General features: G+C 36.8%; 3 protein-coding genes and 1 non-coding gene across 22 annotated transcripts; all 4 read right to left on the bottom strand.

Annotated features, from left to right (window-relative positions):
- Positions 1-2,067: 2,067 nt before the first annotated feature.
- LOC116662266 lies at positions 2,068-16,263 on the bottom strand. Of its 2 annotated transcripts, none has more exons than XR_004318305.1 (2): positions 15,366-16,263; positions 2,068-2,297 (listed from the first exon to the last, which is right to left on the bottom strand). XR_004318305.1 is itself a non-coding variant. In XM_032476106.1 (2 exons), the coding sequence occupies exons 1-2, from the start codon at positions 5,478-5,480 to the stop codon at positions 2,285-2,287; spliced, it is 2,226 nt and encodes a 741-aa protein (XP_032331997.1). In that variant the 5' UTR covers positions 5,481-5,973; the 3' UTR covers positions 2,068-2,284. The 2 variants fall into 2 exon arrangements, 1 of the variants encoding a protein (XP_032331997.1); XM_032476106.1 differs by lacking the exon at positions 15,366-16,263 and adding an exon at positions 3,268-5,973.
- Positions 16,264-35,343: 19,080 nt separating this feature from the next.
- TRNAS-AGA lies at positions 35,344-35,415 on the bottom strand. Its single transcript has one exon. It is a non-coding gene; the product is annotated as a tRNA-Ser (tRNA).
- A 10,846-nt stretch (positions 35,416-46,261) lies between these two features.
- On the bottom strand, positions 46,262-112,522 carry PWWP3B (PWWP domain containing 3B). Of its 18 annotated transcripts, XR_004318308.1 has the most exons (9): positions 112,272-112,522; positions 105,594-109,692; positions 103,193-103,376; positions 91,320-91,425; positions 89,001-89,065; positions 76,640-76,716; positions 65,139-65,252; positions 52,159-52,234; positions 46,262-46,291 (listed from the first exon to the last, which is right to left on the bottom strand). XR_004318308.1 is itself a non-coding variant. In XM_032476112.1 (8 exons), exon 8 carries the CDS (start codon positions 87,735-87,737, stop codon positions 85,653-85,655), a length of 2,085 nt encoding a protein of 694 aa, XP_032332003.1. In that variant the 5' UTR covers positions 87,738-87,963; positions 89,001-89,065; positions 91,320-91,425; positions 103,193-103,376; positions 105,594-105,728; positions 108,540-108,612; positions 109,507-109,692; positions 112,272-112,419; the 3' UTR covers positions 84,008-85,652. The 18 variants fall into 18 exon arrangements, 13 of the variants coding, with proteins under 13 accessions (XP_032332003.1, XP_014419136.1, XP_014419135.1 ...); XR_004318306.1 differs by lacking the exons at positions 46,262-46,291; positions 52,159-52,234 and adding an exon at positions 63,817-64,437 and having other exon boundaries at positions 112,272-112,521; XR_004318307.1 differs by lacking the exons at positions 46,262-46,291; positions 52,159-52,234 and adding an exon at positions 63,863-63,919 and having other exon boundaries at positions 112,272-112,521.
- Positions 112,523-141,637: 29,115 nt separating this feature from the next.
- On the bottom strand, positions 141,638-143,468 carry LOC106730278 (parathymosin-like). Its single transcript, XM_014563638.2, has 2 exons — positions 142,879-143,468; positions 141,638-141,862 (listed from the first exon to the last, which is right to left on the bottom strand). The coding sequence occupies exons 1-2, from the start codon at positions 143,230-143,232 to the stop codon at positions 141,851-141,853; spliced, it is 366 nt and encodes a 121-aa protein (XP_014419124.2). The 5' UTR covers positions 143,233-143,468; the 3' UTR covers positions 141,638-141,850.
- Between the last annotated feature and the right edge of the window lie 31 nt (positions 143,469-143,499).

Consider the following 143,499-nt stretch of genomic DNA (forward strand, 5'->3'; position numbering starts at 1 on the left):
CAGCCTGCTCCCAACCTTGTTCCATGTATCAGGGGTCCTGAATTTGCTGCACAGTGGCCCTAAACCCCAAGTTCCAAGAAGCCTGCATGCTCCTCTTCCCTGGATCTGTGCTTCTGAGGGTTAAGTGGCACTGCCACTGTTATACTTACTTCCAGGACTGGGAGGAAACCAACTGTTGGTGACTATATTCAGGGAACAGGGGACAAGTGGACTTCAATATCCACGTATGTGTATGTGAGATCTCTTGAGGTGAGGAATGGAGCTCAGAGTGAGTAGAGAAGAGGAAGAGGCTGGACCTGGGGCCTGTGATGTGGACCAGTGGCCTGGGGTGGGGGTCCCCCTTTCCCCACATCACTGGAACAGAACTCTGAGGAGCCCAGGTATTGTACGCACACAACGGGTATTGTACACAGACCCTAAGTGACCCTCAAACTTTTTCTTATTCCTGCTCTTGAATTTTCCATCCCCTTAAGTTGGCCTGGACCTGTGATTTTCTTCTAACCATCAGAGTATGAAAATGTCAATGGAATGTTACACTCTTGATTACACTAGGCATGTTCCTGTAGTTTGATCCTTCTATCATTTATGCGGTAATTTGGTTTTGTTTAGCAATGGAGAACTAATAACGCCTGGCCCAGGAGAGGACAGACCTGGAGACTCCCGGTCTCCTAATGTGCCCCCTTCAATATCACGCAACTATTGCTAACACAAACTTGTTACCGATAGCTTTGTGATTTTAAATTAGCGTAACGAACTAAACAAGGAAAAAACCCTGAAATATGCAAAGTATTCTAAATCTGAAGTTGGTTTCCTGGCAATCAAGATGGTGTCTTTATTTGGTAGATGAGATACCTTGTTTAATAGTTTATTAGTTGATTTGAAACTTTCAAATAATTTTCCACGTGGCATGCAGGCCCTCAATTGAACGTTGCCCTGAAAACTTTACAGCTTACATATGTTACAGTTCGTCCAGTTTGTGAAGACAGAGGCAGAGACTGGAGTTCTCCTGCCACGAGCCAAGGAATGCCAGGAGGCAGCAGAAACTGGAGAAGACGAGGAGGATTTTCCCCTGGAGCACCTTGCTTTCAGACTGCTGGCTGCTAGAACTGTGGGAGATTAAACTTTTATGTTGTTTTAAGCCACCCACCTACCTTGTGGTAACTGGTTATGGCAGCCCTATGAGCAACCCTTCCCAGTTGAATTCTCTCCCCCTCTCCACAAGACGTCACCACTACCCTTAGCAAGGGGTCTGTCGTTCTCATACGTGCCCCTCTACACACTACGTGCATGCATCCCTCCCACGCATGCCTTTTACTACATATACGTATCCATAATCAATATGTGATTGTTTTACATGCTCTTAAACTTCGTATTCGTGGTATCGTAGCGGTTCTAGCCTTCTGAAACTAGTCTGTTCCCTCACCCATTTTTGCCACTGCCACCATCCAATCCTTGCCCCTCTTGGAGGTCTTTCTGTGTCTCAGACCCTTGAGAGAACTCTAGTCTCATCCCCACTCCAGCCTTTGCTGTCCCGTCCAGTTTACCGAAAATAGTGTCAAATGGCTGGGTCAGTGCTGGCCTTACCACAGGAGAAGCTCAGTCCCTCACAGTCCTCCCCGGCCCCCACACCCATCACTGCTCTAAACCAGTGATGCTCAAACTTTAGCGTGCTTCTCGAGTCACCTGAAGGACATGTAAAACTCTGATTGCCGGCCCACCTTCAGAATGTCTGATTCAGTAACTCTGGAGTGGGGCCTGAGAATCTGCATTCCTCACAAGCTCCCAGGTGACGCTGATGCCGCTGGTCCACAGCAGCCCAGCGGCACCATCTGGTCTCCGGATAAGCTTGGTCATCCGTCGGTTTCTTTCAATAGAAGGAAGTAGGGGCTAGACCTCCACCTCTCCCTTTACGTTAACTGTTCATACACTGGCATTTTAATTAACTTGCGGCGGCAATAAAAGAACTTAAGACATGGTTTCAGTGACAGTAAGGTGGCACAAAGCAAAAAGAAAAGATACAAGGATAGACCTGCATCAGTGTTATATATCTAAGAACTCTGCAGCTTATCCATTTCTGGCAAACTTTTATTTTTAACATGGGCAAATGCTGTCAAACATATCTGAAAAATTTAAGAGAAAAGTCAGATGAAGGTGGGTAACACTTTTTGCATGAGGAAATCTGGAACAAAACCAGTGTTGATAGAATTCCCACTGGCTACTGAGAAGCAGAAAATCTCAAATCCGTAAAGAACAATTCCGTTGTTTCTTCCTCCATCGTGTCTTTCTATGCCTGAGAACTGTGGGATGAAATAAGAGACAATTAGCAATTGCAAGCCAATAACATGCAACACTGACTTTCTAAATCTAAGAAAACAGTCAATCCTACACACGCCTGTTGTACCATCAAGAGAGATCAACACATTTCCCCCTTGCGACGCAGACGTTTGGACATGTCTTCCATCGTGCACTCCTCACACCAACCTCCTCTCCCACCAGAAATGCCTGCTTTGTTGCTGTTGTTTTCTTGAGAGACTTATTAAATAATAAGTCAGTCTTTCCACCTTACTAGCCTGTGCTCTATCCATCAGTCACTCCCAGACCCTCTGTTTCCATGCCTGCAAAAAGGAAGAGGAGAAGGACAGGGAAAAGCAAAGGAAGAAAGAGAAGGAGAGGACAGGTAAGATACAAGCTGACTTAATCACCAATTCAGTGGTGAACAACAGTCTTACCGAGGCTAACGTTCTTCTCTTTTGACTGACTGTCCCATGAAATATAAACCTTTACAACTGAACAGTTAGGTATCAATCAGTCAGTGGGCTCCCACTTGAAAGTGTTCACTTGCTACATCTTTGTCAGTAGTCACATTCTCACAGGCATTTTCTCCCAGTTAGCACAAGAGGCCGTACTGCTGTAGCCCACTGATGAAGGCCCAGCTAGTGCACGTTCCAGTCACTTTAGCCGCCTGCTCTGGCAACTGTGTTCCAGACAAACAGTGCTCTCGGCTACCAGGTCTGATAAGTTTCCCACCTGCAGAAGTCTTACAGCTACCGCTCGGAGGGCCTGCAGCTGGGAGCGAAGCACATTTCAGAACACACTCCATTCTACATTATCTAGCATACACGCCTTACGAACGTTAAGCTGTCCTGAAACTGGGCTTTAGCCAAATTTCCTTTACTACTATTTGCTTTGTGGAGAAAAGTTAAAAACATAACACAATAGGCCTATGTCAGGAATGGCTGGGTGATACTCAGAGCTGCACACAGATACCTGGCTTCTCCCGGGCTGCCCTCTGCTGGGTCCACATCCTTTTCAGGTCCTCGCCCTGGTTCTTCGGTTCTTGGCCCTTCAGCTTCTTGGACCTCTTCATCAGAGTCTTCACACTGATATTCAGTCGCTTCTTTCGTGAAGAATAATACGGACTTTGGGACCAGAACTTCACGGAAAAAATAGCCCAATTTATAATCAGTGGCGATATCCAATACCCTACCCTCAGGAGAATCAGGAGGGTAGAAGTAGGTGAAGAAGGAACGACTGGGCACCTTGCCCGTGGCTGGTACCACACTTCCACGGCCCTCACATTTCTGCAGCTCGAGAGTTTTCATGGTGAGGTCTTTCCCCTCTTTCCAGTAGATCTCACAGCCTGTGCTGCTGATTATCTCTGGCCCTCTGGAGAAGAAGGGATCAGAATCATCTGGGTCTGAGCGCATTCGGTACGTTTTCGTCAGAACTTTGTTGAAAAAGTATTCGTTTGACTCAAAGATAAATTCTACGGTGAAGCTCATTGGTTCCTCGACCCCAGAAAACTTTATTTTCACATCTGTCAAGTGCTCCAGTGCAAGTTCGTCGTTTCCCCGGATCATCCTACCAAGCATCTTGACATTTTTAAAAGCTGTCAGCCAAAAGTGAGGTATGCCATTTATTTGCCCCTTTCCTTCAGGCTCCGCATCCATTTCTTCCCAAGCCCCTTCCGCCACACCTACTGCCCACTGACATTCCCCTTCTGAGGGCTCATGAATTGCATTGATGATGGCAGCTCTCCTATCAAACAGAGGTTCGTAGAAGGCAGCGTACTTTTTCTCGAGATCAAAAAGGTCTTTATAGAATTGGGCTTCTACTTGCGCATGTCGTGCCTGGAGGTTTTTGAGAGCTTTGACCCGCTGCGTAACTGCTAGAGGCAAGCGCTGAGCACCGCCTGCCTTTGGGCCAGACGCCCCAACAGGGGCTGCGAGGGCCTGAGGACTCGGCCGCCACTCGCCAGCCTGGGCCCTGCCCTCGGGGCCACAGGCTCCAGCCTCCCAGGACTGGGAGGCATCAGCCAGGGCCTCGCCCCCCCACACCTCAGCTTCCTCTCCCAGGTCCTCCCGCTCCTGGGGCACAGGTCCCTCTCCCCGGGCTTCCACCTCCTGAGGAGGCGCGGGGCCCTCTGCAAGGTCCAAGGGCTGCCAGGAGCGGCGCCGGGCCACCACGCGGCCTGCGTGGGGCCGGACCAGGTCACGGTCGCTGGAAGGGACGCGGGGTAGAACGGAATGGACCAGATTGCGGAACAGGGACCCAAACCGCACGGTGGGGGCCTCACGGGCACCCGAGACGACTTCTGTGCCCTCCTGCCCGTTCTCCTCCTCCTCTTCTGTCTCCCCCTCTTCCTCCTCCTCGTCCTCTTCCTCGTCTTCGTCCCCCTCTTCTGACTGGTACTCCTCCTCCTCCTGGCCCTCGAACTCGAATTCAAACTCTTCCCCTTCCCCCTCCTCCTCCTCCTCCTCGGTCTCCTCCAAGTCTTCCTCCTCCTCTCCCAGCTCTACAGCCCAGTTCTCTTCCACTGCGGCCTCGGCGACCTCCTCCTGCCAACCCTCATCCTCCGGAAGGGCTCTGAAGACGCCCTGGACTCCATCCATCCCTTCCAAAGGTGACACACCGACCCCAAGGAGTCTGTTGTCGCCGCCCGCCCAGCCACCAGCTGTGTCCCGGCCACCTGGGATCCGGCCGCGCTCCTCTGTGGCAGACATGGCAGGAGGGACGCGGCCGACACCGACCCGGCTGCAGCGACGACTACGGCGAAGATGGCGGCCGCCGGGCTGACCGCCGTTGCGGGGAGGCTGTTGGCAGCGGGCCCGCCTGGAGGTGGCGGGGGCGGCAGAGAAGCCGGCTGCGCAGGGAACAAGAGTCTGCGAAGGCGCCTGTGGGGGCCCCGGGACAGGAAAGCCCCCAGGGCAGCCCGAGAAGCGGCCCGGGGAGACTGCGCCCGCGCCGGTGGTGGCGGCAGTCCCCAAGGCGGGAAAGCGTCTGGCTGACTGGCAGTGGGAGGCGGAGCTTGGAAGCGTCAACAAAGAGCCACTTCCTCCAGCACCAGCTCTAAGCTCATTGGCCAACAGGCGAAGACTGACATGCCCGTGGCCCAATGAGTGATCAAGGCCTTCAGCTTCCCTGGGGGCCTTCGAGTCCTGGGTGGCTCTTGAAGCCCACCCAAGTCCCTTCCGTTTCATTCCACCATTGCAAGCAAAACTGCAGTGTCCCTATGGGGTGGCGCACTGGGGTATACAAACCTGGATTTGTTCCCCAGTTTCCACCTTGGGATGGCTCACGCCAGTGGAGACACAATTATTTACAGGGGGAAAAAGACGTGGATAGATCAAGTATCAGCAATGGTAAAAACCTCGCACAGGAGACAGAAAGAGAACGTGGAGGTCTTAATGTTGTTAAAGCTACTGAGAAAAGAACATACAAAGTTGAAACGGATGTAGTGAGAATGAAGAGCTGAAGACACATTACAAACAGGAGCTGAAAGGTGTTTCATCAGTGCTCCCCCATTCACTTCATGACTCTATAAAACGAAGAGAGAGAGAGGGAGATGGAGAGGGAGGGGGAGAGAGAGACAGAGAGAGAGAGGCTTCTTTTAAAGAACTGGGCTAAGCTAAGCACCTGCTATGGACCGAGTTGTGTACCGTTCCCCCTCCCCGTAGAAATTCAAACTGTTAAACCCTTACCCCCACCCCACTCCCTACTCCCCCCCGCCCCAAATGTGATGGTATTTGGAGACAGGGTGTTTGGCAGGTAATGAAGACTTAGTGAGGTCATGAGGCTGGGGTCCACACACTGGGATTAGTGCCCTTATAGGAAGAGACCACAGATCTTGATCTGCCCTGCACCACCCCCATGTGAAGGCACAGGGAGAAGTCGGCTCTCTTCAAGCCAAGATGAGGGCCCTCACCAAGAACTCGACCGTGCTGGCTCCCGGACCTTGCATTGCCCAGCCTCCAGAACTGCAGGAAATAAATGTTTTGTCTACGCTGCCCAGTCTATGGCATTTTGTTGTGGCAGCCCGAGCAGACTAATACAGCATGACAGACATTAAAAGGACACGCTTCCTAGAATGATTTCTCAGTCAACAGTCCAAGACGTTTTGCTGTACTCAGACGCAGTGAGTAGTAATTCTACACTTAACTTTTCGAGGAACTGCCAGGTATTTTCCCACAGTGACTCCATCATTTTAGAGTCCCACCAGTAATGTATAAGTGTTCCAATGTCTCCACATCCTGGTAAATATGTTTTATTTTTCACCTAAAAAATATTTCTGTTTTACCCATCCTTATGAGCGTGCTTTGGCATCACATGGTGGCTTTGGTCGCATTTCCCTACTGACTAAGGATGTCAAGCTGATTTTCATACCCTTATTGCACACCTGTGTATCTTGTTGGAGAAATCTGTATTCATATCCTATTCATACCCATTTTTTAAACCAGATTCCTTGGCTACTTGTTGAGTTGTAAGTGTTCTTTATGTGTTCTGGATCCTAGACCCTAATTAGATATATGCCGGCCACAAGAGTTTCATTCCATTCTGTACGTTGTGTTTTTGCTGTCATGTTAATGTCCTTCGATGCAAAAACGTTTTTATTTCTGATGAAATCCAATTTATCCTTTTCTATGTTTACTTATGCTTTTATCATCATATCTAAGAATCCATTGCCAAAGCAAAGGTCATGAATATTTACCCCTTCTGAAGGACTGAATCCTGTACTCCCGTATTCATATGTTGAATACCTAATCTGCATCATCTCAGGATGTGACTGTGTTTGTTGACAGGACCTTTAAAGAGGTAATTAAGGTCAACGGAGGTCATATGGTTGGACCCTAGCCAATCTGACTGGTGTCCTAAAAAGGGAAGTACGTTTGGACACAGGAAAACACAGCAGAGCTGCACATACACTAGAGGAAAGATCATGTAAGGATGCAGGGAGAAGGCGGCCAGCTGCAAGCCAAGAAGAGAGCCCTGAGAAGAAACCAAACTTGCTGACATCTTGTTCTTGGACTTCTCGTCTCCAGAACCGTGAGAAACTAAATTTGGGTTGTTTAAGCCACCCAGTCTGTGGTATTTTGTGATGGCGGCCCCAGCAAACGAATACATTTTTTCTAAGAGTATTATGGGTGTAGCTCTTACAGCTCGATCTTTGCTCATTTAGAGTTCATTTTTGTATATGGAGTGATTGTAGGTGTCCAACTTTACTCATTTTGATAGCCTGCTGTCCTAGTATCTTTTTTTTTTTTTTTGGAAGTGGCTCCGCTTTCTCCCCACTTAATGATCTGACATCCTTGCTGAAAATCAACCGAACATAGATATATGGGTTTATTTCTGGACTCCCAGTTTATTCCACTGATCTGTATGTCTCGTGTTATTTCAGTAGCACACTGTCTCGATTACTGTTGCTGTGGTAAGTTTTGACACGGGGAAGTGGAATCCTCCAGCTTTCTCTTTCTTTTTCAAGATGGTCTTCGCTATTCCCGGTCTCCTGTAATTCCGTATGAATTCTAGGGCCAGCCTTTTCATTCTGCAAACAAGGTCACTGGTGCATTGAAAGGGATTGTTTTTCATCTGTAGATCTCTTTACATAGGATTCCTATGTGTACATTAAGAGCTCAAATTTCCAATGCTGCTGTGATGCCTTTGAGCCTCAGAATACCCCACTGGCCTAACTGTGATTTCCCCTGCTCTCACCTGAACGTCTCCTTCTTTTGGGACAAGTACCCCACCCAGCTGGGTTCTCTCCGATCAGCCAGACTAGCTGCACCCCACCTGCTCCTCTGCCCAACGGGTTTTCCTTGCCTGCCAGCCAGTGGAATTTTTCAAATAAGGTGATCATGCCCTCTTGTGGGAACCAGGGAGCGCCCCACTCTCTTGCTACTCTGCAGTCTCTTTCCCATCACCCCAGTCAGTTCACTCTACTCCTGAACACAACTCCCCTGCCGCGCTGCATGGCATGCCCTGTCCTCACCCCGGGTGTGAATGTGTGACTAAAAGAGCTGTCAATCACATCTGTCCGGTGCCAGTGTCGTGTGCTTGGCCATCTCACACCATTAGGGTAGGGGATCCCTCCTTCACCAGTGGGGTGGATGGGAGATAAAGAGAACTGCAGGTGGGTCAGAAGGGGGAGGTAGGGGGTAGGTCGTGGGGCAGTCTTGCAGAAAGGAGCCCCCGGGACAGGCCCAGGTTGACCTTCTAAAGGGTTGTGGAAAGGCGTAGCTTGAGGCCCCACCACAGAGGAAGGATCATGAATAATAGCTCCCCGATTGTCTCTCAAGAGTGCCTGTTCCAAGTGAGACCTGATCAAATTCGTAAGCTTTTGCACAGCAAAGGAAACCAACAAAATGAAAAGACAACCTACGGACTGGCAGAAGACATTTGCACATAATGCAACCGACACGAGATTAATTTCCAAAATATACAATCAGTTCATACACCTCGTTTTTAACATTTTTGTTGTTATAGTCATTTTACAATGTTGTGTCAAATTCCAGTGTAGATCACAGTTTTTCAGTTATACATGAACATACATATAATCATTGTCACATTTTTTTTTTTTTGCTGTGAGCTACCATACGATCTTGTATATATTTCCCTGTGCTATACCATATAATCTTGTTTATCTATTCTGCATATGCCTGTGAGTATCTACAAATTTTGAATTCCCAGTCTGTCCCTTCCACCCCCCGCCCCCTTGGCAACCGCAAGTTTGTATTCTATGTCTGTGAGTCTGTTTCTTTTGTATTTATGTTCAATTGTTTTTTTTTTTTTTTAGATTCCACATGAGCGATCACATATAGTATTTTTCTTTCTCTTTCTGGCACTTAGAATGACATTCTCGAGCTCAATATCAAAAAAAAAAAAACCAGACAACTCAATTAAGAAATGGGCAGAAGACCTAAATAGACATTTTTCCAAAGAAAACATATAGAGGGCCAACAGGCACATGAAAAGATGCTCAACATCACTAATTATTAGAGAAATGCAAATCAACACTACAATGAGGTTTCACCTCACACCTGTCAGAGTGTTCACTATCAAAAAGTCTGCAAATAATAAATGCTGGAGAGGGTGGGGAGAAAAGGGAACCCTCACACAGTGTTGGAGGGAATGTAAGTTGGTGCAGCCAGTATGGAAAACAGTACAGAGGGTCGTTAAAAAACTAAAAATAAGAGTTATTCTATGATCCAGCAATCCTACTTTTGGGCATACATCCAGAGAAGTCCAAAACTCTCACTAAAAAATGCACAGCTCCCCCCTCAATGTTCATAGCAGCACTGTTCACAATAGCCAAGACATGGAAACACCCTACATGTCCATCGACATATTAGTGGATAAAGAAGATGTCATAAATAAATAAATAAATAAATAGGAATACTACTCAGTCATAAAAAAGAATGAAATATTGCTATTGCAGCAATGTGGATATACCTAGCAATTATTGTAAGTGAAGTCAGACAGAAAAAGACAAATATTATATCATGTCACTTTTATGTGGGATGTAAAAAATAATAGAAATGAACTTATTTATAAAACAGGAACAGACTCACAGACGTAGAAATCTAACTTATGGTTGCTTAGGGAAATGTCAGGTTGATGGATTAGTTAGGAATATGGGATTAATAGATACACTCTGCTATATATAAAATAGATGGAAGGGATCTGATAGGAACAGAATATTGTAAATCAACTTCAAAAAAAGTACCTGTTTCAAGCAAGTTTAACAACCTTGCCTGTCTCCATCGTGCTGCTTTCCTAACACATGTAAGTTTGTTTGCTTGTGTGTACTACGTTATTTGTTGTCCTTTGACTTTTAAATTTCATTATTGTTCTTCTGTTTATGTATCTATCTTTCGTTGGAAATGGAGTAGTGAAGTCTCTAAGGATTATTTAGAAACTGTGTACTTATCCATTCGATTCTGTCAGTTTTTGTTTCATATATTTTCGGACATATAGATACATTATTATTGCATCTTTTTAATATACTGACTCCCTTTATTAATATACAAGGCTCTTGTTTGACTATGTAACCATTGTTATCTTAAAGTCTATTTCATCTGATATCAGTGTAGCCACCCCAGCTCTCGCTTTGGTATCATTTGCATAGAATATTATTTTCCATCCTCTTTTTTTCACCCTATGTGTCTTTGGATCTAAGGTGAATCTCTTGCAGATAACATAATTGGGGGATGTTTTTGTTAATCCCCTTTGCCAATCTCTGCCTTTTCCTTGGACAGTCTTATTCATTGGTATTATAGTAATTGCTGAGAAAGAGAGATTTTCTGCCATTTTGCCATTTGTTTTTCCTATGTCACCCTTTTTTTGTTCTTAACTCCTCAATTGCTGCCTTTTTCTGTGATTAAATGAATTTTTCTAGTGTTCATCAGTGATTCCTTTATCATTCCTTTTTCCTTTACATTTTTAAGGGTTTTTTTGTTTGTTTGTTTGTTTGGGGGCTTTCTGTTTTTGTTGCTGTTTTTGTTTTTTGGTGATAACCCAGGGATTATAATTAATATCTTAAGTTTATAATAATCAAGTTTGTATTGATACCAAGGTAGTTTCAGTAGTATTCAAAAACTCTTCTTCTTCTTCTTCCCAGCTTTGCCACCTCCCTTTTTGTGGTTATTGTGACAAATGATGTATTTGTGTATTTGATGTCCATTAACAGAGATTTCTTGTTAATGCTTTATAATTTGTATTTTGAATCATATATGAGAACAAAAAGAGGAGCTACAAACCAAAAATGCAGTAATATTGGCTTTTGCATTTCTCTGTGTAGTTAACTTCGCCTTTGTGGTTTATTTCTTCAGGGGCTTCAATAGATGTTCCGTGTTCTTTCATTTCAGTGTCGACTCCTTTCAGTGCTTTGTTAGGTACTCTCTCAATTTTTGCTTATCTTGAAATGTCTTTCTCTCCCCTTCATTTTCCCATATATAGATTTCTTGGTAGACAGAGTATTTTTGTTCATTTGTCCTGCACTTTTACTATGTCATTCTAATGCCACCTGCCCTCTGTGGTTTCTGTAGTGCAATTGGAACAAATTCTTATTGAGGATTACTTGTATGTGAGGAGTCATTTCTACTGCTGCTTTCAAGATTCACTCTTTGTCTTTCAATTTTGATAATTTGATCATGATGTGCCCTCTGAGTTTATCTTGCTTGGAGTTTGTTGAACTTATTAGATGTATAGATTCATGTATTTTCTCTAATTTGGGAAGTTTTGAGTTATCATTTGTTCAAATATTTTATTCTGTTTTCTCTCCTTCCTCTCCTCTGCAACTCTCATTTTATGTATGTTGATATGCTGTTATTTTGTCCCTATTTATAATTTATATCTCTTTGTGATAGTCTCTATTTTGTGACACACCTTTCTAATGTTCCCTAATTCTTTTATCATTGAGCTTATTGAAGGCAGTTGATGTAGTTTATTTTTCAAGCAACCCAAATCCTGTGCTTTATCTCTGGCAGTTTATATTACATTATAATCCAAAGCAATAGTAATCAAAACAGTGTGGTACTGGCATAAAAACAGACATACAGATTGATGGAACAAAATGGAGAGCCCAGAAATAAACTCACACATATATGCTCAACTATTTGACAAGAGCTCCAAATGGGGAGTCCCACACAATGGGGAGCCCCACACAATGGGGAAAGGATAGTCTCTTCAGTAAATGGTGCTGGAGAACTAGATATCCACATGCAAAAGTATGATATTGGACCCTTATCTTACACTATTCCTCAAAATTAACTCAAAATGGAGTCAAGATTTAAACATAAGGCCTGAAGCTGTAAAACTTGTAGAAGAAAATATAGAGGTAAGCTCTTTGAGATAGGTCTTGGCAATGATTTTTTTTTGAATTGACACCAAAACAAAGATCACAAAAGCAAAAATAAACAAGTGGACTACATCAAACTAAAAGGCTTCTGCACAGCAGAAGAAACCATCAACAAATGAAAAGGCCACGTATGTACAGAGTGGAAGAATATATTTGCAAATTATTATATACCTGTTAAGGGGTTAATATCCAAAATATTTAAGGAACTCAATCAAATCTAGAGCAAAAAAATTAACTCAGTTAATAAGAGAGTACGTAATCTAAATGTACATTTTTTTCCAAAGAAAACATACAACTGGCCAACAGGTCTTTGAAAAGTTGTTCAGCATCACTTATCATCTGGGAAATGCCAATCAAAATCATGATTAAGACGTCAGACCTGTTAGTATGGCTATTATCAAAAAGACAAGAGGTAGCAAGTGTTGGTGAGAGTGTGGTAAAATGGGGGAACCCTTTTGCACTGTTGGTGGGAATGCTAATTGGTACCATCATTATTGAAAACAATATGGAAGTCCCTTAAGATATTAAAAATAGAGCTACCATATGATCCAGCAATTCCAGTCCTGGGAATATATCCAGAGGAAATGATTTCTGCTCTGCTCTCTTATGCTCATTGCTGCATTATTTGCAATAGCCAAGGAATAGTGACGACCTAAGTGTTCATGGACAAATGAAAGGATAAAGAATATATATATGACATATAAAAAAATTCTTCTTAAAATTCATTAAAAAGATTATTATTGCCTTTATTGGGGTGAAAGTGAGAGGAACAGGAACAGAGACAAGACATAGTGGATTCTCCTTCCTCCAGGCTTCTTGTCTCAGGAAATCTCTACAGACAGACTTTACGAGGGAGCCAGTTGGAAAGATGAAATGGAGTTGGTAGAATCTTAGCAACATAGAGCAGAGTATAGTATTTTGAGCTCAGATATTTAGACAACTTTTACCTAGAATCTACTTCTTCCTATAGCACATATATCCTGACAAAGAGTTCAAACAGTATGACTTTTGAGACAAAATAAACACAGAAATGACTACAACATCAGCAACACCCACTTCCAAAAATGCAAGAACAAAAATCCAGACCTTTGTTAGGAGTTGTACTTGTGTTTATACAATAAATAGGGAATCTGTGGGTTTTAATTAAATTTACAGATTTAATTAATTTTGGGGTAGAAAAACTCCTACACATAATGACTTCTTTCTCACATACCTGGGAAACTCAGAGTTAAGTAAAAAGCTTCCTTCCCCATGTATTTGGATAATATCCCAGCCTCAGGCACACTCAAAACCTTTGCCTGAGTCCCAGATGGAACATCTCTCTCAGGTGAGGCAGTTTTTCTACTGAAGAATCTCAAAAATAGCCTTAAAGTTTTGTAAGAATTGGGAGATGTGTAAAATATTTGTAAAAACTATGTAGAGGCAAAAAACTTCTATCACTCAGAGATGTATTTGGAGGGATGTGTGGGTGTGTGTGAGTGTATATAGTAAAGATTATTTCAGTTTAACTTTAGGCAAACTGTTAACATAAACTCGACACAAAAGCAATTTCCAGTCCCCCATGTCTTTAAACTCAAGGTATGAGCTACCCTGCAGAGGCAGGACCTGGTGCTTTGGGGCAGGCGTAGCAGTTGAGTGTAAACTCTCAAACCAGACAGCCTGGGTAAAAGTCCCAGTTCACTTACAAGGTGTGACATCTTGGGCTCAGGACTTAATATCTCAAATCCTATCTCATATAATAATTCTCAAATTCCCCATCAGTAAATGAGGTGAAGAATAGTATCAACCTCATCAGATTGCTGTACAAATTTAACGAGCTAATATTTACAAGGTCCTACTTGGTATAGGGCTTGGCACAGAGTTTAAGTGCAAATTGATGTCTGGGATGAATCACAAAATGAACACATTCCATGCTTACTGCTGCAGCTGCATGGCTCATCTTTTAATCCTTCAAATATGCCATGTTCTCTTTTTTCCAACGGACTTTTGTCCATTTTCATTCCCCTAACTAGATCTTATCCACCACTCTGGCTCCCACTGCCCTTCTAAGCCCTAATCATTCTTTATGACCCGACTTAGATATTTTTCCAAAGAAGTCTCTTCTCCCTTAAGACTGAGTTACATGTTTCTTTTTCTTTTCTCCTTTTTTAAACTAAAGTGAAAATAAAATAACATAAAATTTATGGCTTTAATCACTTTAAAATGTACAAATCAATGCTTTTAGTATATTCACGATGTTGTGCAATCCTCACCTCTAGCGTCAGAACATTTTCATCACCTCAGAAAGAAACCCTATACCCAATAAGCAGTCATGCCCCATTCCCTCCTATCCCCAAACCCTAGCAGCTGCTCATCTCCTTTCTGCCAGTACAGATTTGCCTAATCTGGATATTTCATATAAATGGACTCATGTAATATGTGTATTTTGTAATTTTTGTTTGTGGTAGTTGTCTTTTTTCATTATGAATTTTCTTCTCATTCTCAAAAAGTATTCACTTCATGCATGATTTTGTATAACAATAGAAGAGAGTCTTCCATACTGTATGAGTTTATTGACTATCAGAACCTGTTTTGGACTCTCCCTGAAGGAGACCAAGATAATGCCTGACCACAGCAACGTACACAAAGATTGTACACCATGACCAAAGGAGTTTTATCTCAGAACTATAACGTTGCTTTAACATGTAAAACACAGCACAATGCCTCATATTAATAGCATAACAGACAAAACCTCATGATCACCTTAAGAGATGTTTACAAAACCTTTAACATAATTCAACACCCTTCCATGATAAAAACTCTCAACAAATAAAGATTACAAGGTATCTCCTTTAACCTAATGAAGGGCAGCTTTGAAAAACCCACAGTTAACATCATACTTAAGGTGTAATATTTAATTCTTCAAAAGGCAACCCACAGAATTGGAGAAAATATTTGCAAATCATATATCTGATAAGGTACCATTATCACGAATATATAAATAACTCTTACAAATAAACAATAAAAAGACAATCCAAATTAAAATGGGCAAATAATTTGAATAGACATTTTTCCAAAGAAAACATAAAAGTAGTCTATGAGCACATGAAAAGATGCTCAAAATTGTTAATCATTTAGGTAATATAAATCACAACTACAATGAGATATCACTTCAGACACACTGGTGACTGAAAAAAAAAGATGGATGATAAGAAGTACTGGTGAAGACATGGAATAATTGAAACGTTCATACCTGGCATTTAGAATGTACACTGGTGTGGTGCTTTGCAGAACACTTTTGTAGTTCCTCAAAATGGTGCACACAGATCTAACGTAAGACACAGCAAATCCAATCCTAGATATATGTCCAAGAAAAATAAAAACATTTGGCCACAAAAGATTTGCATATGAATGTTCCTAATAGCATCATACAAAAATTTTAAAAAATGGAAATAACCCGAATGCCCATGTTACGGGCAGCTGAGAAGAGCTGAAATAAAAAGCCTAAATAGCTTCATATTTGTTAAACATTTTGAAAAACTCTTCACAGACCTCAAAAAAAAACTCCAGTTCCACACATTGCACAGGTGAATTATTTCACGTGCTCAAAAAGAACCTCCTTTCTTCAGATATTTTCAGAAAATTAAGGAGGAGGGATTACTAACTAAGTTGTTTTATGAAGTTTATCAAAATTTGAAAAAGGCATTTGTTTAAAACCTGAAAATTGCAGTTGAATGTTCTTGAATATAGTCACAAAAATCAGATCAGTGATACATAAAAAGACAGTACATTATGACAAAGTAAAGATTATCCCAAGAATGCAAGATTCGTTAATGTTTTTAAAAGTCAATCAGTGGTGACTTTCCAGTTCCAGTTCCACATATAAGGAGATTAGAAGTGCCACTCCATCCTAACAACCAGGAAAAAGCTGAACAAGCTGAAAAATCAACAACTCTTCTTAGATTCATAGAGAAGCGAGGTCACAGGCCAAACCACTGCCTGAAAATTGGGGAGACAGAGGTGAATATAGAGAATCACAACTTACCAAAGCAAAAATGCAAGATTGGAAACCTCCACAGATGGCCAACAGGCACGTGAAAAGATGCTCAGAATTGCTAATTATTAGAGAAATGCAAATCAAAACTACAATGAGGTATCACCTCACACCAGTCAGAATGACCATCATTCAAATGTCCCCAAATGATAAATGCTGGAGAGGGTGTGGAGAAAAGGGAACCCTCCTACACTGCTGGTGGGAATGAAGTTTGGTGCAGCCACTATGGAAAACAGTATGGTGGTTCATTAAAAAGCTAAAAATAGTTACCATATGACCCAGCAATCCCACTCCTGAGTATATATATGGAGAAAACGAATTCGAAAAGATACATGCACTGCAATGTCCATAGCAGCACTATTTACAATGACCAAGACATGGAAGCAACCTAAATGTCCACCAATAGATGACTAGATAAAGAAGTCGTGGTATATTTATATAATAAAATACTACTCAGCCATGAAAAAGAAAAAACAATGCCATTTGCAGCAACATGGATGGATGTAGAGATGATCATACTAAGTGAAGTAAGTCAGAGAAAGACAAATGTTATACAATATCACTTATATGTGGAATCTAAAAAAATGATACAACTGAACTTATGTGCAAAACAGAAACAGTCTTATAGACACACAAAACAATCTTACGGTTACCAAAGGGGAAAGCAGGAAGGGGAGGGATAAATTAGGAGTTTGAGATTAACATATACACACTACTATATATAAAACAGATAGACAGCCAGGACCTACTATATAGCACAGGGAACTATATTCAATATCTTATAATAACCTATAATGGAAAAGAATCTGAAAAAGAATACACACACACACACACACACACACAGGTATAACTGAATCACTTTGCCGTACACCTGAAACTATTCAACATTGTAAATTAACTATACTTCAAGTTTTAAAAGTGGTTAAAAAAAAGGAAACCTCCACAGGAACCAGGAAAATCTGAACTCTAATTGATGAATTGCTGGAGGCTCAGTGTGAACAAGTCTGAGAGTTAAAAACTCCAGGGGGACCCAGTCATAGGGATTCCCCACTTTTTTGTGATTTTTACCTCCAGAAGCCTAACCAGATTCTCACGGTAGATACGTCATAGTAAAAACTTTTCATCCTTCCAGCAGGAGAGGGGAAAAGGAATCATTTTGAAATATGCCAGAGCACTCTGTTCTTCTTAACAATGTTTGCCCTCAGGATAAACTATTTAACCAGAGCCCAACCTAACCATATAAAATTGTGTATAAAGTTCTGGGCTCATGAACAAATTGCACATGCTTGGATCCAAAGCTAAAAACAATATTCAATGATTTAGGAACTGATCGAACAAGTAAACCACTGTCCAGATCCCATATTCTTCACTGAGTGGCACATATATGGGCCAGATACAAATAGCACTGCAGAGGCTTTGAAATGTGAACTGAGACTGCAACTACAGCCAACAAAACTAGGATAAGAATTTGTGGCCTGAACCTAAAACAAAACAAAACTAAACTAAACAAAAAACAAAATAAGTTCTCCATAGTATTTAAGCCAGATACAATGTCTAACAATGTAATATTAAAATGTCCAGGATATACTTAAAATTAATTGATAAAATATGAAGAACCAGGAAAATGTCAAAAAGTCCCAAGGGAAAACTCAAACAACAGAGGCAAATGCCAAGATGATGCAAGAATTGGAATCAGCAGAAAAATACAGTAAAACAGTTATTAGAAACATACCACCTGAAGTAATGGCTGTTGGTTACAAACTAAAATAAAAATAAAATACCATTCTCTGATCTCTCAATCTTTCTCTCCACACACACAGAGTCATGCATATAAATAAATACAAACATGTGGATATAAATACATGTAAACACACACATACACACACACACATATATATAAAGAGATGAAGTTAAACACACATATATATGTATATACACACAGATGTGTATATATAGATATACATGCACAACACACGTAACACACACACAGACACGTTAGAGATGTGTCAAAACCAAAACGTGAGTATGCATTTCAGTGTGGCACTGAAATCATCATCAGTCAAATTCAGCCACAGTGTATGTGTGCAGTCTTTCTGAGTACCCAGAAAGTGCCACCAAACTTAATAGAGACAAATAGAGAGGACATATACAAATGTTGTCATGATTTTTAAAATCAGTTTTGCTGTGTTCCCCCCCCCCCCAAGAATGAGATTGTTCAATATAGGCCATTCTATAATTTGCCTTTATCATACAACTTGATATCATTTCACACCCTTTCTCTACAAAGGGATGTAAATGAATACTTACACTCTCTTCAACCTTATTTTCTTAACATGTGCATTAGCATTCTACTGTTTAGAACCCATAGTTTGTATGAATGAAAAACTTTCAAGTTTATGAAGGCTTATTTTATGGCCTAATATAAGGTCTATACTGGAGAATATTCCATGTCCATTGGAGAAGAATGTATATTCTGCTGTTGAGTAGAGTGTCCTATAGGTATCTGTTAGATCTCACTGGATTATAGGGTTGTTCAGGTCTTCTAGTTTCCAGATGATCTTCTGCCTAGCTGTTCTATTCATTTGTGAAAGTGGGTTGTTGAAATCTCCAACTATCATTGTTGAATTGTGTATTTCTCCCTTAAACTGTGTCAGTTTTTATTTCATGTATTTAGGGTACTCTCTTGTTAGGTGCACTTGTATTTATAATCGTTATATCTTTTCTATGAATTGGCCTTTTAATCATTACTAATGATTATAAATTTTTCAGTCCTTTTACTTTTAACCTATTTTGAATCTAAAGGGCATCCTTTGTGTACAGCACATCATTTAATTATGGCTTTTTAAATATACTCTATAAATATTTAACTTTTCATTGGAAGATTTAGTCCATTTATATTAAATGTAACTAATGATAAGGTAGGACTTATTTTTACCATTTGGCTATTTCTTTTCCTTATGTTTTATGTCTTTTGTCCATTTATTATTCCTTTTTTGGTAAACAAGTATTTTTATTATATAATTTAATTGATTTATAGTCAATTTTACTATATTTTTTATTTACTTTCTTAGTGGTTGCCTTAGGGATCATAACATTTTAGCTTAAAACATTCTAAGATGGAGTAATACCAACTTAATTTCAAGAGTAAACAAAAGCTCTGTAACTATAGCATTTTCTCCTTCTTTCTTAAGGCCATTATTATACAAATTATATCTTTACACATTATAAGTTCATCAATGCAGTTTCATAATTTCATTATTATTTTTTCTATGTGTCCCTTGAATCATATGAGAAAAGAAAAGAGAAACAAACAAAAATCTTCATATGCCCTGTCTTTATATTTACCTGTCTAGTTACATTTGTTGGTGCCTTTTATCTCTTTATGTAAATTAGGGTTACTCTTTAACATGTTTTCATTTCAGCCGGAAAGCTTCCCTTTAATATTGTTTGTGGGACAGATCTGTTAGTGACAGAATTTCTAAGTTTTTGTTTATCCATGAAAGTCTTAATTCTTCTTTAATTTTGAAGGATAGTTTTTCTATATATAGAATTCTTCACTGACAGTCTTTTTCTTTCAATACATGGAATACATCAGTCACACTGCCTCTGGGTGTTCCTGGTTGTTGATGAGAAGTAAGTCTCTCTTACATGTGATGAGTTGCTTTTCTCTTGTTGCTTTCAAGATTTTCCCTTTGTCTTGGGCTTTGATAGTTTGATTATATGATGCCTAGCTCTGTCTTTCTATGAGCGCATCTTACTTGGATGCTATTGGTTTATATTGATTGTTTTTCCCTACTTTCATGAGCCATAATTTCTTGGTTCTTTGCATGCTTTATAGTTTTGTTGTTTTGATTGTTTTTTCCTTAAGTTAGACTTTTAAAATTATACATTGTGGCAACTTCAGAAAGCAGATTATGCCTTCTTCCCCAGATTGTTGTTGTTTGTTCCTATTCTTGTTTTTGTTTGATTATAGAGTCACTTTGCCAAAATAATTTATTAAAGCCTGGATATTTTGTCATCTGTGGCCACTGAATTCTTTTCTCTAACAGCTTTATAATCAGTTAATGTTTGGAAAGATATTTTGTCAAATACTTTGAACCTATAAATCTTCCAGCCTTAATGAAGGTGCTTTGTTGTGTATGTTTTGGGATGCTTTCAATGCTCAGGTAGGCAGTTTGCAACTCTGCCTAACCTTTCAGTTTCTGCTTGTGCAGAGCTTCGTTGTCAGCTAGAGGTGAGAACTAGGTCTTCTCAGGTATTTTCTGAGCATGCACACAGTTTTACACATGCCCGTGGCCTTCTGGATCTCAGTTATACATTGGAACATTTCAGAGTATTCTATGGACATTTCCTTTCCCAGGTTTTCACTTAAGTTTTTGAGTAGCTTCTTGTTAGCTCTAAATAGTAGCACCACATCTGGAACCTAAAGTATTAAACAATTACTGCTGAATGTTTTTTTTCAAATGCCCTTAGGATAAACCAGTCCTCTCTCTCTCTCTCTCTCTCTCTCTCTCTCTCATCCTCATCTCTCTCACACACACACACACACAGACACACACACACACACACACACACACACACGAAAAGAAAAAGAAAAGAAGAAAGAAAGAAAGAAAAAGAAAGAAAGAAACAAACAAACAAACAAAGGAAAGTAAAGAAAAATCAGATTCTAAGTGAGAACAAATGAAGTCATGTCTGAGAATGGAGGTTTTCAGAGAGCTTCCAGACAGGTCAAATATTCACAGTTCTCTGAGGATGAGGTTGTTGGGGAGCTGCAAATCTTTTCTGCCTCTCCTCTGGCTGCCAGGCTGCAGGTTTTGCAGGCAACATAATTGCAAAACTGTTGGTGTTCAATACCACCATAGATCTAGGGTAAAGCAATTCAAATTGGGCCAAATTAAAATGCTACAAAACTTATTGTTCATAGAAGAATGCAGTCAGTTTTGGAATAAATACTCTTTGGATGATTGAAAGTCTTTCATTAATTTCCAGAGTTCTGGGAAGTTGATTTTGACAAATTTTTTTCAGTGTTCTCATTGCGTTTATGAAGGAACAGATTTTCAGAGGTCTTTACTCCACCATTCCAGAACTAATTCTCTAACTCACTTCTTAATTTCACCAAGTGCTTCTTTTACTTGTAGAATTTCCATTTGGATTTGCTTATTCCCAGGTAGTTCTACCCTACTTTTGTTTATAAATTCCCAAAGTGTGTTTTCATGTGCTTAAGTGTTTATGATGACGAGTTAATTTCTTTATTTTTAATTTTTTTCCTGTTTTATTATGTAGAATTATTACAGTTTGACTGCACATTACACATTATATTATTGCATGTAAATACATACAAACAGTATACTGCACATTTTTTTAGTTTTCATATATGTACTAATTATTGTTTCTAAGAACAGATTAGATCTTTAGCTTTTTAAACTTACATAGTTATCAAAGGAATAAAGCCAACTACAAAATAAAAAGCAAAAGAATGCGGTAATCCAGTCATAAAAGACAGTCGAATGTGCTTACACATATTCAAGAAATCAAAATAATAATTATTTCATTTGTGTCCTTGTTATTAATGTTATTATTCTTTAGGTTTCGTTAGAGAAAAATATCCTTCTAAGTTCCTTTGAAAGCTATTTATCATGAATTCTACTATTTCTAGTATAGATTTTTGCTATATTTGCTTTTTTGCTACTCACATGTACTTTTTATATTTTCTTTCTCTTTAGAGGCTTTTAAAAGGCAGTATTTAGTTGCATATCTATATCATAAAAATATTCTAGAAAACTAACTGGAAAATGGCAGAAGGATTCCTGTACGAACAGGATTGTAAGAAGATACAGGCATAACTGGGTAGGAAGGGAAGAGAAGTGATCAGGTAAAGGGAGATTACATGGGCAGACACCTGCCGTGGGAAGATAGTGACTTGAGCCAAGATTGGATACCCCAGTCCTGGGGTCCTACACAAAGAGGACAACCCTCCTTGACTGGTTGGAAGATTGCTGGGAAAGATAGAAAGGCTGTAGGAAGCCTGGACTCTGCTGGTGAAGAGCACATGTGCATTGGCTTGCCCCCAGACCGGGTGGAGAGGTCTGCCCTAGCTCCTGCCCATTGTCCTGTGATCTCTTTACCACAAGCTCCACCCAAGCCAAGCAAACACTCTGCTCACTCCACATCACAGTGCTGCTGAAGCACGGCCTCCGTACCCCACTTACTGAATTGAGACTTGAGGACAGAGTTTTGGATGAAGTAGAAAAGGCAGCTTTATTTCTTTGCCAGGCAAAGGAGGTCACAGTGGACTAATGCCTCTAGGACTGTGAGCCTGCTATTGAGAGAAGGCAGGGGGTTTTATAGTAAAAAGTTCAAGAGTTTGAGGGGTGGAGATAATTTCCATAGAGATCGCATACAGGGTAGCAAACTGTTGCAAAGTTGTTCTTGTTTTTATAGATGCAGCAATCCCCTTCACTATGAAGTTCACCTCTGGCTTTGGGACTCTCTTAATATTATTATTTTTTAATTTTGAGGGGGAGATAGTTAAGTTTACTTGTTTATTTAGTTTTGGAGGAGGTACTGGGATTGAGCCCAGGACCTTGTGTATGCTAAGCATGTGCTCTACCACTTGAGCTGTACCCCTCTCCCCTTAATATTCTTGTACCTAGAACAAAGGATGCATAGGAAGGGGGTCCATGGAAAAGAGCGCTAGAAAAAAACTTGTGCAGTTTAAAGTCAGGTTGATAAATGCTTTTATCCTTTTAAGCAGGCTGAGGCCTGGGACATCCTGTTCCAGGCTGAAGCCTGCAGCTCAAAAAACAAGATACATGGAAACCACAAGGGGATCAAAAACAACTGCAGACGTGTGCATTTGGAGTGAGTTATGAACAACAAGGTACACAAAACACCCAACTGCTGTTTTTGAGATGTTGGGGTCAAGAGGAGGGCACTGGGGTCAAAAGCAGGGCGGGGGAGGGTGGGGTGGGAGGCAGGAGCAGGGCACTGAGCATCATGCCTTCAAGCAGCACCACAAGGGGGTTGGGCAGACCACCCAAGCCTCCCTCCTCTCTAGCCTAATCCTGGTCAGCAAGAGAATGAGAAAAATCCTTTAAGCCACTATAAAATCAAGCAGTTACAAACACCATTGCAGATGTCAGATGGTCACCGACGATGACAATAGGGTCCTTCTTGGTTACAACAGTATGGCACTGGGTCTGGGGTGGCCATGACTGGGGATAAGACTCAACCATGGGATGCAGAGGTGACCCAGTCCCAGGGTGGAGCCTAAGTGGGACAGTAGAGGCCACTGTTAGAGCTTACCCAAGCAGTGCCTCAGAAGCAGCCCAGATCACTGACAGCAGTCACTCTGCCACAGCTCGCCCGTTGTTACATGCTGAGAGTCCACACAGGCACTGCCTGCCCTGACCAGTGGTTTCACAACGTGGGGTGAGGAGGGGACAGAGGCTGGGAGCAGTGATCAGTTGACTTGAACCCAAGGCTGTGTCAGACCAGAGTCATGGGCACCTGCACAGGCAAGGCACTAGACTTCTGTCTGCAAAGGCTGCACTTGCTTGAGCACTCCCCGACTCTGGGGCAAGGTTTCTGGTGCAGAGAGAGGAAAAACACGTACTTAAAGAGAACAAAATTAGTTCGGCTTGACCCTCAAGGCTTCTGCTCCAGCAATTTAGGATCAGATTCCACCCACAATAGGGAAGTGATGGCTACTGGGTATAACTCTTAGAAGAGAACATAGGCAGAACACTCCTTGACATAAATCACAGTAATATTTTTTGGGATCTGTCTCTTAAAGTAATGGAAATGAAAGCAAAAATAAACAAACGGGACCTAATTAAACTTAAAACCTTTTGCACAGCAAAGGAAACCATAAACAAAATTAAAGGCAACCTACAGACTGGGAGAAAATAATTGCAAATGATGTGACCGACAAGGGCTTGATTTAAAAAATATACAAACAGCTCAATATCAAAACAAAAACAAAAACGAAAACAAACAACCCAATCAAAAAATGGGCAGAAGACTTAAATAGACACTTTTCCAAAGAAGACATATAGATGGCCAACAGGCTTGTGAAAAGAGGCTCAATATTGCTAATTATTAGAGAAATGCAAATCAAAACTGCAGTGAGGTATCACTTCACACATGTCAGAATAGCCATCATCAAAATATCTACAAATAAATGCTGGAGAGGGTGAGGAGAAAAGGGAGCCCTTGTACATTGTTGGTGGGAATGTAAATTGGTGCAGCCACTGTGGAAAACAGTACGGAAGTTCCTTTAAAAACTAAAAATAGAAGTACCATATGTTCTAAGAATTCCACTCCTGCGTATATATCTGGAAAAAATGAAAACACGAATTCAAAAAGACACATGCACCCCAATGTTCATAGCAGCACTTTTTACAACAGGGAAGACATGGAAACAACGTAAATGTCCATCAACAGATGACTGGATAAAGAAGTTGTGGTATCTTTATACAATAGAATACTACTCAGCCATAAAAAAGAATAAAATAATGCCATTTTTTTTTGCAGCAACATGGGTGGATCTGGAGATCATCATTCTAAGTGAAGTAAACCAGAAAGAAAAAGAAAAATGCCATATGATATCACTTAAGTCTAGAATTTAAAAAAAAAGACACAAATGAGCTTATTTACAAAACAGAAACAGACTCACAGGCATAGAAAACAAACTTATGGTTACCAAGGGGGAGTGGGAGTGGGAAGGGATATATTGAGAGTTTGAGATTTGCAGATACTAACTACTATACACAAAATAGATAAACAAGTTTCTACTGTATAGCACAGGGAACTATATCCATTATCTTGTAGTAACCTATAATGAAAAAGAATATGAAAAGGAATATATTTATGTATATGTATGACTGAAACATTATGCTGTACACCAGAACCTGACACAATATTGTAAACCGGCTATACTTCAATTAAAAAAAATACAAAAAAAGAAGATATGGTATACACTTTAGGGGGCATCCCGTGCCCCAAGCCCACTGTGACCAAGGCAAATGGACCAGGGGAAAATGCTGACCCTTGCTGGGCCAACCACATTCTCCTTCCCTTGGAAATACAAACAAGGGACCCTAGTCCAACTCTAGTGAAACTAGACATGTAAACTCAGAGCTATGGAACAGCCATTCTTCTCCACTTGTATCAAGAGAAAAGAGTAGCAGGGACTTCAGAAAGAAGCAACATGAGGGACCACTTGTCACCAGAAAGTAAGCTGACTTCACGATGAACGCATGGGGCTGAGCTGTACTCCTGGCACCTGGATTCCAGAAGATAATCTGTTGCCTCCTAATAAAGTCTCCATTTTTACTAAACAAAGATGTGATATCACACACACACGTGCACACACACAATGGAATATTACTCAGCCATAAATAAGAATGAAATACTGCCTTTTGCAGCAATGTTGATGGACCTAGATAATATGCTTAGTGAAATGTCAAAGACAAATATTGTGTATCACTTATATGTGGAATTAAAAAAAATAATACAAGTGAATGTATATGCAAAACAGAAACAGACTCACAAATATCAAAAACAAACTTGTGGCTACCAAAGGGGAGAGGAAAGAGGGGAGTGACAAACTAGGGGTATGGTATTAACAGAGACAAACTAGTATATATAAAATAGATAAGCAACAAGGATATACTGTATAGGACAGGGAATTATACCTATTATCTTGTAATAACCTATAATGGAGTATAATCCAAAAAATACTGAATCACTGTTATGCTGTACACCTGAAACTAACACAATATTGTAAATCAACTATACTGCAATAAAAAATAAAGAAAAAATAGAGTGAATCAATTATTAAATATTTTTGCCTCTAAAAAATAAAAAATACTACAAATACTTACCTAGATCAACCAGGGGAAGAACTGAGAAGAGTTAAATTAAAAATATGAGGAATGTAAGAGGTGACATCACAATTGTTAAAAATAAGACAATAGGCCCCACATAGAGTCACTTATGCTAAGTCTCAGGTCACCAGACTGAGATTTAACTTAATTACAGTTTCAGCTCTCCCAGAAATGTAATCTTAAATCAGTCAGTCAGGAATCACTTAATCAGAACTACTTAAGTAATCTTGCTAGACCTGTGCCATCCCCTAAAAAAAGTGACCTTGCCACAACCCTTGCACTTTTTGCTAGTATAACCTCCCTATTCCGGCTCCCTTCTGCCTATAAAAATCTTTCACTCTGTACAGCTCCTCAGAGCTCCTTTCTATCTGCTAGACTGGATGATGCCACATTCATAAAATCACTGAATAAAGCCAATAAGATCTTTAAAATTTACTCAGTTGAATATTGTTTTTTAACACTACCAATGCTACCAAATTAAAAAGGATTATAAGGGAGTACTATGGAAAAGTCTACGCCAACAAATTAGATAATCTATATGAAATGTGATTACTGAAAAGACACAAAACAACAGAATTGACTAAAAAAATCAATAGAAAACCTGAATAGACTTGTAACAAGGGATTGATTTACTAATCAAAAAAAAACAAACAAACACTCACAAGGAAAAGCCCAGGATCAGATGAATTCACTGGTCTACTCTATATTTCAGGAAGACAATATCAATCTTTTAAAAACTCTTCCAAAAACTAGATAAGGAAGAAACACTTCCTAACCCTTACTGTGAGGCCAGGATTATCCTGACACTAAAGACAAAGCTTATAACAAGAATCAAAATTCCCTACAAATACAGACACAAAAATTACCAACAAAATATTAGCAATATGAATCCAGCAACATATACAAATGATTATTTACTGTGACTATGGGGAATTTATCCCAGGAGTGAAACGCAAATTTAAACTTGAAAATGAGGCAATGTACTTGCTGGGAAAGGCAATTGGACACAGTCTGTTGAGGCCTGATCTGCTGCATAAGAATGGGTCTTGGGCATGGAACATTTCCTCGCTGGGAGATAAGGGGCCCTCACCGCCTGTGCTAGGCTCATCACCTCGTGAGGAAATATTTTCACCTGTTCTGGGCTTGATATACACCCCTTTGTTCTGCTTATGCACTGTCAATGGCCCTCAGGGCCCAGCTTTCTGTATTTCAGCCCTTACAATGGAACGTTTCCTTCCACTATGCATGCAGTCATAGTGCCCATGCTGGCTGCAGAATGGCCCCACTGGCCATGAGGACCGACATACTGCAAGGAACCAGATCTTGTGCACAATCTCTCTCTCCTCTTGCTGTAAGTGCTATACGGCTTGAGCCTGTTCTGAGTGACCATGAATCATGCACGGGTTGCTTTCCTAGGTGACACTTATCTACCTTTTAACCTTGGCCACACTCATGTAATATTCTATTCTGCAACAATAGTCTGACACCCAGTGACAAATAAAATGGTAACACACCACATTCATAGAGTAAAGGATAAAAATTGCTTGATGATCTCAACAGAGACAGAAAAGATTTTTTTGACAGAACATTTTTTTGTAACAAACACACTCAACAAACTAGGAATAAAAGCGAACTTCTTTATCTGTTAAAGGCTTCTATAAAACCCCCACAGCTATTGTCATACTCAAAGGTGAAAGACGGAAAGCTTTCCCCCTAAGTTCAGGAACAGACAATGATGTCTGCTCTTAGCACTGCAACTCAGCATTGTACTGGGGAGTCTAGCTAGGACAATAAGGCAAGTAACAGAAAAGAAAAGGCATTGTAAACCAGAAAAGGAGGAGTAAAATTATTTCTGCTTGCTGAAGGCACAATCTTATATATAGCATTTTCCAAAGAATCCACACAAAAAAGTTATGAGCTAATAAATCAGTTCAGTAAGGTTTCAGGATACAAGATCAACATGTAAAAATCAATTGTGTTTCTTTACATTAGCAATGAACAATACAATAATGAAATTAAGACATAAATTCTAAGTACAGTAACATAATATACTTAGGAATAAATGTAACAATGCAATGTCTATCAGTTGATGGATGGATAAATAAAATATCCATATTTGTGTAGTGGAGTATTATCCAGCCATGGAAAGAAGGTAGTACTGGTAAACGAAATGCTGCAATATGTATGAACTTAGGAAACATGCTAAGTGAAAGGCACTAATCACAAAATACCATGTATTGTGAATTTCAGTTTACATGAAATATCCTTAAAAAGCAAATCCATGGAGACAGAAGACATATTAGTGGTTGCCTGCGTCTGGGTCTGGGGTTGGGTGAAGGAATTGCCTCGAATGGGAACAGAAGATTTTTTTGAGGTATCAGAAATGTTCTAAAACTGAATAGAATGTATAAATTATGGTGGTGGTTGCATAACTGTGTAATTTTAAGACAAAAATCATTGAATTGTACATTTAAAACAAGTTAATAGTATGTTATATTAATTATACTTCAATGAATATGTTAAAATGATTTCTTTACTAATGGCATTTTTATGCTGTTTTGGGTGAAGGAGTCTGTAAGAGTCAATTGGAGATCTTAGTGGAAGGAAAATTTCACTTTTCCATATTACCCAGACTCTCTTTCCCTATTAGAGTCATGTCAGTGTTCACATCCTAACATATTCTGTTCTATGTCATTCAGTCATTCAGTTTTAGAATTGTGAGCCAAGTGTGAGCCACTTAGCTGTGGTGCAAGACTATGATTTTGATGGTAAATTTGAGGTACCATGAAAAGAATGTGTTAATCTTGTGCACCACGTCATCTGAAGCTATTGAGCATTTGCACTGGATCTGGGGACATATGGAATTTGAGACTCATTTCAGCACAAGCACCTGTTATTTCATGTTCTAAGGTGATCCTGAACAGAGGTTGAAACAGGTCTTGTTTGTTTAATGGGAAAGCTAGAATGATTAATTATCTTTTTTGTCTACTTTAACCCACTCTACCAAAATATTTTGTTCACTCTAATGGTTATTGTTTGAGAATTGCTTTCCAGCCTCTATTATTTACTCATTTATTTTACTGATGCTGGGAATGGATTTGTATGTTTCAGTTTCCACAGAAAGTTAATGTCAAGCTGATTGTTATACTAATGGTCTTCTTTAATGACAACTGGGAAAGGTTATTTAATAACTGGATGTAGAAACAGTTTTGGGGGATAATTACAGGCAGAAAATGTGGCATACCTACATCCATAATAGCCTTATTAGAGGTGTCTATCATCACTGTGACTGTGTATATGTATGTTTGTGTATTTGTATGTGTTTGGGAAGGTGATATATTTTATTGAAGAAGCTATGTCTGAGACTTCTGTTACTTGGGATAAATTGTTAGCTCCTCATGAGTAGATCTGGATGTAGCTGAGTCACCAGTTATTCATTCATCCGCCTTGATTCTGTGTCCTAAAATAGCCTGACAACTGTGAAGGGTTTGATACTTTCAATTGGATTCCATTGGACATAGAATAAAATTCAAAAGACCAGAAAGAAGGCTAACGTTTTCCATTCTTTTAAGAAACCTGATGTTAATTTTATGCATTTATAAATTTAATAATATTTAAAATTTTAACATTATATATTAAAAATTCCCCTACAAGATGGATACTACTTACTAGAAAAAAAAAACCTAAAACTTTAATGAAGTCCTAAAAGCTCTCTAAATTGTGTTATATATTGAATATACAATTATCAAAAAATTTTATAGCGATACAAGGAAATTCTAATAATCATATAGTGTTGGTAAGGTGCCAGAGTAGCCACAATACTTTTATTACACAGGAACCTTATGGACTTTACTTTTATTATAATAAAGAAGTTTCCTTTCTCTTTATCTTTCAGAAATTTGAATGCCTTTAAATTTTCACAGGCTACATCAGACAAGAAGCTCCCAGGTAACAGCTTGAAATTTCAGTGGGGGCTTTGGGATAAAAGTGAGAAAAAATTTTCCATGGGTCTTGGTGTTCATGAGGGTAATGTTAAGAAAAATATTCTTATTTAGAGAGAACTCTATGCCTAGGATTGCTTTTTCTTTCGGTATATGTTAATGAATCACCTAGGTAGGGATAATTAGAATATAGCTTCCAAATTAGTACTTTTATAAGTCACATCCATTTATTGCATAATGGAAGACTATATTTTGTTTAATGATTTTGTGTTTGGTCTAAGAGAAATGGTGGAAAATAAATCATTATTTTTGTTAAAACCATGGGAATTAAAAACTTCTCATTTGGACATTTTATTTCATGATGATCCTTAGAAAACTTTTAATTTATTGAGCATGAATTTGGAAAGATTAGTATTTGTTATTTATGTTAATTTTATTGTGGACAGGAGAGAGTTACCTCAGCAAGCCCGAGTTTCCTAAACCTTGGACATTCCAAAGAACAGCCTGTCTTCTGGACTGGCTCATGGCTTGCTTCCAGGGATAACTTCTGAGCCCTTGGGATATCCGACCTGATAAATTTGCTTTTATATGTCTGAGTCCTTGGGCCACTCTGTACATATTTGACCAGTTCAGTTTACTCTAACGATGAAATTTTTTGTGAATGCCTGTTTGTGCTCTGGAAGATGGACCAGAAGCTGAGTAGTTGTAGTCAAATAGGCACTGAACGCCTGTGTCACTGACCTCCAGTAAAAGCTTTCAAGGCTCAAGTGAGCTTCCCTGCTTGGCACACATCGTTTCTGGTAGAATTAGGTGTGTCCACATGTGACTCTTCTGGGAAGGGACTCTTGGAAGCTTGCACCTAGTTACTTCAATTTTTCCCATGTGCCTTTCCCTTTGCTGATTTTCATGTTTTCTTTCATTGTATTAAACCATAACCATGGGTACAAGGGCTTTTCTGAATTACTTGAATCCTTCAAGCAAATCATGAAGCTTAGGGGTGGTCTTGGTGATGCCCAGCAGAGTTGGCATCAGAAATGGAATTCACTACAATGACCCCGACTCACTGAAATGTGGTAATCACATTGTTTGGGAAAAGGAAGGATGAGATGGTGATGGATGACAAATCTTAGATACTTGAAGGGCGACTGAGTCACCCATTGTATGAGACAGTAGCTGTGCTTCAGTCAGCCCCTGAATACATGAGGAAATGCAAAATAATGAGGAAAAAATCTAAATATACAACCCTTTAGTTATTTTTATCTCTAATAGATAAAAAGAAAGTAATGGAGAGTGTTTGGGTGGATCCTTAGAGCTGCTACCAAAGGGAAAAATTGTGTTGAAACAACAGATTGTTGTCTGACCTCTGGTCACAAAGAAGATATGGCAGGTAGCAGGGAGACACAAACACAAGAAACTACTGAAACTGGGGTTATAGTGTTAAAGAGTTTTCTCCATTTTGTGGATCAATATCACCAGTTTCCAGAAAATGGATTGTGATAGTTACTAACCTAAGAACAGTCTACTTGGTGTTGAATGCTGGTAAATGGAGGAGTATGTTTGGATTGATGTAGGACCCATTCTTTACAATCGAACAGATGGCACTACATGATCCAAACACAGTAGTTTCTTCCTGAGAGGAAAACTAGCCTTGTGGACTGGATGAAAATTTGTTTGCCCCAAGAAGATGAATGCTTTTTGCTCTCCTTTAAAAACCAAGTGGAACTCTCAAGATGAAACAGCTGATATGCCGCATATGCAATCCGTGCTGGATTGACTGTACAATGGTCAGAACGTTCATCCACTTAATATCCTCTTGCCCAGGTCATGGTAAATGCTTTAATTTAGGGAGATGAGACTCTTTTGTATTGTTACCTCATGTAACCTTGTTGCAAAATCAAGCAATGATCCAAGAAGCTGTATCAGATTTGTTACTTCAACTTTCCCCTATGGGTCTCACAGATGCTAAGGAAACAAGAGTGTTTCACAAGAGAATAGAGATAGAAAAAGGGATAGACAAGGGACTCACACCGGCAAAGTGGAAATCTTTAAATAGCTGTTAAGGAATGAAATGAATAGAGTAGCACTGATGAAGTTGACACTGTTAATGGGAGGATATGAGGATACACTGGTTGATGGGATTAAGGTCAATATTTGAATCTTCTTTTTCTGCATGTATTATTGAGAAAGATATCTGCCTACTGGAGAATACTTTATATGTCTAGTATGGGAAAACAGAAGGAACAGAAGTTCACCCTTTGGCCAGTATTAATTGGACATGCTAAATGAGAATCTACAGAATTTCCTAAGCCCACGCAGATTGTTAATTTGAAACAGTGTAGAATATTTGGTGGAGAAAAATAGACTACCATTTTAATTAACTACATGTTAGAATCTGGAAAGCTATGAGCAACACTTTCTCTGTAAATAGCCCTGTGCAGCCATTGAACAGGCAGATGGCACATGGACAGTAATATTAGAGTATCAAAGCTTGAATTTCATTTAGAATTAGCAGTCCGAAAAAGTGAAAAAAAAAAGCAAGTTAAAAAGGTGACTACTCAATGATTGATTTTGAAAATATTTTTTTCAATCTTGATACTAATCACGGAAACAAGTCAATTTGCAATTTTTCTTCATGTAAAAAGGATCTCAATTTATAATTTACTGTATTGCCACAGGATTATTTGAATTCACCAGCTTACTGTCATAATTTGATTAGGAGGGATTTGGTCTTGATGCAGGTATTGAGTGTGATAACATATTGCATTGAGGATGTCATGGTAATATCAGAAATTGAAGAGCAAGATACAACTTACTTAAATGCAGTAGTGACACACATGATTGACAAAGGTGAGTTGATAAATCCAGCAAAGATCCAAGAGCCTTTCCAAATGATGAAATTCATAGGAATAACATCGTAGGAGCCACTGAGACATCCCATAGGTAACTAACAATGAAATGCTCTCATTGCTTTCCTCTGGAAATAAGCAAGAAACACAGCACCTTGTGGGGTTTTTTGAATTTTGGAAGATGCATATTCCACCTTTGGAAATACTGCTAGCTCCAGTCCATAAAGCCATCTGTAAGAAGGTCACATTTGAATGGGGAGCTGATAAACACCAGACTATGTCTGAAATGCAAAAAGCTCAAACCATGACTTTGCATCCTTATGATACACACTCAGACATGAATTTGGAAATGTCTGCAACTTGCACTTAAGCAGACTTAAGCTCATGGCAAAGCCCATTAGTGCTGCCCGGCAGTGACCACTGGAATTTTAGACCAGAAAGTTTTCAGACCTGGCAGTACACTGCACACTGTTTGCGAGATAGTTATTGATTTGCTATTGAGCACTTACTGAAATTGCCATTATGACTGGAGGACATAAAATAATGTTGAAACCACTACTCATAACGTCTAATAAGGAAGGTTACTGGGAGAATACAAGGATACAGTCATTGTACTCATGACCAGGGAGCTTCTTTTCCCTTCGGCCAACTTTGGAATCACCTGAGGAACTGCCACATCTTATTACCACATGGGTAGTTCTCTATGCATAGCTCTCAATTGATCAACAAATGGCTGCCTCGGTTTATGGATGTCAATGACAGGGTAGATGGGAAGCATCTTTTTTGGAAGCCTGCTGCTGTGTAATGTACTGATAGAAAAACTCTGATTGAAGAAGAGAAGAATAAAGTAGCTCAGTATGCTGAACTCCATGCTCTTTTCTTTTCAGTGATAGAAGAATTGAACAGCAATACAATTTTAAAAATCTAAGTTTATTCTGACACAACATGGGACAGATGGAATAGAGACATGGCTAATGGCCTGACCATAGGGTCAGGCAGATGAGGGATGAAAAATTGGACCCTAAAGCACTCCTGCATGTGTCAAAGCCCCATAGTAATCATTATGGGAATTTAAGAGGCACATTGAAGAAATTCCTTCCAAACTCAGAAGGTGATTGGAATCAGCAAGTGGACATCCTGGTGCACATGTTTGAAGGGACTACCTGGGTCCATAAAAATGAATGGACATGAGGTTAGCTGCAGCAATGCAGAGATGGCTGATCATTAATATAGCCCACTTGCACATTCTGAGGCACAAAATGCCAGTGAGAACTATCCTGTCTTCTAGGGAGACAGACAAAAACTACAAATGAATATGGGGTAGACTCCCTGGGGGGAAAGGCCCCGCGTATTGCTGGCATCTAAACTACATCACACTACTACCAGTAGCCTTAGAACACTGTAAATAGGTCCTGCCAGAGATAGATATTTACTGCAGACTAGGCTTTGCATATCCCGTGGTAGATGCAAATGCTCAAAACTCTACAAAAAATTGGAATAGGACATATTGTACCAATTTAGACTGTCAAGTTATACTTCCTCAACCAAGGATCATATCTTATAATCCATAGGGTTCAACAGTGGTCAAAGATATCATATCAAGTGGACATACCATACTGCATATGATTCTTAGAGTAGCGCTTTGATAGAAAATTGGAACAGTCAAAATGAATGGAGATAAAGAAGTGAAAGTTTAGTTTACACACCTTCATGAATATGAGCTCACATTTAATGTTAGAAGGGACAAGAGATGATCCCCATTTGGTAAATTCTTGTTTTTCTGGGGGAACTAGGGGAAAAGATGATAAAGGAGGATGTTGGAACAACTATACAGTGTTTCCCTAACTGCAACTTTTGCTTTTCCTACCTGATTCAGTGATCCTGGGACCGGGGCTGCAGGTGTCAGATGCAGAGATGATCCTTAAGCAAGAAACCGTAACTATACCTTTAAACCTTTATGCCAATATTCCTAAGTGTCTGATGGGATGGACTGTACCTTCCACCTGGCAAAATTGGGGTTGACAGTGAATGCAGCTGTATAGCCTAATGGTCAAGAAAGTCCACTAGCTCTGTACTTATGTAATCCTGCCCTATATGGATGAGAATGTACTGAGTTTCTACTTACACAGAAACTGTTGAAAACTGTCAAGAGTAGGCACTGGCTAGACTGGTATTTGTGCTGATGATCCAGATCAACACAATGGCTAAACCTGACAATCCTTCCAAAGATGGAAAAGTTTGGGTAAAAATCAAAAAATGGAGAGAAGGAGCTATAGTCGTTGAGGTTATGGAATGGGCTATGGAATAATGGAAATCAATGATATTGTCTCTTAACACAAGTATACCTTAATGCTCAAAAGGGTGAAGCCACGTATTTTCTAAGACCATCCTTGCTTTTTTTTTTTCAGACTTGGTATTCCTCAGTCGGATTTGATTCTATTGTATTTTTTTAAACATTTTTTTGTTTAATTAGGTTTATTTATTCATTTATTTTTAATGGTGGTACTGGGGATTGAACCCAGGACCTTGTGCATTCTAAGTACACACTCTACCACTGAGCTATATGCCCTTATCCTTGCTTTTTGAATTTGACAAGGTCAAACGGAAAACTGGAAACCTGAGTGGCATTGGTCCTGGAGACATTTTGGTCATACAGTATGATAAAGATAGTCCTATAGTTAATGAGTGAGTGGAACCCTAGTAATGTGCCAGTATCTTTTGACTCTTATTTTTCAGCTTTTATCTACTACAAAGGGTATCATTTTGGAAGGAATCTCCAGGAACTACTCCCTACTGGGGTATTGGTTCATAGAGTATACAGCCCCTGGCAGACTAATTGCTGTGTAACCATAAACTTTGATGATAACTAATTAGAAAGGTCCCTGGTTATAATGGATGAAAGGCCACAGTAGCATTCCCGGCATGCCACAGTCTATTATGCAGCGAAATAAATTACTCTTGTTTTTGTGATTGGAAAGCCATTAAACAGAATAGAAAACAATTTCTAATGGGAATTAAGCAGTGGACAAATCACATGATAAATTCTAATTCTCCTAGGGAATGACCTCAACTTGAGCAATTGCCTTAGGTAAAAAAGTCATATGACAGTACTGATACAAATGATCTGATGTACTGAGTGAAAGCTTTCTCAGGATATGACACTGATAGAAAGCGACTGGCCTAGGAAAAGCTGAATTTAGCTAACCATCAGCTATATTACTATGTTAAATAGTTCTTCACAAATTTATCACAAGGCACAAATAATAGTAGATTAAGAGGGGACATATGTAATCAAACTTGTATAAAAATATGAAAATGTTAACTTTATAGAATGGAGTAATCATTTCATTAAATATATCCTTTCCCTACACTGGCTTCTCCAACTGTTAGGCATATTTATGCTGATATTATTGTTGTATCTGTCATATAAATACTATACTGAATGTAGATGCACACAAAATATGATAATTTTTCTGTAAGAGGGCTTACAGAAGGATCCGGGCTGCTGATTGGGCAGGAAAGGATGAACTAAACTGGCCTGGATTCCTCAAACACTGCATATTCTAAAGAAAAGACTGTCTTCAGAGCCAGCCTTTGACTAACTCCTGGGAAATAATCTATGTACACTGGAATATTCTACCTAATAAGTTTGTTTTTGCATGCAGGTAAGTTTATCATTTATGCTGAAGGCCCGTTTTAGCTCAGGAATGGTAGGAGGGGCCTATATGACTGACTGCCTCCATATCTCTGGCCACAAAGGCTCAGATGAAATTCCTTGGTTGGCAACACTTCACGTGAGTTGTCACACATTGTTTCGGGGGGAATTTAAGCATATCCTTGTGCAAATCCACTGGGAGGGGACATCTGGAAGCTTGAGACTGGTTTCTCCTGGACTTCACCCAACGTACATTTTCCCTTGCATATTTTGATCTATTTGACCTGAAATTTCATTGTTATAAACTGTAAATGTGAAAAAAAAACCCTGTAAATGTGGGCATAACAGCCTTTTAAAAATTTCTGTTTGAGTCCTTAGAGAAAATGATTAAGCATGAGGGTGAAACAGCTTGTGTATTGAAACATGGACCATGTGGTAGAAAATTTAAGTGAAGACAAATAAACCAAGTTTAGTATGTTCCTTAATGTGATTTTGTTCATTAACCAATGAACCAGTTGGAGTGGTATAGGTTGGAGTGGCATAGGTTAGAGTGGCTGACCTCCCAATTATGAATCTGACCCTGAGAGTGATTGTATATATCCTCGTTTCCATACAATGCCACACTAATGCAAGAAATATGTAACATTTTGGTTTTGTGGCAACTGACCATGCTATCAGTTTCCGATAGATTGATCATATAGAATTATGGGCAGAAAAGGGGGAAAATCGGCATCATTTACAGGCCTATACAAAGTCTATCATCATAGGGTGTTTATATGTGTCTGTGTCTGTGGGTTGAGGTATATGCTGGGGGTTGATGGTGCTAGATCCCTCCTATTTTGTGGGAGACACTTGCAGCTCATATGAAAAGGATCCTGAGGGGGCTGAGTCCCCAGCCAGTTTTCCCTTCCTTGATTCTGTCAACGAAGATGGTAGCACTGTGTGCTAGGTGGGCCAATTTGACATCTAATTTAATAAAACAAAGGCCTCTGTATTTTTCTAAGCAAGCATCCTTGTTTAAGAACGCTTTTTTTTCTAGTACTTTAAAAATGTGTCATATGTCATTATATATCTACATAGAATAACAATCATTTTTGCATTTTAAGAAATACACACGAATAAGGTTATAAAACAGGAGTTGGCAAATTTTTTCAGCAAAACACCAGATATTAGATACCCTATACTTTGATGGTGATACAAATCTCTGCCTTAATTACTCAACTCTGCCATTGTAATAGGTAAACAGCTGTAGACATCAAGATAAAAAATGAGGGCAACTATGTTCCAATAAAATTGATTTTTAAAAAAGGCAGCAGGCCAGATAGTTTGGGACCGCTGGTATAAAGGATTAGATTTTAAATGTTTGGAAAAATCTAGTGTTGTCTCTCTGGGCTCCAATTCATCATCATCTTGCTTACAGCCACTCACATAGTTGAGTATCATTTTGGAAACCAGTTCTCTAAAGCAATATTTATCTGTTGTTTTTTTCACCAGCAATTTCAATCTCAATGTGACTGCCCTTTACCTGTAGCATAAAGCACAAGTCCCTGAACAAAGACAGCTTCATGTCAGCTTAAGTGCCTGTGAGGAGATATTGTTGATGATGCAGTTAGTAATTCATTCTATTAATTATGTTTTCAGAGAGAAGCATAGTCTTTTCGGTACTTATTGCTGACTTCCTTGTATGAAATGCACTTTAAGAGGAAGCAGATGGCAGGTAAGGGAAATCTGAATCTCTCAGTCAACACGCATTAGAGTGTGTACAGGTGCTGTGGCCAGGACTCTGATAGCTCTGTTTTTCCTTTACCACCTGTCTCCCATTTGGATCGGATATTTGAGAACGCTACAGGGAGACAGGAAATTGAGGAGAGAGAGAAACAGGTTGCATTTCCTTTCTGCACCCTTTTCCTACCAGTGTTATCCCAACAAAGGCCCTTCAGCCAGCAGGGCCATGTGGTTTCAGTAGGGCCAGGAAGGACAGGTTTGCATATTTCTTCTAGTTGCAGGGATTTTGAACCTCACACCCTCTCAGAAAATTCAGCAGCATCAGCTGCTCTTTCCCCTTTGCATCTAAGTTCTTTCCCCTTTACTCAAGAAGCCTCCTCTGTGATCGTAAGGCTCAGCACCAGCCAAGCAACTCTCCCTCCTCAGAGATGAGTTCGCAGGCTTGTAGGGTGACCTCTCAGAGCCCCTTTCAGAACCACCATTAACTGAGCATCCCCCTTTCCTCACAAGATGGAGTCCCAACAAATAGGGACCCATCTTCCTCCTTTTTGGATTCTCAGACACCTCATATTCTCTTAGTTTGCCCTGCTCCAGGACTGGGAATTCCTTCCTATTCCATCTATCTCTGTATAACATTAGTCCTCCTGTTTGTCTGTTTAGACATCACCAGCCTGTATAAGCAAGTCCCTCTATTAAATTCACATTCTTAGCAGCGTGTGGTTTCTAAACAGAAACCCGACCTCAACCTGCTTGATATACGTGTTTCTGAATGGATCCTGCTTTTGCTTTTTATGACTACTTCTTGGATCTGCTGATTGAGTGTCTCCCATAATTTGGGAGAAAATTCTCTGTTATTTTTCTCTTCAAATATTGCTTCTTTCCTAATCTGCCTCCCTGTCCTTCAAGGAATCCAGTAACATATCTCTTTGAAATCACATTTTATCTCCTAAATCTTTTACATAGTTTTTTGCATTTTCTCTCTTTTTCATTCGTACTTTTAAATCTTAACTAGCATACATTTCATTATTTCTTCCTTTGTTATGTATAATCTGTTATACAGTAGATTCTTGATTTCAGCAATTTTCAGGAGGGGGACTGAGCTTCCAGATTTTTCCGTTTGATTTGTTAAAATATTTCTGCAGTTCTTTCAGATAAATTTTCATGTGGAATATACATTTGGATTCTAGTGAAATATCTCTACAAATGCTTTTCCAAAGCTTTCCCTTGATTTTTAATTTATCTGCTATTATTATACTCCACTTGTATTGGTTTGCATTCATTTAGGCTTAATATTTCTTTTTATATCTCCTTATGTTTTTAGAAAGTTATGTTTAGATGCAAAACGGCACACACTTCTTATGAAATAGTGTAATGTACTGGAATAGTAAATTTGAAAGTCATCAGTCTCTATGAGCTATGATCCTCTTTCCTCTTGCTTTCACATCAAATCCCCTTCATCAGTTTTAGAAATAATGTTTTATTCTTGTTTGTATGTTTTCACTAAGGGTTCGCGTGGCTTTTTGTTCCAAGAGGAAACTATGTAGAATGATTTTCCAAATATATAAGAGTTTTATATAAATTATACAATATTGGCTATATTTTTATACCTAATATTTTCTGTTAATATTTTAAAAATTGCCCTTATTTAAATGGCTGCACAACTTTCTAATTTCTCCTTATACAATAAGTGACTTTGTCAATTCTATACAATAACACCTTGCTCTTTTTATCAGTTTTTTATGACAAAAGAAAATGCAATAAATAATCCTTTGAACATGGGCACTATTTACCCGCTAGTGCAGCCCAGGGCTGAAGAACTGCTGAAGTACGCAAGGAGTAATCTTTCCTGAGAGTTAGCAAGTTTGGAATTCTTATCTCCAAAAAAGAAGAAGTTACTATCAGCTTTGTAACCCAAACCCAATAAATAATTTAATTACAAGAGTAATGAAATTCTCACCTTGATATCACAATGCATGAAGGGCAAAATGGCAACTTTAAAATGATATTGGCTTGCAAAACCAAAAGCAGAATATGAATTTTTCTGAGGGAATGGATAAGCAAAGAAGGCAAAATTCAAGGTGGAATTTAAAAAAAAAAAAAAAAATGGAAGGACATGCTGTCAATGAAAAAGGCGGAGTAGAGAGCTCCAAAATCTCATACCTCCAAAAAAGCAGCAAGTCAATTGGAAAAAAAGTAAAAATTTACTTTACTGAGAATTCTGGAAACAGATAAAAAGTTTTCAGAAACCAGGTAAATGTTTAATAAAGAAAAAACAATAGAATCTCAGTAAGAGAGCTCTGTGGCACTTTAACTTGCCATGATCCCATTCCAAACTTCCCGAGGAAGCCCAGACATTTGACTTAATAGACAAAATCTTAAATAACAAAGACACTAGCCAATGCTCAGCATTCCACTCAATGAGCCTCCAGTAACCTCATGCTCATTACCAAATCTTTGACATGCTTTCTAAGCATGCTTATATTAAGAAACATGACATTATTTAGGTCCCCTTACCCCACATAAATCACCAAAACAAACACGTAAGAAAGGGGTTATCAGACTCTAACTTCCAAATTAATATATTGATAAGGCATGAATGTTTCTTATATGACTGGAGGCTTCATTTCTTGTATAGAAATTTAATCATCAACGAAAGAGCAAAGGTGGCAAAATTCAGTGTCATAAAATATATTAGAAAATGTAAAGTACTTATTTGGGAATATTATTGCTTGATCATCCTCAACATACTGTGAAGTTAATGTGTGGAGAATTCCTTGTAGTAATATTTGCCCTTTATGTTGATTAAATTGTGAATTCTCACCTTGCATCCTTATTTTATTTAAGGATAAATTGAAGTACTGGATACTTGTGTATGCCCAAGGTCCTCTGAGAAATTGGGGGTAGATAAAAACTAGTTGGGTGATGTTCTGTATCCTAAAATGATCACATTGTTCTAAAGGTGTGTACGAATCTAGCAATAGAGGGTATATTGGGACAGAGACAAAGAATAAGATGACAGGGCAGTTTAATGGTTTTACTGAAGAGATTTCCATATCAATTGTTTAAGAATATATTCTCTTTTGGTAGAAAAACATAACTCAAATTATTATTTCTGAGGTTTGTGGAATGTGCACCATCAAAGTGATTCACATCAAGATGCAGATGTGAAAATATGCTATGGAATTCTTTTAAAAGGCTATTCATAGAGTTTATTTTAAAAAAATGTATGGATGAAGAATTTGTCTTTCTCTGTCTGACTTCACTAAACATAACACCCTCCAGATTTTTCCATGTTGTTGCAATGGCAAAATTAAAATTCTTTTATATGGCTGAGTGATATTCCATTGAAGACATATACCACAGCTTCTTTATCAAATACTCTATGTTTTCACTTACATGTGGAATCTAAAAAATAAAGCAAATAAATGAATATAACAAAACAGAAACAGACTCACAGATAAAGAGAACAAACGAGTGATTACATTTGGGGAGAGGGGTGGGGGAGGGCAAGATAAGGGAAGGGGACTAAGAAGTACAAACTACGAGGTGTAAAATAAATAAGCTACCAGGATGTAATGAATAGCAAAGGGAATATAATCAATATTTTATAATAACTTTCAGTGGAGTACAACCTATAAAAATATCGAATTGCTATGTTGTACACCTGAAACTAATATTGTAAATCAACTGTACTTCAATAAAAAATAATAAAAATATATGTATGGGTAGAATAAAAAAGCCTGGGGGGATAGACACTCATGTTTACACTGAAACTCTCAACCAATTCTTAGAATTTTCAGTGAGCGTTCCTACGATGAGGGGGAACAAAGAGATGTAAACAATATATACCCTTGTGTTAAACAAAACACTGTTTTGAGAGGGAGACACTTAGACATACAGGCTAGCCTTGTTGTTAGGTGATGGTGGAATATTCCACGGGCTGGAGAGTCTTGCCTGTGAAACTTGTCTCTAGTTGCCCTAGTGTCCTTGGGTGTGTTTCCCTTTTAGTCTCGCTGTGCAGATTACCAGCTCTGATCAGCAGGTGGCACTTACCTATATTCCTGTGACTCCTCAGAACACAGAGGTATTACATTTATTTTTTTGAAAAAGATGCTTATAACACAACATGGGGCAAAATACGAACATGCATGCATAAAACCATGCATGCAATGGAATAACAATGCTGCTTATACAAAGTGAGGTAGAATGCTACGTAGTGATGTGGAATGATAAGTTACATGAAAAATGAAAAATGCCACTGAAATAGGGGATACTGACTCTCACGTTTCCTCTCATTAACTGAGGAGAACGGATCCTCTGAACATTCATGTAGGCTGCGCACCAACATGAGGGATATAGTAGACCTGATCTCACCACTTTGCAATGCAGTTGGCATTTTGCATTCTGATCCATTACTGTGTTGTGTTTTTTGGAAACAAACGGTGAGAGAGAGTTGATGTTTTGAAAGTCATCTTACGAGACTATATGAAGCAGATTGATGGCCACCTTCCTGAATTCTATAAGAACAATTGTTCTCAAACTTTTTGTTCTGAAGACCCCCAAAAGCTTTGTTTAGGTGGCTTATGCCTGCCAGTATTTGAAAATTAGAAAATAATGCTAAACATTTAAAATGTATTTATTTATTCATTAAAAATAACAATGTTAAACATTTCATGCTTAGATTAAAAGCATATGCTTTTTGAAAAATAACTATATTTTTGAAAACTAAAAGGTTTTATTTTTTATCAGCCTTTTAAAGATAAGAGACATTATTACCTTATTTCACCAAAATGGAGACAAAGGAACAACATGGTTAAGCAGCAAGTGGAAAGTCACATGGTTGATGAGTGGCAGAGTTGAGACACAAACCCTCATCTGTCTTTCTGAAGGCTCTGATTTAAAATGAGTGACCATGAAAACATCCCACTATTCACCCTCCTGGAGAAACTAGCTAGGCTAGATCATGGGTCTTGACAACTACCTCCATTTCCAGTGCCCTAAGAACCTGTTGAAATCCTTTACGTAGTTTGTGCACTGGTGTATCTCTAATTCAGCATGGCCCTTCTTTTGTGGATTCCCAAGTAGACAGGGGTGATTTTGTTTTGCTCTAGAGGGCACAGATCCAGTGATGTGCTGGAGCTGGCTCAGACCAGTGCATGAGAGCTGAGTCGCTGCGTCACTTGCTGATGCAGCTTTCAGTGACATCATCTTGGTGGCTAAAAATAGTTGGGCACAGTGGGGGGATTTTAAACTAAGGAACGTGGAAATCCTGGAAACCAGAACGGCACACCTCCTCCCCTGGGTACCCGTTTCATGCGCATTACTGCCCAGCCTCGGCCACGCAGGCATTGTCTCTAGGCTTATTATAGGAGAAAGTGCTGCGTCATATGGCAGAACTTGTGTGTGCTTGTGTACCCTGATAACTTTGTGCAGTCCTTATCAACCTTGCTAAAATTAAAAAAAAATCTTAACGTGGTTTTAAGAAACCTACCCCTAAGCGTATTATTCACTGCCAGTGTGGTTTTAGCATTACCTGGGCATAGCAGATTCCCAAACGTGAGATAATTAGCTTTATCTCCCTGCCGTCCTAGGGCACGGGATACTTTGTGGGAGCTGTTGTTCTTCTTGGAAACCGTTTTCTCCTTGCAGCCCTAATAACATACATTTGTCCAACTGTAGGCATAGCTTCCTTTGGCCCTGGCAAAACCTGATTTTCTAGTTTGCCTTCCTCTGACATCCAGACACTTGATGCTCGGCAGGTCATTTTAAAGTGACCAACAATCCACTGGCTTCCACCTGCACAAATGCACCTGGACTCTTGGGTTACAGATGAAAGGTGGTTTGTAACAGAAACTGGAACATGAATCTGTGTCTCTAACAGGGGAACCATACTTCTTAACCCCTCTTTACTTCCTTGATAATCCCTTCTGTAAAAAGCTTCCTTTCTCTAAATGCCTGTTCCCTGGAGAACTTCAAGTATTATCTCTAATATTCATTCATTCGTTAGATTGGGAATGGTATAAGCGACTAAGATCAAGTGCAACACGCAGCTTCTGAGGATGTACGTGCATTTCCTGGTTTCCTCAGAAAGCTAACATCAACAAGAACATTTTGATGACATTCTGGTTTCTATGACAACTTGCATATGCCATTTTATCCTAGAGGCAGAAACATTTAACAATGATGTTTACAGGCTGGATGGATTAGCAGCAAAAATATGCAGCCTAGTAGGTGACTACTATCACTGTGAGATAGTTTGTGTGTGCATGTTTGTGTATGTGTGTTTTGGAAAGGTGAGGTGTTTAGTTGGAGATTAGGTGCTATAAAGCCTCCTGTTTTATTGAAGAAGCTGGAAATTCCTGTTAAAGAGATCCTGAGGTAATGAGTCAACTTTCTGTGTTCTTCTGTGTCCTAAGATGACACTTGTTGTGTGAGGGCATTGTGATCTGAGATCTTTAAAGCAGAGGTCTCCAATTATTTCTGATCTTACATTTCTGTTTTAAAAAGAAATTTGCTTATACCGTAAGGATGTACTTTGCTCATTTTATATCTACTTCTACTAAAAAAAGATGATGTCTATGTTACGGGAGAGAAAATTTGAAGTCAAAATATGATGAGCTAAAACGAGTAGGATTGGAAGCTCTAATGTGACTTTGTGGAACTGCAGGGTTAATATGGTGCTCACCTTGAGCAGCTGACACATGGATTAAGAAAGATCTTCTTTTTAAAAGATAAATTTGCTGTCATCACACCACTAATTAAAATCTGTAAATGGCTCCCCGTTTAAGCATAAGTTACAAGCTCCTTAACAAAGTTTCTGATTTTTGTGCGTGTGTGGTTTAGGAAGTAGCTGTTGCTGGTGTTATAGTTATTTCTGTATTTATTATGTTTCAAAAGGAAGTCATAGCATCTAAAGGAATTACTGTTGCATTTGTTGTCAGGATATGTGCTTTAGAAAGAAGTGAGTACTATGCCTCTCTCTCTCGGCACCAAATCTTACACACTGCTCTTTGATGCTGAGACTCTCATGCTATTGTTAAATGAACTCTTGTCCAAGTTATTATTTATCTCAATAATTAATAAGGGAACCTATAAACTATTAAACAGTTTTCAAATAAGAATTTGAGATACCGATCTTGTTTTTCTATAGGACAAATTGTATGTGCTTTGCTAAGAATAGGAATCATTTACATTGCTATGAACAAGAAATAACAGCAATACTGTCTGTTTTCTACATGAATGTTTATGTCTCTTATAGATTGGTAAAGTTGTCTAATCAATCAAATACAATGAAAAGGCCATCTGTCTACAGAATGAGCTAGCCAATCCCTGGAGGGCCCATTAGCCAATGCCTGACGTTCCACTGTAGGGCCCCGGTAATCTCTTGTGCCTATTTCCAAGTCTTTGACATGTTTTCCAGGCAGAGTGGTATTAAGAGCTCAAATTTTAAGAGAATTCCTCGCTAGTAGAATTTTTTTTTCCTCTTCATTCCCTGCATAAGTGCTCAAAGTTACCACTCTGGCCAGTAGGTGGCACTTGTGATATTGTGCTCATTGTGTGCAGCTGACACACAAATGAATAAATATTGTCAATAAACATTCTCTTTATTTATTCTCAGTCAAGGAAATAAACAAGTTTCCTGCCATCACACCACTAACTGAAATCTGTAAATGGCTCTCTGTCTATTATATAAACATAAGATAAGAGTTCCTTAACAAATGCTCTGGATTTTTGGTTTTGCATTTTAGAAAATGGATGTTGCTAATGTTAGAATTACCTCTGTATTTATTGTGTTTCAGAAGAAATGCATAATATCTGAAAGACTTGCTGTTGCATTCTTTGTCAGCTATATGCTTTAGGTCCTGGTTAAAGGATAGCAAAGTCTTTTGGCTCCATATCCTGTACACTGTTCATGATACTGAGACCAGGAGTCTGCCAAGTCCATTACCAACCTGCTCCCTGTTGGACTCTGCCAGTCAGGTTTACCAAAGGGTGACAGGAAAGAGAAGCAGAATGGACCTTCCTCTCTGGTCCTGGGTCTCTCAGTGTCACTTGAATAAAGGCCCTAAGCAAAAATAAGGTGATATGATTTCAGTAGGGGCAGAATATCTAAAATACATTTTTTTTTCATCCAAATTTCAAGGACTTGATTTATCAGGTCCCCTCAGAAAGATCAGTGCTAGCACACTGGTGAACTAACTCTCTCTCTCTTTCTCTCTCTCTCTCTCTCTCTCTCTCCAGAGTTCTGGGTCTCAACTTTGAGGGTGGCCTCCTCTGAGATCCCGATGCTCTGGCATGAGCAGAGGAAGGACCCCTCATCTAAACTCATGAGTTCTCAGAACTGCTATATTTTCACTTGTTTTCTCCAGACCTAAGAGTTCTAGCCCATTCTTACCTCTGCTATCTCCAAATTACTTCATTGTTTCCCTTATGCCTTTTTCAGCCTCAAAACAATTCTAAGTTAACTCTGATTGAAAAAAAAGAAAGAAAAGAAAGAAGAAAAAAGAGGGCTCTTGCTTGTTAATCATGACTGTTTTTGGTTGTGTTTCTTCTCTTTTCTGTTTTTCTCCTTGGCTTTGTTTTCTGTTTACTATAACTGGCCTAGGGGTGTGTGTGTGTGTGTGTGTGTGTGTGTGTGTGTGTGTGTGTGTGTGAAGGTTATGTTTGTTTTTCAAACACATCTTAAATATTCTACTTGATTTTGTTCATTATTTTGGAAAATTCTCAGCTATTGTCCCTTCCAATATTCTTACTTTCCCAGAATCTCTCCTGGGACTCCTTACATACCTCTTAGGTGTTTCAGTATATACATTTGAACAAGAAATATTTCCTTTGATCAATATAAAATATCAGCCTAAGAACTTTTCAAAGATCTTTTCCTTATGTTCTCTTTGTATGGGACCATTTTGCTACCATTGGTTACTTTCTTTTTGTTCACTTATATCTGATAGCTCATTTCATACCTCCTTAAATTCTCTATAAAGTTATACTTAAGTGCATATGTACATATAAAAACACCCTCTGTGTAATATTTTACAATATGATGGGGAAAAATCAAGTTTCCCTTTACTATTCGTTTCCATTTTTGTTACTCTCTTGTTTCATGCGTAACTATGTTATCAGATTTCCATTTACCATTCAAGACTCGTTTGTACCCCATTTTATCCTGAGATAAACATACATAGCATTGCTCTCTACGTGTAGTGTAGTGTTTTACATGACCTGTATCATTTGCACTTCGTTGATCTCTAAGCTTATTATATTAACTGGAATTTTTCTTCTGTGTCAATGCATTTAGGTCTGCATCAGTCTTTGTAATGGATAAATAACACATCCTTCTTGGCTTAGACTATCAATTTTTAAGCCTGTCCCATGGATAACACATTGCTATATCCAATTATGTCATTGTGGTTATAATGAACTATAATGCAATGACTTATCTTGTGTACATGAGCAATTTCTTATCCTTGTGCACAACACAGGGGAATTGATAGGGTCTGAAAAACATCTTGTTCCCTCACTTGAATGTTAATAATTACAAAGGTCTCACCTTTAGGAAAAGAAACTACTCTTCACTTTTTAACTCAAAACACTATGCTTGATATTATTACACTTACAGGGCACACTAGATACCTTTCGTATGGCAGGGTAATAGGGACTGAAGTTAAAGAGCACCTTGGAAAGAAAGTTGTCCTGCTGGACTGGAGAAACAATCTGAGTTTTGTAAAGGAATGGGCTTTGAAAGGGAGGGTATTCACTCTAGTCTTAAAATAATGTCTTAAAGATAAACCATGAGTGTTGCAAAGTTCTTTTTCTGAAGTGCTCATGTTTTTCCTTTGCTAAGTAGGAGACGGTCTGGTCTTCTAAGGCATCTACCTGAAGAATAGGTTTTGTGACTGGTTATTTGTTTAGAGAACAATCAGGAGTCAGAGATTCAGTACTGAAAGTTTGGTAACGTGAATATGTGTATGCATATTTACGGTCATACGATATAATTCAGAAAATGAGGAATAAGTCTAACCTAATTTATTCCTAATTAGCAAACTGAGGGCAATTTTGTGCATCCTCAGATTGCAATAGTTGCCATTTAAATGCTATGGACAAAAAACAACCTTCCTAAAATGAGGCACGACCCCTCTGAAGAAATATATGAATTGGTGAACAACGTAAAAGGACAATTTTAAAGACAGAAATTCTTATGTAATTGTTCTGAAAATTCACTGCTAACCCAATGATATCTTATAAACTTTTTAAAAAAGTACATGGGAAAATATATGCTAAAATTAATCCGGAGAGGAAAAGGTGCAATAATAGGCAATAATGTGTTTTCCTTATAAATACAATTTTATAGACTGTGCCTTTATTATGGTAAGGGGAAATTCTTACTCATATTTTATGAAACTACTTTTCTGGGAAGCCTTTAAAATTATAAATCCTAAAGATTACAAGAGCTTTGCTAAATAGTAATTGTAGTCAGGAGTCCATGGGGTAAAGATGAAAAGAAATGAATTACTTCCTCCTGGTAATGGTGTGGTGGCTTTTTTTTTTTTTTAACTAAGAAAATTACCCTGATTTTGAGAGAATTCCTTGCCGAAGATTATCTTTTTCCCCCAGAAGTTATTAAAGCCCTCACTTAAGAAAGGAGTTAACAAAATAGAGCTTCCAAAATAATTCCTCCAAAAACCATGGCTGTTGATTGGAGAAATAAAGTTAATTTGCAGCTAATTCTTCCATCCTTTAACTAAAGAGTGAATGTCATACATAGAACAGAAATTAAACAGGGAGTTTGAAAAATTAAAATACTCAATTGAAGAATTTATTTCTTAATGATCTAAAATTGACCATGATATTGTACATTTCAGAACTTTCAATTATAGTATTTCCTTATTGTTATAATCTCATTGTGTACTCAGTCTTTTTAGACAGTGTTTGGCTGAACTCTAAAGTGCAATATCAGATATACTTTTATACCCATGGACCTTTGAGAAATTGAATTTATTTGAAAAAATTAGTATGGTATTTTTCAACATTCTGTGGCATTGATAGTGGTGTGCAAAAGGGGATCAATATTTATATATCTTCATTTTTCTCTCTGTCTCTTGTGAATGTGGAGTGTGTGTGTGTGTGTGTGTGTGTGTGTGTGCTGGAGTGTGGGGAGGTTTTTGTTTGGAGGCTAATCACTCTGATTTTATGGAAAAAGTTTATAAGTCCTGCTGAGGGGAAACTGGACTGATTGAATCACTATTTTTCCCTCTCTTTTTTTTTCCTGTGTCCTCAGATGACACCTGTAGTTTGAGAGCTGATTTGTCTCTGAGTTCTCTAAAACAGAGGCCTCCAAAGCTGTACGATCATGTACGCCATCCAAGAAAAATGCTTGTGCAGATTATCACCAAAATATGTATATTTAAATATCATAACATGTTTCATATCATACACACAAGTATGTGAAAAGAAACATACACATATATGCATTTATCATGGGAATAATTTTTACATTATGAAACATAAACTTTGAAGTCAATAATGCATGAGCTAAAATATACAAGTGAATTATAATACATATTTCTACAATGAATACAGAAAACTGGAAAAATATATGGCAATCCATTAACACAGTATATCTGAGTGGGAAGGTGGCAAGTCACACTGAGAAAACAATTTCATCTTTCACATTATTCACTTCTGTATTGCTCAAAATTTTTAAAAATACATTTTGGAAACACTGAAGACATTTAAAAAAGAAAGATATCCGGTAAAATGATGTTGAAAATATTTATTTATGTGAGAAGGTGGTCAAATGTGCTGTTGAATGAAGAAATATAGTTTTATATAATATGTGCATGTATGTGTGTACAGATGCATAGGAAATGTGTTGGAAGCACATGCACCATAATATTAACAGTGAATGTCTTCTCTGTATTTCTTTCTACATAGTTTTTAGTTCCTCTAAGCTCCTTAAAGTTATTTTAGAACAAAAATATATCAACATCAGGGACCCTAGTTTGGTTGCATACACACGAGCACATTCTCTCTCTCTCTCTGTCATACACATACACACACACACACGATACTATTAAATCTTTGTGTCCAAAAAGGATGCTATCATGAAAGCAGTAGTTCTGAAATAGGAATGGATTAGCATAACCTAAGTAACATAATATGGAAATATTTTGATATGCAGCAGAAGGAGGAAATAAATATACCATCTACAATATAGCTGATATTAAATTATCACACCTCTTTCAGAATAACATATATTCTAGAGTCGGGGTGGGGAATATTGTTAATTAAGTTTGTTCAATTGGTTTGATTTCCTTCCTGCTTTGTACTTTATGGATTGACATTAGAAATGCACAGTACCCGGATTACCACATTTGATGCCATTTGAGCCCTGGAAAAGCAGTGTACCTCAGAAGCACTGAACAGGGCAAAGGCTCTGGTGGACAGGAGTTGGAGTGAGAATCAAGAGATCCAGCCAGCAGAACCAGATCTACCATGGTCCGTGTAATATTGGATAAGACTGTTCCCATTTTCCTAAACATGTTTTTGAAATCGTTTTATGTTGAAATTTTATGGCACAATTGATTTTCTCCTTGCTCTACAGCTACTTCATTCTGTAATAACAGTTGGAGAGTTGGTGTTGGGAAACAACAAAATATTTACAACCACAATATAGGAATGGAGATATGCAGGTTGCCGCTGAAGGCCTGTACCTCAAGTAATCTTATATTTTTAATTGCTATAAATATATATATGTATTATGCAATTTTCCATCTAACCATTCTAAGTGTACAGATTCATATTGTTATGCAATCATCGCCACCATCCATTTCCAGAATTTTTTTCATCTTTCAAAATTGAAACTCTGTACCTATCAAATAACTCCCCATTCCATTCTCCACTCAGTGCATGAGAAACACCATTCTACTTTCTATCTCTATGAATTCGACTACTCTGAGTTTGAGGTACTTTTTAATACTCACATAAGTGGAATCATATGTTATTGGTCCTTTTGTGATTTGTTTTTTTCACTTAGCATAATGTCTACAAGATTCAGTATTGTTGTAGCATGTGTCAGATTCTCCTTCTTTTTGAAGGCTGGATAATTTTCCATTGTATGACTATAACACATTCTGTTTATTCATCTCAAAATCAACATGGCTTACTTCCACATTTTGGCTATTATGAATAATGCTGCTGTGAACATGGTGTACAAATATCTGTTTGAGTCTCCAACTTCAATTCTTTTGGGTGTATAGCTAGGGGTAGAATTGGTAGATCATAATTCTATTTTTCATTTATAAAATTACATTTAACTTTATAAAAGTAAAATATTTAAATTTTAATTTTATACATAATTCTATTTAAAAAATTTGTGATGGTCCACCATAATGATTTCCATAATGGCTGCCCCAGACTACCTTCCCACCAGCAATGTACAAGGCTTCTAATTTCTCCACATTCTTGCCGAGGTTTGATACTTTCTGTTTTGTTTTGTTGTTTTGTTTGTTTGTTGTTGTTGTTGTTGTTTGGATAATAGCCATCCTAATAGGTGTGAAGTAGTGTGGCACTGAGGCTTTAAATTGAATTCCTCTAATGATTAATGACATTGAGCATATTTTCTGAGGGGGTGCAACATCCAATGTCCCTGAAATTAGAAGAAAATTTACAAACTGGTCCTTCTTGCCCCTACAGGAACTACATAGCCCTGCTGGCTGAAGGCCTTTGTTGGGATGACACTGACAGAGAGCAAGAAGAATCAGAAAGGAAATGTAACCTGCTTCTCTTTCCTCTTGATTTCCTGTCTCCCTGTGGCATTCTGAATGATCAGACCCAAATGATTGGTAAAGGAAAAACAGTTATCAGAGTCCTGGCCACAGCACCTGTACACACTCTAATGCGTGTTGACTGAGAGATTCAGATTTCCCTTACCTGCCATCTGCTTCCTCTTAAAGTGCATTTCATACAAGGAAGTCAGCAATAAGTACCGAAAAGACTATGCTTCTCTCTGAAAACATAATTAATAGAATGAATTACTAACTGCATCATCAACAATATCTCCTCACAGGCACTTAAGCTGACATGAAACTGTCTTTGTTCAGGGACTTGTGCTTTATGCTACAGGTAAAGGGCAGTCACATTGAGATTGAAATTGCTGGTGAAAAAAACAACAGATAAATATTGCTTTAGAGAACTGGTTTCCAAAATGATACTCAACTATGTGAGTGGCTGTAAGCAAGATGATGATGAATTGGAGCCCAGAGAGACAACACTAGATTTTTCCAAACATTTAAAATCTAATCCTTTATACCAGCGGTCCCAAACTATCTGGCCTGCTGCCTTTTTTAAAAATCAATTTTATTGGAACACAGTTGCCCTCATTTTTTATCTTGATGTCTATGGCTGATTTGCTGTTACAATGGCAGAGTTGAGTAATTGGGATAGAGACTTGTATGGCCCCCAAAGTATAGGGTATCTAATATCCGTTATTTCACTGAAAAATTTGCCAACTCCTGTTTTATAACTTCACGTTTTACGTGTGCTTCTTAAATTGTGAAAAGATTATTACTCTATGTAGCTATTATCATGACATATGACACATCTTTAAAGTACTAGAAAAAAAAGCGTTCTTAAACAAGGATGCTTGCTTAGAAAAATACAGAGGCCTTTGTTTTATTAAATTAGATGTCAAATTGGCCCACCTAGCACACAGTGCTACCATCTTCGTTGACAGAATCAAGGAAGGGAAAACTGGCTGGGGACTCAGCCCCTTCAGGATCCTCTTAACATGAGCTGCCAGTGTCTCCCAGAAAACAGGAGGGATCTAGCACCATCAACCCCCAGCATATACCTCAACCCACAGACACAGACACATACAAACACCCTATGATGATAGACTTTGTATAGGCCTGTAAATGATGCCGATTTTCCCCCTTTTCTGCCCGTAATTCTATATGATCAATCTATCGGAAACTGATAGCATGGTCAGTTGCCACAAAACCAAAATGTTACATATTTCTTGCATTAGTGTGGCATTGTATGGAAACGAGGATATATACAATCACTCTCAGGGTCAGATTCATAGTTGTGAGGTCAGCCACTCTAACCTATGCCACTCCGACTAACCAATGAACAAAAACATATTAAGGAATATACTAGCAGCCTTTAAATAGTAGGTATTTCATGAGCCAAACTTTCCAAACAATGGTAACAAAGAAATTTTTGGCTTGTTTATAGGCTCAGATTTCTCATAGACTCACTGTCAGGATTAACTTGGAACCAACAATACCACATGCTTGGTCCTGAAGGGATGCCAAAATCTGCAGACCTTTAAAGTTGTCTCCAATACTCAATTGCCATAGTTGAGCCCTGACCTCAGGAACAGGGAAGAGGCATTGGAAACATCTCAGATGCCCTTAACTTAGTGCCTCAGGACAGACTTCCACGTCAAGGAGGCTCTGACTGCCACCATTGACCAACAGAAACACACACTCAATTCTACTAAAGTTGTGTCACAGGAATTCCTGATAGCAGACTGTGGTGCACAGAATATTCAGTCAGTTCCTCACACTGATCTATTACCTCAACCTTCAGGCATAAGTCACTGCAACCCCAGTTGCCAAGAAATTCCCTTGGCACTTGAATCACAAGATGGATATATACTTTCTGTGACTCATTAAATTTATCATTAGAGCATCAGCATCATACCAGATGACAAAGTCTAAACATGTGACTCACATTGCTATGACTGAGTAAATGAAGTAGAAGAGAAGATGTCAGAACCTGACATTGTGATGACTCTGTGCAGAACACTGGGCTAAAGCAATATACAGGAAAGTTTTTTTGTTTGTTTGTTTGTTTGTTTTTTTGAATACAGAAGTTATCATCTGAGATTCTTTTGTTATAACGGGCTGTCACGAGGGTAAGTTGGTTGGTGTGGGTGGAATGCCCACAAGCTCTCAGGATACTTTGTATAAATATCATGATAGGAGAAAGTAGAGATATCAAACCCTTCAGGTACAGAGGCAGGCAAGCCTCACATGGATTTACTGTCTAGGCCAAAACAGGCAGTCAATATATGGAAAATATATATGAAGATAATGGCAAGAAGGAAAAGAGTTCTGACAAGAGGTTGAACTCCCACAGACTGCTCTCTGTTTGACAAACACTGAGAAATGAATTTCAACCAGTGACATTTAGGAATTTACTTCCCTTAGGAAATGCTGGAATTTACACACTGCCAATGGATAAGGATGTTCAGTTGTATGACTCTTACAGATATGATAGATTAAGAATTTTGAAAAGAAACTGAATGAGGGTTGACAAGGAACTCACTGATTTATCAAGGTTCACAAATATATATATAGTTTCTGTCACACATAGCTATTCAGCTTAAGAGAGACACAACTGTTACAGTGAATCTCAGAATTAAAAACAGAGAAAATCCCCTTTGTCATTAGTCCTGGGCTCTCTTATTCAAGAAGCCACCACATTCTTCCTGGGATACACAGAAATCAGGCCAGGTGGGACAGTCATTGCATGTGTGTAAGTGAAGGAAAGTTTTCAATAGTTTCTCTATGAGGAAAAAACCAAGACAGATATCATGACCCACATTACAGCTCTTATATTTTTTTCATGGATGTAAAATAGTAGGGTGGGTCCATGGCTAGCTTTCCCACCAGAGAATCATTCAGTAAGTTACTTGAGGTTTGAGTGTGGTTCTGCTACTCAAGCCATGCATGGCTATAAGCATTTTTCTTAGCTGCTCTGTTTCCAAGTCTCCCTTTCTAACAAAGAGACAAAATATCAACATCTCTTCAATGCAAGGATTGATTAGAGGTCACAAACATGCACTGTATTTTATGTGGAATATCAAGGATGAATAAAAGTGTTAAAAAAAAAAGTCCAAGGTTATTTCTGGTAGTATGGAGGGGACCACAGTTCATGGGAATATAAGACTTCAGTCTAGAAATGCTGGGCTCCAATTGTTGGCATTTAAATTGCCAGCTGATAAATATTTAGATATTTTTCTAAACTTTCTCAGCATGCTGCATGGGGAAGGAAAATGAGATTTATTACACACCCTCAAGTTCACAGTAAGGAAACATTAAAAAAAAAAAAGACAATAGACATAGGAAACAAAGTATGGTTACCGAAAGGGAAAGAGTGGGGAAGCGTTAAATAAGGAGTTCGAGATTAACATATAAATACATTACTATATATAAAATAGATAAACAAGAAGGACCTACTGTATAGCACAGGGAACTATATTCAATTTCTTGTAATAACATATAATGGAAGAGAATCTGAAAAAAATGTGTCTATATATATATATAACCAAATCGCTTTGCTGTACATCTGAAACTAACACAGTAAATCAACTACACTTATATAAAAAAATGAAATTTAAAAAGACAATAGCCAGTGAATAGTAAAAGTTACCTTCTTCAAAAACAAAGAATTTCAAATGCAAAAGCATCCCAATATTTTCACCTCATCGGACTGGTAAAACAAACAAAAAATAATGGCAAAATCAGATTATCCAAAGTTTGAAGAAACAGGTACCAGGGGGCTTGGAGGAGGGTTTGTTTCCCAAGGTCACACAGGAGGGATGTGGAACATGCAAATCAGAACTCAGATTAACCAACCACCAAAGTAGGCAGGTATCTCTCCCTAGTATTCATCACCACAGAAATCCTTATTAAAAATCTTTTTTAAAAGTGGTAAAAATATTATTGTCAATATTTGAGTCTCTCTTTTTCTTTTTGTCTTTATATTTCTAAAACTAAAAAGTCTATTTTTCTGGTTCTACACCAGATTTCAACATACTTTATAGTTCATATTAGTATATCACTTAGAAAGTGTGAATTATGTTCATAGTGTATTTCCTACATACCCTCAAAATATAAATATCATTTTTTTCCTGATAAAAATGATGCATGCTTATATATAAACAAATAATAAGAAAATCTCTTTCATAAAAAAGGTCTAAATGAACTGGCACAGCACTCAGAGGTCCCTTCTTATTATATCCTTTACTACCAAGTTTATATATAAACTTCCAGTAATTTCATTTCATTTTCTTTACCCATAGAGATCTCATTCTCTTATTTCTCTCTCTCTCTCTTCCTTTTCTTCCTTTCTTTCCTTCTTTCCTTCTTTCTTTCTTTCTCTCTCTCTCTCTCTTTCCTTCCTTCCTTCCTTCTTTCTTCCTTTCTCCCTTTGGTCATTAGTACATACATTGAACAATACCTAGCCCATTAATGTATCCCTCAAAATCTCAGAAATTTTCGGCTTTTACAAATATTCGAATATTTGTACTGACCCAGATCTTCTAGAACCTGGTTTAATATTTAAATACAAAATCAAATTAATATAAATAACAGATATTTATCTCACCCAATCTATGACCGACTAATTCATAGTTTTTTAATGATCATCAAGAAATAAAATATCTAAGAGTTACATCAGCAAGGTGGTAGTATAGGAAGTCTTGGACCCTCTTCCTCCTCAAAAACATATCAATTCAGCAACAATTAATGGGCAAATTTCCTTTGTGATAAATCCAGAAATTAAATGAAATGTTCCTGCACCCTGGGCGAATATGAAACTAGACTCAATGAAGCCAGCAGGAAGACTCAGGACACCTTCTCATCTCATTCTCTGCCTCAGGCACAGGGCCATTTGATCAGGAAGAAACCTCCTAGCTCTGAGCTTCTCCAAGGGGAGAGAAGAGTTTGGTCAGGTACCCTAACTTTTCCTCAGAGGTTCCCCAGAAGACTGGCTTTTGTCTTTCCAGTCTTGGAGCTCTGATATGTCTAGAACAGTCCAGCCACCTGGGGGACTTGTAGAGACCATAAATCCTCCTCTGCTCAACATCAAGTGAGCAGACACAAATACAGCAGCTTGCCTCTCCTTGAGGAGGGAAAGAGTTGCTGGAGAGCCTCCAAATCTCTAGCCTAGGTGATGAGTAGGGGTCTTCTCCTGTGTGAGGCCAGGTCATGAAGACTGACTGGGCGAGATGTCTACTTTGTCTAAGGTACAGACATCAACACAGGGAGTCAAGGAAAATGAAGAATCAGGCAAAGATGTTCCAAACTAAAGGAACACGATGAATCTCCAGAATCTAAATTTAATGAAATCAAGATACATGACTTAACAGAAATTGACAGAGAATTCAAATTACATGTCATAACATTGCTCACCAAGATCAAGAGAACAATGCACGAACAAAGTGAGAATTTCAATAAAAGATGGACAATGTTAAAAGTTAGCAAAAAGAATTCATGGAGCTGAAGAACACAATAATTGAACTGGAAAATTCACTAAAGGAGTCAACAGGAGACTAGAGCAAGCAGAAGAAAGGATTGGCAAATACAAAAATAATCAATTGAAAATAATTTAGTCAGAGGAACAAAAAATAAAAAATGAAAAGAATGGGAAACTTTATGGGATTCTATCACACAAATTATGCATAGTGGGAATTCCAGATGGAGAAGAGACAGATAGGACCAGAAAGATTATTCACAAATAATAGCTGAAAAATTCCTGAATTTGGAGAAAGAAGTGGACATACATAACCAAGAAGCCCAATGGATCCCAAATAAGATGTAACCAAAGAGATCCACAATGAGAAACATTACAGTCAATTATCAAAAGTCAAAGAGAGAATTCTGAAAGCAGCAAGAGAAGGGAAGCCTCACAAGACTGAGTGAATATTTGAAGGGAAAACTTGCAAGCCATAAGGGAGTGGAATGATATATTCAGAGTGTTGAAAGAAAAAAATGCCAACCAAAAATTTTTCACCTAGCAACACTGTTCTTTAAAGATTAAGGGGTGTTAGAGACTCCCTATCCAAAAAAAAAAAAAAGCAAAAAACAAAAAACAAAAATCTGAGAGAGTCCATTACTACTTTCCCGCTTCACAAGAAATGTTAAAGAGAATTTCTCAAGTTGAAGTAAAAGGACCCTAAACAGGAACACAATAGCAAAAGAAAGTATGAAACTCATCAGGAAAGTTAAATATATAGACAAATAGAGAATACTGAATTACTGTAATGGTGTTGGGGAAAAAAGCACTTTTAATTATAGTATTAAAGGTAGAGGACAAAAGTATTGAAGTAACTATAATTTTAAAACATGTTAAAAATATGCAATATAAATAGATGTAAACTGTAATGACACTAACATAAAGCATGTGTATGTGTGTGTGTGTGGTTAAAATGTAGAGTTTTTGTATGTGATTGAAGTTAAGTTGTTATCAGCTTAAAATAAACTGTGAAAAAAAAATGGCAGCCACAACGATCAGGCAAGAAAAATAAATAAAAGGGATCCAAATTGGAAGAGAAGAGGTAAAACTGTCACTATATGCAGGTGACATGATACTATATATAGAAAACCTTGAAAGCTTCACACAAAAACTACTAGAGCTGATAAAAGAATTTGGCAAGGTAGCAAGATACAAGATTAACATACAAAAATCAGTTGCATCATTTGTAAATATTTTCTCCCATTCCGTAGATTGTCTTGTTTTGCTTACGGTTTCCTTTGCTATGCAAAAGCTTATAAGTTTAATTAGGTCCCATTTGTTTATTTTTGCTCTTACTTCTATTGTCCCTTATCTTTTTCTTCAATAATGCTTTGGCAGTTCTGCGTCTCTTGTGATTCCATATAAATTTTAGGATTGTTCGTTCTAGTTCTGTAAAAAATGTCCTGGGTAATTTGATAGGGATTGCATTAAATCTGTAGATTGCCTTGGGCAGTATGGCCATTTTAATGATATTGATTCTTCCAATCCAAGAACATTGGATATCTTTCCATTTCTTTAAGTCACCTTTAATTTCCTTAATCAATATTTTGTAGTTCTCTATGTATAAGTCTTTTACCTCCTTGGTCAGATTTATTCCTAAGTATTCTATTGTTTTGGATGTGATTTTTAAAAGGGATTGTTTCTTTACTTTCTTTTCCTGCTAATTCATTGTTAGTGTAAAGAAATGCAACTGATTATATTCTTTTTCATAGTTTTTTGTTATAGGCTTATTAGAAGATATTGAATATATTTCCCTGTGCTATATAGTAGGATCTTGCTGTTTATCTATTTTATATATAGTAGTTTGTATCTGCTAATCCCAAACTCCAATTTATCCCTCCCCTCCTTATCCTTTTGGTTTGTTTTCTATGTCTGTGATAATGTAATATATTCAATATCTTGTAATAAACATATAAAAAATATGAAAAAGAATATATACCTGTATATATAACTGAGTCACTATGCTGAATATAGTTCCCTGTGCTATTGATGGTTATCTATTTTATATATAGTAGTTAGTACCTACAAATCCTAAACTCCTAATTTATCCCTTCCCATCCCCTTCGCCCCCTGGTAACCATAAATTTGTTCTCTATGTCCATGAGTCTGTTTCTGTTTTGTAGATAAGTTCATTTGTGTCAATTTTTTTTTTTAGATTCCACATATAAGGAAACTTTTACACTAAAAGAGTAGTTTGTAATGGTCCCATGTAACAAAAATATTTTATTCTGGCACTTTACTGACACTAGATAAATTTTATAATTGCCTTGTGTAATTAAAAGGAACTTTTGATAATTATTTTGGTATTGAATATACAGGACAATTTAATGAAAATTTAGATAATTACTAAAATTTTTTTCCTGATAAGTTTTACCCATGTTTTCAGGGGAAATTTTAATACATAATGTTAAAATTTTAAAATATTATATACACTGTGAAGTCATAAAATTAATTTAACCCTGTTTAGGATCATCAACATTTTATTTTACATTCAAAAACAGAATCCATTTTAAAGAATCAAAGAGGGACTAAGTAGGCTCTCTCCACGCAGGTGTCAGGCTATTTTAGAGCATAGAGACAAGGAAATTGAATAAACAACTGGTGACTCAGTTATTTACCACTCTCTTCATGAGGACCTGACAGTCTCTCCCAAATTACAGGGGGGATCAGACCCATGTTCTCCAATAAAATAACTCACTTCCTCAAACACGCACACATAAAAAGACACATAATCACAGTCATAGTGATGGTAGACTCCACAATCGGCCTGTTATACATGCATGTATGCCATTCTTCTTCCCCGTGAATATCCTTGCTAACCGTTTCTACCTCTGACCATTAGATAGCATATTCCAGTTGTCATGGAAACCAGAATATCAGCTCAACAATCAGTTTTACATTAGCTTTCCAAGGAAATTGGAATATAAATTCATCCTCAGAATCAATGCAGTACATGAATAAGTGAATAAAATGTTAGGAGAAATTATTTCAGCAATTCTCCCAAAATTTACCATTAGTGTAAAATAAAAGGATTTTAAAACAATGAGTTAAACTGGAAGAAAAGGATAGTTGATCATTCTGGGTTTCCTGTCAGACACACGAATACTGAGTTCAATGTCTGTTTAGGATCACCTTAGAATATGAAATACCAGATGCTCGTGCTGAAAGGGATTTCAAAATCCATATAGCCCCACACCCAGTGCAAACATTCAATAGCTCCAGATGTCCTGATTCCCAAGATTATCACATCCTTTCTATTGTACCTTAAATTTATCATCTAAATCATACATAGCCTTGTACCACAGGTCAGTGGTCCACTTATTACTCATGACACTAACTAAAACTAAATGAATGAATGAGTGAATGAGGTAGAAAAGAAAATGTTAGAATCTGGACTTTGAGATGACCCTAATGAGAAAGCAGAACCTGAGTAACATGTGAAAATGAGATTTTTCCCTCTACCAAGATCTTTGTTGATAATGGAGATACTTGATTCCAACAGTCACTGGGAATGTATTGAGGCCATGTCCAAGGATTTTTGATACTTTTGTAACAAACTGGGAAGGAGAAAATTTAGTGACTACTAACCTTCCAGATATAGTATTAGGGAAACCAGCCACTGAGGAGTTGCCTGGACTAAGGACACTGGTAAATTTTTTGAGAAATGCTTATGGACATGGTAGTCTGAAGAAAACGATTCCAGAAAAGGGAAACTTGCTGACTGCCTGTTGAAATGGAATATTTACATAACATCAAGAATCTCCCAAAAGAATAGTCAAAATATCCAGAATTTGTTAAAAAATTACTCATCGTACCAAGGACCATGAAAAACAACTTGAATGAGAATAGATAAACTGCTCCATATTGCTCAGGAACACAGGGCAAAGGATGAATACGAGGTTGCTACTTTCGAGATTATGCTGGTCCCTAGGCCAAGAGGAAACCTATAGAATATTGTGGGTAATATGCTCATATGTAAGTGTTTTACATATATGCTATGTTAAGATTAATTTTAAAAATGAAATGTAGGTACATCTGATGATGCCCACACAAACTGATCAACAGAATAGGTAAGCACGTACACAGTTTCTTTAATACACGCTTATTCAGGTTAGAGAGACTGAGCTGACTGCAGCTTTGCTTCCTATTAGCAAGCATAGCATAGAAGGGACCCCTCTGTGTTCAGTCAAGGGACTCAAAAGCAAGAAGAACCATCTCAAACCTTCTAGGACTCATAGGGTATGTCCCAGACAAGTCCAGAAATATACCTGTGTATAAACTGAATGAAGATTTTCAGGACATTTTTGTGTGTGTGAGGAGAAAATGGAAAAAGAAACCAAGACACACAGCCTTTGTAGTTAAACATAGAAGATAAATATTGGTAGGATAGTCAGATTTAGCAAATAAAAGTACAGAAAGCCCAATTAAATCTGAATTTCAGGTACACAAAAATATTTCATGGCTCATGCTTACACTAAAAAATATTCTTTATATGAAATTGAAATGGAGTGTTCTGTATTTGATTTGGCAACTCTCATACTGGGGCCATTCACAGCCGTGCTTCCTAATCAGCAAGCTACCCAGAAAGACATCTGCAGACTTGAGTTCCGGCTCTGCCTCTCACTAGCTCTGTTACTTTCAGTATAACCTTTCTGTTTCCTAGTCTCCTCTTCTTAGTTTTATTTGCAGGGAGTATTTTTTAACACCACAGAGAATCCTCTCAATTTAACAGTTTTCTACATAAAACTCACAATTAGTCCATGTTTCAATAGGCCAATTTTCTTTAAGCATTATATTTAATTCCTTCCTTTCCCTGTAACCTCGAAGACTCGAGATTTCCTAAAGCCCCTGTAACTGTAAATGACTCAGACATTGGTTATGGGGTTTAAAAGGCAACGTTACTTCCTTTTTCTGGAAGTGAGAGGTATGTGACTTGGATGTGTGATTCTTTCAGCATCTATTTAATGTCTCTCTGTTGTGCTCCAGGAGAGAACTGACTGTTGTTATGATTATTCATTGCACTGTTTTCATAGTAAAATAAACAACTGGAAGCAAAGTGCCATTATTGGGGGTAGAATAAGTTATACAAAGTCAAGGCCAAAATGAAATATTATGCATCAAAGAAAAGAATGAGATGAATCTTAACTATATTAATACAGAAAGAAATATAATCAAATGTAAAAATCATATTACACACCAAAGAGACAAAATATCATTAATGTAAAAATCCCAGATGGAAAACAATACTCTCTATTATTTTCTTAGGACATACAGACATATCCATATCTATGGAAAAAGATTTTGAATGGTACATACAGAACTGATAAAATAGATTTGATCTGAAAGAAGTGGAGGAAGAAGAGGATGCTCAGCTGATGAGAGCTGACTCTAATATTAGAGTCACATTGTAAGGTTTAACCAGGAGAATGTATTTCTATTTTATTTATACACCAAAATATTACTTCCTGAAAAATGATGAAAAAATATTTAAAAAAATTTTAGGAATATATTTAAAGAATTGAAAAAACTGGGGGGAGGGTAGAGCTCAGTGGTAGAGTGCATGCTTAGCATGCACAAAGTCCTGGGTTCAAGCCTCAGTACCTCCATTAAAAAAATAAATGAATAAATGAAATCTAATTACCCCTCCTTAAAAAAAGAATTGAAAAATGGGATAGTATTTTTTTAAAACATTTTTTATTGAGTTATAGTCATTTTATAATGTTGTGTCAAATTCCAGTGCAGAGCACAACTTTTCAGTTATACATGAACATATATATATTCATTATCACTTTTTTTTTCACTGTGAGCTACCATAAGATCTTGTATATATTTCCCTGTGCTATACAGTATAATCTTGTTTATCTATTCTACATTTTGAAATCCCAGTCTATCCCTTCCCACCCCCCAGCCCCTTTGCAACCACAAGTTTGTATTCTATGTCTATGAGTCTGTTTCTGTTTTGTATTTATGTTTTGTTTGTTTGTTTTTTCTTAGGTTCCACATATGAGGGATCTCATATGGTATTTTTCTTTCTCTTTCTGGCTTACTTCAGTTAGAATGACATTCTCCAGGGACATCCATGTTGCTGCAAGTGGCGTTATATTGTCGTTATGTTGTTGTTTTTTATGGCTTAATAGTATTCCATTGTATAAATATACCAAATCTTCTTTATCCAGTCATCTGTTGATGGACATTTTAGGCTGTTTCCATGTCTTGGCTATTGTAAATAGTGCTGCTATGAACACTGGTGTGCAGGTGTCATCCTGAAGTAGGGTTCCTTCTGGTTATATGCCCAGGAGCGGGATTCCTGGGTCATATGGTAAGTCTATTCCTAGTCTTTTGAGGAATCTCCATACTGTTTTCCACAGTGGCTGCACCAAACTGCCTTCCCACCAGTAGTGTAAGAGGGTTCAAAAATGGGACAATATTAATACAACATAAAAGAGAATTGAAGGGGAATAGCTTTGAAAAACAGATTATCTGGCAACTATTCATTATCAAAGAAACTATTCAATTAAGAAATTGTATAGAGCTAAGAACATAGGTTAAACAAAAACATTAGAAAAACGGATAGAACTAGAGATAGTGACAAATTCAATAATAAATAAAATTTACTGAAATGTATAAATCAATAATTTTAAAACAGATTAGTCAGACTGAACAGAGAAAAAAGTAGCTGGATGAAATGTAAAAAATTCTACTGATAAAGTGGAGAGGCAACAGAATGAAAATGTAGAAAATAATATAAGAAATTTATAAGACACGGTGCAAAGGAGAGTGACAGTGACTGAGGAAGAAGACAAGATGGATCAGCATTTCTCCAAAAAATGTTGAGGTAAATCAAGTTGCAGATTCACAGGGTGATCCTGAAAAGCACAGGCTAAGAGGAAACCTGAAAAGCCACTACAGGAAAAAAAGACACAATATTAGTCAGAGTCCTATCACAGACAGATGTGTATCAGTCAGTGCAGTCAGGGAAACAGAAACCAAATGGGTTAGTAAGAGTGGGGATTTAATAGAGAGAATTGGCTCAACAGGCTTGGGACATCTAAATAGACATAAATTGAAGATTAAAGATACAGCAGGCAAACCAAGGGAAGATCTGAAAGCCTATAGGAGGGGAGGATGGTTCCCTCAGTGCTAGGACACAGACTTCTGAGGAAAAGAGACTGCTTAACTTGTGTTGGATGCTAAAAGGGCTCAGCAAAGGGAAATCCACAAACCAGGAAACCTGTCTCTGCATAAGGGAGCTGCCTGGATGGTGCCGAGCCATACAATCTCAGAGAAGGACTCCAGTCCACACAGACCTCTAAGGAAAGGGAGATCCCAGAAGACTGCTGCTGTAGGGCTTTCTGTTGGTGCAATCATGGGTGCCTTGGAGTTGGCAGATAAACAGAAAAATGGACATTTCTGAAGGTCCTTTGTTGGGATGACACTATGAGGAATGGGAAACAGAGAGGGAAGTCTCTCTCTCTCTCTCTGTCATTCTCTCCCTCTCTCTCTCCTTTCTGTTTTAACTATTTTATCTTGAGTGAATTACAGTGAGGCCAGATGCAGATCAAGAGAGAGAAGTCAGAAAGAATGCTACCGTGTTTAATACTCACAGTTCCCTGGTGAGAACACAGCATGCCACGAAGTGTCACTCAGGAGAAGCATCGGGTCAGTCTCAAGGCAGAGGGAGAAGGGGAGACTGTGGGCAAGAGCCTTCATCACAGATTCTGGGGGAAGAAACAGGAGAGGCAAGGTAAGCAGGTTTAGGATTGACCAGTTTGAATAATTTCATCAGGCTCTAGGGCATGAGGGCTGTCCCTGTTGTCTGGTACCTGGTCCTGGGATGATAGTGCAGGAATATAATAGTCTAGAGTGTGAGAGTCCAATAAGGGAGGTGGTTGGGGGTGTGGCCTGAATAGGCTGCTTGAGAAAGGGAACTGATAGGACTCTAGTGAGGCCCTCAAAACTGAGTCAAGACAGAATTTTTAAAAAGATTTGTTTGCTTATTTATTTATTTAGTGGTAAAAGGCACATAACATAAATTTTCCATCTTAAATTTTTAAAAATTTACAGTTCATTGTTATTAAATACACTCATATTGTTGTGCAACCATCACCACCATCCATCCCCATAAGTCTTTTCATCTTATAAAACTGAAACTCTATACCCATTAAAAAATAACTCCCCATTCTCCCCTCCCCCTCAGGTGCTGGAAACCACCATTCGACCTTCTGTCTCTATGATTTTGACTACTCTAAGAACTTCATATAAGTGGAATCACATAGTATTTTTCTTTTTCTGACTGGCTTCTTGTCACTTAGCATTATGTCTTCAAGGTTCATCCATGTTGTAGCATATGTCAGAATTTCCTTTTTTTGGTAAGGTTTTTAAAGGCTGAATATGGTATGGATATACCACATTTTGCTTATCCATTCATTCATTGACAGACACTTGGGCTGCTTCCACATTTTAGCTGTTGTGAATAATGCTGCTATGAACATGGGTTTACAAAAGTCTCCTTGAGATGCTGCCTTCAATTCTTTTGGATCTCCATCCAGAAAAATTGCTCAATTCTATGGTAATTCAATTTTTATTTTTTTGAGGAGCCATCATACTGTTTTCCACAGCAGCAGCTGTACCATTTTACATTCCCACCAACAGTGTACGAGGGTTCCAACTTCTCCACATCCTTGCCAGCACTTGTTGAGCATCTTTATTATAGTTCTTTTGAATTCTCTTTCAGTTAATCATATATCTACATTTCATTTAGGGTTAGTTTCTGGAACTTTTTTTGTTTGGAACATATTTCCCTGCTTCTTCATTTTCCTTGATTCTTTGTGTTGGTATCTGTGCATTAGACAAAAAAGCCATCTCTTCTAGTCTTCACAGACTGGCCTCATAAAGGAGAAGACCAGCACCGGTTACCTTGGCCAAAGATTCTGGAGGCCTCTCAAAGCTTTGTGCTAGTCCAAACAACCGTCTTTGTTCTTAGCCATCCAGAGGTATCTGATCACTCCCCAGGGAGAAGCTGGAAGCTGTTATTTATCACCTGCTTGCACTGTGCTGAGTTGATGGGTGGAGCTAGAGTGAGTTTTAGCTTGCTAGTTCAAACTGCAGACTTTTTCCTTAGTGTCTACAGTATTCTGGGTCCTATCAACACTCAGACAGGCAAGGCAGAAACCAGTACCTCAGGAATCCCCCAGCAAAGTAGAACATTGGACATATGGCCCAGTTCTTGCTTTCCCTCCCCAAGTACAAGCTTGGAGCTGAGAGTGCCTTATGATCATATGGCCTTGTGACAGATGTAGTGCTTGAAAGAGGGTGTCTCGAATTTTCCTACTGGCTTACATGTGGCTGGTTTCACTCTCACTCTGGATCCTGGAGCCTCTCAGCTAGTTTCTGGATTTCTTTCAAAGAGAGTTGATCAGTGTATTGTTCAATTAGTGTGTCATTGCTTTATTGATATACTGCTTTCAAGTTCATGGATTTCTACTCTTATTTTTATTATTTCATTCTTCCTGCTTGTTGTGGGTATAATATGCTCTTCTTTTTCTAATTTCTTAATGTGGTAATTCAGATCATTGATTAGGGATCTTTCCTTCTTTCCTATTCATGATATAGATTTCTAAGTATTGTTTTAGAAGCATCACAAAAATTTGCATAAGTTGTGTTTCATTTTTATTCCATTCAAAATAGTGTCTAATTTTCCTTATGGTTTCCCCTTTGACATATTGAGTTACTTACGAATGATGTTTAATTTTAAAACAATGGGGATTAAAAAATTTTTTTTATAATTTATTTCTAGTTTAATTCCATTATGGTCAGAGAAGATATTTTGTATAATTTTAGTATTTTCATCTTACTGAGGATTTTTCATGGTCTAAAATATATGTATATAGATAGGTACACAGACGTGGATGTAGGTGTAGATGTAGTATAGATATAGGTATATATATCCACGCATTCTATTCAAATTTTATTGTTGTATTCAGTGGCAGAGATGGGTGGCATGTGCTTATTTTGTATTACCTGGAACCAGAACCAACGTTCCCATTTCCATATGTTTCTCCCACTATTTTCATCTCACAAACACACACAAAGCCTACAAACCAACTCCCTTTTCTTCAGAAGACTAAATATAAATCTTTATACCCAGAAGCCAATAGTCAAGGCTTACTTTAAATGCCAGAGCACTAGAAAGTAAAGATGTATAAAATATACTCCACTGTTTGATGAATACGCCCTGCATATATAAATATCCCAGTAATGCAGTGGAAAAATTATGTTTGTCACAAATGTGAGCACAAAACTCTCCTTTGCTTTAAAAAAAACCTGGGGGGAGGTTATAGCTCGGTGGTAGAGCACATGCTTAGCATGCATGAAGTCCTGGGTTCAATCCCCAGTACCGTCATTAAAATAAATAAATAAATAAATAAACCTAATTACCTCCCCCTTCATCCTCCCCGCCCAAAAAAACGATAAATACATTGAAAAACCCTACATTTTACTATGCTGAGTAGTTCAATCACATATCAGCTGGACTCTGAATCTGGATAAACAAAATGTATTCTCATTGTGTTTCACCTGGGCCAATAACTTACCCCAAACTTCCCAATTTTAAGGGAAAATCTTTTTCAACTTCTCATTTAGTTTAATACTCTCTTTTATCCTAAAACTCCAAATATAATTGAATGTTTCTTTTAATACAAAGGCGAGTTTATATAAAAATGACATATAAATACATTTGAAGATAATTGCTTTTGAAATACACTGAGAGATTAGAATTCTTTCAGAGTGTAGCCTGTGCTCTGTATTGTTGGCCAAAGAACAGAAATGACAAAAGCCTTTCAAGAGAAATCTCACAGAAAAAGCAGTTTATTCTCAATGTCTAGTACAGTGATTTTTAAATTTGAAACTTTGGATTATCTCCCAAAGTTCCTGAAATGGAAGAATCCACAAAAATATTTCCCACATTTCTCTTCCTGCTAATTATTTATATTTATATTAAGTCATCCTGGAAAACTAATGATTTGAACAGCTTTATTTTTCTTTTTGAGATTAATACAGCAGATGTGTTAAGAACTCTTTTATGGTCCCTAGATTAGAATCAATTGAAAAATAAGATGGGTGACAGAGAGGTGGACATAAAATGTTTACTTTATTCCTGATATTTAACCAAAATGTTTGCAAATAATTCCCCTTTGAGCTAGACAAATTTACTTATTCAATCTCTGATACTGCTAGAAAATCACTGCCTTCACCATCTCCTAGCACCACAGAACAGGTCCATTTTAACTTATGGCATAAAGAAAGCCAGAATGAACTCTTATTGTAGACAGATTCAGAGACAAAAGAAGGGACTGATCCAGGCATACTCAGTGTCTTCTCCCAAGCTCACCATTCATCCTCCCCAAGGGAGAGAACGTTAGGGAGAGAGAGCAGGAGTGTTACTGTGAAGTCCTGCAACAAGGAAATAAGTACCGAGGGAAATAGAGGAGCTTTGAGCCACTGTCATTCCAAAGTTTTGTAAGATCTTTGTTCTTTTAACTCACATGTTTTAATCATTAGTTAAACTTACAATAAGCCAAGTGGGTAGCTGGGTATCCTGTCACCAAATTTTACTAGAAGTGTCTTTTCTTTTTCTCCAGCATATTGAAACTTTCTTACTTGCTTACTGAGCCCTGTGCTACTGGCACTGCAGTCAGTATTACCATCAATTCATTGTGGCCTTTGTCCAGCCACCTTGCCACCCATGCTCTCACTAGCAAGATTTCCCACACCCATAACAGCAAATTTTTCATTTACAAACATAACCCTGCTGTCTCTGTAGCCCTGGTCTCCTACTCTAAGTTCACTCCCTCTCCTACTTCCCATCCTCGCTTACATTCATCTATGTTGTTCAATGTATTTCATCAGAAGTTCTAATATAAGATCACGTTTAGATAGACCAACAATAAAATGACCAGAATGTAGAGATGCTCCAAATGTGAAAACAAAAGAAAAAGCTCTCATTTCCCTTTATGAATTTCCCATAAATAAACTCCAAAGACTTTAATAAAAATTGTTTTGCTCCTATGTCAAATTAAATTAAAGCCTAGAGGTTTTAAACTCCTCCATCATGTTTTTTTTTTTCTATTTAATTTTGGCCAAAGGTGTTCCTGACACCTGGGTAAGGCTGAACTTATGTCAACAGCTCCGTCCTCCAATGTATTACATTGGAATGAGCATAGCGTTTTTTTAAAAAAATCACTTGGTTGAGGTATGATTGACATAAAAAGCTGTACATTTTAAATGTATACAGTTTTGAGTTTGCAGGTAAATATACAACCATGAAAACGTTATCACAGTCTATGTCATAAAAATATCCATCACCTCCAAAAGTTTTCTTTATTACTATTATTTTTTGTGATAAAAGCACTTCATAAGATCTACCCTCTCAACAAATTTTTAAGTATTCAGTGCATTATTAACTATAGGCATGATGCTGTATAGTAGATCTCTAGGACTTATTTATTTTGCATAACTGTTTGTACCCTTTGATTAATGCCTCTCTGTTGGTAAAGTGTTTTTAAGCCTCAGAAATCACAGGAATTGAATGACAGGTTTCTCATGAGCTTCATTTAAAAATACAGAGAAAGAACAGGTCTCAAAAGATTTGATTTCCATAATACTCCTTCATTTAATTCATTTAAAAATATTTTTGGGATACCTCAAGTTCTAGGCACTGCTCAAGGCACTGGATATGAAGCAGAAATAAGAGAGGCAAAAATCCCTGTGGTCCTGAAGCTGGCATCCTAGAAAGCTCATAAATGTAAGTAGAACAGAAGCAACTTCCAGAATTTTAAAGCAATTATGCCATGGAAAATTACGTTCCCAGAACACAGTACATGGTGTTACCAAAGACCGTAGCAACAACTGTATGGTATTTGATGAAAAGAGGGTGCATGGACACAATCTTAGCTTCACAGTAATGTCAATAATTTATGCAACATGTTTAAATGATAAAACCTAATCATAAATTCAATGGGAGAAATCTCCTTTTAAGAGGGCAATTATGGAACTATATTATTTAAACATCTATGGATGAGTGGGAAAGACCCACTCATGAATACTGACTCCTCTATCAGAGGGTGTCATTTGAGATACTGCTATCTTCTAAGTTTAGAAATTTGCAATGATTGGCAACCCCAGTCACTAGTTCCTACCTGAAGTGCCTACCTTTACTATTTAGTATATTTAAGTCCTCTTAATTTCCATTTCTAGTCAATGATTCTGCTATGATGATACTTAATACATACGGGTTTTGTTTAGTGACACAGCTTCCAGACTACGTCATGAGTGTACATTTTTATCCTATGCCATAATAACTGCTACCACATATTCATACAAAGGAATTGTATAGACCTGTGAAATCTGCTTAGGACAAATGTTAGTTCAGTAAGGTTACAGGATAAATCATCAACACACAAAAATCAATTGTATTTCGATATGTTGACAATTGACATGCAGAAATGAAAATTAAAAAAACAAATACTTTTTTTTTTACTTTTTTAACTGACATATAGTCAGTTTACAATGTTGTGTTAATTTCTGGTGTACAGCACAATGCTTTACTCATACGTGAATATACATATATTCGTTTTCATATTCTTTTTCACCATAAGATGTTACAAGATATCAAATATAGTTCCCTGTGCTATATAGTATAAACTTGTTTATCTATTTTGTATATACCAGTCAGTATCTGCAAATCTCGAACTCCCAATTTATCCCTTCCAACTGACGTCCCCCTTGGTAACCGTAAATTTGTTTTCTAAGTTTGTGAGTCTGTTTCTATTTTATAAATAAGTTCATTTCTCTTTTTTTTTATATTCCACATATGAGTGATATCATATGCTATGTTTCTTTCTCTGTCTGGCTTACTGCACTTAGAATGACATTCTCCAGGGCCATCCATGTTGCTGCAAAGGGCATTATTTTCTTATTTTTTATGGCTGAGTAGTATTCCACTATATAAATATACCACTTCTTCTATATCCAGTCATCTGTCGATGGACCTCTAGGTTGCTTCCATGTCTTGGCTATTGTAAATAGTGCTGCTGTGAACATTGGGGTGCAGGTACTTTTTGAATTAAGGTTCCCGCTGGATTTATGCCCAGGAGTGGGATTGCTAGATCATGTGGTAAGTCTATTTTTAGTCTTTTGAGGAATCTCCATACTGTTTTCCACAATGGCTGCACCAAACTTCATTCCCACCAGTGTAGGAGGGTTCCCATTTCTCTACACCCTCTCCAGCATTTATCATTTTTGGACTTTGAAATGATGGCCATTTTGACTGGTGTTAGGTGGTACTTCATTGTAGTTTTGATTTGCATTTCTCTGATAATTAGCGATATTGAGCATTTTTTCATGTTCCTATTGGCCATTTGTATGTATTCATTGGAGAATTACTTGTTTAGTTCTTCTGTCCATTTTTGGATTTGGTTGTTTGCTTTTTTCTTATTAACTTGTATGAGCTGTTTATATATTCTGGAGATTAAGCCCTTGTCAGTCTCATCTTTTGCAAAAATTTTCTCCCATTCCATATGTTGTCATTTTGTTTTGCTTATGGTTTCCTTTGCTGTGCAAAAGCTTGTAAGTTTAATTTGTTTATTTTTTATTTTATTTCTATTGTTTGGGTAGACTGCCCTAGGAGAACATTGCTGAGATGTATGTCAGATAATGTTTTGCCTATGTTTTCTTCTAAGAGGTTTATAATGTCTTGTCTTATGTTTAAGTCTTTAAGCCATTTTGAGTTTATTTTTTGTATGGTGTGAGGGAGTGTTCTAACTTCATTGATTTACATGCAGCTGTCCAGTTTTCCCAACACCATTTGCTGAAGAGACTGTCTTTATTCCATTGTGTGTTCTTGCTTCCATTATCAAAGATTAATTGACCAAAAGTTTGTGGGTTCATTTCTGGGCTCTCTGTTCTGTTCCATTGGTACATATGTCTGTTTTTATGCCAATACCATGCTGCTTTAATTACTGTAGCTCTGTAGTATTGTCTGAAGTCCAGGAGATTTATTCCTCCAGCTTAATTCTTTTTCTTCAGTAATGCTTTGGCAACTCTGGGTCTTTTGTGATTCCATAAATATTTTAGGATGATTTGTTCTAGTTCTGTGAAAAATGTTCTGGGTAATTTGATAGAGATTGCATTAAATCTGTAGATTGTCTTGGGCAGTATGGCCATTTTAACAATATTGATTCTTCCAATCCAAAAGCATGGGATACCTTTCCATTACTTTAAGTTTTCTTTAATTTCCTTAATCAATGAAAAAACATGTACTTTATAACTCCAAATAAATGAAAATACTTAGGCATACACTTGTTAAAACATGTACAGGATCTTTGTGCTGGTAATTACAAATAATGAAAGAAATAAAAGAAGATCTACATGAATGGAGAGGCATACTGTGTTCTTGGATTCGATGACTCAACTTAGTAAAGTCTTTAGTAAAAGTAGGAAAGATGTAAATTTCCCTGTAGATTTATTGCAGTTCCTATGAAAATCTCAGTAAGTCTTTTGTAGGTATAGATAGCCTTATTCAAAATTGTATATATAAAGGCACAGGATTTATCATAATCAAAACAATTTTGTAAAGGAAGAATGATACCATTTTACACAATGTTGTATGTATCTATATTTATAACTATTTCATAATGAAGATATTTTCATATTGGTGGAGAGATAGATACATAGTTCAAGGGAACAGAATAGACAACCCAGAAATAGACTCATACAACTATGCTCAACTGATTTTTGACAGAGGTGTAGAAACAATCCAGTAGAAGAAGGATCGGCTTTTCAACAAATGGTGTGGAGTAATTGGCCATTGATAAGCAAAAAATAAACTTTGACTCAAACATAACACTTAGTTTAGGAACTTAACTCAAAATGGAGCACAGCCTTAAATGTAAAACAAAACTATAAATTTCTGGGAAAAAAAGTATAAGAGAAAATCTTTGGGCGATAAGATTAAGCAGAGTTCTTACACCAAAAGGATAATGGAAAAAAAAAGGGAAAAATGATCAATTAGACCTCATCAAAATTGAGAGCTTTTGCCCTTGAAAGTCTATGTGAAGAAGATGAAAAGAAAAGCTACAAAGTGGACAAACATTTGCACAGTACATATCCAACAAAGGACTAACATTTAGATATATTAGAGAACTCTCAAAACTCAACTGTAAATAGAAACTAGAAAGTGGGTGAAAGACATGAACAGACATTTCACCAAACAGAATATAGAGATGGAAAACAAGCACATGAAAAGGTATTCAATATATTTAGCCACTGGAGAAATGCAAATTAAAACCACAATGTGATATCACTACATACTTATTAGAGGAGCTAAAATAAAAGATAGTAGCAGTGCCAACTATTGGTGAAGCTGCAGAGAAATAGGATCACTCATATATTGCTAGCGGCAAGGTGAAATGGTACACACATTCTGGAAAATTGTTTGGCATATTCTTATAAAGCTGAACATGCAATTATTACAGGACCCAGCATTTGCACTTTTGGACATTTTTCTCAGAGAAATGAAGATTTATTTTCACAAAAAAATAGTCACACAAATGTTCACAGCAGCTTTATTTGTAATAGTCTAGAATGAAAACAACTCAGTTATCCTTCACAGGGTAAAGGGTTAAAGAAACTATAGTACAGCCATTCCAGTCATAGTGTGGAATACTACTCAGTAATAAACTAAACATGTTATATACACAGCAACTTGAATAAATCTCCAGGAAATTATGATGACTGAAAAAAGACAAACACAAAAGGATATAAATCTTATTATTTCATTTATAACATTTTTGAAATAATATTTGGGAAATGGAGGAGAGATTAGTGTTTGCCACTGATTAGGGATGGGCAAAGGAGGAGAGGGAGGTGAGTATGTTTATAAAAGAGCAATAAAAGAGATCTTTGTGGTGTTGAAACTGTTCAGTGTCTTGACTGCTGTGGTGAATACACAAAACCACTCAGGGAAAAAGATGTATATGATTAAATACACACACACAAACTCAAATAAAACTGAGGAAATCTGAGTCAGACTAGTGGACTGTGTCAATATAAATATCTTTGTTGTGATATTATGCTATACTTTTGCAAAGTGTTACCAGTGAGGCAAATTGGACAACAAAATGTACAAAGAATCTCATTAATGATTTATTATAACTGCTTGTGAATGTAGTTATTTCACAAAAATTTAATTAAAAAAAAGTTTTAAAAAACATAATGTAGCAAGAAAAATGGTAGAGTAGGTAATGACAAAAAACTTGTCCTCCCCAAAAGTAATTAATAAATGGGGAAAAACCTGTCAGAATCAACTTTTTTTTTTGCTTTTTTTAAAAATTGAAGTATAGTCAGTTTACAATGTTGTGTCAATTTTTGGTGTACAGCATAATTTTTCAGTCAATTATAAACATACATATAATTCTTTTTATATTCATTTCTATTATAGGTTACTATAAGATATTAAATATAGTTCCCTGTGCTATACAAATATAAATTTGTTGCTTGCCTATTTTATACATAGTGTTAGTGTCTACAAATATCAAACTCCCAATTTATCCTTTCCCACCCCCTGTCCCCTCTGGTAACCATAAGTTTGTTTTCTATGTCTGTGACTCTGTGTTTTGTAAATAAGTTCATTTATTTCATTTTTTAGATTCTACATATAAGTAATATCATATGATATTTTTCTTTCTCTTTCTGGCTTACTTCACTTAGAATGACGATCTCCAAGTCCATCCATGTTGCTGCCAATGGCGTTATTTTATTCTTTTTTATGGCTGAGTAGTATTAAATTGTATAAATATACCATAACTTTTTTATCCAGTCATCTGTTGGTAGACATTTAGGTTGCTTCCATGTTTGGCTATTGTATATAGTGCTGCTATGAATATCGGGGTGCACGTATCTTTTTAAATTAGAGTGTCTTCCAGATATGTGCTCAGGAGTGGGATTGCTGGATCATATGATAACTCTAGTTTTTTAAGGAATCTCCATACTGCTTTCCATAAAAGTTGTACCAAACTGACTTCTGACCAACAGTGTAGGAGGGTTCCCTTTTCTGCATACCTTCTCCAGCATTTATTGTTTGTGGACTTTTTAAAAAAATTGTTTTTAATGAAGTGTAGTTGATTTACAATGTTAGTTTCAGGTGTACAGTAAAGTGATTCAGTTATACCTACACATACATATGTATTTTTTTCTTTTCAGATTCTTTTCCATTATATGTTATTATAAGAAATTGAGTATAGTTCCCTGGTGCTATACAGTAGGTCCTTGTTGGTTATCTATTTTTTATATAGTAGCTTGTATCTGCTAATCCCAAGCTCCTAATTTATCCCTCCCTGCCCTTTCCCTTTGGTAACCAGAGTTTGTTTTCTATGCCTGTGAGTCTTTTTTGGGGTTATAAATAGAATCTGTATTTTTTTAGATCACATATAAGTGATATCATATATTTGTCTTTCTCTGTCTGACTTACTTCACTTAATATGATAATCTTTAGGTCCACCATGTTTCTGCAAATGGCATTATTTCATTCTTTTTATGGCTGAGTAATATTCTATTGTAGGTATGTGTGTATATATATGTATACACACACATGTACCACATCTTCTTATATTTAGGTTGTTTTCATGTCTTGACTACTGTAAATAGTGCTGCTATGAACATTGGGGTTTGTGGACTTTTGAATGATGGCCAATTTGACTGGTGTGAGTTTGTACCTCATTGTAGTTTTGATTTCTCTGATAATCAGCAATATTGAGCATTTTTTCATGTGCCTATTGACCATTTGTATATTTTCACTGGAGAATTGTTTGTTTAAGTCTTCTGCCCATTTTTGGATTGAGTTATTTGTTGTTTTGTTATTAAGTTGTATGCGCTGTTTGTGTATTCTGGATATTAAGCTCTTGTCAGTTACATCATTTGCAAATATTTTCTCCCATCAGTTCTTTTGTAAGAACTATGGGCACTAAATGAAAGCTTGCAGTGACCAGGACAAGAATCAAGGAAAAACAGCTGAATCTTGGTAAGATAGTTTTGTGACATTTTAACTTACCTTGGCTGCAACTTCCATTCCTCAATTTGGTGGTGGCATTGAAGACAACAAGCTGTATTCTTGTGTAGGTAGCTGTGCTAGAAGGATAATAGAAACCTTATTCTAAAAGAAAGGTGGTTGATTGTTTTGATCTCTTTGGTGGATCCCTGGAGTACTGGGTTAAAGGCTTGCTCTTATCACACCTAACTTACCCAGCCTTGAGGCAGTTACAGGGTACATTTTTTGAAAACATTTAAATGCAAATATATTAGTTGCTGTTGCCCAGGGTAATGGATTACAGTTGGGACAATTAATAGACTAACTAAAATGCCTAGGAGTAAAGGCTGGGGATGATATATTTGGGAAATAAGGGCTAGCAAAACGATGACTTATTCCTGGGAATACAGAAAGCCTCCTACAAGCCCAGGGTACAGTGCATACTTAGAAAAGATCTGAGAAGGCTATAAATTGTCATCTCTGACTTCTATGCTCTGTGCAAGCGAAAAAAGGAGGAAAGGCAGAGTTACAAACTTACAGGCTCAGTGCTGAAGGCATGCTCCAACATATACAAAGGCCCCATCTGCAAACACTGGGATTTAAAAAATTTCAGACGTTTAAGGAAATCTCTGTCAGATCACTAGCTGACTACTAAGCAAGCGGAAGAAAAAGGAGACTTAAATGTTTACAACATGACAAGGAATTCAGACTTTACAAAATTAGTCCAGAAGTCACTAAACAAACAACAACTACTACTACTACTAAGGAAAAAAAAAACTACAACAATAAAGCTGGAAGAGGGAGAAGAAACTTATTTACTGAGTGGCCCAGTTGTCAAATTCAAAATGTCCAGTTTACAACAAAAAATTAAGAGATAAACAAAAAGACAAGAAAGCATCATCCATACACAGGAAAAAGACAGCAGAAACTGCTCCTGAAGAAGCCCAGCATTTCCTTCACACCAAAACCAGACAAAGATATTACAAAAAAGGAAAACTATAGAACAATACCTTTCATGAACATGGGTACAAAAATCTGCAACAAAATCCTAGCAAGTTGAATCCAACAATGTATATAAAAAAAATACATCATGACCAAGAGAGAGTTATTACAGGTATATAAAAGGGCTGGTTTATCATTCAAAAATTAGTTAATGTAATTCATCACATCAACAGGCTAAATAAGAAAAACTGCAGGATTATATCAACAGACACAGAAAAAGCTTTTGATAAAAGCTGACACAGATTCATGATGAAAACTCAGAACAAGCTAGGAATAGAGGGGAACTTCCTAAGCTTGATAAACAATATCTACAGAAAACCAACGACTAACATAACACTTAATGATGAGAAAGTAGATGCTTTCCTCCTTAAGTTGATGAACAAAGCAAGACGGCCACTTTCACTATGCCTTTTCAACATTGTACTGAGAGTCCTGGTTAATGCAATTAGATAACAAAAGGGAATAAAGGAATACAGATTGGAAAGGAAGAAATAAAACTCTCTTTGTTCGTAGAAGACATCATTATCAATGAAGAAAATCCCAAAAGAATCAACAAAGATGTCCGGGAATTGGTAGACATTTATGCAAAGTTGCAGGATAGAACGGTAATATACAGAAGTCAATTGCTTTCCTATACGTCAGCAATGAACAACTGGAAATTAAAATTAAAAACACATCACCATTTATATTAGTACAAAAAATGAAATACTTAAGCATGCATTTTATAAAATATGTATAAGATCTTTATGAGGAAAATTATAAAATTTTCACAAAAGAAATAAAAAATGTAAATAGGTATTTCATGTGCATGAGTAGAAGACTCGTATTGTTAAGATATCAGGTCTTCCCTACTTGATCTATAGACTCAACACAATCCCAATCAAAATTCCACCAAATTATATTATGGATAAAGAAAACACTGATTCTAAAATTAATAGGGACAGGCAAAAGGCCCAGAATAGCCAACAGAATGTCCTATTATTTTCCTTTTTCTTGACTAATTGCTCTGGTTAGAACTTCCAGAATAAAATTTCAAAGAAATGGTGAAAGCAGTCATTCTTGTCTGGTTTCTGATCTCAGAGGGAAAGATTTCAGTCTTTCATCAGTATATGTGATATTAGGTGTGGATTTTTCTTAGAAGCCCTTTATCAGTTTGAGGGAGTTCCTTACTATTCTGAGATTGTTGAGTGTTTTTTTCTGTATCAGCAGAAATGATCATGTGGGGTTTTCCTTTATTCTATTAACATGGTGTGTTACATTGTTTGATTTTTGTATGATAAGTAACCCTTGAATTCCTGGGACAAATTCCACTTGGTTATAGTATCTAATCTATTAAATTTACTGTTGTATTCAGCTTGCTGGTATTTTGTTGAGGATTTTTGCATCTATATTCATGGGGGATATTAGTCTGTAGTTTTCATGTGTGGTTTTTGTCTGCCATTAAGAACAGGGTAATGCTCGCCTCAAAATGAGTAAGGAAGAATTCCCTCCTCCTCTATTTTTTTCAAAGTTTCTTAGAAGGATAAATGTCCATTATTCTTTAAAAGTTTGGTAGAATTCACCAGTGAAGACTTACTTGAGAGACTTTTCTTTCTTGAGTAGTTTTTGATTACTGATTTAACCTCTTTATTTATTATAGAACTATTCACATTTTCCATTTTTCCTGAATCAGTTTTGATAGTTTGTATATTTCTAGGAATTTGTCCATTTCATAAACCATAATCTGTTGACATCCAATCATCATAGTATTCTTATTACCCTTCTGATTTCTGTAAGTTCAGTAGTAATATACTCACTTTTATTTCTGGTTTCAGTGATTATTATCCTCTCTCTATTTTTCTTACTCAGTCTACATAAAAATTTTTCAATTTTGTTGATCTTTTCAAAGAACCAATTTTCATTTTGTTCATTCTTTCTATTGTTCTTCTATTCTCTATTTTATGCTTCTTCTGTAAGCTTTATTTTGTTTCTTTTGCTAGCCTTGCATTTAGTTTGCTCTTCTATTTATGTTCTTTAAGGCATTAAGTTAGATTATTGATTTCATACCTTTCTTTTTATTATAGGCAATTGTGACCATAATTTTCTCTCTGAGCCCTGCATGAGTTGCATTCCATAATTTTGATATATTGTGTTTTTATTTTCAGTCATCTCAAGTTATTTTTTAAATTTCTCTTGTGTTTTCTTCTTTGATCCACTGGTTGTTTAAGTATGTGTTGTATAATTTCACATATTTGTGTATTTTCAAATTTTCCTTCTGTTATTGATTTCTAGTTATATTCTTTTGTGGTCAGAAAATACTTTGTGTGATTTAAATCTTTTTACATTTACCGAGTATTGTTTTGTTGTCTAACAAATGGTTTACCTTGGATCCATGTGCACTTGAGATGAATGTGTGCTCTGCTGTTGTATAGTGGAGTGTTCTGTATGTATCTGTTATGTTTGGTTGGTTTATAGTGTTGTTCAACTCTTCTATTTCTTCTTTGATAATTTCTGTAGTTCTATCAATTATTTTAAGTGGGATATACAAGATTACATCTATTGTTGTAGAATCGATTTCTCCCTTAAATTCTGTCAATTTTTGCTTCATATATTTTGGGGGTTTGTTGTTACCCATGTATATGTTTTAATTGTTATATATTCTGGATTACCTGACCCTTTTATCAATATATAATGTCCTTCTTTGTATCTTGTAATTAAAACAAAATCCAGTATTAGTATGGCTAACCAGCTCTCTTTTGGTTATCCTTCTCAGGCTTTTTTTCCTGCTGTTGTATATTGTAGTTGTTTGCTTGGTGAATTTTCTAATTTTTCTATTTTTGTAAAGAGTGTATTCTTTGTTGCGTGTGGTCACTGAAGTCTCTGTTCCATTAGCCTAGTGGCCAGCTAGTGATTTGACAGAGATTTCCCTAAAAGCTTGGAGTCAATTTAAAAAAGAGGAAAGCAGAAGAAGAAGAAAAAGAAAGGAAAAAAGGGAAGGAACAAAACAGAAACAAACAAACAAATCTCCCCTGGTCTTTGTACATTCGCTCTGTTGTGGGGTGCTTTCAATGCTTAGATAGGCCATTAAAAACTCAGCCTTAGGTTTTACTTCCTGCTTATATTGAGTCTTAAGATCAATCAGAGGTCAAAGCTTGGGCCTTCTCAGGTCTTTTGTGAGTATGCATTTAGTCTTGGGTATGCATGTGTCCTTCCAGAGTCCCCAATATAAACAAAAGCATTTCAAACCCTTTATTCTTCCATGTATCTCCTTCCCTAGCTTCTTCCTTGCAAGACTTCAGATTGTCTGCTTCCTGCCTTGTCTGTTATTCTTTGCCCCAGATGGTGGCTTGTGTGTGCCTTTACATGCTTTTGACAAATGCTATCAGGGAGCTACTCCAACCTTGAGAAAGTTCTGAGGGATGCAAAACAAAGGCAAACCCCTGAACAATCCCTCAGGGAGCTGCTGGACCGGCCACAATACATAACAACATTTCTCTGAAAACAAGATTCATGTTACTCATCTAACATTAGCAAGCCATACCAGGTATGTGGGCTGTCATCCCCATGGACACCTTTGAGATGGTGAGTGGCAGATGATAGACAGGTAAATTAAAATGCCTCAACACTCTCTTACCAAAAATTATCAACTACTTTCTTCATTAAGGACTCCCTAGATTGTTGTATTTTTAAAATTGTGGTTTAAGAAAACCCCACATAATATAAAAGTTATCATCATGAATTTTATGTTACAGTTCAGCAGTGTTAAGTATATTCACATCGTTGTGAAACAGATCTCCAAAACTTTATATCTTGCCAAACTGAAACTCTCTGTCTATTAAACAATAATTTCCCTTTTCCTCCCTTCCTAGCTACTGGTAACTCCCATTCTACTTCTGTTTCTATGAACTTGACTATTTTAAATACCTAATGGAAGTGGAATCATACAGTATTTATCTTTTGTGACCAGCTTATTTCACTTAGCATAATATCTTCAAGGTTTGTTGTGGTAACCTGTGATAGGATTTCCTTCAGTTTTAAGGCTGAATAATAGTCCATTGTATGTATATACCATACTTTGTTTATCCATTCATCTGGCAGTGGACATTTGGGTTGCTGTTGCTCCTTTTTTGATTAGATTCCAGAGTTTCAAAAAAGTTGATTCTGACAGTTTTTGAAAGCTTATTTGTTGGTTCAGTAGATTGAAATTTTCCTGGACTTCTCTACAATTTCAGCAAAGCCACTGAATAAATATTTTTTAAAAATTCTGTATCACACATTGAAATCAACATTGAAAATGCATATCACATATTACAATTTTTGTTTGCAATGATTTTGTCTGAACATCTGTCCTCCTCTTAAAACTAACTAATGAAGTAAAAGTTCACCCACATTGAATAGGAAACGCGATGTACTTTTTTATTATATTTTTATTAAATTTTTATTAAAGGAGCGTCTGTAAAATCAGGGAGAAATTAATAAAGTGGTTTCATTCTTCCCATAAATTCAGCTACAGTAGTCATTACTGTGAAGAAATATATAAATGATATTACATGTGAGTTGTAGTGACCTACCTTAAGAGTTTACAAATGCAGTCAAGTCTAGGTTGAGCTTTTAGTGTTTACTTTCACATCAAGTTTTTAAAATAGTTTTTCTAACATTTACTTAAAAAAAAGTCATTTCAAGTCAAGATAAACAGTTAATTGGCTTCAGATTTTAACTTTTAATTTGTGTATGCAAGCATACTTCATTTTATTGTACTTCACTTTATTGTGTTTCATAGATATTGTGGTTTTTTTCAATTGAAGTATAATTGATTTACAATATTGTTAGTCTCAGGGGAACAGCATAGTGATTCAGTTTTTTGCAGATTATATTCCATTGTAGATTATTACAAGATATTGGTATAATTCCCTATGCTATACAGTAATTCTTGTTGCTTATCTATTTTATGTATAGTAGTTTGTATCTGTTAATCTCATACTCCTAATTTATCTCTTCCTTCTTTTATAACCATGAGTTTGTTTTCTATGTCGGAGTCTGTTTTTGCTTTGTATATACATTCATTTGTGTTATTTATTAGATTCCACAAATAAGTGATATCATAATATTTGTCTTTCTCTGTCTGGCTTATTTCACTAAGCATAATATTCCATTTGCAGCAATATGGATGGACCTAGGGAATATTATGCTTAGTGAAATAAGTCAGAGAGAGAAAAACAAATACTATATGATAGTGCTTTTTTTTTTTTTTACAAATTGAAGGTTGTGGCAACCCTGTGTCCAGCAGGTCTATTGGCACCACTTTTCCAGCAGCATTTGCTCACTCTGTGTCTCTCTGTCACATTTTGGTAATTCTCGCAGTATTTCAAAATTTTTCATTTTTATTATATTATTATGGTGATCTGTGATCACTGATCATTGATGTTATTATTGTAGCTGTTTTAGGACTTCACGAACCGTGCTCATGTAAGATGGCAATCTTAATACATCTGTGTATTCTCACTGTTCCACCAATTGGCTGTTGCCCCATCTCACTCTGTCTCCTGGTGCCTCCCCATTCCCTGAGATACAATATTGAAACTAGGCTAATGAATAATTCTACAATGGCCTCTAAGTGCTCAAGTGAAAGGAAGAGTAGCAAGCCTCTCATTTTAAATCAAAAGCTAGAAATGATTAAACTTAGTGAGGATGTATTTGTTGAAAGAAGAGATAGGCTGAAAGCTAGGCCTCTTGTGCCAAACATTAGCCAAGTTGTGAAATCAAAGGAAACATTCTTGAAGGAAATGACAATATAGATGATATCCAGGAAGAATCAGGTGCCCTTCCTTTACCCCAAACTATACACCCAGGAACTCACAAATATGAGGAAGGCTGGAGAGCTCTGGTTTTCAAATACAGGCAGTTAGTCTATGAGGTTAAGAAATATTTCTCATTATTGTGATGAAGAAGTGCACCCTAGTCATTTTAGAAATTAGATTGTCATCTGGCTCACCTAAATCCTCAGAGCAGAGCTTTAAACCACACATTGCTTGGTCTCTTGATTCACAATTGTATGAATAAATGAATGAATGAATGAATGAGGTAGTAAAGAAAGTATTAGAACCAAGAGATAGAGATGGCTCCACTGAGAAAACTGAAGGTGAGTAATATACTAGAATAAAAGGGACACAATATTATAGACTAAATACAGCGTGTCTTCCCAGGGTATAAAGTCCACATATAGTGTGCTGATGGTGTGTTGTCAAATGGTCCTCAGGCTCATGAGGATCGTGAGGAAACTATGTGGAAGGGTAAAGGCTGTATGCTCAAAGAGTCTTGGTCTTAGGCAGGAGGCAGGGTCTGGAGAAAGTTCTGTGGAATCTGAAGCTTAGACATTTTGGAAGGCTTTCTTTTAAAATGACACGAAATCAATCATGAAAGTGAACGTTTATTTAGAATGATAAGATAATGTATAACAAGCATTAAAATGATGACAACTACAATAAGCCAAAATTCCAAAGAAACCATACATATGTATGTGTATTATCTATATTAACACAGAAACACCACTTATGTAGCTGCACAATCTGAAGTCTGATGAAGTGAACATCCAAGGTGAGAGATAGAGCAGTTTTATTGAAAATCAAAACATAGAACTTTTGTAAATTTTACATAAAACATGTGGCCACGTGAACACATAACAAAAGCCCAAGAGTGACAGCTGTCTCACTCTAGGAGTAAAAATGCAGACAGGTTCACGTTAAGCCTTTAATGTTTATTTTTACATCAAGTTTTTAGAATAAAATAGCTCTCTTTATATTTATTCTCACCAAAGTCTTATTTCAAGTTAGTATAAGCAGTTAACTGGCTTCAAACTTTAACTTGCAGTTGTGTATTTTTAAACGTATCAGGATAATTATCATATTTGGCCAAATAGAGACTTTTTCTGTGACCCATTTCCAAATTCACAGATTCTGGTCCATCTACTCTTTCTAGTAGTCTGGAATGATTTACCAGTTGGAATATATATTATTGGAAGCAATTGGAACTACCATACGAATAAGCCACATGATAAAAATTGCCTGGTTTGAAACAACTGACCATGTAATTGGAGATACAAGACTCAGAACAAAGTGCTTGCATTTTCTACAGTTTATATCAAACTGGATGGGCTCTTAAGTGGTCAGCCTGGACTTACACATCGGGAGTAGCCAGACCACGAATACAACGATTCTAGCTGCCTTCCACATGTGGTCAGAAGGCTATATTAAGATACAGCCACTGTTAGTTATGAAGACAGCCAAAAGCCTGTCTGTTTTAAGGAACCATTTAGCTATTGAATAACAGACACTCCCACAAATGGAATTTCAGGGAAGTGTAGAACGAACAATCCTGTTCAAGGCTGCCAAAATTATTTTCTGCATGCTGAGATGTTACTCACACACACATAGACTGCATGCAGGTTGTTCAGTTACTTTATTTTTGAATTCCGGATTGTTTTCTTGCAAAAAGTAATTGCAGCTAGTTATAATATATAGCAAAGCGTCTCTATCTTTGGTTCTATAACTCAGAGATATCTTTTCCAAAAATAAATAAGCATGGCAGGAAAAATAATTCGGCTATCTTAAGAGAAAGCCCAATATTTTATAAAAATTAAGCAAAAATATATAATTGACACTTTTTAACTTTTTCTAATTATCTTGCTTAGTATCTAAAACCAGCGCAACTTTAATATTAAAATGATTGTGCACACTGTATTTAACTATACAGCATAGACACAAAAATGTCAAAAAACAAAATAGTACTTTCCCTTATGAATCATTTAGGAATTATGCATTCTAAAAATGTATGGGAAAGTAGAACTGCTGAAATATGTTAATAAATTGAAGAAATGTAAGAAAAGGAAATGAAGATGTAGCAATACTCAAAGATCCTAGAGATTGCAAAAAAAAAAGTGAACACATCGCTCGAAGTCTCCCATTTCTGGAAAATATTTTTATGTTAGAATCATTCGGAGATTTTCTTTTTAAACTAGTATCTGTGGAAGCTTCCTGTTACGGCTGGACTCTGAGAAGGTTTAATGAGCTTCATTTGTTAATGGTTTCCGTCTCTTTTCAAATAGGATTTTTGCATCAAATAATTCTCGTTCCCTGTATCCTAGAGACGGCCCTTTTAGATACTTCGCTTCCGCTGTCTTGTAATCTAATCCATCAACAGCAGAAATTGAACAAATGATTGCTTCTGGCAGAAGGACTTCCAGGATAAATTTAATTTTATCATCTCTTATCAGAGTTAGCATTTTTTCATCTATTTGTTTGTAGATTTCTTGTAAATATTTCACCACCTCATCCAATTGATCTTCATCCTCAAAGTATGTTTCAATACAGGGTGCAAACCTATTTGCATTCAAAAATGATTTCAGCCACCTGGACCCTTTCGTGCCTTTTAAAATGGCTAAAAGATGGCTCTCTGTTCCCTTTGCATTCACAATGAAGTCCACTAGGTTCTTGTTGGCTCGGTCCCGAGCAGACTTCATTCGGTCTGGAAGAATTTTCTGGAAGGACATTTTCTTGGTCTGGGAAGTCACAACCATTGGTTCCATGGGATTTTCATTATGCAGCTTTGGAAATAAGTTCCTGAAGGTATCCTGTTTGATTACTTTCCGAAGTGGATAACTAATGTCAGCAGCATAATACTCAAGGAAAGAGCCCGTGAAAGAACCACAACCTATTCTAACTCTGTAGTCACAAATCAGTGACATGCACCAGTCAATACTTTCGCTGTAATCCTCCCTGGCTTTTTCCACTAGTGCTTGTTTCTCTTTACAATCAAATTTCTTTAATCTTCTAAAGGACACTCTAATGCCTCTCTTTTCAGGATTCATATTTGCCTCAACAAAAAGCACACTTGCTTTTCTCTCTTTTCGCCTGATGCTTTTTACCACCGCTGGCCAAAATGGGTATTTTTGATATTTAAACCAGACAATCATTCCTGTTTCAAATGAACGTGGCTCATAATGAAAAAGGAAGCGTGGAAGTTCTTCATCTTCCTCATTGTCATCTAATATGGAAGCATCAATAGAATTTAGATTCACTGACTTGTCAGAAGCTTGAAATTCTTCCCCAAGTTCCTCAAAATCCAGGCTCTGAAGATTTCTTTCATTATTCACAAGAAGGAATGAATAATCTGTGACACGGTTAGAGGCACCAAGTGAAACCTGACATTCCCATGAAGAAGGCCTAGGGGATGCCACAGCATCTGTCTCTGATTCCACAGTAGGTTGATTCTGGCTGGTATCTGAGCATGGATTTGAGGGACCCTCTCCAGGATCTTCAATATTCTCTGAGAAGGTAGAGCATTCAGAGGAAATAGCTGGGGCCTCGGGGCAGATGTCCTGGGCCTCCTCTTTCAAAGCTTTGGGCACAGTAAAGATATCCGACGGCAAAGTTGGAGAGAACTTTTCCTCCTTAACACATACATCCTCCTCTTTGATTGTGGAAGGCAAAGTCATAATTGTGGAGATGTCGATCTTTTTCTTGCTCTCCTTTTCATCCTCATCTTCTGAAAGTGAAGGGAAATTCTGGCACCAGCTGAAGTCTTGTGATGACTTTGTTTCCATTTCACTAGGCATAGCGTCAATGATTGCATGTACCTGTGATTTGTCATCATACGGGGAATCATCACTCTCTGAAGACACTAACAAGGATGCTGGCTTTTCATTTTTCTCAAAACACTTTGGAAAATCTTCTTCGTGCTTCTGATACTTCTTACGAGGGGGTGAATCAGAAAGCTTTTGTGGCACATTCTGAGACAGCGTAGTGGTCTCTTCTTCATCTGAACTGCTTGCTTGAGTCAAATTTGTTCTCTCACTCAGAATATCCAGTGCCACTTTTAGTGACTTTGCATAGGCTGTTTCCTCGCTAGGTGGGCCACTGACGTCTGACTGTGCTGCTAGTGAGGAGGCAATAGCTTCAACTTCAGACTTACTTAGGATCTTTGTCTCTGTGCTTTCCACATTAATTTTTTCATCTAGTGAGAGTATTTGAACTTCCAGAAAAAATGTCTTCTTCCTCTTACCATTTGACGAAGTCTCAGATCTGGACAAAACTTTTGCTGGCCACAACTGGTCTTGCCAATTGCATAAGACATACTCAGCATCCATTATGATTTAGATTTGTGTGCCAAGAGGTTATTATTAGAGATTAAGGTGTCTGGCTATTCCTGTCACTACTAAGGCAGTTCCTACCAAAAACAGTACTTATACCAATGCCTCTTTTAGAACTACAAAGAACCACAAAGGTTTTATGACTTGTGTGGCCTGTTCTCCTCCAGGTGAATATCCCAAGGATGCTTGAACACGTTGTTTGAATGGGACAATATGGAAGATACTGAAATAGGGAAAAGGAAAAGGAGAAAAGTATAAGCAAATAAAATTATTTTGCCAAAGGAGATGAGCCAACTGCAAATAGAGAACAGACAGAAGGAAGGACTATGCTCAGTGGGGCATCAGATGGAGAAGAAAAATGAAGCACAATATAAGGTGGGAGTTAAGAATTGGAGAAGTGTTTTTCTAATACCTCAAGCTCAAGAACTTGCCATAATTATTGCAAGGAGTGACTATATGTGCATGATGGCAAAGGTGGGAGAGACTGTGGTAGTGTGTCAGGAACTCTATTTAATGTTATTAGATACTTTGGGACTTTTGTGCCCCTAATGTTATCCCTAGGGCAGTGGGACTCTAAACTTAGCATACATCAGAATCATCTGGAGGAACTGTTAAAACTACATTTCTAGGCCCTATCCTGAGAATTTTATTCAGAAGGTCTGGATAGGATCCAACACTTTGTATTTTATAATAAGTGATCAAGTGATGGTAAGGCTACCTGTCCAAGAACTCTTTGGAAGCACTGTTCTAGCTGAACACACAGCTTTATAATTCTTCAGCTGTAAATGCTTCCCGGTCCACCCAAAGCAGGTGGACAAAGATAATAGGGTCTGTATCTCCTGACCCCAGACCACAACACAATGACCTTGTTAATAGTATGAGCTTAGAAGGCAGAGATTCAGAATGGCTGCTAGGTTCACATATTGGACTGGATAATTATCACAGATTTCTTAAGAGTCAGGTAGCTGGCTAGGACCTCAGGTAGAAATGTGAATAGTCTCTCCCATGATTTCTTCATAGTGGTTTAACACATGAAATTCTTTTCCCAAAGCAGAAGTTATTACTTCTAATTATAAAACATTATGGCTACAGAACAGGGAGCGAAATGAATTGTATCTCAAATTCTCAACCTAAAATGATTTTAAAATGAAATGTGGTTTTTTAATTTAAAAATGCAGAGAAGGAAGCAAAATAAATTATATCCCAAGTTCTCAATATGTTTTTAATTTGAAATATTTTGTGAAATGGGAAGAGCCTTACCTGATGTAGAGTCTGGCCCTGTGATCGGGTTGTCTTGATTCTCACTCCAGAAGGAGACAGGCTGCCTAAAAGGAGACAGGGAATCAAATGAATTACATGGACAAGGCATAAAGAAATTTTTCTACTAAAACTTTAGAAGGAATGTCATTCTGAAACACAGGAATGAAATGAAAACTCATCTGTGATGTAGATAAGATGTTTATTGTCCTCCTTATTCTTATTATTTTAAATGATCTCTGTGTAATACAGTTACGCTATTTGGTCCATGCTTAAATCATCTTTCTCAGGAAAAGTGTGCAATAAGGTCAAGAGAGCAGGGAAGTAACAACTGCCTTGTGTCTACTATGAGCCAGACTATAGATTCTGTTTGAATCTTCAAATCAATCGCCATGTGAATTTTCCCTCCTTTACACATCTACTTTTTCAACAGAAATTTAATCACACTCTACCTGCTGTCTCACAGTCCGCTAATACAAAATACGTTTCACTGCTTTCTTGGTCTACTTCATAAAAATGGTTGCCTGGAGAATGTTTAGGAAAGCGCCATCTTGTGACTATAACCAGAACTGCAGCCTCCTCAGAAGCTATTTGCAAAGCCTCAATCACTAATGTATTTTTCTTATGAGAGAAGGGTGGGGACTACATTTAGCCAGTCAGGAGCCTTCCCAGGCTTCTAGAACTTTCTAAGTTCAAGGGTTTTGTGTAGAATGGTAAGAGGATCTTAATGTGTTCAACTACAATGTTTCTGGTTATAAAATATCCAGAGCTTATTAAAAATTGAAAAGATGCAGAAAGATACATGGTAAACTAAGTACAACTATATACGAATAATCACTATGAATATTTTCTATCTTTCCAAAATGTTTTTACATGTATAGACAAATGAGTATCATTTCAAAACAACATCAGATCTCAATTAAGAGCATAGTTTGAACATCATCCTACATAAGTATTTTCCACATGATTTATGAATTACTTTAAATGAGGTTTTCCTCACATTTGAAACAAAATATTGCAATATTTTCCCTGATGATGTAAGGTAAGTAAATTAATAAGTATATATTCATATTTCAAAAAATAGACAGCAGTAAAGCTAGTCCTGTTTCTCCAACTACACAAATAATCTTGTTAAAAGTGTGGCAGATATATTTTCCCAGATTTGGCTGCATTAATTATAGTAGCATATATATGTCCTGCTAACACATATATTTATTTTTAAGTGAGATTATATGACCAATGCTATGCTGCAATTTACTTTTTTTCACTTTACTTCGCAGACATTTCAAATCACTACATGTAGGGGTTCATGTGTTTATTTTCCAGATACGTAGTATTGCACTGTATGGATGCACTATGCTATACAATATTGCTAAAGCTGCTAATAGAAATAAACCAGATCCTCTCTCTGTCTCATTCTTAAACTTAAAAGATAGAGAAAAATGGTTATTGCTGCCCACAGCCATACCTGTGGTCTTACAGGACAAGTTGGAAGGAGGACAAACATAGGGCCGTAGCCATAGCACAGCAACGAGGCTACGCTGTTGATCAGGTCCAGGAAAATTTCCACTATCGGCAAAAGACTGGGAGCAGGGGTATGTCTGCATGTGTGTGTGTGTCTATGAATGCTTATGTGTTTGAAACAAATTGGGTATATTGTTTTAGCTTTGTTTTCTTTTATGATTATAAAATTAATCATGGGGAAGTCTCCTCTAAAGATACTGACACAGGCTAAGAAATAATATTAAAATAGTTACTTGACCATCCAGAAATGCTGACTAACATGGGAGTTTATTTTCTCCCATATTTATTCTAATTAAACACATATACATGCATATATATGTGCAAGTGTCTTCACTCAAATACATATATGTTCCCATTTCCATGCTCATGTACAGGTGACACATACACAGTCTTTCTATATGTAAATCAATTTATAGAAGTATTTCCCCCTATGCTGTCATATATTTTTATCCATCATTTTCTGTGCAAATTAATAAGTGCTTAAAAATTCAAACAGTAATAGAATATCTAGCAATATAAACATGGAATGCCAAGTCAATAAATTAGTATGAACAGCCATGCTTCACTGAAGTCTTAATATAGAGGCTGTAATCTGATCACCCCTTCTCCCACTGTGGACTTTTAAAGCATTGGGAGTTACAAAAATTCCAAAGGATTAATTCTTTCAAAATGCCAGCAATTCTCTCAAAACTACACACTCTTCGCAGCCCTCTAAGACCACTGTCCCTACTTTTCACATCTTTACTCTAGGGTCCTGAGGAATCCCTATAAAATAACTAGATTTAAGACAGCCATTACCTTGAAGCTTCTTGTCAGCTGCAGCCTGGTGAAATGCAGCTCCTCCCCCAAGACTGGCCTGGCACAGCTCACTCCCAAGCTTCTCAGAGGATGCTCCGCCCCCGCCCTGTGATGGAGAAGACAAACGGCCCTTCCTTGAATTAGAGGAGGAAGAACTGCTAAGTTTAGCTGCTGAAGTGTTAAAGGGTAAAAATGTTCCTTTTAAAAGAACTTTAAAGTGAACTGGCAACAAGTGTCTGTTTAGTTTCCCTTAGGGTGACGCATTATTGAAAAGAGGTAGCAAATCACTTTATTTTTTAAAAATCTAAACTATTTTATATTTTTTCCTTGCCTTCTTTGCACCTTAACTCGGCAGGTAAATTTAAAACCCAGCTGGTCATGCTTCATGAAAATAGTTCACTAAGGATCTTGATTGGGACTGCACTACAACTGTACATTATTTTAGGGAGAATGACTTCTCTATAATTTTTTTCCTGTTTCCAGGACACGGTATGTCTCTGGTATGTCTTGCCTTTTATTCAGTTCCTGTGTTAAATGCTTCAGAATGTTCCAGAGACTTCTTTATCAACATGGATATTTCTGACCAGAGGCTGAAAATAAGTGGTTCAGCAGGAAGTACCCATTTCATACACCCTCATCAATAACTGGCAATTCCTTCTTATATTTTATTGGTATTTTTCACTCACACAATTCAATGTGGGGAAAATCAATTAAAAAATTCATGTGTTTATTTGTATGTCTGAAATATATTTTGCCCATTTTTTTCATTAAAATTCTTTTGTATTAAATTAAAGTTTAGATTTCTGATTTAACTTAGAAAGCCAATTTTAAACATCACTAGTGATAGTTTTGGGAATGAAGATATTTGGGAATGAAATGTTTTATTTGGCCCCTATATTATATAATATGTAATATATATAAAGTATATTTATATATAAATATTTAAACATAAATTCTATTTTATATATAAATTTATTTATAAAATAAAAAATGTTATTTTTTATTATAGCAGAAAAAGGAAACTGATACATTGGCCAAAGAGAATGACTATCTGCTCCTGATTAATTCAGAACCTGATTCAACATCTAGAAATACACATACTTAACAAATGTTCGTTGAACTCACAGCATCCAATGTGTAATTCAGTTTGAAATCCAAAACGTGAGATGTAAAGACACATGAAGATACTATGGGTTGTGAAGACCTCAGTGCTAGGGTCCTCGCAAACCTAGGATGGTGTTGGGCATCCCTCCACCAAAGCAGTCAAAGCCTTAGTTTTCAGTGGCTGGTGAGTATCTCCAGTAACTTTTACTTTATTCTTTCTTGGGGGGGGGGAGGTTAGAAAACACCTTTATTATTCTTGATTAGGTACTATGGAAACAATTTTATATTAGCACTCAAAATACGTAATTATTCTTTTTTTTGTTACAGGTGTACAATATGATTCACAACTTTTAAAGGTTATACTCCATTTATAGTTATTATAAAATATTGGCTCTATTTCCCGTGTTCTACAGTATATCCTAGTAGCTTATTTTGTGACTTGTAGTTTGTACCTCTTAATCCCCTATCCCTTTTTGCTCCTCCCCCTTCCTTCTCCCCACTGGTAACCACCAATTTGTTCTCTATATCCAAGTGTCTCCTTTTTGTTACATTCACTAGTTTGTTGTATTTTTTAGATTCCACACATAACTGATATTATACAGTATTTGTCTTTCTCTGACTTTTTTCACTAGGCATAATGCCCTCCAAGTTCACCCATGTTGCTGCAAATGGCAACATTTCATTAATTTCATTCTTTTTTATAACTGACTACTATTCCATTGCATACACACACACACACACACACACACTTTTTTAAGTGAAAAATAGTCAGTTTACAATTTTGTGTCAATTTCTGATGTATAGGATAATAGTTCAGTCATACATATACATACATATATTTGTTTTCATATTTTTTCATTATGTTACTACAAGATATTGAATATAGTTTCCTGTGCTATACAGTATAAACTTACTGTTTATCTATTTTATATACTTAGTATCTGCAAATCTTAAACTCCCAATTTGTCCTTCCCCACCCCTTTCCCCCTGCCCCCTGGTAACTGTAGTTTGTTTTTTGTATCTGTGAGTCTCCTTCTGTTTTGTAAATAAGTTCATTTGTCTTTTTTTAGATTCCACATGTAAGTGGTATCATATGGTATTTTTCTTTCTCTTTCTGGGTTACTTTACTTAGAATGACAATCTCCAGGTCCATCCATGTTGCTGCAAATGGCATTATTTCATTCTTTTTTGTGGCTGCGTAGTATTCCATTGTAAAAATATACCACAATTTCTTTATCCAGTCATCTGTTGATGGACACTTAGGTTGTTTCCATGTCTTAGTGACTATAAATAGTGCAGCTATGAACACTGGGGTGCATATATCTTTTTGAATTAAAATTCCCTCTGGATATATGCCCAGGAGTGGGATTGCTTGATCATATGCTAAGTCCAGTTTTAGTTTTTTAAGGAACCTCCATACTGTCCCCCATAGTGGTTGCACCAATTTACATTCCCACCAACAGTGTACAAGGGTTCCCTTTTCTCCACATCTTCACCAACATTTGTTATTTGTGCTCTTTTTGATGATAGCCATTCTGACAGGTGTGAGGTGATATCTCATTGTGATAATTTTGGGAATGAAGATATTTGGAACTGAAGTGTTTTATTTGGCCTTTGTATTATATAATTGGCAATACATAAAATATATAGATTTATATATATTTTATTTTTAAATATTTTAATTTGTACATAAATTTATTTATATATAAAATAAACCATATATACACATTTTAAACTCCACCTTTATGTAAGCACTAATATTGGAAGAATACATACCACTAAATTTATGAATACAATCTCTAAGCTAGTATATTATTGAGGGCTCTAACAATTAGAGTATGTAATGTTTTCTGCTAAAAACAACCCCTAAATCTCAGGGGTTCAGCCCCAAAAGTGTTTATAATGCTGATGTCAAAATTCAATGGAGGTCATCAAGTGGCCAGAAAGAGAGAGGATTCTAAGCAGTCATTAAGAGACTCAAACGTCTTCCACCCTACAGCTCTACCATCTTCTTTGGCCTGAAAGTCCTCCAAAGTCTTTGCAACTGACTAGCAATCTAATGAAAAAGGTCACTGGAGAATCCTGTGGAAAGTTTTAGGAGCCAGGTCTGGCAAGCTTCACTGCTGGTCACAGTTAACTCACTAAACTGAGGCTGGGGAGCTGGGGAAGGTAGTCTTCCCATGACCCAGGAGGAAAATGAAACAGAATCTGGGGAACACAGCATTCTTTCTGCCACAGAAGTTTTCCCTTTTGATCTTTTATAGACATCTGTTATTTATCTAATGCTTTTTTTTTTTTACAGCCATGTATCATATTTATAATGACTGGGGCAGAAATTTCTATTTGCTCACCCTAGTTGTATTCAGGGTGGCAGTGTAAACTCTTAAAATATTTCATTCCCCAGACTCCCCGGCTATGAGCCATGGCCATGTGACGGAGGTTTTGCCAAAGAATGCAATCAGAAATAGTTGTGAAGATTCCAGAAAAGGTACCTCCAGAGCGGATAAGCAGCCGTCTTGGGCTTTTTTTCCTCATTTTCCCTCTTGCTCTCCCTAATCCAACCCCCAAGAATGTGACCATGACAGAATTCGTACAGCCATTCTGGACCAAGAAGTGACTTAGAAAAAGGATGCAACTCACTAGGGATAAAAGATCCTGAATCCCTGAATAAGGGAAAACCTCATTCCAATTACTTCAACTTAGTGGAATAACAAACTTCTAGCTTACCTAAGTCACTGTGTTTCCCACTTTTTCTAGCAGTAGAAAAAAACAGGTGATCTTAAAATCACCAACAAAAATAATATCATTCTTATTACACAATTAATCTTGTCAAAGCTTTCAAAGTATTACTATATAATTTAAAGAAGATTATCAAGCCAGTGTAAAAATGGCTTTATTAAAATGAAGAGATAGATTCAATTATATATTTTATAATATAATATTTCTCATTCTGTCTTCTCATTTCACGTTTGGAAAAAACAAATGCACATAAAGCATAGTCATTATATTAAAACTATGCTTTCCTGTGTTTATTTTGTCTATTTTCTTTTTTTTAAATTGAAGTATACTTGATTTACAATGCTCTGTTAGTTCCAAGGTTGTCAATTTTCTACATCGCACATTACTCAGGAGGTGCTACACCACCTCATCATTTTCTAAACAAAATGCAAAGGAAAAGATAAATTCCTTGGACAATATTTTATATTTCATTGTTTTGTAGAAGGAGAGGGACAAGAATGATAACCTATAATAATTAATGCTACTACTACTATCATCATAATGAAGATAGATAATAATTATAGATATAATAATATCTAATACCTATAAAAGTCTTCTATATGCCAGGCACTGTTCCCAGCACTTGACATATTATCTCATTTAATAATCAGATGGCTATTTAGTGTAGGACAGTCCCATAACCAACTCATTTTGCATAACAAGAGTAATATTATTAATAACAATGACAAAGATGATAGAAACCAAAAATGTTTCCTTACCACGTGACAGGCAGTCTGCCAAGTGCTCTGTATGCACCATTTCCCTTGATTCTCACAAAATCCTGTTAGGTGGGTATTCTGTGTATTCTCGTTTTGTAGATGAGGTATTAGAGAGGTTAATTAACTTTTACAAAGATACCTAGAGAATACTGGCCATATGGGATTTGAGTCCAGGTACTCTGACTCCAGAGTCCGTGCTTCTAAGCAATAAGATACACTGAACCTACCTCATCGCAAATCAAAAATGCTCTACAAATGTGGGCTGGATGAATGGATGAAATAATTAATGACTCTGAAATAGTTATGTCCTGGGAGCCACTGGAACTTAAAGGAGAATTCTTTATCTGGTTCTGCATCTAACTTAACATAAATTAGTCTTATACAGCGTAATGTAGTTATGGCAGTGAGTGACATCCCATCACTTTTGCCAAATTCTATTGACTGGAAGCAAGTCACAGGTTCTGTCCACACTTCAGGGGAGGGAATTACACAAGTGGGTGGATCACCTAGGGTGTGTCCACCACAATACAGCACACTTCCATTTATATGACATTTTCAAAAAGAGAAAAGTATACTGAATGATCAGCAGCTGCCAGGGGTTCCAGATGGGGGTGTGTGACCATACAGGGGTAGCACAGGAAGTTGAGGGGGTGATGGAACTCTGCTGGATTCTGACTTTAGTAGTGATTGTACATAATACATATTATATATATAATAGAATATTATATATATATTATATGAATCTATCCATGTGTAAAATCCAAAGATGTGTATACCAAAAAGTCATGTATTACATATGAAACTTTAAAGTATGATCTGACTGTATAATAATTAAAAAATAAAATTTAAATGGAAAAACTTAATAGCCATTATATAAAAATCAACACTTATAATATGCTTTAGAAACCTGCTTCTTCTTAAAGCAGACTTAATAACAAAGAAAACAAAAATAACACTCATACATATATTATTAGAAAGCATCAGTTTCGTTTTGACTTAGGATATAAAAAGCCATAGGAGAATGTCACCCATAACTTAACAGTGATAAAAATCTAGCTAATCAACAAAACCATAACATTCCTTGAGCTCATCACAGAACTGAGGTAAACTGAATTCCGAAGGGCAACGAGCCCCTCTGGCAAAGCATGGAGACAGAAGTCTGCTGTCATGCAGGCAGGTAAAGAGAAATCAGCTGAACTTGTAATGAATTCTTAAATTCCTACACTCTTAATGGGCTAGTGTGTCAGCAGTTTGGAATATGTGGCACCCAAGACACTTACACACTCACTGCCAAATTATTTTTCACAATCCTTTACCAGAAGCACACAAACATGACTGGGGACAACGCAGAAAACTAAAATGAGCCTACGCCAGTGGTTCAGGTATGCAGGAGGCAATCAGCTGTTGCTGGCGGACAGACATGTAGCCCCACACGCTTATCCAAACCCTTCTATCATGGCAAGCAAAAGCCTTAAGCCACTAGGGGAGAAGCACAAACCATCTCCTCCGGGACCCAGGTGAAAATCCCTTACTTCTGGTTGAGGGGCAGAAGCAATAGCTATCTTCCTGGGGAGGGGAGATAGGAAACCCTTCCATCCCCGAGACAAAGACACGAAACCCTTAAGGCAAGGATCCTACATGAATAAAAAGCAGTAGTGAGCTACTCCTAAGCAAGGGGCAAGAATGTATTTCCCACGAAAGAGCAACACCAGATACAAATCAGAGTTTAGCTGCCATTTGGAGGGGAAAGGATGCTGAGAAAGCACAGCCCTCAAGGCCTAGGTACACAGGGCCTCTGTAAGGCTGAGGCTGTACAGAACAACAGGAAACACTCCCTGCCTCACCATAAGCCTAGCACCTAATAATAACAGGAGCCCACTGCTGCAAAACAGGCAAGAGTGTGAAGAGACCTTCAACCAGTGGCACAGGTGTGAAGGGACTGCTGAAAATTTAGGCTGGAGAAAGATCATTGAGAAAAATCCTCTGGTGCTCAGGCTGCACTCTAAGCAAAATACATATGTTATACAAGCCAGATGGTAATGAAGAGAGAAAAGGATGACACAATCTCCAACTTATTTGATGATACCAGCATTAACCTCACACTGGGAAGAAACAGAACAAATAAACTAAACATCAATGTGTCTCATAAACAAAGACATGGATCTAATGATATAGATACAGAAATTACATAGAATTACATAGAAAATTATACAGAAGAATTTTAATGGTATAGAAAAGGATAATATATTACGATCAAATGGTGTTTATCCTGGAAATAGAAGGATGGTTATACATTTGCAAATCAATCAACATAATTCACCATATCAACAGACTGAATAAAGAGGAAAAATATCATCTCAATTGATGCAAAAAAAGCATGTGACTTAATTCCACAGACATTCATGATAAAAATGTTGAGCAAACTAGCAATTAAAGGGATCTCCCTCAAACTGATCAAGAGCATTTACAAAAAAAAACCTAGTGTAAACATCATAATTAATGATGAAACACAGAATGTTTTTCCTCTAAAATCAGGAACAGGGCAAGGATGTCTGCTTTCACTACTTCTGTTCAACATTATGTTAGAGACCCTAGCCAATAAATAATATCTGAAAAATAAAGGGGATACAGATTGGAATGGAAGAAATAAAACTGTTTAACTGCATGCAACATGATGATCTATGCAGAAAATCCTACTGAATTTACCAAAAGAAAAAAAAAAAGCTACTAGATCTAATACGTACGTTTATTATTATCACCAGATGTAAGGTTAATATAATTTGTTTTGATACAATAAAAATTGGAAGTTAAAGTTTAAGAAAGCACCATTTATAATATCATCAACCCCCAGAAAATACTAAATTAGAATAAACCTAGCAAATATGTGCACGATTTGTATGCTGAAAACTTCAACACATTGATGAGAGAAATTAAAGAAGACCTGAATAAATGGAGAAATATATTATGTTCATTGAGTGAAAGATGAACTAGTTTTAGGATGTAACTTCTCTCCAAACATATCTATAGATTTGATGGAATTTCTATCAAAATTCCAGTAGGATTTCTGTAGAAATTGAGAAGGTATTTCTAAAATGTATATGGAAAAGCAAAGGAACTAGAATAGCCAGAACAATTTTCAGAAGGAAATACAAAGTTGGAAGAGTCACACTACCTCATTTCAAGACTACAGTAATCAAAACACTGTATTATTGACATAGGATAGAGACATATAGATAAATAAAACATGAACAAATCAGCATATACGATCTATAGATTTCTGACAATGGTAATTAAATGGAGAAATGATGGTCTCTTCAACAAATAGTGCTGGAAAAATTGGACATCATATGCAAAATATTTACCTTAAACCCATAGATAAGATCATATATAAAAATTAACTCAAAATGAATTACTGACCTAAGTGTAAAAGCAAAAATTACAAAACATGTAGAAGAAAACAAAGTAGAAAATCTTTGAGACCTTCATTTAGATAAAGATTTATTAGAATGCAAAAAGCATGGACCATAAAACATTTGATAAAATCGACCTGAAAACTTCTGCTCTTCAAAAAACAAAGTGGAAATCCAGAGTGGGAGAATATATTTAGAAAACACTTATCTGATAAAAACAAACAAACAACTTGTATCCAGAATATATAAAGAACTCTACAATTCAATAATAAGATTAACAACTCAATTTTGAAAATGGACAACCAATTTCAATAGATCCTCATCAAAAAAGATATATGAATGGCAAACAAACATATTAAAAGCTAATCCATATCATTAGTAATTAAGGATATGTGAGTTAAACTACCACTAATACCTTTATAAGAACAGCTAATATTAAAAAGAGAAAAAAAAGCCGACAGTATCAACGAGTGGCAATGATGCACAGCTACAGGACCTTATACGTTGCTGGTGGAAATATAAATTCCACAGCTACTTTAGAAAACACTTTGGCAGTTCCTAATATAGTTAGACATAAACTTATCAAAAATTCAGAAATCTCATTCTTTGGGTATTTACCCAAGAGAAATAAAACTTATGTACAATGATCTGTTCTGGACTGTTCATAACAATTTTAATCACAATCAGCAAATATGACAAATCTACTGGTGAAAGGAGACATAAATTGTAGAATAATAGAATACCTGTAAGCTGTAACAAGGAATGAACTACTGATACATGCAACAACACGGGTAAATATCAGAAATGTTATGATAAGTGAAAGAAGCCAGATGCAAAAGGTCACATACTGTATGATTCCATTTATATGATATTCTGGAAAATGAAAAACTATAGGGACAGAAACAATAGGCATGTTCCTATGCCAGGAACTGGTGTAGAGAGAGAGTGCTAACTTCAGTGAGGGAGAAAGGAACATTTTGGAGTTGTGGAAATATTCTATAGCCTGACTGTATTGGTTATTACATGACTGTATATGTTTGTCAAAACTCATCAAACTATATACCTAAAAGAGTGAATTTAGCTCTATGTAAATTATACCTTAATAAACCTGCATCTTAAAATCCAATCAGAATACAACACATATAAGAAGTTTAGATTTTACAGTGAGAGTAATGGGGCTACATACAGGAATTCTGTTTGTCCCTTGGGTCACTGATTGCCAAAGGAGGTTGTGAGTACCACAAGGTATGTGTAAAAATATCCTCTGGAATGTAGAATGAATATATTAGATATTCAATTTGTTTAGTCTAACTAGTTTTTAATAACTTTTATTACTGAATTTGCTTTAAAAATGTAGGGGGGCACCTAAAACCTGACTTTTGATGTGGTTATGTAACTCTTTGTATAAATTCATATTTCCACTAAATATCTCTTTTGTTGAAAAGTCAGTTAATGTAGGACAAATGTCAAGAATCCAGAGGACATCAGCATCACCTAGCTTGTGAAATGCATCCTCACTGGGAGAGCCTTTAACTGTACCAAAGCTCTCACGTGCCAGTCAGCCATATGAGGGGAAGGAAAGGAAGGAGCAGAAGCCAATGGCCTATAATCTGGAGACAGTTCTGGTTAAGAATACGATCCCAGTGAGAAAGTAGAAGCCAATTAACATATGAGAGACAGAGTGGTTATAGAATAAATAAATATCAACATTTTTAGTGTATAAGGTCCATATAAAAGAAATGATCCATTTAAAATACTCCCAAAGACCACGAGGGAGCCATGAGCATAGGTAAAACAAGAAATCTTAGATTCTAAATGGATATTCAAAATTTCAATGACTCCTAAGGCACAGGCACAAACAGCTGAAACTGTAAATAAAGTCAAAATCTTATTATTAATGTTCACTGATTGATAGAATGTCAGCCCACCTGAAGAGGAAGAATATCAGAAGAAAACTTACTAAGGATGAGCATTCCAGGTAAGAAAAGGGCAAGCCACATAGTGAATCACTGACAGGGCCAAAGGGACACAATACTCTCTGGTCTAATGTATATGAACACACATAATGTAGGGGAAAAAAAAATACCAACCAGTGACCTAGAAGTCATAAGATGAACCTGTCCTGTTTGGAGATTCTGTATTTCCTAGGTAATGCTAAAACATACACAGAGCCCATGGGAATTCAAGAGTCAGGATGATGCAATGGGAAACATATAAAAAAAAGAAAGTGAAAGACAGAGTGATGAGGACCTCACAATGTCATCATCCCAGCACATATCAAATAAAGCTTTATTACGCTCTGAGTGTTGAAGTAGAGAGACTAAGCTGTAGTGTTCATCACAGGATTAACAAGCAAAGTGAAAGACCTTCATTGGATCTGCCTTGGGGGATTTAAAGATAAAGGAATCTCCTTCTCATTGTGTTCCTCACCCCGACTCCATCTCCATCCCCGCCATCCTCTAGACACCCATAGGAAAAGAAAGATCCAAGCTGGACCAAAATTATTCCTCTCATCACTCTGAATAAAGGTACTTACCAGTTCTTTAGTGAGGAGATATGTTAAAAATATACTGTCTAAACTTCAGAGTTTCTCAGACAAGCATTATGGCAAGGTTGTTATGTGTTAGAAGTTCTCAAATAGACATATTCAGACATGGGTTTGGGACCGAGTTCTAACTTCTACTAGCTCACTAAAGGGGACCACTGTTACCACTGGATATCAAAATGTATTACAAGGATAAAATAATTTTTAAAAGCTCAGTAACAATCTAAGTGTGTAGCAAGCAGATATGAACGTAACAATGCAGGAGAAAAGAAGAAAAGATGTCCAAATGAACCACTGAAGATCTGAATGTGATGTGGTTGATTGGTACATCTGAAATAGACTAGAAATCAATCAGTGAACTCTGAATCATGTAGAAAAATCCTTAGGTCATCGATCTGTGTAGGACTGTCTGGTTAACCACAAAAACAGTGATTTTAGAGGCCTCTACTGCCTTAGGGCCACTAAGTAGTTTCCTCCTTCTGTTCTTAGATGTACCATCCTAAAAACTTGCAAGGGAGCTTGAATAAATAATTTTGAATGGGCAATGCTCACTTAAAGAAAAGGCAAAGAGAAGAGAGAATAAACAAAGAGACTTCTTCTGTCAAAGGAGAAGGAAGGTAGCCAATAAAAATGGAAAAGACAGACAAAAAGATAAATAAATACTGGGCACCAAAGAAACATATTGTGGTTGGGGAAAATATTTAAAAATTCAAGAAAAGAGAAGTAGTTTTATAATGCTTCAGTATGTAGGCCTTATTATAGCTATGAAACATAAGGAATGAATGAGTGTGTGTGCGGTGGGAGACTGGGGAAGGGGAGTGCTGAGGAATGCATCAGGGACATCATTTCTGTTACTGGCTATTTTGGTACTTTGGGGCCTTCTGAGGTTTACTCTAGGGTAATCTTTTAACTTTTTAAAGCTTCCAGTGCTGCCTTATCTACACAAGGCAGCCAGACACAGATACTGGGGTTTGTGTCTCTTGGACTTAGACAAAAACACAATGACCTCATTAAGAGGATGAGCTTAGGAGTCAGGTATCTTGAATGGCTGTCATGGCGACTTATTGAATAGGGTAGTTTTCAAGTATTTATTGAGAGTTAGGCAGTTGGCTGGAACCTGCAAGTCTTCCATAAGTAGACATCACCATACTCATTTGTATAATTTCTTCATAGGAGTTTAACACATTTAATTCTTTCCTAACTAGAATCTGAGGTTTTTCATTTAAAAAGTTATGGTCACTGAGCCAGAATCAAAGTAAATGGCACTCCATATTCTCAGCTTAACCATATTTTAACATGAAATGGAAAGAGCCTTACCCAGTGTCACGTGGATTGTGGAGTCTGGCCCTGTGATGTGGTTGGTTTTATTCTCACTCCAACTGCTTGTCCAGCAGAGCCTTCTCCCTGCTCGGCACTTTTGTGGTCACGCTGCCTTTCTGGGGCTCGACTGGCATCACATGCAGATCCCCCAGGTCGTGTGTATCTCTGATATTGACCTAAGCTGTCCAAGAGGAGACAGGGAATCAAACCAATTAAATGGAAAAGGCGTAAAGAAACTTCGCTGCCAAAACTTCAGCCGGCATGTCATTCTGACACACAGGAATGAGAAGAAATCTCCCCTGTGATGTAGATGCCATGTTTATTTTCCTTCTTGTCCTTATTATCTGAAATGCTCTCTGTGATACAGTTATGCTAGTTGGTTCATGCTAAAATCATCCCTCTCATGAAAAAGTATGATTTGGAAACAAGAAAGAATGGAAGTAACAATTGCCTTGTGTCTCTTTACAGGCCAAATCTGAGTGGCTAGATTTTTTAAGTGCTTTCTGTTGTGAATTCTCACATCAGTCCTCGTGTGGGGCTTTTTCTTCTAGACACATACAATTTTTTCACCAGAACTGCAATCACACTCTACATGCTGTCTCATAGTCTGCTAAAACAAACTACGGTTCATGGCATTGTTTGCTCACTTCATAAAAATAGTTGCCTGGAGAAAATCTGGAAAATCTGGCAAGCGCCATCTTCTGACCGGTACCAGAGCTGCATCCTGTTACTACCAGATCCTTTTTATGGGAGAAGGGTGGGAACTAACATCCCGGCAAGCCAGCAGTTTTCTCAGGCTTCTAGAATATACCATACTCAAATTTAAAGTTTTGTTATGCATCACACAAAAAATGGAATGCTAATGTCTTTATTTCTAAGGGTCTGATAAAAAAAATTGCATGCTTGCTGAGAATTGAATAGATAAGAAAGACTTAAAAAGAAAGTATAATTCTGGGAAAACAGTATTATTGTTTCATGAATATCTTTCGATATTTTTTGTTTACATATATACATGAATACATATAATTTCAAAACAGCTTTTTACTGTGCTCAAGCAGTTTGAAACTTTTTCCATTATCAGTATTTTCAACGTGCTTTTGTTTGAATCACTTCAACTGTAATTTCCCCCCCTCATTTACATTTTACTTCAAACTTATTTGTGATATTGTTAAAAATGATTAACTATGTATTAAGAATAACTTTTAAATAGAGATAGTAAAGAGTATCTTGTCTCTCAAACTATACAAATGATACCAGGGAGCCTTGTATTTTTTCTGATGTTGTTATACATATCGTATTAACACAGTCCTTTATCTTTAAATGACATAACATGGTACTTGTCATTCTGCAATTTGCCTTTTTCACCTACTACTACTTCTCAGACATCTTTTCAAATCACTACATGCTCATACTTCCATTTGTCAGCTATATAACATTCAATTGTAAATGTAAGGATGCACCACATCACACAATATTTCTGAAACTGCTAATAGAAATAAACCAGATCCTCTGTCTGTCTCACTCTTGAACTTAAAAGATAGAATAAAATGGTTATTGCTGCCCACAGCCGTACCTGTGGTCTGACATAATGAGTTACAAGGAGGACAAACATAGGGCTGTAGCCACAGTACAGCAACCAGGCTACGCTGTTGATCAGGTCCAGGAAAATTTCCACTATCGGCAAAAGACTGGGAGTAGGGGTATGTCTGCGTGTCCGTGTGTGTCTATGGATGCTTATGCATCTGAAACCAAATGAGTACAAATTTGTTTCAGCTTCATTTTGCTCTACTAATTAAAAAAATGATCATGGAATAAAGCAATTCTAAAAATGCTGAAACTGGTTAAAAATATACTTTGAAATCCTCAGTAATCTGAACACTACAGAGATACTATTAACATGGGAGTCTAGTTCCCTCTGGAAGGAAAATGTACATTTTTTTTTTTACAAATGTTATCATTCAACAGTATATCTGAATCCCTTCCATGTTCATCGTACATTTATATTTGTGTTTGTATGTGTCAAGCACTTTTTATGGTTACATTTTTCTACTAGTTATTTTTTTTCTGTAGAATAATAAATGTTTAAATCAAAAGATAATAGATTCTGTAATGAAGATAGAAATATGGGATGCCATGTAAGAAATTAACACGAACAGCATGCCTTACTGAAGTCTTAATTTAGATGCTGTAATCTGATCACCCATTCCCACACTGTGGACTTCAAAAAATATCGGGAGAAACTAAATTTTCAGGGGATTGATTGTGTCACAGTAATAACAATTTCCCCCAAACTATATTTCATTCCCACCTCTCCCAGGCAACAATCAATTTTTTTTCACCGTTATACCAAAGCCCGAAGAAATTCCCAGAAAAAAACTAGCTTTAAGACAGCCATTACCTTGAAGCTTCTTGTCAGCTGCAGCCTCGTGAAATGCAGCTCCTCCCCCAAGACTGGCCTGGCACAGCTCACTCCCAAGCTTCTCAGAGGATGCTCCGCCCCCTCCCTGTGATGGGGAAAGCAGGGGGCCTTTCCCTCAATTAGAGGGAGGAGAATAGCCAAGTTAACTGAAATTCACTTAAAGGGGAAAAACGTTCATTTTTAAAAGGACTCGAAAGAGAAATGGCAACATGTGTCTCTTTAATTTCCACTCAAAACACAGGGGTAGGTGATATTCTGAAAAGAAATAGCATATTCCTTTATCATATAATAAAGGCTCAGTTAAAAATACCTCTTACAGATTTTTCTTGCCTTCTCTGGTAACACTTCTACAAAAGACTTTGAGACCCGGTAGATCAAGGTCCACTAAAAAGACCCACTTTGTCTTTGTTTGTGACTGCAGCAAATTAATGCATTATTTTGTGGAGAATTAAATCTCTACAGTTTTAATTCCTCTCACTATGGGACATGATAGGTTTCTCTTTTACTCAGTTTGCCTCATCCTTCAGAAAGTTTCACTTTTTTTCAAGTAAAGTCATTTTTAAACCTAAAACATCGGCCAAAATCCTTAATGAAGAGAGATATAAGAGATATATATCTGAATATATTAAAATTGAAAAAAAAAACTATTCCTGGTAAAAACACTATAAAGCAAAGCTGAAAACAGAAGAATAAACTTGACAAACTGTTTTCAATTCAAAAAGTATCTCTACTCTAAAGTAGCTCTTACAAATTGACAAGAAAAAAATAGTGAAGGTGAAAAAAAAAGAGAGTAAGGGACATAGACAATTCACAGTGTTCTGAGGGAGTAATTGTTAACCACTCCAAATATTTACTTCCCAAGCTCACGCAGTGCAACTACAGGTATCTCTGTCCTTATACAGTTGCAAACCTCCAGGCTGTTTGGTAAGATCGTTTAAATTGGATGTTTTAAAGCCAGCTTGACTCTGACAATAATCAGTGCCCTGAAACTTACCTTCACCTTGTACGAAAGCTGACATTTAGGCTTCTATCTGCAACTTCATTTATTTTACATCAATTTGTTCAATTTGTTCAGTGAGGAAAGAGAGGTGCTATTCATGGGGGCTCCTCAAAACCCAAACATTAGAAATAAAAATTAAAACTAAACAATCCACAAAAGAGACTCACCTTCCCTAATTAAGAGATGCAAATATGAACAGCAATGAATTTCACTTTTCTACCTAATTTGATGTGTAATGAAGCGCCCCCCCCCCCAAAAAAATGATACAACAGACAGTTGGCAAGAGAGTGAGGAAATGGGCACTCTTGCTCACGTGCAAGGTCATAAAGCTGGGAAGGGGGCAAAACAAAATCAAAGCCAAAGTCTTCTCTGACTCCCAGACAGAAAGACGTGTTCTCTCTCCACCAGTACTCAGTGCCTTCTGGGCTTCGAATCCTGTTTCTTGGGCATAACCAAGGATGATGTCATCCACCTTCTTATTGTGGGGGAATTAGTGAATGTAACCTCCGAGTGAGTGTTGTTTAATCTTACGTCCCTGCTGGTGGACCCACTGGTGAACTACAACAGCCTTCAATTATTACCATACTTAGCTATGATGTCTCCATCTTTTACATAAATCTACATTCTTACACCAATTAAAACATATGTTTCTGTACTATGCTTTTGCACTGACCGTATACTTTCACTTGGCCATTGAGTAGTTAAGACACGTCTGTTTTGTGTTGCAGGGTCCTGGTAGTAACTTTCCTTTCAGATATGGTTATTCCTGGACAGGGACTGAAAACCACCTGTTACGCAGAGAAATGCCTATTCCACTTTATCCTCATTTACTGTTGGCAGCTCCCTGTTCTTGTGTTTTGTTATTTGAAACTTCAAATTCAATATCCTCTTTCATTGAGCTTTTTTTGTTCACAAAATATTCAAGAAATTAAGATTTAAATTTAGATTTAAATTGCCTTTAATCTAGGGGGATTGTTTCCCAGGAAGGGGTAAAACCTACATACTGCTAATGGATCACTTTAAGGGTTAGTTCTCTTAAGATAATGTTACATGTTTTAAAAAGAAAAACGTCACAAAATGCAGGTAAAGTTGGTGAGGCCCTCACAGTTCCATCCATCATCACAGTGAACAAGTAAACACGACTCCTGTCTCCTGCCACCTCTGACTAATTCAGGTTAGGGAAACAGAGCTGCAGTATGACACAGCTCTTCCTGTGATTAACAAACAAAGGGAAAGAAAACTGCATCAGGGGCTCTAAAGAAAGAAGGGTCAAGCTGGATCAAAATTATTCCACTAACCAATCTGAGTAAAGGATATCAAGGGTTCTCTGGTGAGGAAATATGGATTTCTGTTGGCAGAATCCAATGTCTAGCCTTCAGGAGTGTGCCACAGAGGCATTATGATAGACTTACATTTTTTGAAGTGTTCAAACAGGCAGGCAGGCAGACAGTTGTGGGTTTGAGACCTTTATTAGCTCAGTGGAGAGAACATTTTCAAATCCCCGACAACTATGCTAACTTGTCAATGTCCCCTACTTGATAGCACAGGTAAGAAACATACATGACTCACATGCACCTCTGATATTAACCTAGGTTGTCTAAATATTAAATATTAAACCATATTTGAAGGTACAATAATTTAAAAAAAAGATTTTGGTACCTGCCTAAGTGTGTAGTGAGAAACAGAGGAGACAAGAAGGATGGGAAAAGAGGGGAAAGAAGTCCTAATTTAATCACAGAGAAACTGAATTTGCACATGTTCAGTTAGTGCACCTGGATATAGACAAGAAATCAATAAACAGATACGCAATGTGCTGGAAAACTCCCTGGGACACTGTGTGGTTCTAGCTGCCTGGTTTTCTAGAAAAGCAGTGTATTTGAAGGGCCCTTAACTCTGTTGTGTTAGGGCTAGTAAATGGCTCTTACCTGCTATAGCCTCTCCTTATCCTTCTGAGACTATACAAAGTAGCTTGAATAACGTGTTTTCAATAGGTGACAGCTGGATTAGATTAAAACACGGCAAAAAAGAAGAGGGAACAGATAAGTTTACTCTGCTAAGCAGAAACAACACGGACAATGAAACTGGAGACAAGATACAAATTCAGAAGAATAAGTAGTGCATTTCAGACAGAGGAGGTCAGAGAACTGGACATCTTTCGGGAGAAAGGAACAAAAACTGAGAAGAATTATGACAACACAAACCCAATATCCCACCTTTACTATTTCTATTTTGTACTATAAATAGGGAATGTGTGTGGGAGGGCCTTTGAAAATGGCAGAGACGTTATTTGTGTTCCTGGATAATTTGGGCCTTTTAAATCTCACTGGGTTGTCATGACGGAAGGCTGGCTTTAGTGTTTCCTATGCTGTTAGTGCTGTTAGTGTCTCTCCAAAGCAACCAAAGAAATCATGGATGCAGACAGCGAGGTTCAGCATCAACAACCTCATTCAAGAGAGGACACAGATGTCTATTTAAGGAAGGCTGTGAGACCTTAAGCAGGTCTTAAGAAATCCTTAGAACTATGCTATCTAGTATGTGGTGATGACAACCTAGCATAGTTGTCAAGGATTGGAGAGTCAGGCCATGGGCTGGAACCTCTGGTAAATACCTGAATAGTCTCTTACACTATTTCTTCACAGTGATTTTAACACATGAGATATTATTTCCTCAAAACCAGAAGCTATGACTTTTAATTACAAACCATTACGCCTGCAGAACACGGAGCAAAATGAATTGTATCTCAAATTCTGAACCTAACATGACTTTGATATGAAAGGTGGCTTTTAATTTAGCATGCTATATTGCTGCAGAGCAGGAAGCAAAACAAATTATACCCCAAGTTTTCAACGTGTGTTTAATGTGAAATATTTCATGAAATGGGAAGAGCCTTACCCAGTGTCACGTGGATCGTGGAGAGTCTGGCCCTGTGATGTGGTTGGTTTTATTCTCACTCCAACTGCTTGTCCAGCAGAGCCTTCTCCCTGCTCGGCACTTTTGTGGTCACGCTGCCTTTCTGGGGCTCGACTGGCATCACATGCAGATCCCCCAGGTCGTGTGTATCTCTGATATTGACCTAAGCTGTCCAAGAGGAGACAGGGAATCAAACCAATTAAATGGAAAAGGCGTAAAGAAACTTCGCTGCCAAAACTTCAGCCGGCATGTCATTCTGACACACAGGAATGAGAAGAAATCTCCCCTGTGATGTAGATGCCATGTTTATTTTCCTTCTTGTCCTTATTATCTGAAATGCTCTCTGTGATAGTTATGCTAGTTGGTTCATGCTAAAATCATCCCTCTCATGAAAAAGTATGATTTGGAAACAAGAAAGAATGGAAGTAACAATTGCCTTGTATCTCTCTACAGGCCAAATCTGAGTGGATACATTTTTTTAAGTGCTTTCTGTTGTGAATTCTCACATCAGTACTTGTGTTTTTTTTTCTTTTATATACGTGTAATATTTCACCGGAACTGCAATCACACTCTACATATTGTCTCATAATCTGTTAACAGAAAATACATTTCATTGCTTTGTCCACTTCATAAAAATGGTTGCCTGGAAGAAAATTTTGGTTACCTGGCAAGCGCCATCTTGTGACTAGAACCAGAACTGCAGACACCCAGGTCCTTGGTGAGAAAGGGTGGGAACTACAGCCCTCCAGACAGTAGCCTTCTCAGGCTTGTACATTTTTTCATTTTCAACTGAAGAGTTGTGTGTGTGTTGCAGAAAAATGGGATCATATTTCCCCATTTTAATGTTTGTTCTTATAATATCTCTCATGCATACTGTATATCTTTCTTCATTTTTTGATTATTTCAAGAAAGAAAGCAAATCCCCAGAATAATGGTCAAAATGTAATGGATTGTTTTATACATTTACAGATTTCTTAATACATATTTATAAATGTGCATTTTTTTTTGAAAGCAGACCTTTATCCCCACCAAGGATAAATTTTAACATCTTTCCACATCAATAAATATTTTCTGCATCATCTTTTTATGAATTACTTTTACAAGATTATTCTTTATTTCTAAAGCTTTATCTTATCTTCTCATAATGAAAATTATTGAAGCTTACTGTTTTCAAAATAAGATTTTTTAAATGGAGAAATGTAATATATAAAAGGTTGAACTGTTCTGTCTCCAATTACACTCATATGCCCAAATAATAAAGTAGCATGTATATTTCCAAAATTTTCTTGGGTACATTGTACTAATATTACAGGCCATTCTGCAATTTGCTTATTTTGAGAGTATACTTCCCACATCCTTTCTTATTTTTGCATTTAGTTCACTGCATTAGCTTATTCTTTTTACAGCTGCATAGTATTCAAAATTATGCATGTAAGAGCCTCCATGACTATTTCACAATATTTTAAACATTTCTTGAATTCTTTCTCGAGATTATATAAAAATACAAATAAATATCTTCTACTTGAACCAAAGTCTGGATAATAGTCTAAACATTTGAACTGCAAGAAGAGCATAAGCAACCAGATAACCAGCCTTCTCAGATCCACAGAAAAATCCACTTTTAGCTAAAAACAATGGAGTGTGTGTGGGTATCTATGTCTGTAACAAAATGGATTTTTCTCTTTCAGCTCCACTATGTGTTTCAAAAAAACCATAAAGGTACACAAAACCTAAAGAAGAAAATACACAAACTTCATATCCCAACCCCTGAATTGTTCACTGCTTTTTTTTGAGTCTAATCCCCTTGATTTTTCCCTAATCATATATGAAATTTCATCATATATATTTTATTTAAAATAGTGTATTCATATATATATGCATATATATGTCCTTCCCTCACTCTGATGTGTATATATTAGAATACACAATTTGAAATTACGTTTATTCATCAACATACTTGAATATCTTTCCATGTTTCTATATGTTTACACATTTTTTGTGCAGACAGTTTTTTTCCCCCATGTTTTAAAATTCTTATCTCAGTTATTTTTTATGGTGACACAGGATCTATATGCTAAGTGAAATGTGGGAAAAGAAGTGGAAAATTTCCTCTCTTTTTTCCTTAGACATCATTTATTACTACATATATTGTTGTGTTCTGTTATATCAATATGTTTATTATTCTTCAGTTTACGGTCTTTCAGATATTTTTCATATTACAGTACAAATAGGAATACATCATTCTCTTAACAGCCAGATAACCAAACTTCTAATTGTGAGAAGTACTTAAACTTGCACAGTGATATATATTACTTCAGATTATTGCTATACAAACTCCACCCAGACAGTAAGATTTGTTAGAAACCCAATCAACAACCAAAGAAATATAAAAAGTCAACACTCCCAACTAATAACTTCATTTTTCATTTGGGATTATCACAATCTCTTTTTTTTTTTTCAAAATAAGGACCATTAATTTCTCAAGTTTTGTTTCATCATTTTTCTGTTACCACTGCTTTCTGACTGAAACATAAAATGCCCTATTCAACAGTTAGCTTTTGCAACCTCATGAGGTATTTTTTCCGCAGGTGTAATCTGATCACCTCCCCCACTTTTAAAGAGTGGACTTTTAAAATAGCTGGGAGGAATACAAAATCCAGATATTAATTCCCTCACAGAAACAACGACTCTCACAAAACGACACTCCTCTCCCACTACTCCAAAGCAACAGTCCCTTCTTTTCTCACCTTTACTGCCAAGTCTCCAGAAATCTCGAAAAATAACTAGCTTTTACGACAGCCATTACCTCCAAGCTTCTTCTCCTCTCCCTTCAGCGGAGGCCTCCGAAGTCTGTCTGTAATGCGGCTCCTCCCCCAAGACTGGCCAGGGACGGCTCACTTCCAAGCTTCTAGAGGATGCTCCGCCCCCTCCCTGTGATGGGGAAAGCAGGAGGTCCTTCCCTCGTTTAGAGGGAGGAGGATCACCAAGTTAAACCGAAATACAGTTAAAGGAAAGAAATGCTCATTTTTAAAGAACTTTAACGTGTAATGGAAACATATGTCTGTTCAATTTTCTTTCAAACCCCTAGGGTGGGTGATTTCCTGAAAAAAGAAAAGAAAAGGAGATAGCAAGTCTCATTTTCGTGTAATAAAGCTGCAGTTAAAATATTCCTTACATATTTTTTCAGGCCTTCTCTTATTCTTTATCTCTGGTAATTAAGACCTGTTAGTCAGGCTTTACTAAAAAAGCATGTGAAGTGTCTTGATTGGGATTGTAGTGAATCAATATTTTATTTTATGTAGAATTCGTTCTTTACAATTTTGAATCTGAACCTGGAACACAATGTGTATCTTCTTTCATTCAGGTCTCCTAATCCTTCCTTCCTTAGGTCATTTATAAGGAAAAATTCTCAAACAAGATCTGACTATATTGAAATTGAAAAAAAAACATGTATCAATAATAAAATCACAATAAGCCAAAGTCAAAAATCAACCACAAACTTAGAAATGTTTTTCAATGCATATGATTGGATAAACAAAAATATCCCTAAACTAGTTATATTTCAATCAGAAAGAAAGGAATAACGTACCAGAGAATTAGGCAAACGGCACTAGCAGACAATTCGCAATATCCTTTTCTACTCCTGATATTTACTTACCTTTAAAGAAAGTTCAAGTAGTGCAAGTTGAAGGCTCTCTGTGCTTCTTCTAGACTAGACAGGCCGCTAAGCAGATGGACAGTTTGCTTAAATCTGGGTTTCTGTTACTCCCATTTCATTCTCATAATGAGCAATATCCTGCAATTCATTTTCCCCTCTTAATAAAGGTGACACATGTTTTTATCTGCTATTCCATTTATTTTATTGCAATTTGTTCATTATCTTCAAGATATGACAATTGTAACCTTTTATGTACCCACTAAGAAACCTCAAAATGCATAATACTGCAAAAATGTATAAAAATACATTACTGAGAAGGCAAGAAAATTTTGTAGCGCTCTAACAGAGTGGGAGAAAATTCCGACCAGCTCTTCCTGAGGCCCTTTTAGCATAGAAAGCATTTTGATCTCTCCCAGATTAAACACTACGTGCTTGGTCTTGTAGTATCTGATATGATTTCTGATAGCACATTCTCTCAAGGTCGCTGATAAAATTTCAAAAACCAAGGCTTCTCAATACTGCAACTCTATAAAAACAGCCTTCTGTTCTTCTGTTCATGAGAATTTCTGCAAAATTGTGGAATCAGTCCTGTTCTTTATCAAGAAACATAATATTAGAAACATTGTTCATTGAAACATAGCAACATTAAGAACAGAGAACTGATAAACTTTGTTCTTTAAAATTGGAAGACCCTGAGAAACTTTGTATTGAGAAAGAAAAGATTCTATTCTGAGGGTTGCTCCTTTATTGTCATTGATATTTTAGTTTTCTTTGGTATTAAAAATATACTTTAAAACGAAACCAGTACAACAAAGAAAAAATACATACCAAACTATAAAATAGCCAATATGTCAGTTGTTGGTGAGAAAGAGAAGCAACTTGAATGTTCATACACTGCTGGAATGTAAATTGGAGCTAATATTTTGGGAAATGCTTGATATTATCCCCTGAAACTGAACACTATAGAGGCTAAGATAGAACATTTAGGGCTTTCAGTAGCAGAGTTACATGTCTAAATTGGTAGAGAAACTGTCCCCACAGAAAGCTATGCATATTCAAGAGCACGTATGAGACTATCTAATGGGAATATACGAGGTATATAATCAGAATTCATTTTTTATTTTAATTTATTTCAAAAGCTTTATTTATAAATAAAATAATAGTACCATACAAACATATTTGTATGGTATTATTGTATTTTTATATACTTTATAAAATATTGAATTATGGGAGGTAGCAACAAATTTGTTACAGTGGTGGTAAAAAAGCTATGTAGAGATCTCTGCTTTATAGGACTCACAGTGCACATAGTCTTCCCATTTGTCTTCTCTCTGATTTGTGTGGTTTGGGATTATAATCTCATAAAAAGACTAATCTGAACTTCCTAGATGGCCTATATATTGATCTCACTGCTCAGAGAAACTACTGTTACCTTCTATTAAATACTTAAAATAGTAATGAGAAATCAAAATGTAGTAAGCCAAGTTTTTACTAGAGGATTGGTTCTTGCCAACTTCAGACAATGCTACAAAATATGTTGGCCTACTGTTATTCTATTTGGACTATATAAAGGTTTTTACTATACTATTATAAAGCCAAAAATTTAATGCCAACAATGATTGGTTTTTTTCTTTAATGTCAACCTAAATTTAATTTCTAACTTCCCTATTTAACTTTGAGACCTTGAAAATAATGAGTGAATTTTTTTGATACCTGGAAAATTCCTAAGAAAATCAGAATCCATGAACACGGACCATCAAACATACCAAGTTGCAATGCAGTAATTTTTGAGAGTCTTACATATGAAAGTATTTATTTTCATAAAGTTAAAATTAATATAATAAAATCAATATGGAATATGCATCAGCTTATAAGATGTTGAGAAGTTAATTATATTTTAAAGCTCAAGTTTAAACTTTTTATAATATGTATTTATTTGGGTGTATAAGTATATACATATAATGATACATTAATTTGAATAAGATCAGCTTAGGGATAATAGAAAGGAGAAGATTAAATAATTAAGATAAAAAGCAATCTTAGAATATATAGTCTGCCCTTACAGTGGTATCATATAGACTTATTTTTTTAATATATTCTATCTAGATCCCAGAAAGGTGCTTCACCTATATGTATATTTTCAATTCAAAAAAGTTAACCTATATCCTTTTATACTGCCTTGTACCATGTTCATAGGTGCCTTATTTCAGGAAGAGCTAAATTTTTTACTTATCATTATGCTTCTTTCTGCTGTATTTATTTTAAATGTTGTATTGTCATTCTGGTTAATGAAGTAGCCAAGGGTAAAACTGTTCTTTGTTCTTAGGTACCTATTTTAATTGATCAGCCAGTTTTCCCTAGTAGCCCTTTTGTTATTTTCCCCCCAAACCAACCTTAAATTTAGAGTAATAAAACTGTCAAGGTAACTCTTACACCCAAATCATCTTTGGCAGTTTCCAGATGGCTAAAATGCAACACAAAAGGCTCATTTCTTCACCTTATAAAAGGAAGGATGAAAAATAGACTTAAGTGTATTTGTTATGCTCTTTATTTCATAATTGGATTCACAGTCTTAGAAGAACTACTGTTTTTTTCAGATGTACATTGTAGAAAAATTGTCAAATCAAAAAAAAAAGAAAATCAATTTCTAGATTAATTTCGTATAGTGAAAGTATTATTGATGTAAATATGTTTCAGTAACTATCTTTTCAGGATAGATAGAAGCATGCTCTTAATCACATGCATGGGCTGACAAAATAAATTTTACAAATTGATGTATAAGATTTCATTCCTAGGTTATTATTCCTTGCTTATTAGTGATGATAATGGCTCACACTTTATGGGAAGATTTTTAGAAACCTAGGGATTAGTCAGTCATAATCCATAAGATGTTCTTACACTTAATTTTGACAAATATTTCCTAAATCTCTAAGAAAAGGTCATAGTAGGTCCATATATTTGTTTTTTTTAAGGTCCACATATTTGTGTATTCACCAATAGGTGAATCCATGCCCCTATCTTGATATACTCAATTATGTTAATAAATTAACCCAATCCTGTCAGTCTTCCCTTCCACACACATGTGAACTTAAGGGCCTTGGTTACAAGCTATAAGTCAATGTTTGGGTATAATGGAAGAAAATTCCAAGAAAGTTAGCCTTAGACCCACAATGAAATGGATTGTACAATGGACAGGAGATTCAAAATTTCCAAGACCATATTAGTCCAGAAACAGAGGACTTCAAGAGATACACTGCTGAGCCAAGATTAAAGGAAAAAGAACTAGTTACACGTGACTAAGGGAGGACTGAATGAAATGAAGGAGAAGAGTTTGTGATTGTTTACATTGGGGTGTTTTGGGTATTGGACTTGATATTCTCTGTTTAGACAGTCTTAAACTATCCAGTTTTTCTCTTCTCTTTTTTCTTCTCTTCCTCCTCCTCCTTTTTTATTCTAACTCTCAAACTCAGGGGGTAACAGTAATATTGCATTCTTTAAGTGGCAGGAAATTCAATTGGCCTCCCAAAATATCCACAGAGAAAATATTATGGTATAGTTTATCTCATCAAATTTTACGATGTAACAGATTATTACAGTATAGAGTATAGCCCATTAGAATTTGTAAACACACAAAATTTCCTACTTGTTTATATTATGACATTTTAATGTAAAAATAGACTGTAAATATGTATTTTCAGGGGAATAAAAAAACTTAAAGACAATGACTGTAGATATATAGAAGGCTGTTCAAAATCCCACTGTTTAGCCTTTATATGTTGCCAGGGAGGCATATGGCAAGATGGTTACATGTTTGATATTTTCAATATGACAAGCAGTCTGACAGACATAAATTTATTTCTCAGCTCTGCCACTCATTAGTCATATAATGTTAAATAAATTCCTTAACTTCTGTATGCTTCAATTTCTTTACCTATCAAATGTGTATTATCTTTCTATCTTTAGAGTTGACAAAAGTAATTGAAACAATACAGTAGTTCACCAGAAATCAAATCAAATTTGTAACATAACCAAACCAGAAACATTACATTGGAAGGTAAAATCACTTAATCAGAGTTGACAAGCTTACCATCGAGAAACAAGGATTATACTTGATAACCATGCCTAAAAAGACCTCCCAGGAAACTGTCCAGTACTTGGGCTATTGTTCAAAGGGTCCCTGCCTCACAGGTAGTCAAGGATATTTCTTCTCTGGCAGGTCACGAACTTTGGAAATTTGGGTGGATCTCTGGAAATGTGAGATTGCTGCACAGTAATAGGTATTGCAAACAAATAGAGGTGAATTTATTGGTCCTTGTTCTCTAGCTTTGGATAAATTCATCAGAATGGGAAAGGGTATTTCTGAAGTAATAGGAACCATTTAAAACAGAGCTTTGAATTCCTTCCATAATGTACCAATGAAAATTATTAGGTCTTGGTAGTTTCTCACAATAGAAGTTGTTAGCTATGTAATAAGGAGGCCTGTATATGTTAAGTAATGTTACCTAACCTGCTCGCCCAGGCACAGTAAAGCCAATCTACTGACACTGGGTTGTGGTGAAGCAAAATACAGTGTGTATTGCAGGACGCCAAGCAAAGAGACAGGGTGGCTCATGCTCAGAAGACCCAACTCCCCAGTGGCTTTCAGGGAAGTTTTTAAAGGCAATGTGAGGGAGGAGGCTGCAGGGTGCTTGATCGGCTTATGTACAATTCTCATATTGGCTGGCATCAAGGTGACGTTTTGAGCTTCATTAACCTTCTGGTTTCAACCTGTCTGTGGTTTATGTGCTTGTAGTCAGCAGTTTTCATCTGGTGGGGGATCTGTTTCCTATAAAACAATTTAGAAATGTGTGGTCATGCCTTTATCTTTCTATTTCAGGGAACTTGGGAGGTCAGTGATTCTGCTATGTGGTGGATTTATAGTCTAAATTGTTGCCAGTTTCCCAGCCTGACAAATATTCTTTGTTTCTATATCCTCACATTTCCTAATCATTAACTCTTCAGCCAGCCTTTTGAGACTTGGGGGAGGCCTGGGAGACTAAAGCAAAAGCCTTTTGCTTCAAAAGACAGGGACACTGAGGCTTGTATATGGTTTCAGCCCCCCGCCCCTTTCTTTGATACTGCTCAATCTGGAGGGGAACAGGTTCAGGACAGGAAAGGGAATAAAATTTTGGATAGAGAGGTTAATCATAAACTCGCAGAGGAATTCGGCTTTATGGGGACTTGGTTTCAGTAACATTCTCGATGCACTTATGTAAGTGTATCAGGGTATATAGAAAAAGAACTCACTCTAAAAGCCCAGATTCATAGACAAAATTAATTTGTTACCATTAAGATTGATTTAGTTTGGAACTTTATTTGGAAATTCTTCCTAGATGTTGGAAGTTGAATTAAAGGAATAATATCACTATAAGTACAAGTATTATTTACTTACTGATAACCATGATTGTACAGTGTATAAAATAAACCTATATACAACTTTTGCTAAATTCAAAAATTATAAAAAAGGTTAATCAAACAGTAAGTTAGAATGAGAAATAATTATTGTTTTTTGGAGAAGGAAACCAAAAGGAGTGATGATGAAAGAAAAAAAATTATCCTCAAACTAAGAAATGGGCAAACTTTATATTCTGCATCTTTGTTTCAGCTTGAAAAAAATCCCTGACACTAACTTGTTATTTGGTGTTCTGTTTCCAATCTCTGTTGACTTTGTGTTCATGCTTTCCTGATAGATGTCCCTATAACTTACTATTGCTGGAGGATGAAAACTTAATCTCAATCTCAGGCAGATATATTCAGAACATTTGCTGCATAAATGCATGTTTTTTATCTTCTGACTGACAGTCAGCACGTACTGTATTGCTACAAGCTTCTTTTGTAACAACTGGCAAGGACATTATGTGATTAAGACTGTGGCAGGAAACTTGAATTACTATGAACAAAACTACTTTTATTTATGTAAGCATTTATAGTCTCCAACTTTGTAGCTATTCCATTTCAACATCCTTTTGGAACTGGCACATTCTCTTCTAAATATTTTTGTTATCTTGCTGGTTCCTTTACTAGTGAGTTAATAAAATTTGACACATGTTGGAGATAAATTTATCTGAAGCAGATTTTTTTTTATTAGATGATATACAAAGCATGTAACAATCCCTAAGTCACTGGCCTTGACCAATATTCAAGACTTGCTATGAACAAACAGCAGGACCATAAGAAGGCATATTGGCTAACTGTCAGCTCATCTTAAGTGCAAAAGCAGGAGAAAAGAAATTATTGGAGCTGAGCGCTCACACACAGAGAAAAGCAAACTAGTCAGTGAGTCACCACCAAGGCCAAAGAGGGCTGAGAACTCTCTGGTCAAATGTGTGGGAACATAGCAGTGAGGGAAAAAGTGCTTCCAATGCAGAGAAATGAACTTCCACAGAGAACATTCTGACCCCTGGCCTCCAGGAATACAAGTCTGAGTTTGCCTCATTTGGAGATTTTGTGTTTCTGAGTCAAAACTAAAATTTATACACTGCCAATGGCCAATGATACTATGATTTTAGACCACTTAGAGTGATATTATAGTACATTTAAAAAAATTTAAGTAAGGCTGTTGAAGAACTGACAACTACATTATCACAGTGCAAAAATAACAATCAGCTCTTGCCACACTCTGTGATCACAGGTTAGAGTTGCAGTGTAACACAACTCTTCTTGGGATTAACAGGCAAAAAGCAGATCCCTTTCTGGTCTTTCTTGAGGACTCTAAAGCAAGAAGGAATCATCTTACTGTCTAGGGGTCCCATAAAAGAAGGACCAGGCTGGATGAGTATTATTCCTATATGTACTTTGAATAAAGGTCACCCTCATTTCCTAGTGAGAGATAGCTAGCTAGCTAGCTGTTTAAGAGGACCACTATTTAGTCTGTATAAATTGTAGGAAAGTATGCCAAGATTGTTATGTATTTGATATTCTCAATATGAGGGGCAGTCTGATAGATATAAATTTATTTCCCAGCTTGAAAGTTACTAGTCATGTGATATTGAGTTATTTATATTCTATGTACCTCAGTTTTTTGAGTACATAATTATAAAACGTGAGAAATCTTAATACCTACCTCTAGAGTTGATAGAAGTAATCAAAACAATACTGTAGTTCACTTGAAATGAAAATATGTGAGAATTTCCAGGAAAGTTGTGAAAAAGAATTGTAAGAATGGAAGACTAACATCACCATATATAAAGCCACATAAACAAAGTTAGAATGATTAAAAATGTTTCGTACTAACCTACATAGGTGTGTATCAAGAAGTCAAAGAACACATAGAAAGAATAAGAAAAAGGAGAAAAGAAGCCCCAAATGAACCACAGAGTATCTGCATATACACATAGTTCATTAATTTGCTGGCATGTGAATATGGATGAGAAATCTAGCATGAATTCTGTATGTTCTGGGAAAAATTGGGGGGCATTGGCCCATGTTTAATTCCTGGTTCTCTACTGAAGCAGTGCTTTTAATCAGACTCTTGTTTTAGGATTACTAATTGCTCTCACATTTGGGGCCCTTGTTTTTCCCTCCTAAAACTCCATGGGGGCTTGAAAACTTGTTTTAAATGGGCATTATTTGAACGTACTGGATTAAGGACAGAACAGAGAAGAAGAATTATAAAGAAATATCTTATGTCAAAGAAGGAACCTTGTCAATGAGAATGCAGTAGTGATATGAGAATGAAGAGAAAAGAGTGGGGATCATCCAGAGGAGGCCTCAGGCATACAATATACCTGAAATAAAAGAACTGTAAGAGTACTATCATAATACCCCAAGACCAACATATTCTCATTATTAATTTATATTAAGGTGTATGTGAGTCTGTATTCATATGTGTGAAAGAGAGCAACACTGATGTTACACAAGCCCACGTGCTTAAAGTCACCTGCCATTTTGTCATCAGCGCCAAATCCCACGAGTGCCCCGATGCTATGGGGATCAGAGCATGTAAGTGCTGTGTTATCAAGGCTTCTGGACCCCCCACTTCTCCAGTTAGAGCCAGAGCCTGGAGCACACTGCTGCCTAGGACGCCAGAGCATCTGACTTAATGCCACAACAGGGACCCTTCTGTCTGAGTAAGAACCAAGGAGACTCCACTTCCACTGAGGAGCACATGCCCCTGCTGAGAAGCTCACTTCTCCACTGCTGCTGCTGCATTTGTGAGAAGCATGGCCAAAAAAGACAAAAAAAAAAAAAAAAAAAAGGGGGGGGGGAAGGGAAGGAAAGGAAAGAGCAAGAGAAAGAAAAGAAAAGAAAAAACAGAAAAGGAAAAGGACAATGAATGCTTTCTTTCTCCCACATTCTAATCTCCTGATAGTGCCTCACACTGACATAACCTAATAGATACTAAAGCTGGAAATGGGGTCCCGGAAAAGTAGCCTCTGGGTTTCCATCAGCTATAGCACAGGAGAATGGGAAAAGTACAGTGGGATTCTAGTGTCTATATTGCCAATGTTTTTCTATAAAATAACTGCATGTACTTATAGAAAATACAAAAAGGCAAGACGATATATACACTGTCTTACATAACACAGCAGAGATACTCACTGTTAATGTCTGTAGTTTTATCTTTCATACATTTTCACACATATATATGAATGCTATTCGAAACTAGGATTATTGTATTCAACAATACATTTGAACACTTTCATATCAAAGATATTTTTTCATCACTTAAAGGACACTTTTAACAAGATATTCCCTATGTTTCTAAATGTTATCTCCTTTTTTTGTATTTTGGGGGGGGTGGTAATTAGGTTTATTTTTAATGGAGGTGCTGGAGATTGAACCCGGGACCTCGTGCGTGCTAGGAACACACTCTACCACTGAGCTATACTTTCCCTCCATCTCTTTTTTTTCTGATAGCAGATATAATGCATGTTTTTAAAGAAAATTTGAACAGTACAGAGTTGTATAATATAGAAGTTGATATGGTCTTGTATCTCTACCACTCCCACCTCCTGCTTGTCTATGCGGATATGCTCTGTTAATTATTGTCATATATTGTCCAAATTTTTTACATATTGTCCACACACATGCATTCTGCTTACAAATGGAGACATGGGATACATGCCATTCTGCATTTTGCTTTTTTTTTAACATAACATTACATGTGTCCATATTATTATATAAACCAACTCACTCTTATCAGCAATTACAAATTGTAATATCTAGTGTATAGATCACCTTACTTAGTGTTTCATAACCTGCTTTTCTTTATACTGCTTTATTGAGGTATAACTAACATATAATAAGCTGCACATATTTAAAGTTTTACAATTAATATTTTGGTGTATATGTGCACTGATGAAATTACCACTACAATTAATGCAGGGAACATATCTATCTCCCCCTGCCCAAATTTCCCTGTACTGGTTTGTTATGCCCTTCCCCAATCAGTCCCCAGTCAGCCATAGAGCTGCTTTCTGCCATGTAGATTTGTTTGTTTTTTCCTAGAATATTACATACATGCACTTACACAGTAAGCAGTTTTTTTATCAGCATCTTTTACTCAATAATTATTTTGAGATTTATCCTTGTATGTATCAACAGTTTATTACTTTTTTTTAACTTTTTAAATTGTAGTATAGTCAGTTTACAATGTTGGATCAATTTCTGGTGTATAGCACAATGCTTCAGTCATACATGAATATATATATTCATTTTTATATTCTTTTTCACCATAAGCTACTACAGGATATTGAATATATTTCCCTGTGCTATACAGTATAAACTTGTTTATCTATTTTACATATATCAGCCAGTATCTGTAAATCTCGAACTCCCAATTTATCCTTTCCCACCCTCTTTCTCCTTGGTAACCATAAGTTTGCTTTCTAAGTTTGTGAGTCAGTTTCTGTTTTATAAATAAGTTCATTTCTCTCTTTTTTTTTAGATTCCACATATGAGTGATGTTATACGGTATTTTTCTTTCTCTTTTTGGCTTACTTCACTTAGAGTGACATTCTCCAGGGTCATCCATAATGCTACAAAATTCTTTTTTTATGGCTGAGTAGTATTCTATTGTATAAATATACCACAACTTCTTTATCCAGTCATCTGTTGATGGACATCTAGATTGTTTCCATGTCTTGGCTATTATAAATTGTGCTGCTATGAACACTGGGGTGCATGTGTTATTTTGAATTAAAGTTCCCTCTGGATATATGCCCAGGAGTGGGATTGCTGGATCATATGCTAAGTCTTTTTTTCATCTTTTGAGGAATCTCCATACTGTTTTCCACAATGGCTGTACCACACTACATTCCCACCAGCAGTTTGGGAGGGCACCCTTTTCTCTACATCCTCTCCAGCATTTATTGTTTGTGGACTTTAGAATGATGGCCATTCTGAATGGTGTGAGGTGATACCTCATTGTAGTTTTGATTTGCATTTCTCTGATAATTAGCGATATTGAGCATTTTTTCATGTGCCTATTGGCCATTTGTGTCTTCACTGGAGAGTTGCCTGTTTAGTTCTTCTGCCCATTTTTGCATTGGATTGTTTGTTTGTTTTTTCTTATTAACTTGTATGAACTGTTTATATATTCTAGAAATTAAGGCCTTGTCAGTCTCATCTTTTGCAAATATTTTCTCCCATTCTGTATGTTGTCATTTTGTTTTGCCTATGGTTTCCTTTGCTGTGCAAAAGCTTGTAAATTTAATTAGGCCCCATTTGTTGTTTTTTGCTTTATTTCCATTGCCTGGGTAGACTGCCCTAGGAGAACATTGCTGAGATGCATGTCAGATAATGTTTTGCCTATGTTTTCTTCTAAGAGGTTTATAATGTCTTGTCTTCTGTTTAAGTCTTTAAGCCATTTTGAGTTTATTTTTGTGTATGGTGTGAAAGAGTATTCTAACTTCATTGATTTACATGCAGCTGTCCAGTTTTCCCAACACCATTTGCTGAAGAGACTGTTTTTATTCCATTGTGTGTTCTTGCTTCCCTTGTCAAAGATTAATTGACCAAAAGTTTGTAGGTTCATTTCTAGGCTCTCTATTCTGTTCCATTGATCCATATGTCTGTTTTTGTACAAAAACCATGCTGTTTTGATTACTGTAGCTCTGTAATTTTGTCTGAATTTTGGGAGGGTTATTCCTCCAGCTTAATTCTTTTTCTTCAGTAATGCTTTGGCAATTCTGGGTCTTTTGTGATTACATAAATATTTTAGGATGATTTGTTCTAGTTCTGTGAAAAATGTCCTGGGTAATTTGATAGAGATTGCATTAATCTGTAGATTATTTTGGGTAGTATGGCCATTTTAACAATATTAATTCTTCCAATCCAAGAACATGGGCTATCTTTCCATTTCTGTACCTCTTTAATTTCCTTAGTCAGTGTTTTGTAGTTCTTCACATGTAAGTCTTTCACTTCCTTGGTCAGATTTATTCCTAAGTATTTTATTTTTTTGGATGCAATTTTAAAAAGTAATTCTTTACTTTCCTTTTCTGATATTTCATTGTTAGTGTAAAGAAATGCCACTAATTTCTGTATGTTGATCTTGTATCCTGCTACCTTGCCAAATTCTTTTATCAGCTCTAGTAGTTTCTGTGTGGAGCCTTTAGAGTTTTCTATATATACTATCATGTCATCCACATATAATGACAATTTTACCTCTTCTCTTCCAATTTGGATCCCTTTTATTTCTTTTTCTTGTCTAATTGCTATGGCTTTGACTTCCAATACAATATTAAATAGAAGTGGTGAGAGTGGGCATCCTTGTCTTGTTCCAGATTTTAATGGAGTATTGAATAATACTCCCCATTGAGTATTATGCTGGCTGTAGGTTTGTCATAAGTAGCTTTTATTATATTGAGATATGTTCCCTCTACACCCACTTTGGTAATAGTTTTTATCATAACTTGGTGCCGAATTTTATCAAATGCTTTTTCTGCATCTATTGAGATGATTGTGTGATTTTTGTCCTTTCTCTTGTTGATGTGGTGTATCACATTGATCAATTTGTATATGTTGAACCATCCTTGTGTCCCTGGGATGAACCCAACTTGATCATGGTGTATGATTTTTCTTATGTTTTGTTGGCTTCTGTTTGTTAATATTTTGTTGAGGATTTTTGTATCTATGTTCACCAACAATATTGGCCTATAGCTTTCTTTTTTGGTAGTGTCTTTGTTTGGCTTTGATATCAGGGTGATGGTGGCTTCATAGAATGAATTTGGGAGTATTCTCTCCTCTTTAATCTTTTGGAAGAGTTTGAGAGGGATTGGTATGAGCTCTTCTTTATATGTTTGATAGAATTCGCCAGTGAAGCCATCTGGTCCTGGACTTTTATTTGCAGGGAGGTTTTTTATTGCTGATTTTATTTCACTTCTAGTGATTGGTCTGTTCAAATTATCTATCTCTTCTTGATTCAGTTTTGGTGGATTGTATGTTTCTAAAAACTTGGACATTTCTTCTAAGTTGTCCAATTTATTGCCATATAGCTGTTCATAGGATTCTATTATGATTTTTTTTGTATTTCTGTGGTGTTGGTTGTAATCTCTCCATTTTCATCTCTTATCTTGCTTATTTGTGTTCTCTCTCTTTTCTTTGTCGTGAGCCTGGCCAGAGGTTTGTCAATTTTGTTTACTCTTAAAAAAAACAGCTATTGGTTTGATTGATTGTTTCTATTTTTTTAATCCCTATTTTATTTATTTCCTCCCTGATCTTTTGCCCATTTTTAATTGAATTGTTTGTTTTCTTATTATTTAATTTTCAGAGTTCTTTATAAACTCTGGACAGAAATCCTTTGTGAGATATCTTCTTTTCAAATATTTTCTCACAGTCTGTGACTTCTCTTTTTGTTCTCTTTGAAGGAGCACAATTTAAAATTTTTGATGAAGTCTGATTTATCAGTTTTTTCTCATGTGGATTGTGCTTTGGTGTCATATCTAAGTAATCTTTGTCTAACTGAACATCACAAAAGTTTTCTTTTAAATTTTTTATAGTTTTAGGTCTCAAATTTAGTTCTATGATCTACTGTAAGTCAATTTTTGTGCATAGTGTGAGATTTAGATCCCAGTTCAATTTTTTAAAATGTGGATACTTTATTGTTCGAGTATAATATGTTGAAAAGACTAACTTCCTCAACTGAATTGTCTTTGTACCTTTATAAAATGCCAATTGTCCAGGTATGTGTAATCTGTTGCTGGACTCTCTCTTTTATTCCATTGTTCTATTTGTTTATCTTTACAGTAACACTCCAGTATCATGATTAACATACCTTTACAGTAAGTTTAGAAGTATGACTTCCCAAGGGCTTAATTTCCAGGATATACAAACAGCTCATAGAATGTAATAACAAAAAAACAAGCAACCCAATCCAAAAATGGGCAGGAGACCTAAACAAGCATTTCTCCAATGAAGACATACATGTGGCCAATAGGCACATGAAAAATGCTCAATATAGCTAATTATCAGAGAAATGCAAATCAAATCTACAATGAGGTATCACGTCACACCAGTCGGAATGGCCATCATTCAGAAGTCCACAAATGATAAATGCTGGAGAGGGTGTGGAGAAAAGGGAACCCTCCTACACTGCTGGTGGGAATGTAGTTTGGTGCAGCCATTATGGAAAACAGTATGGAGATTCCTTAAAAAACTAAAAATAGACTTAGCATATGATCCAACAATCCCACTCCTAGGCATATACCTGGAAGAAACTAGTTCGAAAAGATATATGCACCTCAGTGTTCATAGCAGCATTATTTACAATAGCCAAGACATGGAAATAACCTAAATGTCCATCAACAGATGACTGCATACATTGTCAGTCATAAATGGAATATTATTGAGCTATAAAAGAAAGAATAAAATAATGCCATTTGCAGCAACATAGATGGACCTGTAGATTGTCATACAAAGTGAAGTAAGCCAGAAAGAGAAAGCTTGTTTACAAATGAACTTATTTATAACTTATGGTTACCAGAGGGAAAAGGGGATGGGAAGTGATAAATTGGGAGTTTGAGATTTGAAGATATTTGTTTGTTTGTTCTAGTACTCTGCCTTCAATGTCTCATCTTTCTTCTGTAGTATCTAATCTGGTATTAATATTATCCAGTGTATTTTCCGTCTCAGATGCTGTAGTTTTCATCTATGGAAGTTTGATTTGGGTCTTTTTAAAGTATCATTCATAGCTCTGCTTAACACATCGAACTATTTCTACAGTTTTTGGCATAAATAGAGTGCAGTTATAAAAATTCTTTTATTGTACTTTTTTACCAGTCCTATTATCACTAATATTTTCGTGTCAATTTTATTTCTCTCTTCATTTTAGTCGTATTTCCCTACTTCTTTACATGATTGGAATTTTTCACTGGATGCTAAATACTGATGTTTATCTTTTTAAGTGCTCAATATTTTTATATTCCTACAACTATTCTTGTGCTTTATTCTAGAGTGTGTTTATGGTTCTTGAAAATATTTGATCCTTTTAGGTCCTTTTTTAAAACCTTTTCTAGCTGGAATCAAAGTAGCCTGTAATCGAAAGCTAGTATTTCCCAACTACAGAGGAAAAACTTTTGAGTATTTTTACCTATGCTTGTGAATAATGAGATTTTTCATTCTAACTAGCGGGAACAGAAAATATTCCTTGCCCTGTCTGATCTGTTGGTATTTTTCCCTCTAATCAGTTCATGTGATTTTTTCCCCTGCTGGGGAGTGATTTCCTACATATATATGCTGATTATTACTCAGCTAAAGACTAAAGTAAGAATATGTATGGATATCTAGAGTTGTCTCTTTGCAGTTACCTCTTCCTCAGAACTCTGCTCTCTCAACCCTAGTTTTGGCTTTGACACAGGATACTGTCTCCTTAAGTCATGAAAACTGTTGGGCTCTACCTGGGTACCCCTTTCCTTTGTAGAGACCTATAAACTCTTCACACAGCAAGGTCAGGTAATCTTAGGGCTCAAATAATTTATTTCCTGTATCTCAGGGATCAGTGTTTTTTTGATATCTGATATTCAGTGCCATTGGTACAAACTATTATGTATAAAATAAATAAGCTACAAGGATATATTGTGCAACACAGGGAATATAGCTAATATTTTATAAGTATAAATAGAGTATAACCTTTAAAAATTGTGAACCACTATGTTGTATACCTATAACTTTATATAGTATTGTATATCAACTATACATCAATAAAAATTTATTCATATATTTTGTCTGGCTTTATAAGTGTTTCAGGAGAAAGGATAATTCAAGTCAATATTACTAAATTTTAATCCACAATGATAGTTGCCATATAACTATTTTTTCTAATTACTCTTAATTTTGATATAATTGTAGATTCACATGCAGTTATAAGTGACCTTGTGTATCCATTACCCAGCTTTTCCTATGACAGCATCTCACAAAAATATAGTACAATATTACAATCAGGATGTCCACATGGATATAGTCAAAAATAGGGCAGTTTTATCACCACAAGGATTCCCCCATGCTGCTCTTTTACAGCTACACCCAACTCAGTCCCCAACCCCATCCCTGACCACTGGCAATCACTAAATTTTTCTCCATTTAAAAATTTTTATCATTTCAAGAATGTTACATAAATGGAATCATACAGTTTGTGACATTTTGGTGTTGACTTTTTATTCTACGTCATTCCCTAAAGGTTTATCTAAGTTTTTATTCATATCAATAATCTTTCCCCCTTTTTTGATGAGTAATATTCCATGGTAAGGATGTACCACATCTGTTTGATAATTTGACATTGAAGGATGGATATGTGGGTTATTTCCAATTTTTGGTACTATGAATAAAGCTGCAATGAACACTTATGTACAGAATTTTTTGTTAACGTGATTTTTCATTTATCTGGGATAAATGCCCAATTCAATTAATGGGTTATAGAGTAGTTAAATATTTAGTATTATAAAAAGTGCCAAACTATTTTCCAGAGTGGCAAGATCATTTTATATTCCTGGAAGCAACATATGGAGTTTCTGTGAATACTTATCAGCATTTAATATTATCACGTTTTTTAAATAGTCATTCTGATATTTATGTGGTGTCAATTCACATTTCTTAGTGGCTTATCTTTCATTTACTTATTTGCCATCCTCTTAATAGTGTCTATCCGAACAAAAACTTTAAATTTTGGTAAGTGACAATTTTTCATTTTTTGCTTTTATGTATTTTTGCAATTGGTTTCAAGTCTAACAATTTTGCCTAGCCCTAGATTCGGAAGGTCTTTTCCTAAATTTTTTCTAAAAGTTTTCACATGTTTAAAGATTTTACATTTTATGTTTAAGTACATTATCCATTTTGAGTTAATTTTTTTATGAAGTGTAAGGTTTAGGGTGATTTTCACTTCTTTGCCTATAGATGTTCAATTGCTCCAGGACTGTTTGTTCACCCATCAAATTGCCTTTGCTTGTCAACACTCAGTTGAGTATATTTGTGTGAGTCTATTTCTGAGTTCTTCATTCTATTCCATTGATTTATGTTTTTATCCCATTGCCAATACCACACCGTCTTGATTACTGTAACTATATATTAGATACTAATGTCAGTAGAGTGACTTAAGTATTTTAATTTCTTTGCCTTTCTTATTTTAATTTTAGAATAACCTTTCTATGTCTGCAAAAACATGATAGGATTTTGATAGGAAATCAATGAAATTTATAAATAAATCTGGGGAGAACTGACATCTCTACTGCGTTGAGACTTCTAGTCCATGAATACAGAATGACTGTCCAAATATTTAGGTCTTCTTTAATTTCTTTCATCAGCATTTTTAATTTTCACCATACAGAATCTGTTTTGTTAAATGTATCACTGTTGTATCCTTGCATATTTCATTTGCTTTGGAGGGAATGTAAATGATACATACATATATATTAATTTTAGTCTCTACATGTTTATTGTTAGTATGTAGAAATCTGATTGATTTTTGCATATTAATCTTTTATCCTGAAACATTGTTGAACTCATTGATTAGTTCTAGAAGTTTTTGGTAGATTCATTGGGAATTTCTGCATAGTCATGTCATCTACAAATAGGGCCAGTTTTCTTTCTTCCTTTCCAATTTGTAAGCCTTTTATATATTTTCCTTGCTTCATGTTGAATAAGAGTGGTGATAGCAAAAAACCTTGCCTTGTTTCCAATCTTAGAAGGTGTCTTAGTAAGTTCAAGCTGCTGTAACAGAATATCATAGATTTGATGATTTATAAACAAGGGAAACTTATTTCTCATAGTTCTAGATGCTGCAAATTCCAAGATCAAGTTGCCAGCAGATTCAGAATCTGGTGAAGGCCTGCTTCCTGATTCATAGATGACCATCTTCTCACTGTGCCCTTACATGACAAAAAGGTAAGGGAGTTTCTGGAGTGTCTTTATAAGGGCACTAATCCCATTCATGATGGCTTCATCCTCATGACCTAATCACTCCCAAAAGGCTCCACCTCCAAATGCCATCACATTAGGGATTGGATTTCAACATATAAATTTTGTGAGGACATAAATATTTAGTCTATAGCAGAGGGAGAGTATTGTCTTTATCAATTAAAATTGATGTTAACTAAGTTTTTTGTAGATGTTCTTTATCATATTGAAATAATTCCTTCTGATTCTTAGTTTTCTGAAGTTTTTCTCATGCCTTACTATTGGGTTTTATCAAATGTGCTTTCTGCATCAATTGATATGATTATGTGTTTTTTCTTTTTTAGCTTGTTGGTATGGTATAATACATCAATTAATTTTCAAATATTGAACCAGCTTTGTATAATTTAAATAAATTCCACTTAGTCTTGTTGCATAAACCTTTTTACACATGATTGGATTTAGTTTGCTAGTGTAGTGTTGAGGGTTTTTTCATCTAAGTTCATGAGAGATACTGCTCTGTGTTTTTTGTTTTTACTGTCTTTGTCTTGTTTTAATAGCAGGTAGCACTAGTCTTATAAATGAATTAGGAAGTAGTTTCTCCTTTTCTATATTCTGGAAAAGATTGCATAATATTGGTTTTAATTCTTCTATAAATGTTTGATAGAATTCTCCAGCAAAACCATCTGAAAATTTCTTTCTTTGTGCTTTTAAGTTTTAAATAAAATTTATTTAACAAGTATGGAAGTATTCTGAGTATATATTTCATTTTGATTGAGTTCTGTTATTTTTGTGGTTTTTGAGGATTTAGTCCATTTTTTTTAAGAAGTTGAATTTATGAGCATAAAATTGTTCCTAGTATTCCCTTATTATCCTTTAAGTGACTGAAGGATCTATAGTGGGATCTATAGTGATATCCAATATTTTGTTTCTGATATTGGTGACTTATTTCTTCTTTCTTTTTATCTTTGTCATTTTGTTAGGTTTATTAATTTTATTGATTTTTAAAAATAATTTGCTTTTGTTTCATTGATTTTCTCTACCATTTTTCTATTTTCATGGATTCCTGCTCTTATTATTATTCATTTCCTTCCTTCTACTTGTTTTAGGTTTACTTTGCTCTTTTTCTAGTTTATTTAGGTAAGAAATGTGGTTATTAATTTGCGACACTTTTTCTTTTCTAATGAAAGCGTTTTAGTACTATAAATTTATATTTCAGCTCTGCTTTAGCTGTGACTCATATTTTATATTTTATGTGTTGTGTTTTAATTTTTATTCAGTTGTACACTCTTATTTCCTTTGGGATTTCGTTCCTGATCCATAGAGTATTTAGATGTATCTTTACTTAATTTTCAAAAGTCCAGCAATTTTCCCATTTTCTTTCTGTTATTCATTTCTAGTTTCATTCCATTATGGTCAGGGACCATATTGTGTATAATTAAAATTCTTTTAAACTTGTTGAGACTTGTTTTATAGCCAAGAATATGGTCTGTCATGGTGAATGTTCCATGGACACTTGAAAAAAATTGTATCCTCTTGTTAGGTGGAGTGTTCTATAAATGTCAATTATATCTTATCAGTGTTTTGTCTTTTGTTCTTGTATATCCTTGCTGGCTTTCTGTGTAATATTTCTATGAGTTTCTGAGAGTAGGGTATTGAAATCCCCAAGTATAGTTGTGTATTTGTCTATTTGTATTCTCAGTTGTATCAGTTTTTGCTTCATGTATTGTAAGTCTTGTTTGGTGTATACTTATTAAGGGTTGTTATATCTTCCAGTTGGATTCATCCTTTTGTCATTATGTAATACCCTTCGTTGTCTCTATTAATTTTCTTTGCTCTAAAGTCTACTATATCTAATATTAATATGGTCACCTTTGCTTTTTTGAATTAATGATTGCATGGTAATTATTTCCATCTCTTTACTTTCATCATTACTATGGATGCAATTGTAGTAGAAGTAAGTTTCTTGTTGACAGCATATTGTTGGATCATGAGGTTTTGTTTGTTTTTGCTTGTTTGTTTAAATACTATAACCCCCTTTATTTTGATACTTTCATTTACAAAGCAAGGAGATAATGCATATATTAGGAGTCTTTCTATTTCAAGTTATAAAAAAATGCAACTCATTCAAACTTTTTTCTGGTTTTATTGAGATATAATTGACTTACAACACTGTATAAGTTTAAGGTATATACAGCATAATGATTTACATACATACATCATGAAAGGATTACCACAATAAGTTTAGTTAATATCCATCATCTCAAATAGACACAAAAAATGTGTTTTTCCTTGTGATGAGAATTCTACTGTTAACAACCTTTTTATATAACATATAGCAGTCTAAACTATAGTCATCATGTTGTACATTATATCCCCAGTTCTTATTTATTTTATAACTGCAAGTTTGTGTCTTGTGACCATCTTCTTTCAAATCTCCTATACCCACCCACCCCCACTTACAGTAACCACAAATCTGGTCTCTTTTTTCTATGAGTTTGTTTTTTATTCTAAATATAAGTGAAATCATAGAGTATTTGTCTTTTTCTGTCTGACTTAATTCACTTAGCATAATGTTCTCAAGGTCCATCCATGTTATTGCAAATGGCTATTTTTTGATATGGCTAATATTCCATTGTATGTATATATACCACAACTTCTTTGTCCATTCATTCATTGGTGGGTGCTTAGGTTGTTTCCATGATTGGTTACTGTAAATATTGCTGCTATAAACATAGGGGTGCAGATATGTCTTTGACACAGTGTCTTTGTTTCCTTCAAATATATTCCCAGAAGTGGGATTGCTGGATCACATTGTAGTTCTAGTTTTAACTTTTTAAGGAAACTCCATACTATTTTCCATAGTGGTTCTACCAATTACAATCCCAGTAACAGTGCATGAGGATTCCTTTTTCTCTACATCAGTTGTCTGCTAACCCCTCCACTACCTGGCTGAGGAATCACGGTGATGCCTGATTCTGCTTGGTGGGGCATGGATTAGCTTCCTGGCCAGCCCCACAGACATTACCAGGTGGGGAAATTAGAGTGCAGCTGATTCTATGGGATGGGTGTATAGGATAGATAACCCACTTTCTGCTCACCCACTGAAACTGTGGACGAGGAGTGTGGTTTTATTATTGGTGTTTTATTGGGGTAGGGTGGGTATTATCAAAAAGGTTTTCTGTTGTTAAGCCACTCTTATCCAGAATCTGGCCAAAGGAATAGACTTTCCTTGGAATGTTTATTAATTTTTTTTCTATACCTGTTGGTATTTCTAAGTTCAAGGATTCTGCAGTGCACTGTCTGGGACATATGGGGTGCAATAAGGAAACCAAAGTACCTCACTTGTTGTATTCTTTAGATCCCAAGTTCCTAGCCAGTCTCTGTCTTCTTTCCAACTTTCAGAGTTTTCTTTGCTTGTTTGCTATGTTATTTCCTAGGTTTTTTAGTTGTAGGTATAAAGGGGGATGATCATCCTCATTAAATCTCTAAATGTGCATGTGCAAAATGATATAAAACCAGTTTGCTTATCACTTTTGCTAACATTAAAAATATAAACTTAATACCCTGACTTAAAATATGTAGAAAAAATGTACTCTCTTGCTGGTATTATACATTGTTACAATGATTTTGGAGTAAATATCATTAAAAGTTTAAAAGCACCTTTCATAGCTATCATTATTATAATGATTTTAATTTCATTACAATAGATGTATTTATATATTACCTTTGGCTCTACTCTGTATTAAACTTTGTTAAAGAGAAAAATTAAGATATTTGTATCTGATGGTTGACTTATTTGCATACATGAAATGTATTGATTTTAAAATCAGCAGTTTTATTTTTCCAACATTTTTCCCCATTGTTTTTCACTTTTTTCAGTTGAGGTATGCTTTACAAATTAAAATTCATAAATATTAATTGTACAACTCATTGTCACTTTACATACATAAACACTCCTATAATTACTACACAGTTCAAGATATAGAACACTTTCCCCATTTTTTGGCTTTTTCAACGTTTTACTCTTGTATTTGTAGAGCTATATTTTACAATGCAGTAATACTGTTTAGACACAGCAAAACTCTGTCTCTAGAGTAGTTATAACACAAATATGACACAGAAAGTGATGGGATAAACATTCCCAAAGAGAGTTTATTTAGTGACAACTCCAAGTCCCTGTGTCTGCCTACACTTCAAAAGGGGATGACATATTCATCCCTCGTTGGCAACCTCCATGGCAAAAGGCACCATAGGACACGTTTCTAATGAGTAACCTTTTCTAATCAGTAATCAGGTCTCTTGGCCCAACAGTTTTTCTGACCTGTATCAACATGGATTAGTTTTCTTTGATCTTGAATGTCACATAAATGGAATCATATAGCTTGTATCCTTTTGTGTATGCTCTTTTACAATAAACATTATATGTTAGATTCATCCATACTGAATTTATTGGTAATTCCTTCTTTTTTTTACTGCTGCATAGCATTCCATCATATAAATCTAACATATACTTCAAGACAATTGAGAGAGTGACTTCATCAAGATGGCAACATAAGTCATTCCTGACTCAGTCCTCTTCACAAGAAGATCAACTAGCAATTACCCATAGGTAAGACACCTTTTTGAAAATCGCAGAACCTGAGAGTGAGACTGGATCACACCGCTGGACCACAGAGACTAAGAGAAACCACATTAGAAGTGTCAGGAGAGAAGCTTCACTTTTATTTTATTTTTATTTTTAATTTTTTTTGAGAAGTTTCACTTTGAAGCACGACCCCTCCCTGAGGTCACCACAATGCCACGCTGACAGGGTCCCTTTGGATGTATAGTTTCTCCAGTGGGAAAAAGAGAAACCAAAATGAGCATTCAGCTTCCCCAGCATTGTGGGACACTTCTTGGAGGCCCACTCAGGTCTCATGTCATGAGGACCACTAGGGGAATCTGTGGAGTTTGACCACTGGGGATCAGATAGAGGTGGAGAAGGGCAGTAGGGCTTACAGCAACCAGCACTCAGATCTTGGTGGGCCATGTGCCTGCCTGCAGTGGTGCCTTAGCAGAGATCCCAGCCAGAAGTTCTGCCCTTCAGCAGAGTCAAGCCTGTAGCTCTCTCTAGCCAGGCAGCTCTGTTGGCAGTTCTGCCTGGTTTGTATCCTCAGCCAACAGGTTATACTAGTTGTGGAGCCCATTCTAAGGCTCTGCTCAGGCAGGGGAGCAAATTTGCAGTCTCGTCTAACTATTAAGCACAACTTCCAGTCCTGCTACTCTGGGAAGCATGGCTACAGATGGCCAGCAGCTGTGGGATACATCCTATGGCCTGCTTGGCAAGAGAGCAAATTTGCAGTTTCACCAAGTTGCTTAGCATAGCCTCCAAATCCCACCCCTCTGGGAAATGTGGTCGCAGACACTTGAAAAGTGCAGAACACATCTGATGGCCCACCTGGGCAGGAGCCAAGCCAGAAGCCCTGCCCAGGTTGCCTAAACAGTGACCCTGAGCAGACTCAGAGCATAGCCTGTCGTATCACCAAGCCAAGAAGCTCAGCCTATACCCCACCCAAAATTGGAGCAAAGCCTATAGCCCTGCCTGATTATTGATATGGTCTCACTAAGTAGAAATTCCATATTTAATATGTCAGTTTGAGCGGAAAGAGTGACCTTAACAATTTGCTTAGTTGGTTGACTGAAACCAGAACCCAAAGATATCATATAGTAAATGAAATCAAGATGCTAGTGTTTCCTTAGAACATTGAGGGTGACAGTATCTAAAGATTTAGAGAGTTTGAAAGGATAGAGTAGATTTATCAGTTAAGACCTCCTTTTAATGCCCCACTATGGCATCCACAGAAGTCCAGAAGACTCTCTCTTTACCAAAGCTGTTAGAAACACAGTCATGAGGGGAGCCTCAAGCATCACTGAAGGCTCTGTGATGTATAATCTTTGTAGAGCATAAATGAGAATGAGAACCACTGCCATCAAATTGAGCTTCCTGCATTGAAAGTGGATATTTTGATCCTGGTTTGGAAGGAGCCAAGTGGTGACATGTACTTACTGAAGACAAGATGAATATGGTTGCCATAATAGGCAGCAGAGCTTAAGCAGTAATAATAATTTTCTGATTCACAGTGAGCTTTGGTGTTTACAAGTTGGTTGTGGTGTCCCTAGAACTAAAATAAATGGGCAGCCTACTAAATTCTACTTCATCTGTATAAATGCAACAGCTCTCTATAAGAAATGGAAATCTGACTTGAATCACTATAACAGAGAGTCACACGCCCTCTTGCACTCAATTCCCATACTTGAACCACTTCACAGACTCAATGCCCTGTGAACAAAGGGGAGGCCAGATTTTCTTGAAAAAGGACTCTGCCATCCAGCTAAAATAAATATCGTAAATCTTCATCTGGTCTTCCCTAAAGGGACTTGCACCCATTTATCAGGGTAACTGCATTGAGGAAGGAGGGAAATATAACTTTTCAGGATTACTAGACATTGACTCTGAAGTAACCCTAATCCCTGGAGACCCAAAATGTCACTGTGGAGTTTTGACTCAAGTGAGTGACACATCTTCTGCTATCCTGTTGTTATCTCCATTACAGATTGCATAAGTGAAATAGACATACTCAGAAACGGAAAGAATCTGCACATTGGTTTCCTGATCCATAGAATATGAGCTATTACCACAGGAAAGGCCAAGTGAAAAACACTAAAACTGCCTCTATCTGCCAATATAGGAAACCAAAAGCAATACTGTGATCCTGGAGGAAACTTCAAAGATTAGCATCACTGTCAAGGACTTCAAATATTCAGGGAGTGGAGATTCTCATCACATTCCCATTCAGCATTCCTATTTGGCCTGTGCAGGAGAGAGATGGATTTTCAAGAATAACAGTGGATTATTATAAAAGCAGTCAAATGTTGAATCTAATTGTAGATGCTATTTAAGATGCAGTTTCTTTGCTTGAGAAAAGCAACATATCTCCTGGCACCTGGTGTGAAGATTTTTTTTTCCCCTCTGTATTTGGAAATGAAGACCATATGATGCAGTTTGATTTTAGCTGTTAGGCCCAGAAAGTTACCTTCACCATCCTGCCTCAGGGCTTTATTAACCCTCCAGCCTTCTGTCAAAAACTAATTCTTGGGGAGCTTGATCACCTCTCCATACCACAGGAAATTACACTGTCCCATTACATCAATGATATCATGCTGATTGAACCTAATGAACAAGATGTTACAACAACCCAAAATACCTTGGTAAGATGAATGAATGCATGTCAGAAAATGGGAAATAAACCCAACACAAAATTCAGGGTCTGGCCTCCTTGGTGAATTTTCTAGGGATTCAGAGGTCTAGAGAACATTGAAATATCTTTCCAACGGGAAGGACAAGTTGCTGCACCTGGCCCATACTAGTGTGCTTTCTTTTTTTTTTTTTTTTAAATTGAAGTTAATTTACAGTGTTGTGTTAGTCTCAGGTGTATAGCAAAGTGATTTGGTTATATGTGTGTTTATTTATTTTTGCTTTTATTTCTTCTGCCTTAGAAATGTTGCTACAATTTATATCAGAGTGTTCTGTCTATGTTTTCTTCTAGGAGTTTTATGATTTCTGTTCTTACATTTAGTTCTTTAATACATTTTGAGTTTATTTTTGTATATGGTAAGAAAAAATGTTCTGATATTATTCTTTTATTTTACCTGTAGCTGTCCAGTTTTCCCAGCACCACTTATTGAAGAGATTGTCTTTTCTCTTGTATATTCTTGCCTCCTTTGTCGTAGACTAATTGACCATAAGTGCGTGAGTTTGTTTCTGGACTTTCTATCCTATTCCACTGATCTATGTGTCTGTTTTTGTATTAGTACCATACTATTTTGGTTACTGAAGCTTTGTAGTACAGTCTGAAGTCAGGGAGCATGATTCCTTCAGCTCCCTTCTTTCTCAAGATTGTTTTGGCTATTCAGCATCTTTTGTGTTTCCATACAAATTTTAAAATTATTTGTTGTAGTTCTGTGAAAAATGTCATTAATAATTTGTTGGGAATTACATTGAATCTGTAGATTGCCTTGGGTTAAGTGTGGTCATTTTAATAACATTGATTCTTCCGATCCAAGAACACGGTATATCTTTCCATTGGTTTGTGTCATCTTCAATTTTTTTCATCAGTGTCTTATAGTTTTTGCAGTACAGGTCTTTTGCTTCCTTAGGTAGGTTTATCCCTAGGTATTTTATTATGGGCTTCTTTTGATTTTTGAAGTCATCACATATATTACTTGGGAGTGCTAATCTTACTCGTTTACTGAATACCCTAAAAAACTGCCAGTTTTGAGTGGGGTCCAGACTGAGGAAAAGATCCGCAGTACGCCCAGGCAGCCATGTAAGCTCCTCGTCCACTTGGTTAGTATAGCCCAGCAGATCTAGTGACATTTGCAGTGACTGTGGCAAATCAGGATGCTCTGTGGAGCACTTTTCATGCTTCTATAAGTGATAGTTGGCCCATATTTTCTTCAAAGGCCCATAGCAAATAGTTTATTTGGGTTGATACTATTCCTCAGATAATTGTGGCATGCCAGCTGCTACACATCCCCCCTCTTTGTTTTTTCTCAGAGGGGACCAATATAAAGTTATTCTAACTCTGACAATTTCTTCATTAATATTTTATTTTTCAAAATTAGCAATATAACTTTTTTAAATGAAGAGGTTAAGAATTTCAAAATTCACAGAGGCACATTTGGACAAGTTTCCAGCTTCTTTGTAGCTTCCTTAGTATTTTTCTCTGTGGTAACTACACTTACAAAAATAGAAACTGTTCTGTAGCCCATCTCAATCTTTGAGTAACAGAGAAATCAAGTTAGGATATTGACATGCCAGATTGGAAGGTTGTCAGAGAAGTAAAATGTTCTTAAGAATGATTGTTCTGTATGATCTTAAATGGGCTCCATATAGGTGTGTATGAACTAGCTGATGGCTGGTAGCCCCCAGGTGACTATCTGCATGGGAAAGAAGTAGTCCTGAGCAAGAGGATTTGTGCACACAATATGTGCAGAGAAAGTGAGATATGAGTGGGAGAGAGGGTGTATATGGTCAGGCCTGGGCAGGGGGGCAAGATAGTTGGTGGGTATACTTTAGCTTTGCCCAGGGACTAGATCCATGAGACCAACCTTGTAGAATGATTGGCTATGGGATTCAACTGCAGAGACAATTTCCAAAGTAAGGAGCAGCACTGTTTCTGTGCTTAGGTAAGAAAGTGTGATAGGGAGTGAGGAAGGGGAAGGGGCTAATAGATCAAATATTTAAATGGGGCCACCTGTAACATTTGAAATATTTAAAGGTTAGGGCCAAGAGTTCAACTGGGGGCCTATATGCTATATATAAAAACATGTGAAAGGTTTGAATCAACTAGTAGACTGTTAAATAAAATACCTTCCCATTAACCTGAATAGCCAGGTTCAAATTTGAATAGCTGGTCTATTTTGATGTTTTTCTTATATAGTTTCTTGAAGAAATTTAAAAACAAAGCTCTCAGTAACAGGTATATGTCAAGAATGGTTAGGTTGTACTCAAGATCACACATCCAGATACCTGTTTCCAGGGCTGTCCTGTGCTAATTGTATTAATTTTCTATTGTTACACAACAAATTACCACTCAAAGAATATATATATGTGTGTATATATAGATATAAAATCACCTTTTCCATATTCTATTGATTATAAGGAAGTCATTTGTCCTGCTAAATTCCAGGGCAAGGAATTATACAAGAATGTGAATACTAGAGAGTGGGGCCAGCTTTTGGCCTGTCCACCATGCTTGGACTCCTTAAAGTTCTGTTCCAGGTGTGTAGGGAGAATTAAGCCCCTAACCATTCTCATTCCAGACCCCAGTCTCTCCTCTGCCACTTCTCTACACAAACTGAGTTCCATTTGTCACCTCAAGAGGTTTCACATGCATATATGTAGATAATGTAGCTCACTTGCTGTCTGTTCTCAAAATACAGCCATCACCTCTTGGTCATCTCTCAGTCCTGGGGATATATATATTGGCAGTGAACTCAACTCCCAGAAGCACAGACTCACTGAAGAGGACCATACAGGACTCTTGGGGCTTAGGACTTATGGCTATATGAGGTATAAATTCAGGGCCCCAAATATATGGAACATGATTTGAGGTGGAAGGCAAAGTTTCTGTGTGCACATCCCCTTAATCTCACACACTGGACTCTTTGCTGTTTGCAGAATTGAAGCCCACCCTCCCCAATTAAATTTTCTTCACTCTCTCCACAAGAAGTAGCCACTATCCTAAATAAGTCATTTATGATTCTCATACATGACTTTGTGTGCTACCTATGCATGCATAATTCTTACGCATTTCTTTTACTACATGTGTGTTTACCCATAATCAATTTATGGCAATTGTTTTGAATGTTTTTAAACTTCACATACAAGGCATCAGAAAGTTTGTATACATCTGGAACTGGCTTTTTCCCTTATCTATTTTTTCCACTGCTACTTCCCAATCTTTGCATCTGGTCTTTCTCTGTGTCTCCATCCCTGAGAATTCTAGTCTCTTTCCCGGGTTAGCTTTTATTGATCTGTTCAACTTACTTGAAACAGACCCAAATAAGTGAAGGAAGACTGGTCATAATATATGTGAAACCTAAACCAGTGGTTCTCAAGCTTCACTGTGCTTCAGAATCACCTAAAGGACTTATAAAACTCTGATTCCTAGACCACCTTAAAATTTCCAATCCAGCATGCCTGGTATGGGACCTGAGAATTTGCATTTCTAAGAAGTTCCCCATGATGCTGATGCTACTGCTCCAAGTCAGCCCAGTACCAGCCTAGCACCATCTGGTCTTGAGGTAAGCTAAGTCATCATTCATCAGGTTCTTTCAATAAAATGCAGTAAGGGCTAGATTTCCATCCCTCTTCACATACATAGTTTATAACTTGATATTTTAACTAATTGGAGGATGCAATAAAAGAACTTAAAACATGGTTGAAAGTGAATAGCTGGTCTATTTCAATGGAAGGTGGGCCAAAACAAAAAGAAAGATACAAAGATAGGTTTGAATCGGAGTTACTTATCTAAAAAAATCTGCAGCTTATTCATTTTAAACAAACATTTATTTTTAACTTGAACAAACGCTGTCAGATATATATGAAGAAAGACAAAAACCAAGTATCAGTGGATGTTACTTTTTGGGTGATGAACTCCTGGACAAGCTAGTGTTGATGAAATTTCCCATGCACTACTGAATTTCAAAACATCTCAGATCCGTGAAGAACACTGTTTCTCTTTCATCCATGTCTTTCTATGCTTTAAACTGTAGGAAGAAATAAAAGAACATTTGAACATAAGTAGCATACTCCAGTGACTTTCTAAATCTAAGAAAAGTCAAATATATACATATATATAGTCTCAACAAGAGAAAACACTATTTTCCTCTTGTAACACAGGCCCTTGGGTACCAGGGTGTTTGTACATTGTTTGATGTCTTCAATCATCTGATCACACCAATCTCATCTCCTACTTGCCAAACACCAAAAATGCTTGCTATTTTTTTTTTTTTGGCAGGTAGGAGGACACCATTCAGGGATGTAAATAAGTCTTTCCACCTTAAAGGCCTGTGCTCTTTCCATAAACCATAATCTCTTAACCTCCTAGACCCTCAGTGCCCATATCTGTAAAAGGAGAAAGAAAAAAAGAGGGAAAGGATTGCATTGATGATGGCAGCTCTCCTATCAAACAGAAGTTGGTAGAAGGCAGCGTACTTTTTCTTGAGATCAAAAAGGTCTTTACAGAATTGGGCTTCTACTTGTGCATATTGTACCTGAGGGCTTTTTAGAGCTTTGACCTGCTACTTAACCGCTAGAGGAAAGCGCTGAGCACTGCCTGCCTGTGGGTTGGTCGCCCCAACAAGGGATGCAAGGGCCTGAGGACTGGGCCACCACTTACCAGCTTCAGTCCACCTGGTTTCACAGCCCCCAGCTCCCAGAATACATATGCATCAGCAAGGGATTTGCTCTCTTGGACCTTGGGCTCCTCTGGTTCCTCTACCTTCTGACATACAGCCCCCTCTGTAAGTTTCTCTGGCACTTGCCAGGAGGCTCCCTCTGTCAGGTACTCACCCTCCCAAGGTACAGGTCCCTCTCCCAGATCCTTGGGCTCTTGGGAACCACACTTGACCACAATGTGGCCTGCATGGGGTCCAACCAGGACATGGTCATTATAATGGATACGGCATAAAAGGGAACGGACCAGATACTGGAACAGGGATCAAAATCCTGCAACAGGTAACTCATGGGCCCCTATGAGGACTTCTGCACCCTCCTCCCGTACCTCCTTGTTGCAGTCTTCCCCTTCATCCTCATCTTCCTCCTCCTCAATGACGTAGTCCTGTTCCTCTTTCTCCTCCTCCTGCCCCTCCTCCATGCCTTCCTCTTGCTCTGCTGACCAGGTATCTCTGTCCTCCTCAACTGCGGTCTGGGCGGCCTCCTGACTACCCTCCTTCGCCTCCTGAAGGGCTTTGGCGACTGTCTGGGAAACCAGAAAGGCCGCAGCCAACACGATTTCATCTGACTCTTCTGCGGGGGTAACCACTGGGACCCCAGTGAGTCCAGGGTCATGGTCTGCCTCACTATCAGCTCTGTCCTGACCAGCTTGAGTCAGGTCTTGCTTCTCCATGACAGACATGGCAGGAGGGACTCACCAGTCTGTACCTGGACCTAAACTGCAATCCTGTGCAGTAAAGATGGCGGCCACCAAGCTGACTGCCACTGAGCAAATGCCGTTGGCAGCGGGGCCTGCTGGGAGGTGGTGCGGGCGATAGAGTAGATGGCCACAGACAGGATAACAACTTGCGAAAGTGTCTGTGGAGGCCCCGCGACAGGAAGGGCAGGGGGTGGCCGGAGGAGTGGCCCAGCCCACTGAGACTGCACCTGAGGTAACAGTGGACAAGGT

Source organism: Camelus ferus, chromosome X (genome assembly GCF_009834535.1).
Source record: "Camelus ferus isolate YT-003-E chromosome X, BCGSAC_Cfer_1.0, whole genome shotgun sequence".
NCBI lineage: Eukaryota > Metazoa > Chordata > Mammalia > Artiodactyla > Camelidae > Camelus > Camelus ferus.

Excerpts from the sequence above, each read along its gene's own strand:
- LOC116662266 (XM_032476106.1), bottom strand. The coding sequence starts at position 5,480 with ATGAAACGGAAGGGACTTGGGTGGGCTTCAAGAGCCACCCAGGACTCG.
- PWWP3B (XM_032476114.1), bottom strand. The coding sequence starts at position 87,737 with ATGGATGCTGAGTATGTCTTATGCAATTGGCAAGACCAGTTGTGGCCA.
- LOC106730278 (XM_014563638.2), bottom strand. The coding sequence starts at position 143,232 with ATGTCTGTCATGGAGAAGCAAGACCTGACTCAAGCTGGTCAGGACAGA.